This window comes from Tyto alba, unplaced genomic scaffold, assembly GCF_018691265.1.
Source record: "Tyto alba isolate M040663 unplaced genomic scaffold, T.alba_DEE_v4.0 Super-Scaffold_19, whole genome shotgun sequence".
Classification (NCBI taxonomy): domain Eukaryota; kingdom Metazoa; phylum Chordata; class Aves; order Strigiformes; family Tytonidae; genus Tyto; species Tyto alba.
The window spans coordinates 7389140-7528020 of NW_024881281.1; the positions used below are offsets into that span (position 1 = coordinate 7389140).

At 53.9% G+C, this 138881-nt stretch overlaps 7 protein-coding genes across 17 annotated transcripts; 3 read left to right on the forward strand and 4 right to left on the reverse strand.

The window, feature by feature from the left end:
- Nucleotides 1–4634: 4634 nt before the first annotated feature.
- Nucleotides 4635–62601, reverse strand: MTMR4 (myotubularin related protein 4). 4 transcript variants are annotated; one of them, XM_042791552.1, is made up of 19 exons: nucleotides 62562–62601; nucleotides 41326–41399; nucleotides 30895–30984; nucleotides 28429–28545; nucleotides 27653–27735; nucleotides 27267–27433; nucleotides 25745–25841; nucleotides 19159–19272; nucleotides 13093–13289; nucleotides 12694–12822; nucleotides 12272–12383; nucleotides 11638–11833; nucleotides 10975–11160; nucleotides 10056–10226; nucleotides 9779–9933; nucleotides 8173–9418; nucleotides 7675–7785; nucleotides 7288–7376; nucleotides 4635–6893 (listed from the first exon to the last, which is right to left on the reverse strand). In XM_042791552.1, the coding sequence occupies exons 2-19, from the start codon at nucleotides 41326–41328 to the stop codon at nucleotides 6716–6718; spliced, it is 3441 nt and encodes a 1146-aa protein (XP_042647486.1). In that variant the 5' UTR covers nucleotides 41329–41399; nucleotides 62562–62601; the 3' UTR covers nucleotides 4635–6715. The 4 variants fall into 4 exon arrangements, with proteins under 4 accessions (XP_042647486.1, XP_032859903.2, XP_032859896.2 ...); XM_033004012.2 differs by lacking the exon at nucleotides 62562–62601 and adding an exon at nucleotides 57362–57381; XM_033004005.2 differs by lacking the exon at nucleotides 62562–62601 and adding an exon at nucleotides 53483–53519.
- Nucleotides 62602–64765: 2164 nt separating this feature from the next.
- LOC104365266 (caspase-1) lies at nucleotides 64766–68855 on the forward strand. Its single transcript, XM_033004028.2, has 9 exons — nucleotides 64766–64832; nucleotides 65259–65531; nucleotides 65862–66001; nucleotides 66244–66420; nucleotides 66623–66857; nucleotides 66987–67139; nucleotides 67779–67888; nucleotides 68252–68354; nucleotides 68613–68855. Exons 1-8 carry the CDS (start codon nucleotides 64826–64828, stop codon nucleotides 68342–68344), a joined length of 1188 nt encoding a protein of 395 aa, XP_032859919.2. The 5' UTR covers nucleotides 64766–64825; the 3' UTR covers nucleotides 68345–68354; nucleotides 68613–68855.
- A 669-nt stretch (nucleotides 68856–69524) lies between these two features.
- Nucleotides 69525–72200, reverse strand: ABHD11 (abhydrolase domain containing 11). 4 transcript variants are annotated; one of them, XM_042791863.1, is made up of 6 exons: nucleotides 72111–72200; nucleotides 71653–71788; nucleotides 71403–71580; nucleotides 70803–71014; nucleotides 70348–70529; nucleotides 69525–70045 (listed from the first exon to the last, which is right to left on the reverse strand). In XM_042791863.1, exons 1-6 carry the CDS (start codon nucleotides 72179–72181, stop codon nucleotides 69907–69909), a joined length of 918 nt encoding a protein of 305 aa, XP_042647797.1. In that variant the 5' UTR covers nucleotides 72182–72200; the 3' UTR covers nucleotides 69525–69906. The 4 variants fall into 4 exon arrangements, with proteins under 4 accessions (XP_042647797.1, XP_032858940.2, XP_042647798.1 ...); XM_033003049.2 differs by having other exon boundaries at nucleotides 70803–70973; nucleotides 71403–71576; nucleotides 72111–72199; XM_042791864.1 differs by having other exon boundaries at nucleotides 70803–70969; nucleotides 72111–72199.
- Nucleotides 72201–73327: 1127 nt separating this feature from the next.
- On the reverse strand, nucleotides 73328–74490 carry CLDN3 (claudin 3). The gene has a single exon (XM_042791550.1). The coding sequence runs from the start codon at nucleotides 74376–74378 to the stop codon at nucleotides 73734–73736; it is 645 nt and encodes a 214-aa protein (XP_042647484.1). The 5' UTR covers nucleotides 74379–74490; the 3' UTR covers nucleotides 73328–73733.
- Nucleotides 74491–77822: 3332 nt separating this feature from the next.
- Nucleotides 77823–86307, forward strand: LOC104368890 (claudin-4). The gene is made up of 2 exons (XM_033004058.2): nucleotides 77823–77928; nucleotides 85460–86307. The coding sequence occupies exon 2, from the start codon at nucleotides 85469–85471 to the stop codon at nucleotides 86111–86113; it is 645 nt and encodes a 214-aa protein (XP_032859949.1). The 5' UTR covers nucleotides 77823–77928; nucleotides 85460–85468; the 3' UTR covers nucleotides 86114–86307.
- Nucleotides 81393–83360, forward strand: LOC116964434 (claudin-4-like). Its single transcript, XM_042791770.1, has one exon. It carries the CDS (start codon nucleotides 81602–81604, stop codon nucleotides 82400–82402), a length of 801 nt encoding a protein of 266 aa, XP_042647704.1. The 5' UTR covers nucleotides 81393–81601; the 3' UTR covers nucleotides 82403–83360.
- A 357-nt stretch (nucleotides 86308–86664) lies between the features above and the next one.
- METTL27 (methyltransferase like 27) lies at nucleotides 86665–89071 on the reverse strand. 5 transcript variants are annotated; one of them, XM_042791860.1, is made up of 6 exons: nucleotides 88962–89071; nucleotides 88737–88865; nucleotides 88525–88660; nucleotides 88346–88438; nucleotides 87735–88001; nucleotides 86665–87500 (listed from the first exon to the last, which is right to left on the reverse strand). In XM_042791860.1, the coding sequence occupies exons 1-5, from the start codon at nucleotides 89067–89069 to the stop codon at nucleotides 87763–87765; spliced, it is 705 nt and encodes a 234-aa protein (XP_042647794.1). In that variant the 5' UTR covers nucleotides 89070–89071; the 3' UTR covers nucleotides 86665–87500; nucleotides 87735–87762. The 5 variants fall into 5 exon arrangements, with proteins under 5 accessions (XP_042647794.1, XP_042647793.1, XP_042647792.1 ...); XM_042791859.1 differs by having other exon boundaries at nucleotides 86665–87540; XM_042791858.1 differs by having other exon boundaries at nucleotides 86665–88001.
- Between the last annotated feature and the right edge of the window lie 49810 nt (nucleotides 89072–138881).

Genomic DNA, 138881 nt, shown 5'->3' on the forward strand with positions numbered 1-138881 from the left:
TCCCGCCGCCCCGTCGCTGACCGGCCCCGTGCCCAGCACCTCGCGCTGGTCGATGATCAGCCCCTCGCCGCGGGCGTCCCAGCGGATGGGGTGGAAGTGCGGGCTGTTCACCAGCCGCCACGGCTTGGCCGGAAAGTTGTCGGGGTTGATGGTGAGCAGCCACAGCTCTGCCAGAGCTCTGGGAGGGGGAACAGCTGTGGCAACCGCTCGCCCATGGCTGCTGCGCTTCCCCCAGCACCAGGGCACGGGCCCGGCTCATGGCGCGTCGCCCATCATCCCCTCAATGCCATCCTCCCCCGCCATCCCCTCAGCCTCCCCCAGTCCCCCCCAGCCCCGCCATCCCCTCAGCCTTCCCCAGTCCCCCCCAGCCCCTCCATCCCCTCAGCCTCCCCCAGCCCCTCCATCCCCTCAGCCCGTCCATCCCCTCAGCCTCCCCCAGTCCCTCCATCCCCTCAGCCCCTCCATCCCCTCAGCCTCCCCCAGCCCCTCCATCCCCTCAGCCTCCCCCAGCCCCTCCATCCCCTCAGCCTCCCCCAGTCTCCCCCAGCCCCTCCATCCCCTCAGCCTCCCCCAGTCCCCCCCAGCCCCTCCATCCCCTCAGCCTCCCCCAGTCTCCCCCAGCCCCTCCATCCCCTCAGCCTCCCCCAGCCCCTCCATCCCCTCAGCCCCTCCATCCCCTCAGCCTCCCCCAGTCCCCCCCAGCAGCTCACATCGGTCCCGTGAGGGCTGAGACCCGTGGGTGAAACCTGCTGCTCAGAAGGGTCCCGCTGCCATCCCGGAGCCGTGCCCGGAGGAAGCTGGAGCTCCCTGGCTGGGAATGGCTGATGCCCGGCTGCCAGCCCAGACCTGAGGAAAGAGGTTCAAAATTCAAAGTGGGAAAAGTGTGTCCTCATGAGCACTCTGGCCTTGCACAGCTATGGATGGGGCTGCAGTCAGTTGACAGGAAATACAGAATGGGGTCGAAGGTCCAGGTTTCACAAAAGAAATTAAATTAAATCCCACAGGCTAATAATCTTGAGAACAGGGTGGTGAAAGAGGCAACTATTTCTGCTGCTCATCCTAATTTCTTCGGGACAACAGCACTGTGCAGGACTGCAGATGTACCTCCTGGTACTTACTGACTGCAGGGAAACACTGGACATCGGGGAAAGGCAGAGTTGATAAATATGGTATGTAATCCTAATGTTATGTACATGGTGATGATCTCTGAACTGATTATTAGCATTCATGAAGTTAGAGTACATGTTTGAAAGCGTCAGCTTAAAGTTCACCAGCAGTTTACAAAAGGGAAAAGAAAATGAGTTTAGAAGGGAGTAGAAGATGAATACAGAACAAATCAGGAATTTCAAGTGTCACATTTGTCCTAAAAAATCCAAATGTGTGCAGTTGTTATCTCTCCCACTCCAGAATAGATTGAGTTAAAATGGTAAAATGGGATAGAGAAAATCAGCATCAAGGATATGAACTAGCTTCAACAGAAGGAAATACTGAAGAAGAAATCTTCAGAGGGGGTTTTATGTAATGAAAACTTAGATAGGAAAATTGTTGGTAGTATAAATGGAGGTTAAAAAAGAAAACAAATCAGACAATCACAGGAAAGCTGAGGAACTAATTGCCATGGGATGTTTTGAGTACCAAAATGTTACTTGGCTGGAGTATTTAAAAAAAAAAAAAAAAAAAAAAAGTGCTATATTCACAAAGAAAAGTACATCCAGGGCTCTTAAAGGTGGAGGAAGCTCAGAGTTTGTGCTTGAGATGTACAAGTACATGCCTGCCCTCTTAAACTCTTCTCAGAGTTTTGCTGTCTGCTATGACTGGAGACAGACTGCAGGGACTTTTTTTTTTTTCTCCCTAGCCTAGCATAACCATTCTTGCTGTTCTAGAACAAGAATCTGCTATGTACCAAAGGGGAAGAAGAGCAAGGAGCAGGGAAAGGAAGAGTGTGGTAATGTCTCTCTGCCTGCACCCTATCCCTGGGTCACTAGCAGTGACGGGAGAAATTTACATTTTTCTATCTTGGCTGCCTTCAGAGCAAGAAAGTAGTGGAGATTGAGCACTCACATATTTCCTGACCTTAAATACATTATCTTATAGTTGTCATAAGATTTCTTAGCAAGAAGGTACACAATCAAACCCCTCCCTTCACTGAAATCATCCTTATTGCTTTGGTTTACAGCACAGCCCCAAACCACCAAGGCAAGTGAAAGTGCAGTAAGAAGCGCTACTGCTGCCTCCGCAAGTCAATCAACTACCCAGGAACTGCCGCTCTATGCAGGAATTTTGGCTTTTCTGGATCTATGAAATGTTTCTCTCTAAATGCTCACCTGTTATCAGTTAGTGATGCTGCATGCCTCCCTTCTTTCAACACCACTGAAGTAAACTATTGTAGCAAATAGTTTACTTCCTGTGCGTTCAAAAGGAAGATGCTCTGCACAGTGTATATCCTGAATCTCCACATTAGTCTCCATTTTGGATGCAGCTATGCCAAATGCTTTCCTTTGCAAGTACTTTTGCAGCCTTTAAAAAAAAAAAAAAATTTGTCTTTCTACAAAACTAAATGAAATCTGCATTTTTTTCCAACCACAAGTGAAGAGACATTGTTCTTTGCCATATATCAAATTTCCTAGCTTGTTTTTGAACAATATGAATACTTTATTAGAAGGTGACAGGGAGCACTTTACAGTCCACAGTCACAAAAGAGCAGTGGCAGTTGCAGGGATGAATACTTTGTCCCAAGACATACAAAACTTGCCAATACCCCCCCCAGGCAAGGCTTACCCTTCGGCCACTGTCATCTCTCTCGAAGGCTCCACTTAGCGTGGTCCAGTCCGGCAGGGTCACGCAGCTCCTGGCTCCTCAACGCCGAGGTTGACAGCCTCGGCCCAGACTGGGCATTCAGTAAGAACTGCATACAAACATGTCAGGAAAAACTACGCTCACACGGGAGAGTAAAGCTGCATAACTGGCCTAAAATTTGATTTATTGTATTAATGATTTTAAACATGCTGAAGACTGCACGCAGCATCTTTTAGCTCAGGACAATTTGCCATATTAGTTCTAACCTAGGAGATGCAGTGATACCCAAGGTACCATCAATAAATGGCGGTGCCCAAACTTCACTTTCACTGAAGCCTAACATTTTGGGAGAGAAATGTACTATTTAACCCTTACATTGAAAACCAAATGGACAGAAACACACCAAACGTGCCCTCAGAAAGCCTGCATCCTTCTTGCCTGTGTCTCTCGCTTTAAACCGCTTCCCGCTCAGCACTTGCAGGGTTCACAAGAAGGCCACGCATCATGTTCCTTTTTTCTTCTTTCATAACCAAGGCTTAACATGTCTCTTCACATCCCCTGCAGTTTTAGCATTATCTATTAATGGCTTAGCAGCTGAACAATACCAACCATCGCAAGCCTGACCTGGCTGCTCACTACACCTAAATCTATGTTTATTTTGTTCAGTGGCTGATGAGATATCATGGTACATCATAAGCAGTTCCGGCTGTTAATTTGCTGAGAATTCATGGCAGTTAGTGCACTGATAGGAGAATGCTTTGATCTCACTGTTTGTGCTAGGTTTAGACACATTTCAGTGCACATATAGATTACCTCAGGTTGAATGTGTTGGAAAATTATGGCTTTATATACTTTAAGTGATAATGCTTTGTTCTGTGCTCAATAATCATGAGCCTTAAGTGCCCTTTGCCAGCGTGATGTTACAACAGCCAGGAGTGTCTCAGCAGAAGGTCCACACTCAGCTCTGACTGCATGGGGGTTGTCCCAGCTGGTGATGAGAAGCCAAAGGCTCCTACAACAATCCCAGCAGTCAACCTTCCACCACTTCTCAGGACGACACTGGAACTCTTAAGAGCAGAGCCTGGAAGTTAATCAGTAGACTGGCCTTTCTTGTAAAACATCGCTCATGATCAATGTTCAGCAACATTGCCTCCAAAGATGACCTCCTTTCGTGTGACCACTTCAGGAGCAATGTTTAATTTTTAAATGCAGCAAGCTATCTTGCTCCTAACATTCTTAATACAACAAAGTGTTTAGGTACTACCAGTCTGACATGAACACTGACTTGAACTATGGAAGCAGCTGGCCAGGGATCTGCCTAATTTTAAGATCCCTGGATGCTTTAAATTGAGGACAGGCTTTCTAATAGATTCTCTCCAGCTTCACCACAAACGATAACTTACCTGCATCACCCTTGGAGCACCAGGCTGGCTAAGCACAACAGCTCCCACCCATCAATCCTGCATAGAGGAACACAACCATACAGCCGGCCAGGCAGAAAGTGGTATAAACATGCTGGTGAAGAGGGAGTGAATCCTCCCTAACAGCTCTTCCTTGGAAAAGAAAAATGCCTCACCAAGTCACTCAGAGAGAGGCTGGAAGGGCCTGGTATCCTGGGCAGCTGCGGGGTCTTTTTCAGAAAAGCGCAGAGGGCCTCAGAGTAGAAGACCACAGCACAGTGTGCTTTGTGTCCTACCCATGATTCTTATTTGCAACAAGTAACATTAAATTCCTAACATACCATAAATCGAGGGAAAAAGTAGCAAGTGACAGCAGCCTGGGAAACACTGTGCAAAAAGAATTCACCACAAACTAAAGAATGGGTCCAAACACAGCAGCACTAATATAGAGATTTTATTTCGACTGTATTGAGTTGTACAGCACATTTTGTTTGTCACAATGGTATCGAACTGATTTTAGAGTTTTTGGCCAGCACATTGTGACGCTGAAACTCACAAGAGCTAAAAGCAGTTTGGACTAATGGCCTGAACGGAAGGGCCAGGAGTACCTAGTTCTGGCTTCCTTATTGCTTGCAGTCATTCCAACATGTGCAAAACAGGAGCAAATCCAGTTTCTTCTGCCAGCCCAACGGTCACTCTTCCATGTCTGGCAATGACTGCAAGGTACAAGGCAGGGGAGAATCTGAAGCAAGGTGCCTTCTCTTCCCAAAGCCATATTGGTTGTTCCCAGTATGGAAAAGAAGCAGAGTCCAAGTAAGTACAGGGTCTTCAGATGATGCTAGCTTTGCTTGCACTATTGGGATTTACAAAACCAGAGGCTGACATATCAAAGTGCAGGAAAGGGTCATTATTCCACTCCCTCTGACAGAGATGACAAACCATGAGCAAAAAAATTGGGAGATCATAACAGTGTAAAGTACTTTGCCTTGTTAGTAGACCAAATGTCCTCACAGGCCCTCCCCCCACATACAAGGTCTCAGCTCATGAGGTGCAGAATATACCAGACATTTTCATTTAGCTGGAAAGAAAACCTGTATTTCTGCAAAGAAATGCCCCACTTTCAAACTCTTCTTCCTCATTAATATCCACGGATTTCTTAGAAAGGAGGCAGGATGGATACTCCCCAAGGGATCTAACAAGGGATTAAACAAAAGCCCACCTGAAGCCCACTTTCTTTCTAAACCCAGGTCCTTAGAATGAGTTGGGATTCCTGCTCTCTAGTTTAAAGAAGAAGCAGAGAGGCAATTACAAGTTGGCAACTCTGAACTTTGACCACTGTACAGGAGGCCGAAGAGAAGTCAAATTCAAGAGGCATTTTAGGCAGCACTGGGGCAAATCAGATAGATTGTTTCCACCACTGAGCAGATGCCACATGTCCTGTTTATCACTGTAGTTTGGCTGTACGTCCTAAAGTGAAAAGCACAGACTGTAGCGTCTGTGTCAGCCAGTGTCCTTCCCCACCCCCATTTTGGTATCGATGCTTCATTCTCCCTTCTTCGGGTTACATTAAGTGCACAGAAATATATAGCAGCATTTGGACTGAAACCCTCACATACACCAGACAGCACATTCCAGGAGGTAAAACAACACATTATGGCCTATACCCTCAAGGTATCAAGTTTTCAGGATAAAGAGCAGTAGGAACTGGAGAGCTGAGGGCAGAAAAGGGGAGGAGGAGCAACACAGGAACACAAGTTCTGTTTCCATGCCAGGAGAGGATCAGGGTGCCATTCCTGTGTTAGCACCAGGCTGTGACACGACCGCAGACAAAGCAGACGGGCAGAGCAGAAGTGAAAAAGCCAATCTCCCATCTCCCCGCAGTGTTGGGGGGCAGGGGCAAAGTCAAGTGCATTCACCAATCCTAGTGGCGCGTGAAAACGGGCAAAATCTGCTCGGCCCTTTTCCAGCCAGAATGAATTTCTCTTCAATGCTCAAGAGAAGAATCAATTAATGATGGCTAATGAGTCTTGTTCACCAAGCTGATCGCAAATCACACTCATGGAAAGAGAATCTGCAGAACTGCTCCAGGCTGGGACCCTTCCAAAGCACATGGTACCACCTGGGGTCTGCCCTCTTCCTTTTCGTACAGCAGCCTGCCTTTGTAGGGGGAGTTGGTTCTAAACATGCCTTTCTATTGCTTTGGGGGTACTTTGCACAGGCAATATCTGTGAAAACATTGTTTTCCAGCCCACAAAAGAAAGAGGTTGCAATCCCCTCTTCAGCCCCAGGTCGTCAGACTACAATGTATGGGCCCACCGGTACCAGAGCGGGGACACATACCATACTCTCTAATCTGAGCTCCTCTGCTCCAGACTGATAGTAAGACTGCTGAAGACAGTGCATTCAAGCTTGGTGTTCAAGTGTTGCACCAAAGGCCTTCACAATTACAGTGGAGGCAGAGTCACCCTTCAAACCCATGAGAGAAAAGGCTGGGCTTAGACAGGTCCCTTGTCTGGCATTCAGCTGGAAGCTGTGGCGATGGGTTTCTTCAGATGTTGGCTCATGAGCTCCCTGGCACGAGACACTTGGATGTGGTCATAACAGGAGTTACAAACGAGGACAGGGTCGTACAACTGCTGATCAGGGATGGGCAACTTCAGATGGCAGCAACCAGCACAAAACACGTTCCCACAGTTCCTGTCAAGGAGCAAGAAAACCAGTGAAAAGAGAGCTGGGAACATCACAGCAAAACTTCAGCAAGCACAAAGGATCCAGTTCAGGGGTGAACTACCAGCCTTACTTAGGACTTGTCAACATGTTTTTTAAAGTATATACTGTGGTCTCCAGCACAAGCTAACTGGCTAGCACCGAAAAAGGGACTAATGGGCATTGCTACCCAGGAGAAGGACCAAAGGCCTTGGAAAAATAGAGCAAGAACAATGTAGAATTCTGCAGGGAATTTATGAGGCTTGGCAAATAAAGGAAAGACCTAAAACTTTCTCCTGGGAGCTGGAGGGAACAAACATCACAGACAGGCATTTTACGAGAAGCAGGCTGAGAAGAGTGGAACTACGGCGATAATATTGTTTACCTGCAGTGATGCCTCCGTTTGGCCAGCCAGAATTCACAATCGCAGTTAAAACAATGCGAGGCCATGTGGTCCGGAACCCACCGCGTGACCTAGGGCAGACACCAGTCCTCATCAGCCTACAGTTCGTAACAGCACAGTGACCAGGGCTCAGGACCCCACCGCAGGTTGAGATGTGGCTTTGGCCCACAACAGGCTAGCTCAGAACGAGCCCACCCCCCATGCCCCCTTCTACCGCACACAGCAGCAGCAGAGGATGCAGAGGGTGTGTTAAAGGACATGGGCAGCTGCTCTCTGCCTTGCCTCCAGACCACTCTCTGCTGCCATAACCACTAAAGTTAGCTGCAAAGAAACATTCTCTCCTGCTGCATAACATAACAGGACACGTACCTCGGTCTCCTTCTTATCAACAGGCTCCCAGCTCGCTTCTGACAAACAGTCTTCGCTATGATCAGAACAGAAATCTTCGGTGTCGCTGCCGTCCGATTCCTTCAAGCATGTCTGCAAAAAGAGATGAAGCCAAAAATCCCCTCAGCTGCCTCAACCACACACTCAAGGGCTTTCCCTGCTCCTGCCACACTCGGTGCTTGGGAGGGGCATGTGGGTGGCTCCACAGCTCCCCGTACACGGAGGTAAAACATTATGACCATGTAGGAGCCATTGCCTGGCCCTTAAGAAGCAGAGGTACCTCTGGGTAGCATGAGGACACAGCACATGGACAGGAGGGAAAAAGGGCTGAGGAAGCACAGGAACAACCTTAACCACCCACTCCAGAAGTAAGAGATTGAGAACGGTGGTTGGAGAGGGCAGCGCGAGGGGGGTGCAGGGAGCACCGCTGCTGGAGCCGCACCGGGGTGCCGAGTTGGGGTGTTAGAGACAGTTACTCACAAAGTCATCCTCGTAGTCCATGGGGGGCTCGGTCGGAGGGGCGCAGAAGTGGCGGATGTCCAGGCGCAGCTGCAGCTCTCGCACCTGCCTGCGCAGCTGCTCCACCTCCTGCTTGTAGCTGGCCTCGATCTGCCGCAGCCTGTGCTGGATCACATCCGTGGGGAAGGGGAGCCCGTCATCGTCCAGGTAGAGAGGAGGCACAGGAGAAGGACATTTTGGTGGCATGTGCTTGGGACCAGACACTTGTTTCAGGTGGCAGGGTAGCCACGAACGGCCGGGCTTCCCTGCGGGGCCTGCAAAATACGTGCCGATGTGGCCAGAGCAGACTGAAGGTTTGGCACCTTCTCTAGCAGACCACTGGCCGCTCAGACACAGGCCTGGTGCCCGCAGAGGTTTGCTGGTCAACCTCTTGCTACAGCAGCCATAGGAGAGGAGGTGTCTGGGTGCAGGCTCCCCATTGGGGAGCGATGTCACCATGCCTTGAAAACTGTCCCAGTTGGACCCCAGGAAGGAGAACTCGCTGCTTTGGCTCTGGGAAATGGGCTTGCGCCATTGCTCTAGCGGGACCCTCCCCAGCCGGGCAGGCTCCTCGCAGGGCGCACTCCTTCCAGCATCACCTTTGCTGTTGTCTTCACCCGGGCAGGGGATGCCTGGGGCAGGGCCTGGGACATCCAGGCAAGGGGTGCTTGGTGCCAGGGACTCCTGGCTGGGAATATCTTGGCAGGCAGTGTTTCTCTTGGGGCAGCCTCCTCCATTGGACACCATGCCAGTGGCCTTCAAAGGTTCCTGGGAACAGGTTTCTAACTGCTTTCTGGAACTGGTGGAAACCCTGTCAACGCTTTCCAGTCCGGAAGGATTTGGAGCTGGACATGTGCCACCCAGTTCCTCCGTGTACGTTCCGTTTCCCTTTTCTGCCTCCAGAGACACACTGCTTGCTGGCACAGGTGCCCAGTTGCTCAGCTGCTTGCCCTGCCCTTCGTGCTCAGCACGGCTGCTACAGGTGCTGTTGGCTTGCAGGGGAGTGCTTTCCTCTTGCTCCTCCACTTGAGGTGTGTCTCCCGCAGCCACCACAGTGCCTTCACCCAAGTGCAGCTCGGCTCCCTCAACGGTGGCATGCCGGGCTTCCAGGCCCACCCGGACTTCCTGACAGTGGTTATTCAGGTTGGGATCACTCGATGTGCGGGTCAGTGGGCTGCTGGAATCGCAGGCTGAGAGCAGGTCATCCATAGATCTTGTCTTTGGTAATCTGGAACCCAAATGCAAACAAATCTCAAAACAAAACTGAACCTTTCTCCAATTCGGTCGAAACTGAGATGAGGGAAGGGAAGTGTTTGTAATTACAGATCATGGGGTAGGTGGGCAGGGGCAGTGCAGCAGCCTGAGCTGGAATGCACAACCCTACAGCACGGCCTCCCCAGTCTGCCTTTTAAGTGCAGCAGGGAGCTGTACATGATCTTCTCCAACTGGCTGGGACAATGCTACAGAGCGCTTGCTCTCCACAGGAAAGATGAGAACAACACATAAAACAGAGGAATTACAATGAGCAAAGATGGAGGGGAGACCTGTGGGTAGGTGGCAACCTGGGGCTGAAGCTGTAGGATCTTACCTGTCCAAACATCTGCCGCTGAACTCCTGGCTCTGAGATCCAGGGGGCAGGTAAAGGTCCATGTCATCCTGTCCCAGAGGATGTGGCGAGGAAGCTGGGAGATACACTGCCGTCCAGACGTGGAGCGCTCGCACGTGGCACACCGGATGCAGCACCTGCAACCATCGCTTACGATCAGAGGTGAACGCGAAAATAAAACCCTCCAGCCTCTCCCCACACAGTCCCTGGTGCCTGGCAGGCAAAAAGCCTGGAAAGCTGGGCCAAGAGCTCTGCTGACCTGCTCAGACCCTGGCATATAGAGAAGATTGTGGAAGTTCTTATTGCCAGCCCGCAGCAGGGACCACACGGAGCAGGTCCGCTTGTAGATGTTGTGCATCTCTCGCTCACAGGGGCTGTTCCCAAGGAAGGTCCCGTACAGGCAGGAATACGTGTGCTGCACCAGCTTCACCTGCAGCATCAGAAGGGGAACAGTTGTCAGGGCCAGTGGGAAATGGTGTCTCCTGTCTACAGGGGAAACGTCTTCCACTCTGGGACAGCTCACACACTTCCTACCCAGTCTATGACCCTACTGCTGTCCTCTCTTCCACACAGGGCAGGACAGCGAGGGGATAGCAACTTAGATTAAAGTGAAAGCAATAGTCAACTGATACCATACCCATCCCTCTATAACTCTAACATGTGTCTTTTGATAAGACAAAGATTAATAGCTATTGTTTCTCTAATTTATTTTTTAAAAGGTTTCAGACTCTCATTGCTCTGAGATATGCAAATCAGGCTTTTAATCAAAACAGTGCTGTTGACAGTATCTGAATTCACTGGGCTAGAGAGAGACTTGGAGAAGCAGCAACTCAAAGAAACCAGATAATATAAACCCCTCAACATTGTGCAATCTGCTAGGTATTCCGAGCCTGTAGTACCCACTGGGAGGAGGAGGAAATTGCAGGCAACTGACAGAACCATCACAGGTACAGAACCAGGTCAGAATACCACAACTGAAGGGCAGGGCTGGACCCACACAGTGAAGGTATGTCAGGAATGCCAGCAGAGCCCAAGTACTACTCAGACACTTTCCCATTTTTGAAGAATTCAATTTTTGTTTTCTTTCAGCTACAACACTGTAAAATATCATGGCCTCCCCTCTGCCTCTGCTTACATCTGGCAAGGGATGAAGAGGTGTTTGCATGCATATTTCTTACCAAAAAAGCTTCATTAAATTCAAAGAGGCAAGGAAATTGCTTCAGAAGCTGATGGACAGCATCCAGCCATTGGAGAAAAACTGGGCACTGCTCATTCTGATCTTCTACCTTCTCCTGGTGACCACAGCGATCACCAAATTTGTGACCAAAATCCAGCCAATCTGATTCAACAAGCACCTGGAAGCCCTGTGAATAAAAAGAAAAAAAAAAATAACTGCAGACACTTTGCTGTAGGCACACAGCAGGACAAGGCAAGGCCCATCCGCCAGCAGTGTCAGGCAAGGGCTGGAAAGGAGGCTGCTCCAGCGCTTGGTTTGGGAGCAAAGCTACCTGAATGTCAGAGATCTCCAAACACAAACTAACAGTTATTTCTATACAACAAACAGCCTGGAGAATATGCACAATTAAGACTAGGGAAGCAGATGAACCTTGAACACAAGAGGTTATTTACCACAGTCCTCCACCAAGCTGGGCAGAGGGGAGAGGTACAGTTCACCAAAAACAGGCAGGAAGAAAACGTGGGAAAACACAACACCCACAACAGCAGCTCTGAAATGCCACTAAAGCTTATTGCCAAATGCAATCCTGCTCCTCTCTCCAGAGACTGCGAGACAAAAGCCGCCTTTTAACAGACACAAGACAGCAGCATGGCATGACTCATACCTCCATGGTCCTGTAGTAAGGGTCCAGAAGAATTTTTGCCAGTGCTACAATCTGTGGAGTCCTGTCCCAGCCGTCTGAGCAATGAACCAGCACTGGACGCCCTTCTCTGTCAACTGCACTGGAGACCAGCACTGCTGCCTTCAGCATGACAGAAAGGTGCTGCAGCCACTTGGTACTCTCCAGGGCTGAAAGCCAGCTAGAAAGTGTGCAAAAAGCAAGAAAATGGTTGCTTAGCATTCCAGTGGGGAAAAAAAAAAAAAAGAATAATAAGATGTATTTTAAACTAAATCTTTTTGAAGTCCACAATGAAAATCAGTCTTCACTAAAATGTGTTCAAGAGGAGTCAGCCAGTCTCAGAATAAGTGCAAAGAATCCAACCTCTAATTTCAATTTTTCCCAGATACAGCACCTTTTAGAAACCCTCAGAGGACACACACAGTCAAGTGACACTGAAGTAGTGCTGCAACTCCTTCTGGATTACCAGGGATCAAAATAAGCAGCATTCAAGCACTGTGAGCACTTTCCCGTCCCTCCATTTTCAGAGGTAGAAACTTGAGATAGGAAAAAGGGAAGGAAAAACCCCCAGGACGTTGACAGATACGGCATCACACTCAGCTACAGAACAGTCACTTACTTGCTGGGGTCCGGCACCTGACTGCAGACAGCACGCAGATACTGGAAGCTGTTCCGGATGGAGTGGATGTTGGCCATGCCCATGAACACGACCTCACAGTTTGGGTAATACTCTGAACACAACAGAGAGAAACATTCAGAGAGCTGCTGCCACTGCAGCAACTGCCTCCATACACTTAGTTTAGTTTAGCTGTCCCCCTCACAGCACCAGTTCTGGTCTCCAGGTAGGCAGTTTTCTACCAGAGCCTTGTGGGCCAGCAGCAATGTATCTGGAATAACCGACTTTGTACAAGTGAGAAGGGGAATGTGCTCCCGGAGACACAGTACCAAAATGCTGACCCGTCCCCCAGCTGCGCTCTAGGCCCTCCTCAGCAAAGCAGATCCAAGAGAAAGTTGTTCTGCGATGTGCTTAACCCTCTGTACCTTCACATTCACAGCCGCCTCCCTTTGCTCTGTTGGCCACAGCCGCAGTGTAGGACCTGGCATCAAGGATCAGCAGCTTCTGAGGAGTTCCGGCGTTCTCCACGCCTGAACACGCTGTCAGGGATGAGTCTGCAGAGACAGCACGGACTGAGCTCCCAGCACCTCCCTCCCTCCTGCGACAGCCCCCCAGTGCCACCCAACACTGCCCCTGAACGAGCCCAGAGAACCGTCCCGCACACCGCAGTCAAGGCGTGACAGGGCCCAGATTATCCCTCTGGATACTGGGTTTACACCTTGCACTGTAACAGCCCTGTTAGCAGCATCAGCAACATTTAGGTGTGGGAAGCAATAAATAATTCCCATGTTTAGGAAAGAGCGGAAGGGAACGAGCTGTCTCACCGAAGTCGGCATCGCAGGCCTCACTGCCATCGCTGCTCCCGCTGTGTGGCATGCCACCAGATACCTTTACTCCAGGGTTCAAGGCACAGGCTTTGGCAATAGATGTCACAAGGTACTCGTCATCGGCATTTCGCCAGCCCCACCAGCTGATTTCAGGCTGGCTGCAGCGTGCAATCACCGCCCCATTGCGCACGTGTCTGCAAAGGAAGCGAGAACCTGACGGAGCCCCCGGGAAAAAAACGAAGAGCAACCCCAGCAAACTTCCCCTGCAGTCAGCACCTGCACAACCCCCCTCACTGCTCCATCTACTGCATCTCCTCTTGCATCCAAGCAGCGAAACAGGGCAGGGCGCTTCAAATAACCATTATTCGTAACAAAAGCAGTGACACGGAGGATGTCACTCGCACCACAGCGGTGAGGAACAGAAGATGGCTGTGAGCAGCACAGGAGGGGCTCACGGAGCTGGGACAGCTGACAAAATGAGATTGCAGAGGAGCAGTCGCTGCCGTGCGGCTGTGGGACCGGCCAGTGCCAGCGGATGGTGGCAGCTCTGGGGTCAGCGGCGGCTTGTGGGACGTCACCTCCAGGGTCCACGGCTCTGCCCTGGGACTCGGCTACCACTGAAATGAATGGGGAGCTTCTGCAGCAAGGGGGAAGCTGCCAGCTGTTCTAGCCATTACTCTACTAAACTATTTTTATATTTGTATTTACAATACTATATAACTATATAGTATCTATAAAGATATAATACATGAAATAGATATATATAGAGATATATATATACCTATTATATATATATCTATATATATAGATATATATAGGTATATAGACATGTAAATATTTATATATTAAACCAGAGAGAACTTCAAATAATTATGGTTGTACTTTGGGAAAGTAATAGTTATTTTAATGCTGTTCTGTTCTCCTATTTTCCTTCTTTTTTTTTCTTCCTTAAGGTACATACCAGCTGTTAAACCATTTCATTTATCACTTAGAAGCTAGCAAGATTAGCTCACTCAGCATCAGACTGGTTAGTTTCTGGGTGGAGGCCTGAGCTGGTGTTTATTAACAACGCCTAAAATGTGAACGCTACCCTGGCTATTGCTTATTGACACCTGTCAGAAGGTCTGAAGTAGGAATAAGTGTTCATTTTTCACATGAACACACTAGTCAAGTAATTCAAAATGTCCTGGAAATGGAATGAACCATTAGGTGACCAAGTTGCTGGTGATACAGAATCATCCAGGAGAGTCTATGGCTGGCTGGAAAAAGTTGGTAAGGACCTTGTGATACTGGGCAATTTTAAAAAAGGGTATGAAATTTAGTATTAATAAATTAAAAGTATTTACAGATGATCAAAATATATGGCTATGACATGGAACAGTTTGGTACAAATCAGTGGCCAAATCTCAAAGACTTTCAAGTCACTGCAGAACTCTCAAAAAGCCTCAGCTCAGTGCTCAAGAGAAGCAAAAAGGTTAAGAATGTGCTAGCTGTTATACGGGTAAGAATAAGACAGAAAATATGGCATCGCATCTTACGCGTTGTCAAAATGACACAAATTTCTCACTAATCCATCTCAAAAAGGACAACGTAGTACTCAGACCTCCAGAGAAGGATGGCAAGGCCAATCAGAGGTATAGAAGAGCTTTGCTATAGGAACAACTTACGTAGGAAACAACTTGCCACCATGAGAGAAGGACAAGAATAGATGAGAAGCATAAAAGGACATGAAAGATACAAAAAAGTAAGTTTGGAAGATTAGTCTTTTTTTTTCTCTGATAGAAACACACACAAGCACTGGAATGGTCACACCATATGTTTAACAAAAATTAAGTATTTTTTGGACAAGAAACAAAACAGACAGCAGACTCACTGCCACAGTGCAATGTGGAAGTATAAACTAGTTCCAAGATACATTAAAGTCATGTAGGTCCACCAAGTGACTGTGAAACACAATGATACATTCTCCTGAATATCTATTGTAGAAAATTTAAGATACCAGCTGCTCCAAAGATGCACCAGGAAAGAACACCTGCATACCTGTCCCATTTGTTACACTTCCCTGAGATGCTACTCCTGGTGCCTGGCTCTTCTTGGAGACAGGGTAATAAACTGAAGAATCCTGCACCTCAGTTCATCACAACAGTGCTTGCCCATCCCTATCCCACCACCCCTCACGCAGCACCTCTGAAGACGAGCTGGAATAAAAATCAAAGATGTAGATAAAGCACCTGACAAGCCACATCCAAGTACTATTTCTTTCTTTGTAGGTCAACACCTCTGAAAAAGTTGCACTGGTGGCAAAGTAGGGGATGTAACACTCTAGATTCCAAAGTGCACCAGCACAAGCCTCGACCCATCACCCAAAGGTGGTTTACCTGCCAGTGAGGGCTGTCAGAAGCACTCTTGAAGGTATCTCTTTTGTCTCATGCTGCCCCCTTTTAAGTTCCACAGCAGATGACAGTGCCTTTTATTTGCTGTAAGGCAGCACCCCAAGAAAAAGCATCAAGGCTTTGAACTCCTCCTCACAGCAGTGCACAGCATCTCACCAGCAGTTACTGCAGTCTGCAGGAATGATTTTGCTTCTCAAAGACAAGGTCCCCTTAATCTGCTGAGGCAACTTATCAATAAACTCAGAAAATGTATTATCGTTAATGACATCTCATAGATGTCATTACTGATACTGATGAAGACTTTAAACTGAAGGCTTTCACATGTTAAGCTAAGTCAAAATATTTTGAGGTCTTTTTCCTTTCAGTGCCCTCCTCTGCTGCTGTTTCGTTTTGCAAGGTGACTTACAGAGCAGTCACTCCCAGGAGATCTATTCCTGTCTTCAGGATCACTCAAGGATGGTTAATACAGACAGCAGCAAAGGCTTTGTTTATACTAGTAAATGAAACAGAGCCAAGGTGTGGACTTAAGTGCCAGCCTGTGATCACCAAGCTTGTTTGTTAGCACACCCACAGTTTTTGGCCTGTGCCAACCAGCACTTTCCCAGACAGTGCCTGAGCACGTTTTTGGGAAATGCAGGTGCTGTGCCAGGGACTGCTCCAAACAGGCTGTTTGGATGTGATGGCACTGCTTTGGGGTACAGAGGGTAGAAAAGGAGTTTAGCTGTGTGGGCCACCTGAAGTCAGTGGCAGCCTACTTAATGCAATACTAACAACATTGCCAAAGAGTAACATTAAACTCAGAAAACTTCCTGGTAGCACAAACTTCTCAGCACTGCAACAAACACGGGGCAGGGGATGGCCATGAGGTAGCCAGTTTCAAGAGACATAACGATGTGCCAATAAACACAAGGAAATATGGCCAGCATCGATGAGCATGAAGTCATCAGCAAGCAGAAGGTGTAGCAGGTGCCAGCAGATGAACCAAAACCACAACTGAACTTGCAAGGAGCTTCCCAGGTAAGGGGAGCAGCCAAGGCTTGACTCTGCATTCCCTTGCTAATCTCCCAGCAAAAGCACATGAAGCATTTCAGGTCTTTTCTTATTGGGGATTTTTATGGAGGTTTTCCTCAAATAAAAAAGCTCCTTTCTTGAAACTAGGATGGCAGGAAGTGCCACCAAGTTTTAACTTCTGTGGACAAATTATTTCTTAGGGATCCTCAGTTTAGTCTTAATGACTTGAGACCCTTTCAGAATCCAAAGCTGGAGTATGAGGTGCCTTTCTGGTTTATCAGTTGAGCTTTTACTCCCAGATTCATTCAGAGCACAAGGCTAGAACTAGATGTTCTTAGTACATGTCATTTAACCCATAAAAATCACCCAGAAAGCATCAACTAACACCTCTCAAGTCCCCTCTCAATTATTTTCTGGCAATAAGAGTGCTCATCCACAATACGAAGTCAAGCAGCTTAGCTTAACACGTAAGAGCTCAGAAAGAGTTTACAGAGCTGTTACCTAAAGGTTCCCAACTCAGATGTGTGTATGCAAGTACTTTAATTTCTCGAGTCTCTGCGTCAGGCTCCTGGCTCATGCTGGCACAATGTGAAAGCCCGAGACCCAGCGCTCAGCCACGGGCTGCAGCAAAGTCCACCGTTCGCCCGCTGCTTCCCCGACAGCCGCTGCAGCACGACCACGAGCAAAGGTGATGCTGAGCGCCCGTGAGGAGCTCTCTTGCTAACACAGTCCCAAGGTCTTCTGAAGGTGGCTGTGTAGACAGAGTAATAACGAGGAGCGGCTGGCATACAATGCCTGTCTGCCTCTGTAGTCAGCTAAATAATTAATTGCATCCTTTGCATTGTTTTAAAAGTGAACTGTGCCTGGAGGCTCCTGCATCTCTCCTGCGCATCTCCAGTGAAGACTCAGAGATGGAGATGTGCATTTCTGCTTTGCTTGAAAGTTAAATTATACTTTTTTAAAAAAGAAAATTGATAATGTGGTGCCTTTGGTGTCATGTTTTACAGATCTGACTGTGACCCAACAAATTCAGCATTGTCCTCCAAAGGCCCTGAAGTCTATCAAACAGGCCTGTGGTTACAGAGTCCCTGGGCTGCACGCAGCCCAGACCAACTGTCCACTCTCTCCTGAGCTGTGACTCAGGAGGAGGAGCTGAGTGTGAGGCTTTTTTCTTCCCCCTCCATAAAGTACAAGGCACCCCAAAAGCAGACATGGCTCTCACAGACCCTCCTGGACAAAAGACTTTGATCTTGAGGGCAAAGGCTAAAGAGTGCATAAAAATGAAAGATACATAGGGGCAAGCACTTGTTCCATCTTGTAACATCACTTGTCAGCATCTTCTAATCTGATCCCCGGCTGCAAAGGGTTGCAGCTCAGCTTGTAAATTACCGGGTACCATTACAGTGATATAAAGCAAGGAACAAAATAATTGTTGGAGTAGCAAAAAGACACAGCTTTGCCCTCGGGTGCGGAGGCACACTGGGAGAGTCTCCAGCAGCAGGCCATTTTTAGCAAAAGTAATCACAATTACAATTAACTTCTTAGCTGACTTGGCTACAAAGAGGGAAAGGCTCCATGCGCTAAGCAGCGTTCATTATTACTCTGCTGTAGAATTTAATTCTTCTAGAAGTAATAACACTGTGTTTTGCCAGCATCTAACAGCAAACCATGTAACATGAAGATGTAGAGTTAACGTATGTGTACATTCACTGGGTTTGTCCCCTGCTTTTCTGCTTCCAAGGGCTGTCCTTTGTTGTGCAGCTCTGATATTTTCAAAGTCTTTTATATTTGGATTTAGTAATTGCTAACACAGAGTCTAAGGCTAAAAACCATAATGTACATTTTACAGCATGCACACTGGCTGGGTGGACCTTTTAAACCAGCCTCCTGTTTGTTTCAAACATGTCAGTCTACCAGAAGACACGTTTGTTGAGAAACCACCCTCCTGCCCTGAAAAGCCCTGCTTTATTTGCTGCCTAGCCTCCTGAATCCTGCTGTATCTATTATTTTTGGAAGGCTGACCAGGGAATATTTATCAGCTATTGAATCAACAAAGTTCAGCCACATGCAAACATTTAATTCTGCTAGTTAAATGTTGTCAGACTCTCAGAATCTGATCAAAACAGAAGTTATTTGCACTTAGGTACTGAAAGCTATGTCCAAGCCTGAACACTTAGTTCAGAGAAGGGCCACATATCAGGCTCATTTGGCCAAGGTTTCTTTTCAAAGTAGCATCTAGGCAAGTACCAATACGAAAAAATGCTTAAACTCACAGAAAGAGAACCTTAATGTGATATGGTGTTCCTGCTGCATCTCACGTAAGAGGAAAGTCACCCACATCTTCAGATCAAATCAAGAGCAAGAAAGAAGTAACAGTTACTGGAACGTTGTTTCTCTGGTCTGGAGAGCACCCTGTGTACCATTGCAGACTGCGTTCCTACAGAGGCTGATGTGTGAGCTGGGAGGAGGAGGAGGAGGCCTAAAAGCAGCATTTTTTCAGGTGGGGGGCACAAGGAGCATGCAGTGAGGACCAGAATGCAGCTACCGCTGTCACCCCGTGCTCCGCTAACCTGGCTTCACAACGCCTTGCACAGGACTACAAGGAAAAGGGCAGCTGTCGTGGGTTTGGGGGAGAGCACGGCGTCGGTTTTGTGTTTACCTGTACACCACCACAGGGATCCTTTTCCATGACCGAAACGAAGCCACGTTCTCTAGCTCCTTATCGGTGATCCAGACAGGGACCAGTAGCTTTTGAGGATAACTGGAACAAAGCCTGGGGAAAAGAAAGCATGAAGGCAAGATGAGGACTCAGCAATCAAAAATCTCCACCACAGAAGGTGTGCAGAGAGAGGGCAGGAGCAGCTCATGTTTCCCCAAACTCAGCATGTAGGACTTCAGCTCTTCCTCTTTGTATCTGTCTCAGTATAGTATCAACATGGGAAAAATGACTCAAAAAATGCTGTCAGGAATGAGCTGAGAGAAGGCAATCTTTTACCTCAGGCCTCACCTCTGGGCCCATACTAAGCACCCCAGTACTTCCCAAGGATGCCTTTGGAACATCTTCTGGATTTAAGAATTTATGAGGGTTTAGGGGAACAGTAATCAATTTATGTGGGGTTTTGGTTTTCTTGCAGCACTTGCAAACCCAGGAATACACACAGCTCCTGGTAAATGATGATCTGCCACTTTCTGCCTTGCGGAAAACAGGTCACCACTGATAAGCTTTACAGATTTCTCTGCAAGGAAGACAAAACTCTGCCCAGAAAGATGGCAATGGTGATTTGGTGTATGCTATCGTAAAATGACATGAGGGAGATCTAAAAGAATATCTTGTTTGGTGGGGTGCCAGAAATCAGATTCCTATACACATCTGAACACGTGCCAGCAGCGAAAGGAATGTGATGGGCAAGTCCCTACCAATCCAGTCCCCTGGGGAAGAAACTCTCAGTACGCACAGGTAATAGCAGGGGGCACCCAACTCAACTCTTCAACAAGCAGAGTGGCAGTGCCAGAGGAACCCCACATCTGAATGAACCTGAAGTATAAAGCAGTTCAGCTAAAATGGAAATTCAGTTGTGGAGAGCGGGGGAGATGAGGCAACAGACTTTCAAATACTTAAGTCCCAAGAAAAACGTTAAAAATCCAACTGCAAGTACATTATCAGCAAGGCAAGAGGGAAGCCAAGGGAAAGAGGGGGACAGCCAAACAGTGCTGGGGAGAAGGGGAGAAAGCAATACAAGTAGAATGAAGCACATGTAAAAATCCAGGAGTGCTGGGGCTTCCTGATTACTGCAGCTACTAACCGGCCCCTGCTGCTGCGCTCCAGCATACGGCTGCACGCAGGGCACGTCGCAGGCTGCAGAGGCAAAGCACTGCCTGGATGCTGGACCAGCTGAGCTCCAGCAGCCCAGGCAGACAAAGCCTACAGGGCAAGGAACATCAAAGAGCAGCTTTAGCTCTAGGCTATAACCCACATCATTTAGAAGGAATGTTTCAGGGCAGATGGGAAGCAAACTGAGGGGGGTAAAACTATCCAGCTGGCAAGCTCCAGAGGGTGGTCTGGTGCTCCTCTGAGCACGGGCTATCCCTGCTGAAGGCAACAGGCATGATACAGTGCTTAGTATTTAGTTTATGATGCTAGCGAGGAACTGCCTGCCATGTTAGAAGATGGCACTTCACACAGTGTCTAGACAGCTTCTCAGAAAGCCCCAGGCAGAAAGCAAGGTTGGTCTATGGGATAAAAACAACAGGGTAAGAAAGAGGAATCCAGAAGGCAAAATTAAAGCAGTCAGGTAAGAAGCTGAAGACCGGGATGTCTGTGGTAGGATGTTTAGGCTTGGACATCTCTGAAATACCTCAGATTCCATATGTAAAGTTGGTCAGGAAATTAGAGAAGCATTGAAGTGGGACTGAATAAAGGTATGTGGAAGAGGGTTAGCACCTGTAAAGGTCTGGAGAAACTTTTGGAATAGCTGAATCTATGCAAGAATGGGCTTCCACTGAAATGAAAACAGAATCAGCTCCCTGGCACTTCAGATGAAACATTACAGGAGATGTCTCAGTATAGGAGAGGTTCAGGAGCGTATCTTCTAAGAGTTAAGTCACTAAAACTCTGTAGTCTTAGGAAAACAATAAGACAGAACTCAGTAAAATTCAGGTAGGAGACAGGACAGCCTCAATAAGTTAAGCCAAATGTAAACAGGTCACATAAAAAACAAGCAATGAGGTCAAGGCAAACAGACCTGTGCTTCTAGGCTAGAATTCCAAAAAATAAGGTAGAGGAACTAAAAAGCAAAGATAAGTATGTTGGTTTAACATCATCTTACAAACGTGATACACGGAAGATACCACTTGATACAAGTGGTACCCTAAATTTCAGAGTACAAGCTTTGTAGGAAGACCAAAATAGGTTGAGCTAGTGAACAAAGTATGGTATGTTCCAGGAAAATGTGAAGGTCTAAGTGTGAGGCTGAGAGTTACCAGCATCTACAACCAACACAGAATGTGGATGGACTCAAATTCCAAGCCTAAAGAGAAACAGGATAGCATTAAGGCTACACTACCAACCACCAGAACAATAATGACGGCATCCACAAGAGGCTGGAAAAGATGCAGAAAGGCTGTGAGGGCAGAAATTGCCATAGGAGACTTGTGTTGCTTCCACATAAAACACGTAAGTGTCATGATAATGCATGAGACAAAGACAACATTTTCAGATGCAATCAGCTGCTTCTCGGTACTACCAGCCAAGTAATACAAAAGTACATAACTCTTCCTTTGGTCCTAACCTGTTCCAAAATACAATAACTGAAAAATTAATTTGTTACAGTATTCATCACACAGTAGAATTCAACAATATTTTTAGAGGGGATAAGCCTCCCACAACAGTGAGTTTAGAGAAAAGGGGTGGTGGGGTGGGGTATGCTTGAATATGATATGATGGTTATTTAAAAATGCTATTCAGTGGCAATATAAAATGCATCAAAAAGATCATAAAGAGCTGGCAGAGTGAGCAAAAGAAGGATTTTAGAAATAAAAGGACATCCTTCAAAGAGGGTAAATGTTTCCAAAGGACATGAGGGAAGTCAAATGTGTACCTGAACAAAAAAAAAAATAAAGAGTAAAAATGCCATGCAGTTTTTGAGAAGTGACCTGTTAAAAGATTAATACTCTGAAGACCTTTTTCAAACCTCTTGGAGGTATCAGCCTGCTACCAAAATTGAAGGTCTAACAGACAGCAAAATCACAGCAGAAAATCAAAACTATTTGCATTGAGTTCAACAGAAGAGCCCACAAAGAAGCTGCCAGATCTAACGCTGTTTTACAAGGGACAAGGCACAAGAAGAGAATAACGTGGTAACTTCTGCAGGGAAAGTTTTAGAACAATCTGCTAGGAATGACGAGCAGCTAATCACCAGGACTAGATAATGCTCAACATTTCTACAGCAACCCAAATGCACACCAGGTGAATGATTAACCAAGATGTGTAAGCTATTGCTTACATTGGCTTGGGTGCCAGAGGCCTGAAAGGTGGCAAACACAATATCAATTTTGTAAAAAGGTCTTCGGGGCAAACATAGGAAACCACTGGAGTCTGACTTCTGTACAAAGCAACGGACTGTCACAGTTGGTGCAAGGGTAAATACCGTGCACTTGGGAAGAGTCAACATGACTTTTGTGGAGGGAGGTCATGTATCACGTATGTAGAGTTTGCAGGAAATATCACTGAACAAGCAGATAGAGCTCATGTGGCTGACAGTTGATTTGGATTTTCAGAAGGAGGGTTTTTTTAATTGGGGGGGGGGGCCTGTTTTTTAACAGGTGGCTCAGCAAAGACTTGAAGGAAGCTCCTCTTATGAAACCTTAACTCTTGAAAAGATAAAAAATAGCACAGAACTTCAACAGTCATTTTTCACTACAAAGGGGAACCATGCTTGTCCCTGAGTTGTGCAATATGCTCACATGTCACATGGAAGAGAGACCAACAGCAAGTCAACATGGGTCATGGAGGAGTGGCCTGAAACACCCTGACACCACACTGACCCAGAACACAGGATGAGACATTTTTGAAACCGTGAGGTTTGATCCCAGAATGAGGGGGCTCTAACACCACAAATGTATAAACTGGCAGAAGCCACACCTATGGATGAGGACTGACAAAGCGTCTCCTTACCACAAAGGTAACAGCCCATCCAGCCAGGGAGCTCATCCTTTGTAGAATACAAACGTACACGCTTTGTCACTAACATCCCTTAGAAACTTATTGTCTACACGTTCATATGGCACACACAAACAAAACACTAATTATCACTTCTCCAATAAAAGCAAAGGATAGTATTAAAATTTGTAGATAACTAACAAAATAAGACAAAATGTGAATTAAGAGCAGTCACAGAAACAAGTAAGAAACATCAGCTCTCTAAACCAGTAACGCAGAACTCCAGACACCTTTTTCCTCATAAAGTCAAAAATAAATAAAACCACAATTGTAAAAAGATCAAAGCTGAAAATGAGCATCAGCACTGAAGGAAAGGTGAATGTCTTTTCCTTCTTGAAGGAGCTGTGCATGTACCAAGCCCACCAGTATTGAGGCCGATAGGACACAACTATCTCAGGCAGCATGGGTGCACCGGATGGGCAATGCCGGAACGTGTCCATTTCTCTGGGTGTACAGATCACTACAGATGTGAGAGCCACAGAGAGATCATGTAATAATTCTATTATCATTGTATGCTGAAATATTATACTTTTATCAAGACCAAAGGAGTGGTTATTATAGGCTTGTATTGCTCTAATTTTATGATGGCTGTCGCCAGGAAGAAGATAATAGTTTCCAGATAAGGACATCTCCGAACAGACTTGAAAGACAATGAACAAAGCCATTACCTTGGAGTATCCTGTCTCTAACAACACTGTTTTGCCAGTGCTGGGAAATAAAAGATAAAAGAACTATAAACAGTTAAAAAGTAACCCGATTCCTGTGAATAGAGGCAGGTGGTAATGATCAAAAGCCAAGGCAGGATTTAAAGATACACTCCCCAAAGCAGCAAGAGAGAACTGGTTTCTGAGTTGCACAAGCAAATTACACCACCTTTGAGATCTCAGGATGTCTGCAGGAAGCTGCGACCTGCCACGAGCTCCAGGTAGGAACTCAGCAGATGGAGGAAAGCAAAACCAGGCCTGCATCCAGCTTGCTGAGGTTTGTTCCAAGTTCTTTCTTCCCTGGTTTGGTTAGAAATAAAACATCTGTCTTTAGAGAAGTTGGCTAATTGCTGTGTATTACCAGCCAGCAGGCGAACCACAGATGGTCAATCTAAGTTGAACTTTCTGAAACAGAGGGAACCACATCCCAAATATCTAGCAGTAGACAAGCCTGACTGTTCTCAAAGACACACAGAGACTCTGCCTAGGTCAGGGACCTACAGGTTGTACGCTCCAGAACTAAGCAGTTCAGGAAAACAATTTTACTTGACATCCTTGGAGAAACTGCATAAATGCCATCAGGCATGTTAATAGTCCAAAAGCAATGATGTGGTTGGTATTGGCCAAATGGAAACTGTCAATCAACCCCCCAAATCTAGTGCCTGCTGCTTGGGTAACTTGAGGAAGAGAGGAGAACAGGTAGCAAACTGCACAACTCCACCTGGATTTCCCCAGGCCAGCGTGCACGAGGCTTCTCATGGTCTCCACAAGAAACTGGTGACCTGGCACTGTCTGATATAGAGGTGATGGGGGTGCCTTTACTGGCTGAGACAGAGAAAAGACTGAGGGATACCAGTCACTGCAAGAAAAGGATTATAGGGAATGCTGAAATGAATATGCCTGTCAAAGCTTAATAAAATCATGTTGGCTTAATGCCACCTGCTGCAAAGAATGCAGCAACACTTCTCCAAGAGCTCCCATGCTCTTCTCTGGGAGTAGATGACAGGCTGGAATCACTGACGTGTCAGTGGGAGAGACCTTCTACAGATCTCCACTCCAACCTCTCACTCACAAGGGACCACCTCCAACGCCAGACCATCTGAGACTTATAACAACATAATGGTGGAGAACTCCCGCTTCTCTGGGGATCTGCTCTACCACAGCATCACACTCCTGGGGAATGATTTTTTTCTCTCCCACGTCCAGTCTGAACCTCTCAAGCTGCACCTTGTGGGCACTGCCTCTTGTTCAGTCATCTCCCACTGTTAGAAGAGTTTCACTCCACCAACTTTGTACACGCCCTTCCAGCAGCTGTAGGCTGCAAGGAGATCACCCTTTAGCTTCTTTCACACCAGAATGAACAAGCTTCGCTCGTTCCCCAGACTTCTGAGAATCCTGACAGCTCTCTACTGGCTCACCCTCAGTTTCTCAACAGAACTGAATAGCTGCCTGAGTTTATGGAAACTTTCTGGTTTTTATTTCAAACAGTGCAAGCATTTTAGAGAACAACTGACCAGAAAGGCAACCCTGTGATGGACGGTTCCTCCAAGATTCCCCAATGTCTCCATATTATAAACAACCTGAGTCAGCATTTACTATTGCTGCTAGGTCTGATGTTTGGGCTGTATTCCTTCTTCAATTCCACAATGTGAAAGGCAGAAAGAAAGTTGATCTGGCTCATATGTTGATCTGCCTGAGGGTTTTCAAGGCCAGGAAGGAGGATTAGATGGAGTCTGAATCACCTGCTGCTCTGCACAGGGATTGAGAAGGGAAGAAGGTAAGAAAAGAGGAGAGTGGAGAGAGCCTGGTGGTGAAACACTTACTTGTAATTGTTGTTGATGTCAGAGACGCGCCAGACATTCTGCAAGTCAAAGCCCATCCTCACCAGCTCCATCTCAAATCGGTATCTCACATGGTCTCCTGGAAGAGCAGAGCACAGGGCATTCACTGACAGCTAAGCAGAACTGATGAAATCTAAACACGTTAGTGTCAGCTCCATAACAACTACCATAGGCTGGAGAGAAACTACAGCAAAACTGGATGGCAGGGATCTTGCTTCAGAAGGCAGAAAGACTTGTCCCTCAATGGGGTTCTTCTGCTTATTTTGTCAAGTCAGATCACCTCTCAGTCTCAGGGCACAGAACGGCATGGAAACAGCCTCCTCACATCCATGTGGGAGTTGGGGAGGTGGGGGTGTGTGTGTCTTTAATCCCCTTTTACCCTTCTGACACAGGTGGTTTCCAAAGTGGATGTCAGGAACCCTATGGCAGAGGAGTACTGAGCACCCAGCCCAGGCAGTTCCTTCTTCCAGGTTGCTCTCTGAGGCTGACTCAGGGTTTGCTCTCATGTTTTAGCCTCGCCTTACAAATCCTGGATGCCTTTGTTGCTTAACTGTCAAATATTGTTAATAAATAAATACTGCAAAGCTCTTTGCCTCATTCATATCCCGCAGCAACAATTTCCACAGGTAAGTTTATTTATACTAGAAAACACTACTTTATCTAAAGGAAAGACAGAAAATATCTCCCAGTTGCTGGTGTTTGGGATACGGTAAGAACACAGTTTACCTTTTCTCTGTCAGCTTCTTTTTGATATCTCTTTCAGCTATACTATTCAACCCCATCCCTCCATCCCAACCTATGTTTGGACATTTCATTCAGGCTACTGCTTCTCTAGTATCGACACATTTTTAAGTCTAAAGTCAGGTTTGTCACTCATTTTAATCCCCTTTTATTCATGATGAAGCTGTTTAAAGACAAAGCAACTGCAAGTGAACTTTGTGTTCCCAGAGAAAGGAAACTCTCAATCCACAGGAGGGCACCATCACAGCTGTTTTCTCTTTATGGATTCAAAGATTTTATTTGTGCCTGTGTAAGGATGAGCCAGACATCTAAACAGACATGATCATGGGAATGTCACAGAATTTCTAGATGTTGGAAAGGAGATGCAGATGGACTCATTAACTATGCTGCCTCAAAACTGATTATGTTTACTATCCAGAGACAAAACTCCCTGAGCTCTCTATTATCATGATGATTACCAATGTATGGGATGTTTTCTTCATTCACAAGGAGAAAGGGAAAAGCTGCTTAGGTGTTCCTGGCTCAGAATGCTCCTTATTGTGCTTATTACTATTATTCCTTTTACTGTGCTTGTTATCCAGCTGCATCTGGCCATCAGCTGATCTCTAAGCCAGGTACAAAATGGCCCTCAGGAAGATGAACTTGGGCTATGGCTACAGCAGAACTTAAGATGTAGCCAGACAGCACTTTATGAACAACAGTTCAAATTGCATTGCAGTGCTTCCAGATAGAAGAGCAGGAAGGGGACAGGCCAGGAGCTTACCTGGACGGCAGAGATGTGCATGTTGATCCTCCTCATCAACACAGACTCCTAAGCACCACGCGTGGTAGGCAAATGCAAAGAGGTCCTCAGGCTTAGCAGGGCGGGCAATGGCTCGAGTTAGCCTCTTTAGCCACTCCTGGCACTGCTTAAAGGTGGAAAAATGGCACCTGCAAACCCAAATGCAAATCATCCTCAGTGGGTACATTCATCCAGCCAAGATGCACAGATAGGGAGCTCTGCTCCACTTCACCAGGAAAAGGAACAAAGTATCAAGTCTTAGTAACCTTGGCCATGAACAGCTCAATTCCAACACGGAGGGAGACACCAGAGCTGATCATGGCAACTGGCCTGCAGTGGCACCTGCAATATAGCAATAAAACAGATACCTGATCACTTTGGAGTCCTTGCAGACAATGTGAAGCTGGAACATATCCCGACACTCCACACTTTCCATCATCCTCAAAGGCACCTACAAGGGACAGACATAGGGCATGACAAGACATACCACATCACATAACAGACACAACAGCCTTGCCCACAGGCCCATCATGCACAGTCATGGCTCTACCAACAATCATGAGCTTCTAGTTCAAACTACAAACCCATTCCGAGTTTTATGAAGCTTCATGACTCAGCGTAGAGCTTCCTTCAAAATTACTATTCCAATTTCTATTCTGTCCCTGGGTTGTCTCTCACCTGGGGCCAGTTACTGATTAAGTCGCATCTAGACAAGCACAAGTAACTGAGCCAAATAAAAGCTGCGATAAAAGATGGCAGGTCAGGACAGTGAGAGAAAGCTTCAGGCTCCACTGTCCAACTCCACTCCTACCTGGAGACCAGCAATCAAGTCTCATTAAAACTGGCCTGCAAGAGACCTTAGCAGTCTTAAAACAGCCAAGTTTAATGCCTGAATTTAAAAAGAACAGCAAAGGAAAGACCTAATTATTATTGAAAGAAAAACCCCATCCACACACCAAAATGCAGCAGCAAAACAGCAACTACATAACCAGCAGTATCTAGAGACAGCATCAGGCTTGACACCCTTCAAAAGGCACAGCTTCCATGCCACAGACCACAGAAACGGCTTATGTGCCCCCCTCCAGCCTAAAATACTGTGAGAGATTATGGCTCAGGCAGCAGGAACAAGCAGATCCAGACTTACATTGATCACAGAATCCTTGAATTTGATATGGAGCCGGTAGTTGGAGATGGCAATCACAGCATCATTTGCATGGCCAAGATATTCCACTCCCTCACCCTGCAACACAGTGAATGGGACCTGGAAGGGAGACATCACTAATTCAGGACACATGTAGAGTATTTTGCACACTGTAAATGCCAAGTGCCACTCTTCCTACCGCCTCTGCAGTGCATCTCCTGCGGGAAATCTTTCACAGCAATGTGCTCTTCATGCACTGAGAGCAGACAACAGCACAAACCAGGACTGGTACCCACTGCCCAGCCCCATGAGATGGATCAAGAGGATCCAAAGGTGCCTCAGGAGCCACTGAGCACCTACCTCCTGATGAGTAATTACTTGTGGAGGATAGTGCAAGCAGTATGATAAAGGACCCAACCTCATGCACAGCTCATACATGAGCCGAGGAGTGCTCTACACAGCTCCAGGCAGAGCCTGAAACGATGGATCAGAGTCCTCTGCCCAAGACAGAGCTTCACATATGTGAGCCTGCTGCATCATTTAAATGACAAGGGCTCTTAGCAGCACTACAAGACTCCCTGATACCAATCCAGGTAAGAAAATGAATCAAGGTTTTGCCCAATTTCTGCTAGCAAGGCTCTGAGGGAATCCCTATATACAGTTATTTGTATGACTGAGGAAACTTCATTAAAGTTACCTGTATTAGAATTTGTTTTTTTAAAAAAAATCCAAATAATCAAGTCTCTGTTTTCTCTCTATCAGCCCGGACATACCATAGCTATTTTTAAAACTGCGGGTCCTGGCAGATGGCCAAGTTTGACTTTTCTTCTATTAAAAAAAAAAAAAGGCATCACAGCCTAAAATTCACCAGGGCCCCTTTTTCCTTAGCTAAATAGAGTCCTCATTGTTCCCTGAATGCCACCTACACCAGGTGATGTTGGTAACCAATTATGCAAAAAATGTCATGAAGATTTATCATTTCAGCCAGAGCCCTTTACTGGCCAGACAGGGCATCTGATGAAACAATTCATTACACTGTAATTAGGACAAGTCAGACCACCTTGTCTTTATTTCTAAGTTGTTTCTATGACTTGGGTATATGATGCCTAAAAATTGAATTTCCTGGATTTCAGATGGTCAGTGACAATTGTACTGTCAACTTCTCCCTTCTTAAGTTACTTGTACAAAAATAACAACCTTAGACTGGCACCGGTCTGAATACTCTTTAAAAATGTTAATTATTTGACATTGAGAGAATATACTCTCTTTATTTCTGTTTGTTTATGCACGCTCGCCAGAGCTGGTTTTAGTTGGCACGTATTTCTTCTACTTACGTGGCTCTTTCACACAGAAACAAAAGGGAGACAGATTAGAAATGGGATGGTAAAACTGCAAGAACTGACAGGTGCCCGAATACAGCTTGTTATCAAGCCGATGGCGTCCTTTTAGACTTCATTTTACATTAAGAGAATAATAATTTACTGAACGCAAATTACGCTTTGGGAGGGGTGAACTTTATGGTCCTCCACGCAGAAGACTAAAGCAGATTCTGCTCTTCTCCAGGTAGTCTCAGCTCAGAGTTGTCTCAGCAGCTTCACCTCCCGCAGGCCACAGACCTGCGGCCTTGACCCCGTGCAACTCCTCAGCCCGCGTCTGCTCCTTCAAGTCAATCCTCCTGTTGCCACATTTCAGTCCTTCCTTCTACCAGCACCGTTTATCGAGACGATGCCAATCACAGAGCAAGCTCAAATACTGCAGCAGCAGTGAGAACATACGTGAGCCTGGCTCCAGCCACAGGACGAGCACTGGGACAAGGCAGCAGTGGACTGTGTTAAAGGAAGCAACAAACACCAGGAGTCTTTGGCTCCCACTGTTCAGAACGCTGGCCCTGCTGCACAGCAGCAACAGTACCCGGGTCTCTTTCAAGGGCCTTTTGCGGCAGGAAGCTGGTACCATATGGAGGTTTCTCTTTCCCACAGCTCTGCAGCTGGAAAATGCCAGGAGCAACGTGTATTAAGGCCAGATCAGCCGTTGCAAGTGCACGCTATGGCTACCCAGAGCACAGCCTAGCCCTGATATTCGACCTGTCCCAGAAAGCATCTACCTGCTGCGGAGAGCTATACAGGCAGTGTCACAATTTCTCACTGTCAGCACGGGCGGAGGACAGGGAATACCCAGGACAGCTCTGTATTGCATCATGCTCCAGCCGTGTTTCCAAGCAGCAGATGCAATGCTGTACAAATCACAGCATCTTGGCAGGGCTGGGAAGGCAGGGCCAGGGTGTGCAGAACTGCCATCAGCAGCATCCACGCACGCAGAAGGACCTGCCGGTCCGAATGTCACCTACAGCCCTGGCCAGCCTGCCACCTCCAGAACACATCCTGGGCTGGAGAACTGCTCTCAGGTTTCACACTACCAGAGTCGAGCCTGCCGCATCCCAAAGCTGTTTTGGTTTTCTTACTTCCTTACCTGCAATGATTCTTCCTCCTTCACAAGCTCTTTCGGGGGGAACAAGTCCTTGGCCTGGATATACTCCAAACTGGGAGGGCCTTCCTCACCCTGCATTGCAAACAAAACACACATTGAGACAGGCCCCAGCCAGCATGTGTTATGAAAAGCCAAAACCCAAAGCTTCTGGATATTCTTGGCACCATACTGCCTTGGGGATCCCCTGGACCTGTGCGTGGAAACGCCTGTTCTGCCTCTGGACCATACTCTGCATTGCAGGACCCCAGCAGTTCCTCTGGCTGTTGCCACAGGGAAAGACTGAAGCAGGTCTCCAAGTCCCATCTCTTCCAACCGTGTGGTATTTGGAAAGCCAAGCAGATACACCCTGACCACACACAGGATCTTGGACTGATGTGATGGTAATTTGTCACGTCAAACATTACCCTGTTACCTTCACTATGGCACCACCTCAGAAACATCATAACAGAGGGTTCCATCTACAGTCCAGCTTCAACCTACTCTTCCTCCTCTTAGGTTCATAATGACTTTATTTTGGGAGTTTTAATTTTTACTCAGCCCAAAGAAATCTCAAAAAGCTTCAGGCTCTTCCCAGAACACTCAAGTGTGAAACGTAACCTGGTACCAACTGTATCTAAATGGTCCCAATTCACAACACGCGTTACTGACTGGTGACAGCACCCAAGCAGGACATTCATCCTCAGGACAGTGAACGTGCCCTAACCTGCTCACACAGACACCCTGGGAAGTCCCTGGAGGCCTCAGAAAAGTGGCCTGAGAGGACACAAGGAGCCTGGGCAGACCATCCTTGGAAAAGTGGAGAGTGTGTCTCAGTTTGGGACCTGTGAATCTTCAGTCACTCATGAAATCTTGGTCCCAATTTTCACCAACCCTCGCCCCACACTCTGTCAAACCACCAGCTTGCTGTATGAAGGAGAGGTATCCACTCAGCTGAGGATGCTCACTGCTGGGAGCCCAGGACAGTGTTAATTCCACATCTCCGGTATGGGAATGTTTTCTTCAGAATGCCTTTTGCTATCTAACTATAGCTCCTCTAGGCCAGCATTATTAGGAAATACTCTGCTCTATAAGCATCAAATAATATTTTAAAATTAAGTATCTTTCTGGGTAAGTCACCCAAGCCAGAACCCCGGATTTCAGTCTGAATAAACAAGAACCCAACCCTTTTGGCTCAGTTCTATTTAAAACGATGCTGAATCCCCTTATGTTGCTGCCAGCTGCTCAAGCCTCAGCACCCACAGGCACAGCCCGGCCTGAAGCGCTCCCTGGGCCTCGGACCGGGGCAGCCAGACCGCACTCAGCCCACCTCCTCCCCGGGGCCGGGGTACCTGTGCACACACTGCTCGTAGCTAGCATAAAACTCAGCATCAACCCCAGCTAGAGCCAAAGGCGCTGCCCCTCCTCACCCACTCACCAGGTCCCTGCGTGAGGATGCGAAGGACGTGGGACACAGCACCTACTCCAGCAGCCACTGGTTACTGGAGACCACTCGGGCAGGTCGCTCCTGCCAGTGGCTTGCTCTGATGCCGAGGCACTAGCCCAGGAGAACACAAAGGAAAGGTGCGTGCCGGCGTGGCAGCTGGGGAGCAGAGATCCTCTCCCATCACCACTTTGCAGCTCGCAAAGAAATCCCAGTGAGCAGCAAGAACTGGAACAGTGCAGCCAGAGCTCTCCATCAGCCTGGGTGTCCTTGAGTCCCTCCTCGCCTGCAGCACGAGACAGGCGGGAGGTCCAGCCTCTCCTCCTACCACGGCCCCATTCCGAGGTATCAGCAGGGCAGGAGGCTGAGGACCCCCCCTCTCTTCACAAGCCAGCCATCTCCTGAAGCCCTCAGATCCCATCTGGCCACGAGTCCTCCTTGGGGGGGGGGGCTTTCTACAGGAGGGGGCATCAGATCTCCTCTGAGCAAGAAAACTACTTTCCCTTAACGCATAATAAAAGGTGCAGTGCTCAGGACCCCCTCTCACCACCACACCATCCTGGCAGCATCAGCACAGGAGGGGGTCTCGCACACCCCTGCCTTGCACACCGCAGCCATGGCAGGAGCACAAAGCTCCCCTGGGGTCAGCTGCTCTCACACTGTAATTTTCCAGCTCCGGGCAAGGACCAGCTGGAGCCTGCGTAGCACGGCACGCTCGCCGGGGCCTTCTGGCCGACTCAACCCGCTGTGCCGGGCACTGCTGTGCCCTTGGGCCCGGGCAGGGCAGGAGCACAGCAGCGACAGGGGCCACAGCATCCTCCGGCAGCACATGGGAGGGAGGAGAAGGGGATCCCCCTTTGCAGAGGGGCAGCACGCCAGGCCGGGTGGATCCAGGGCAGGAAGATCGGCATGCAGCCCAGCCTCAAGGACAGGCCTGAGATCTAGGGCAGCTGGCCCAGCACAGGAGCTGGAGAGAGAGAAGCTGCCTTCCAGCTCCTCTTGCACGGAGGAGAGGAGGGAGGGGGGGGAAAAAAAAGCAGCACTTACAAAGCAGTTGAGCATGGAGCAGGAGACGCGGCCTGGCAGACTCATGTTCATTTCCCGAGGCGGCGGCTGGGCCAGGCACGCACAAGCAGCATCTCCTTCCTCCGGCCCTCTGCTGCTGCCGGCAGCGGCTCCGAAACCCTCGCGCCGGGATTGCCGCAGCCTCCCCGTTCCGCCGCCAAGGGCAGGAGCATCCCTGCCGCCGGTGGCCGGAGCAGGTGCCCGCCGCTGCCGCCGCTCGCTGCCGCTGACAATGGAGGGAGGGAGGGCGGAGGACGGCCAGACTCCACCTACCTCCGAAGGCCGCCGAGCTCGGCTCTGCCATCTAAGTGTCTCCCTGACAGGCGAGACAGAAAATGGAGAGACCGACGGAGGGATCACCCCCCTCCTCTCTCTCTCCCTCCAGTCCCCACGCGCGGAGCTGGCACCCTGCCGATGGGCCGACGCATCCCCTTCCTCGTCCCCGTCCTCGCCGTGGCGGCCAAGCGGAGCGGCTTGCTGAGAGATGGAGCCCGGCCCGTGGCACTCCTCCACCTGCCTCGTGCCGCACCGATGGCGTGTGCGGGAGCGCCGGGAACAATAGCGGCGAGGAGGCTTTGTGCCCCGGCACCGAGCCCTCCACCCCGGCCGATGCTTTTGGGTGCTCAGCCGGGAACCTCCTCCTGCAAACCTTTGCCTGCGCTCCCCCCACGGTCCCCTCTGCCCGGCCAGAGAGGGGAGGACAAAGGGGCCACCCTGCTGCTTCCTCACTGCTGAATACTCCTGAGCCTGTAAGTTTTCCTTCCCAGGAGCTGCCGTGTGTGCAGGGGGGAACTGGATGTCTCTGGCTCCCACCAGCACCCGTGTGCCAGAGCTTGGCCCTGGGGCCACCGCTCCCCCCGCCGACAGCCTGGACAGTTAGCTCCCATGAGAAGTTTTACCAACTCCGGTTTAGCGATGCTTGCAGACATCGGGGAAATACCTTGGGTGCAGGAAATGCTGTGCATTGAGCACCCAGCTCCCCAGGAGCTGGCTTTTACTGTCTCTTGTTCAAGTCCATGAGCAAACAGCAAGCTCCCCAGGTCACAGCCCATCCCAGAAGCTACAGAACAGCAGCCTCCTGGGCAATGCCACATCCATTTCTATCACCAGCTCCCACAACTGAGCCAGTGAGAATCTCTTTCTTAAAATGCAAAATTAAAACCTTCCCCTTCATTAATCCTCCAAGGCACAGGCCCAACTGCTTCTCTCAAATCATACCAGGTTTTGCTCCTGGACCATCAAAACAGAGCATGGCCTGTAGCCATTAAGCTCCTCTTAGATGTGGTTGTCACAAAGACACCACAGACAGCTCTACCTAGCAACACCAACAGCATCTCAAAAGGTTTTTCTCAAGTCAGATAAAATATTTGGGCATTTCTCTGCAGAATTGTTAAGGGTTAGATAATTCTGAGCTGCATTGATCAAGGGACAGCTTTGCAACATCCAGACCTGCTGCCTGTTGTCACTGCAGGGCAGCAGGGCCCAGGCAAAAAGCTGTTCAGCAAACTCCTTTGCTGAGAAAACGCACACAAACTACCCCACAGGCCGCGGTCACACAGGCTTCAGTGTTCAGGATAAAAGCCCTAGAAGAAAATGCAACCACACCTGGAGATAAGCCATGAAATCCCATTACCACCGTGGCTCCGTCCAGCTCCACCGTTTACATGGTGCATGGTGGGCAAACGTCTGCGATTGCCCAGCCTCGGGGGCACTCAACTCCAGCTCACACCCCAAACAAAAACGCATTTGCATTACATATAAAGTCACCACAATAAGAAGAGGGTTATGGATGAGATTATGGATTTGTCTTGGCCAAATCCGAGTGGCACGAGAAGTGCCCTGCTACCTGCAGGTTCTCCTCTGGGGCAAATGCCAGAGGTCTGCTGAAAAGCCAGAGCAGCAGAAGGTGGAAGGAACCCTTTATACTGGAAACAGTGTAGCTATGAAAACTATAAAACCAATATTATTTTTTCCTCTCCTAACATGTAGGAGAAGAAAAGCAACAGAGCACGTCTGTTGGTAACAGCTGAAGCACAGAAGTCTCTTTGGTAGAGTCAGAACATATATCACTAACATATTAAGTACATACAACACATGACCAGTGTTTATAACATACAAACAGATGAACAAGGCAGGTAAGAGCTCTGCTCTGACCCATGGTGAGATTTTTAGGACCAGCACTAGGTTCAGGGCCTGGCACAGGGACTGTTTTCAGCTCAAGTTGCAGAAGGACCTTTGTAACCCTAAGCTGCAGCTGCGCAGAGTTAAAAGGTTGCTCATCAGATCATTACTTTGAATTTCCAACCTAAGGTGACCTGAACATCCACAAATAGATCTTCTCCTGCTTTCACTGAAGTATTTTTTCACTTTTAGCATTAGAAAAACATTAGAAACTTCTGCCCAAGAGCTGAGCCTCATTCAGAGCAGAAGCAGACCTTGCCCTGAAGTCCAACAGCGCCTCAGTTTCAGGAGGAACTGGATTCAAACTCCACCACTTTCACTTCTTTCTCCAACAGTTCACAAAATACCTGCTCTTGTTTCCATCCAGCCAACCCGGCCAGGCCAGCAGCAGTGGCGGTGAGACCGCCCGGTGCTGGGCAGCCTGGGTGGCCAAGCGCAGGAACGCTGAGTGCTCGCAGCCTCGTTTAGCTGGCTTAGCTAGAGGGATTTCCTAAATGCCACCCCAGATGCCTTCCTGGCTGAACAGCTGGTATTTGCTCCCTTATCACTAACCACCACCAGACTGAACAGGGAAGACAAGGTTATTTTCACATAACTGGGCTCCTCTGAGTGTCACGCATATGTGCATTCATGCAGGCAGAGAGAGAAACCTCCCTCATTTTCTCCCAATCGCAACAACCTTAAAGGTTTCATGTAGTCTGAGGAAGAGAGGAGCTGAATAGAACATGGGCAGCATGTTTTTAAAGGCCAGTTGGCAGTAATTAACCCTTTTTCCTCCCACTAGCACTGCACACTGTTCATGCTACAAGTGGCTCTCTTGTGCTGCTCCTCCCACCCGTCCGTATTTCTGCTTGCACTCTGCAGGTAAACAGCTTGAAACCTCTCTTTAAGGTCCCAAAAGGGATCTGCAGGCTCTGAGATAGTACACTGCTTAGCAAAAGCAAGATTGGTACTCAAGGGGAGTCCTGCAGCCTCCAAGGGAGACGATATTCCCTGTGAAAACATGCCTGCATGCACCAGGAGCCCAGCCTGCAGCACGGGGGTTGATGGGCTTGAGCTGCCGACTGGTCCCACGTGCCCAAGGAATCCGTACTGGAAGCAGAGGACAGCCACTGAGACACCGAAATCTCTCTCGGGGCCTGGAGCCAGTCAACACCCTGAACTGCATCTTTTTTGTCAGCGGCTACCCCAGCTTTCTGCAGGATGGGGAAAGGGTGATCAAAGAGCAGCTGACACCCACCCTGATGGATCACCTCCGATTCCTCTTCATGGGTCTGCAGCTCAATCCCTCCCCTTCAAAAATGACAACCCACCCAAAGAAAGATCTGTAAGTGCCTCAAAGAGATGCATGACACACAAACATACCAGAGGAGCCCAAACCCCTTGTGAAACACAGGTGCTGGCAGAATCTATCACTTGCAGAAAGGTGGAAGCAAGCAGCCAAATGATAAGAGGAAAACTGGTCCCGTCTGCTGCAGGGAGGTGCCACCACCAGCACACTGGACTCAGACTTCTGAGTAGAGACTTAACCTTCCCAACCCTGCCATACTTTTATCTCTGTTTCTTTTTGGCACCACAAATAAAATTACTGTAAATACTCTTTCATTAGGCAGAGGGCACCACTTCCATCCCTTCTACATTTTAAGGGTGGGCTTTTCATCACCACAGCATGGTACATCACCCCACAGATGGAGGAGGGAAAGCAAGAAGCTGTAGCCATGGATAGCAGAATCTGAATCTACAGCCCTGTCCCTCGTAGCACACCCGTTGCACAGACTGCCCTAATCTGCCTCCAGATGGATAAAAACAACAGAAAAACTGGCAGGAGGTGGTGACTGTCCTGGGAAGGAGCTCCCAGAACATCAGAAGCAAATCAGTGGGAGCCAGGGCAGCTCTGCCCAACAGCCTGAGGCTCTGGCAGACACTGAGCCTTCACCAGCCACTGTGGGCTGTGATGCTCCCAGCAGCAGAGGTGTTATCAGGGTACTCTAGTTTATATCTGTCCAGGACTGAATATTTTCGATCAAGATCAAAGGTAGGAACTGGTTATCTAGATCTTTTGACAGCTAAGAAAAAGGGAGAGACTTGTATCATTTACCTCATCCTAAAAGTTAAAATCTATCCTCTTTTTGCTTAGCAGATACCTGCATCAGGTGACATGAACTGCTCTCAGACACGCATTCCTATTTCTCTCTGTTGCCTAGGCAGGGGATCTACATAAGCTGATGCAGAGAGCTGACTAGCTGTGGCCAAAGGGACTTCTTGTTCTGCCTTCCCTACTTCTGTTGCACAAAGGGCATCTTTGTTTCAGGTCCCTCTACAAAAATAGTTCATTTCCTCAAAGCCTAAGGAGGTCCTTGGGTGAACTGAAATGCTGCTGTGCTACTGAGGTGGCCTCCCAGAAATAAACCCCTTAACTTGCATGAAGAGAAATCACTATTTTATACCCTGTAAATCAGGACTGGGATGGCGAGTGCCATCTTTTCATCTTTACAGGATGACAGAAGAGCTTACAGATCTGTAATACTGCATTTAATATTTGTTCAGAAAGCTGCCCAGAGGTGAGCACGTAACAGAAATACGAAGCAAGAAGCCTTTGATAAGAGGGACTAAAGAACAGAAGTCAAGAGCTATCAACTCCATATGCCATCAGGAGGGGACAAGGGATGGTTAACCTGAAAAATACCACCTAGACTAACAGTCATGGTCTGCTCTAAAATGTATGAAGCATTGTGGAAATCCAGATGTCTGTGTACAGTCTCAATATTCACAGCAGTAAGAGGAGGGAATACTGCCATGCAAGCTATACAGCGTGTGGTAAGAGCTGAGTGCTGAGCTGCCAGCAGAGCAGTACAGCAGTTTGCACTAACTTACCTGCCAGGTTAATTTTAAGTAATGTATTAAGGTACTGGGTGCTCATTAGGACTGCCATTAGCCAGAGTTAAGGATTAAACCACACCACTAGTCCTGGTTTCAAGGTCATTTTCATCAGCAGCTAGTCTTTGCGGAAGAAATGAGAAGCGTCTTACAATCAAAGCAAACAAAGCTCTTAACCAACACTTAGACCAAGAATTCATAACAGCAGAAAGGGGAGAGCAACTGGTGATCCACATTTGGGGTGCTGCTGAGTAAGGCAGAAGCTTTTGGGCATGCCCTTTGGTGCAGTACCCCCGACTGCAGTAATCAGGAGTAATTAACTAAGCACTCAGCATGCCTGCAGGGAACAGGGTTTCCAGCCAACCCTCCCAGCAGCTGGCTGAAGAAGGCCAGCCCTGAAGCGCCCATGGGTGAGCAGACAAGGCAGCAGAGCATCCATTAACCAGCAACCGACCTCCTACCTCCCTGCAGACCTGTGTTTAACCCAGAACCCAACAACCCTCCAGAGAGGTCACAAAAGGACTCAAAGGGGGTTGTCAAGAGTTTATATCAGCTCTCTACCTCCAACCGCTGACAGAAGCTCAGGTAAGTAGGTGGAGGCAAGTGCTTATTTCTACAGCTTGCAATTATAAGTTGCTTTCTCCCCCTTGCCATGGGAAACAAAAAGACTATATCTTCCTAACACAGTGGGCGAAGGGGTGGGGTTTTTTTGCTGGTTAGGCTTTTTTTTTTTTTGTTTGCTTTGAGGTTTTTTTTGTTTTGGTTTGGGTTTTTTTTGGGGGGTGGAGTGGGTTTTTCTTCTCAAAAGGCAAAAATAATTTAAAAAAAAAGTCAAAGGAACATTTTAATAAAATATGGAAAACCCATAAATCATTTTCAGAAGGTCCCTTGAAACTGTAAAATCATCTTCAAGTATTGATAAGGAGCAGAAGACTCTTGTCTAGAAAAAAACAAACCATCCATGGTTACAACTAAACTAAGGGTGGGCCAGAGCCAGGTCAGGATAAGTATCTGTCAAGACACAGGAAAGGAGCAGTGAAAAGCAAAAGCTTTTACGCACCCCAAAAAGAATACAGGTCCAGAGAGGGGTTAACAAGGATTAAAGATGGCTTCTCTACAGATAAGAATTTAAAATACTAGAGCTCTTCAAATGTCTAAGGGGAATCTGACAGAGATCTACAAAATCCCAGAGGGCAGAGATGCTCACAGGCAGGACCACATTTCACCCTTACTGCCAATACAAGACCTGGGGACCATCAAGTGAAATATGGGGCAGGTTCAAAAACAAAGCAAGAAGGGCTACCCTGCACAACTCCGCAGCTAGATGAATTAATGGAAGAAAAATCTACCAAGGGTTCATAAAACATCAATAAATTGTTTCTGGATTACCAAGTCCTGCGCTGCAGCTCCTGGCAGGCGAGGGCACACACCAGTGGGCTGCTTCCCCCAGGCTCTCCCTGCAGCATTCACCAGTGACCCCCCATCAATGCAGTATCTGACCAGCCAGGCCTTCGATGGCCTTTTCCATGTTATCTGGAGGGATTTTTGATACATCTTCCATGTGTTTATTCACTTTTTTTTTCCCCACTTCATATCTGGATACATCTGCATCACTCTCATCTCAGTCCCATACAAAGAAGTTGTTGGGCTTTACACTTCTAGTCTGACACCAGGGTAATTTCAACTTGAAGTGTAAGACACTTTACCAGGTTACAAGAAGGGCATAGTTTCATCTTTCCACCCCAGAGCAAGCTCCTCAACCTGAAGCATGGCAAGAAGCTCTTACAACAAAAAGCACAAGAGATCCTGAGGCAAAACCAGGGAGCATGAGGATAGGGATTACACCAAAAATGATGTGTGCATAACTATAAGAGCTGACAGTTCAATTAATGCAGACAGCGCATTTCCTTTTCTATTCCAGTTGTTAATAGATCACATGGGGGACAGTCCCATAGGAGACATCACTATTTCCTTGAGCAGTCTGCCAGATTTTTTTTTTAAAAAAAAAAAAAAAAACAAACATGTTTAACCTAAATTTTCAGGTCTTCAATTTGAATTTCCAGCCCTTTGACTGTTTCTGCTGTTCTTCTCTGCACTCCTTCCAACATAATGATACGCTTCTGCCAGCAGCGAGCACGAAGCTGATGATAATACTGTGTTACTGCAGCAACGCTCAGGCTCCCTGCCCACCCACAGCCCAAGATGCAGATCACCATGTTGCCTTCAAACCTCTATTCAAACTACCCCCCTAACGACACTTTCAGCATATCTTTCAACATTCCTGGTCTCCAGCTTTCTTCCTCTCATCAGATCGCACGTATTTTGGGTTATTTCTTGCTGGAGGCATTAGAGGCATTTTATCCGATTTTATCAGCAATCTGGCTGTTTTGGCTGTGTTTCAGTCTTTCCAGATTCTTTTATACCTTTTCTGTGACTAATTATTGTGAAAGTTCTGCTACTTTGGTGGCACCAGAGCATGTTATTAACATGGTGTTAAATCTTCATTGAGAGGTGACAGAGCAACAGAATGAGAAACCCCGGCATTAAGTTTTAAAGTAAAAATAAATCAGTACAGCACAAAAACTGGATGATTATGTCAGTAGTCCGAGGAGGCAGAAGGGGATTCCAGTCTTATTTACTTTTTTTCCCAGTATATTCCAATAACAACTTTAGGGGTAAACTTATCCTACCAACAGCATCTTGGCCAAAGCTCTCTATTATATTATTATATATAATACACAATACTATAGTGCTCTTTTTTCCCATTCTTGTATTTATTCTCACACATTTAGTAGCAGTACACAATCTGGATGCACAAAGAAAGAACAAAACCACCCACACAGGACAGAGAGAGACTCATCTATACTCACCATCCTTAGACACTGTCCAAAACCTCCTGGTTTGATCACAGCTCAGTCTCTTCTTGTTCTTCTACTAGTCTCACCTGCAGCAAAAAAGAGACAAGCTAGAGCAGAAGTTCAGATCAACAGTAATACTTCAGTATGAACACAGAGAGGGGGTGAGGTGTGTGTGAAAATCAAGAGTCCAAGAGGCCAGCACCCTGTACCTATCACTGCTAACCTCTATTTAGTGCCCTTTTAACGAGCTGCTGGAAGTCAGATTCAGCAGCACAGGGAGACATCAAATCCTTTCAGTCAGCTACAGCACACAGGACTTGGTACACATCAGCATAGACCAGCCAGTACCCCAGAGGTACAAAAACCCCACACTTTGGGGGAGCATGGCAGGGCTCTGAAGGAAGAAAGACTTGGTCATTATGGTTCAAGGATGTGGGGAGGATACTTCTTCATGTAAAACTTGAGTGCTTGGAAAAGATTACTGTGGTCTTGGGAGAAAGTCACCTCTAAAATCAAATCTTGTCCTGCTTAGGAGGTAAGGCAAGACACAAGAGCTCAGAGTGCCATACAAAAAGTAGCAGCCCCTTCTGCCAGCTCTCCCCCCGCTAGCAGGGGGACTAGTCACAGGAGGCATGTTGAACGAGGGGGAAAGCCAAGCAGCCAGACCTGAGCAAGGTCCTGCTCCGAGAAGATACTTTCCAATAGCACTGGATGGTCCTACAGCTGATCCTGGGATTTCCATGGAGGAAGAGACCCTTCCTTGAAGTTTTCAGATCTCTCTGATATGGGATCATCTGATCACCAACATCTCTCTCACCTGCCCAAATTCTGCCCTGTTCTGCTCTTCCAGCCCCACTAAGGGGACTGAGTTACACGCCATTAAACACTGCCATCAGAAGTGGGTTGATAGCCCTGTAGCTGCTCGGCGCACTCCTGTTCCCAGGGTCACCCACCCGGCTGCACAGCCCCTTCACTGGGCACACAAGCAGCATGGAAATCTGCACGTGTCCCAACGATTTTTAAAAATAACAATGTTTTAAGCGGGGATGTTCAATACATAAGTGTAGCCTAAAGATGGCTTAGAGCTTATCAACCAAACCTGATTTCTGCCAGTCACCAGCAGCCTGTAGCACACCAAAGCTCCAGAAACCCTCAAGGTCTTTGGTAAGTTTTGCCACTGTTTATTTTAACCTTTTTCCTCCTTAGATGAAATACAAATGTCAATAAATGCAGAATTGGAGACTGTCTAAACATCTCACACAACACATCCTGGCAGAGAATTACTCCTCCTGCCACTGAGGAATCAGGTTAGCTGCAGAAGAGTTTCTGAATACCTACTCAAAGCTTTCCTTCCACTTGGGGATTTCTTTCCGAGCCCAGAATTAAGTGAGGTTTGACACCCACACATCAGAAAATGAAGCTGAATGCCAGCATTAGAATCATTTTTGAAATGTAATCTTCATCATGACCAAGCTGCATGCAAGTCCTTCAGCACTGCTGCACGATGCAGAAGGGAGCTCCCACCCTGCTCCAGCAGTGGCTGTCAGGTAGGACTAATTACCTTTGTACTTCCAGTTCTCATGTCCTTCCATGCACTTGACAAGAAAGGACAGACAAAAGGAATGGGAGTTTAGAAAGGATTCAAAACTTGTCCAATATATTACCTTACATTTAAAAGCAGATCACCAAGTTTCAGGAAAATATGAAAGAAACCCACAATGAGAATCAATTTTCTTCCTAGGAAAACAGAAAAAGCCAAATACTGTAATATCTCACTTCAAACCCAGATCCAGCCTGCCTCTTTTCAACTATAAAAAGCTTTTTTCCCACTATTTAGCAAAATGACCGCACATATCAGTATTCATTTGGAGAAAAAAAAAAAAAAAAAAAAAAAATCTAGTGGCAGCTTACCATCAGTCGCTGCCAACTGGTGACTTACAAATTAGGTGAAAAGCACAATTAGCACAGGAAGTAAAATGTTAAGTATGCTTTGTTCACTAGTCTGAAGATATCTGAACTATTGATAACAACGAATGACACGAGTACTTTTCCTGCAGTACGCTTTGTACCAATTTACTAAATCATTGCTAATGTCTGCTTCAGTGTCTCCCTTCCTTCCTAGTATGAGAAGTCGATAATCGCTATAAACTGCAACTCTTTTTGGCTACGTCATGTTTGAGGATGTTCCTTCTCGCTCCCATCCCCCAAGCTATTCTTGAAAGCCAGTTGCCCAAGAGGAAGGCAGCTCACAGCAGCCAGGACTCTGGCAGCTGCATTAGCTCAGCCCGCAGGAATGCCGCTGCTCCTCCACCCCCAAGGGCTTCCTCCTGGCCGGAGCAGGGATGAAGCTGAAGGGGCTCCTGAGGATTTATGAGGTGAAGGAAGCCAGGAGATACCACAAAAGACCAAGCGCTGCTTGTACCACCAAGAAAAGCCTCAGGCCTCCAGCACGACCCGAAATACACCTGGCCCAGTCCACCCGTCTGCAGGCAACTTTGCTCCTGTGCTTGTGCAGCTCCACGTGCTCCTCCGCTAGCATCCCAAACACATCCCCCCTTTTCAGGGCTGGCTGTGGTCCCTCCTCCTTCTAAAGGCTGCCGTGTTCGACTGGCTGACAGCTCTGCTGCTGTGGCTTCCAGCCAAGCAGTCTCCAGCCCTCGTGAGAGAGGATGGCGGCTGCCCGATGTGCCCAGCACCACTGCCTGACACCTCCCTGGGCTGGCTCCTACCACTGCTCCCGTGGAAGTCACACACACAGTTTTGCAGCTGCCCAGGATGCTGCTTCCCATGCAGGAGGTTGGATTCCCCCAAAATCCAGGTCAGAAGCTCCCCTAAAATCTTGGTCACAGGGGGTGGGCTGGTGCTGACCGCCTGCTACGTCCAGCCAAGGCAGAGGCTCACCCTGCCAAATTAAATGAAGAGGGGACCAGAGACAAACAAGACAAAAAGGATGACATTGGAGAGAAGATACGAGCACAACGCCCTTTCACACATGGATGGAAACCACGGCCCAGAGTCCCACGCTGTTCTGCTGCTGTGCGATCACGGGCAGAGCGTGGGGCTCGCAGCCCACGGCCACGGGTGGCAAAGGCGGGTGCCCGCTGCCCCCCCCACGGCGCGGCTGGAGGGAGGCGCAGGGCAGCACTAGCAGTGCCCATCCTGCCGGGGCCGGCAGGGTGCTGCTGCCTGACACACCTGGGCTGGGGGAAGTCACGAAAACGACGCATTTCATGTGGGCATTTTTATAGCCTGTATCCTACCGTGACACTATTAATCTCAAAGCCAAACCCTCAGATAATAAGGAAGTGTTAGAGTTGAGAACACTCATAAAAATCTTAATTTGCTCTCCCCATAGCCCTCTTGCCCATGTGACTCACGCGTGTTATTGTACACTCTGTTATGCAACCGCGTTATTTCCCCTGGGGATCTTTGCCTCTCCCAGCACGAAACAGAGCAGCGGGGACCGAAGCAGCAGCCGCCTTGAAACCTCTGCCCTCATTTGCTGCAGATGCTTGAAGAGACATGGGGGCTGTGTGAAATGACCCTAGACAGAAGGACCAAGCTCTGCCTGCAGAACTGGACCTGTCCTCCTCCAGGATGCTCAGCCACCACCCGAGCCAGACATTTCACAGACAACCAGTGACTATTCTCCATTTTCTGAATTGCAGCTCTGGATTCAAACACCCGGGTTGCCTCACAGCTACACACCAAGTCAAGGTGCGATATAAACTGTACGTCTGCTGGAAAACCCAACTCCCCAAGCAAACAATTATGCTGTCAAAAATCGGAAGAAACATTTACTCTTTCTCTGCCACTCCACATCTCATGGAGGTGCCATGAAAGCATATTGCTGCTTCACCGGTGTGTACTTACAGGAGCCTCAAAGAAAAGCTTGTGAAAAGCTTAACAGCCCCCTGCCTTCAGCACAGCTCCATTAACAACCACGAGCCAGGCTTAGGAAACACGGAATAATAAGGAACAGCACGGCCACTCCCTGCAATCACCTGCCGTTGGCACACTGCGGGGAGCAGAGGTCCTTTGGGAGGGATGAAGGATGCCTGTCGGGGCGCACCGGGGTACTTCAGACCCGCACGTGGAGCTTTAGAGAGGTGGGAAACGCAGCAAGCGCCGATTACGGCTTCCAGCCTCATTAGTGCTGCTGCGACAGTTCTCGGAGCAAACCCCAGGCGAGGTGGGTGGCCCCTCTGGCAGCTCCGTGCTTCCCGCTATGAAACTCATTTTTAATTGCTTATAAAGCTTTGCCAATTGTTTGCAGTTGGAGCGAAGCTCTCCGTGCTCAGTGCCTGCCCCAGGCAGAGATTTTGTTTTAATTTCAGCTAAAATGGTAGAGTTAGTCCTGATGTACTTATTGGGGAAAAACAAATCCCGGTATTAAACAGGAGATGTTAGAAGAAACAACCAGGAACCTTATTAGCCTTATTTTGATTCCAAATGAAACAGAACAGCCATCTCAAGCCTCTCAACTAATTAGAGGCTAAAAATATAATTAATTGTCAGACCACATAGTTACATGCAAAGCAGATTGGGACAGTCTTTGTTATTTTAAGCAAAATTACAGGTCCAAGGGCTGTTTCTAATGAAGGCTGCTACCAGCTGGTCTTCAACAAAAAATTTTTACTGACGAGTAACTATTAAAAAGAAAAGATTGAGCTACCAGAGCTTAGGAATGCCACAGTAATACCAGATGATGATGACAAGTTGCCAAAGTATTAGGATTGCTCTTGCAAAGCTAAGTGATTGTAATTTAACTGCATGTGGGTATAACCAGAAGCAAAGTATGAATTCAGAGATCCAGAATTACCCACACCATGAAGGGCTATTGGAAAACAGCAGGTCTTGTACCTTAGAGGGCCCCACAGCCACCTCTGTGTGAACTGCCGGACAAGGAACAGGCAAAAAGTCTACTGCAATAATATATAAAAGTAGTAAACATGAGAGGTGGCAAATTAATGGCATTTCTGTTCCCAGTGCTACTGGGGCCATGGCTACAACTGCCTCCAGGTGGTCAGAGCTAAGGCAGCAAGTTTGATGCAGAAAGACAAAATCCATCTAGTGATCTAAAGCAAAACAAGCTCACATATGCAGTTCAAACAAAAAAAAAATAAAGAGAAGACTTGTTCAATATTTTTAAGTATTTATGCAAAGTATAGTCAGCTCTGGGCAACTCTGCTGACAAGGATATAACTCAATCCAATTACTGGTAGATGGAAGTTTCAGAATTGCATGAATTCCATCAAGTTTATGAAAAAAAGCTGTCCCTTTTACTGCTCAGAGTGCTTAAAACAGATCAGATAATATTTTTTTTTTGTCCAGGACTGCATATGTGAATCCCCACAGGCCTCTGAGCAAGCAGAGCTGCCTGCAATGCCCTCAGCACACCCCACCTCCCAAATCACCGATCTCCCGGAGAAGGGCAGCTGGATTACATTCCAAATCTCACATTCGAAGTCAACCTACCTGTGAGATGTGGGGAGGGTACGAGCTGTTCTCCCAGGGCAGAGGGTCGCTGCCACGGTGCTGCAGCTCTGCATGTGCATTACCCCTCCTGAGTACCAGGGGACGGTCTTCAACCAACAAGGAGCAAGACACAGACATCACCTCGCTCAGCCCACGGCACAGAACCATGGACTGGCCAAGAGCTGAACCACCCTGGCTGACCCACAGCCACTACAGCAGCTCAAAGAGGGTTATAACAGCTTGCAAACCCTTCCTGGCTGTCCAATCTACAAGTCAGTTCATGATTAAAATGCCCTGAAAGTGTTTTCCTTCATATTTAAAAAAATGATCAAGACCTCTTGGAAGATTGATTAGATTCCACTTGCATTCAAAGTAGGAACATCTAGGTTTCAAACGTGGGATTGCACCTGAGAGATCAGACCGGAACACCTAAAGCAGCTCTTTGCAGGCCTGCAGAGAGCCCAGGGAAGTCTGCTGTAGCCAGAAATGCTCCTGACTACACAGTACCACGTGGCCTACAGGAGAAATTCACCTTTTGGCCCCCAAAAACATATCCAAGATTTGGCTAGTGCTTTTTCTAGTCCTCATGAACACTCAAACTAAGTTAATACAGCTGTACAGTGAAGATGACAGAGCCAGTACCATTATCCGTTGTGGAGTCACACAGGTAACATCGGGACAGATTATCCAGCCCTGCCTGATGGATGGCTAGGCATTGAGGAAGAGAGAAACAGTATATGGATGTGCCAGCTGCAAAGGAGGGTAGTTGAATGTGTGCGCGTGGATAAGATTACAGAGAATGCAGAGCAACAGGAGGAGAGAAACCAGAGCCATGCCGGGAGAGCAAATCCCTAAGGAAGTGCTGAAGGAGCAGCAGAGCGAGGGAAAGAATGGGCAGTGTGAGTTCAGGGAAGGGATTTCAAGAGCACAACTGCTGTGGAGTCAAACCTCCTGAATGGTGAAAGGGTGAGAATAATTTGGAGATGTTGCCAAGCTCAAGGTTTTTGCAGCAGCAGTTCCAGTATAGCACGTAAGGCAGGTTAAGGGGATGAGGGACTTCAGTCTGAATGGGTTACGTACACGGACTTACCATGAAAGTGTGGAAGAAAATCAGCCATGGGAAATGAGCAGGAACTGCGATGAGCTGTGCCTTTAACAAGGGAGAAACTACACAGCACGGTGAAGGATTCAGGGGCAGGTGAGAAACTGAGAATAAGGGGTTAGGGGAATGCTGCAATATAGGAGAACAGAGAGCACAAGGTCAGAGGCAAGAGGACAAAGCAGAGGAGAACTTGTGCCTGGTACAGGGAAAGAGGAGTGCCATGAGAAATGCAGAGGCAGGAGGGTATATTGACACAGTATTTTGGTTTTTTCCCCTCTGAAGAAACAAGGTCCTCTACAGTAAAAAGAAAGGGAAAAGAAGACTGGAAAAAGCCAGAATTGTGCCCAGAGCAGCCATGGGCTTAATGCCTGACAAAAAGCAAAGCTCTTGTTTAGTGAAGGCCAGAGTAGATCCGACACAGGCCTTGATCCCGCAACACTGTGGGCAGGCCTGGGCCCAGAATGCTGCAATGGCTGCACCGCTGCCAGAAGTGAGAACAAACGTGAGAAGTTTTAGAAAAGTAAATACATGAGAGATGGGCTGGGGATGGCAGAGCTTGGGAAGAGCAATGCAGACCCTGAGGGCAGAGATGCTGGTGGCAACAGGGGTCTCTGCTCAAGCTTGGCTGGGGTGAGCGACCCCAGGGCACAGACAGTCTGGGGGTTCGTGCTGGTGAATGGTCTAAAAGTGAGGACTGACAAGGGTAGAAGAAAAGGCGAAAGCAGCAGCTGTAGAAAGAAGGATGAAGGCATGTAGAAGAGGGTGTGGAAAGAGCTGGAGGGGGAAATAGGCAGACAAGACAAACTTGGGGGAGGAAAACACCACCCGAATTTGAAAAATGCCTAACTTGATAGGCTGGGTCAGAGACACGCATGCAGCGGAAACCTGCTAGCCACCTCTGTGCTTTAGGCCCAGGGAATAGCTGAGCCTGGGGGCAATATCAAAGTGGTCTAATGACAAATTGTTTTGTGGAAAAGAAAAATGGGAGAGAGAAATCCTTATGACACATCCAAGACGCAGGACCACTTCTCCAGCACCATTCTGTCCATCCCATCTTTCCTCTGTCAAGGTCGCCCTGCCGTGTCTCATTCAGCCAGGAGTCACGAGAGATTGATACAACACAAACGAGTCAGTAAACATTTACAGCACGTGCACAGGCAGACTGATAGACGCCAGCTTGGAGGACACCTACAGCAAGAAGGGTCCAGCAGTGCTGCCCAGATGTCATCAAGGTGTGCAGGATTACAAGGGAAGAGAATAGAGCCCAGCACTTTGCCAGACCCCTAACAAGCGCTGCTATCCATCACTGCAATGATTTTAAGCACAATTAATTTCAGCAGCATGCCTGCCTGCCAGCTGACTCCACTCTTTACATTAATGACAGTGAAATCAGAGTTCCAAGGGAAAACTGTTAAGTGCAAAGGAAGCCCTACGTACTGCAGAGCAAGGACCGTTAGCGTGTGTTACTCAGGATCATCTCCTTCCTCTTACCAAGGCTGTGGCAGTGAAATACCTGGCTCTGCGGGCGAAGCAGCAGAGGGGCTGGGGGCAGCCGGTGGCACCAGGTGGCAGCAGCACACCAGGGACATTCCAATGCCAGGTCGGCCTCAGCCTCCTCCTTCATCTTCCTAATGAACTGGCAGAGAACAAGGACTGGCAGCAGCTCTGTGCGATGCCACACACGCTGCCGTTGCTGCGCTGATTCATTTCCCAGCTCAGCCAGCAAGAAGCTGAGGCACCAGCAGAGAGACAGACAGACCCCTCATTCATTTCAGTGGCACATGGAGGAACCATGGACCTAACGAGCCCCCACTGCCCCCGTGCCATCCCCACCCTCCAGGCTTTTCATCCTGAGCCTGCAGAGAAGGGATTTGAAGCCAAGGCTCCAAGCTGAACTTCATAACCATCAGACTAACAGAGACAGGAAACACAGCTTTGGCAAACATTTCCAAAGCCCCCTGTAACTCCAACCCGTTGTTCTCCAGTTTTGTTTGCTTTTCTTTAAAAAAGCAGTTGGGACATTTCAAGTCACAATTAAGCCTTTATTCAAGTACAAACAATTGCCTGGTCCCTACCCAAAGCAGTGCAGATGGACCCATCCCAGCTGCAGTCCAGGCTCCTGCCTGCTCCCAGCCCTTTGCCTGCAGCCCCAGAGAGACAGGCAGGCGATGGGCTCCCTCTCACTCTGCCGCTGGAAGTCCCATTACCTCTCTCCACACTGCACCATGCTCAGATTTTAACTCAATCTCAGGAAGGAAGCAGCAACAACTTCAAGGAAACGGTGCCTGTACGACTGAGGTCACATCCCAAGCCTCCAGGCAGGAGAAACACTGTTTAAACTGGTCTCTTTGCAAACACTCATTTCTTCTTATGCATCAGAATTTGCCTTTTAATTCCTGTCAAGGTGCAGAGTCTTTGACAGCCACGGTTTTCTTTGAAAGGCAGTCTTTGTGACTGCAGAAAAAAGGCTGAAGTATGTGACCCAAACACACCAGAAAGCTCAGAAATCAAAAGATAAGAGTCCTGAAGCATGCCACTCCCCCTCTCTACCTCAAACCAACTTTCCCCAGCCAAGCTCACAGCTCCTCAGAGCACCCAGCTGCAACATGATCATACTCACCATCTGGGTACATTAAAATAATTTCAACTAAACAGCAGCAACACAACTTCAGCCCAGTTGCTCTTGCAAATATAACTTCAATTACTCTTTTATACAGGTGCGTAAATATACTAATCCGTTATTATTTTAGAAGTCCTAAGGTTTCCAAGGCATCTGCCTGCAGCCAGCAGGACTGACGAGGGAACCATACCCCTTGGTTAAGGCAGCTGTGGGCCAGGCAGGATACCTCTGGTATCCAAACTGGTACTAGACTAAACTGGTGCCTGCCTGCAAGGATCTGAATCCCCCCTGGGATTCAACAGAAACGGAGTCTGAAAGAAAAAAATACTGCTGTTATTCCAGGTGATCGTATCCCCTATAATGGTCCTGAAACACTACTGGGTTTGATAGCCCTGAGATGGCAACGCTGCCAGCTCCAGCTGTGACTCCTCAGCACTGAAACCCCCAGGCTGGTTGTGCATGTGCTGCTAACCAGAGGCAGAGCCCAGGCCAGAACCCATCTACCATCATTCACTTACAAAATTTCCAGGAGAGCCTATTTTCTCTAAGGGTAATTTTCCTCCATAGGAAGAGAAATGAACCGTTTTTTTAGTTACCCGCATAAACACATACATGAAAAAACTACAACCAAGACTAGAACAGGTCTGAGAGGACAACAAAACATGGAGATTTCTTCTCTTGACTCACCCAAACCAAGTCACCCAAACGAAGCCCAGTTTCCCCAGCAGCCTCCCCACGACCATCTGCACTGACAAAGACGATCCTGTGCCAGGGTCTGCAGTGCTGACAGTGACATCCAACCACTTGAAACATGTCTGGGAACACACATCTCTGCTGAACGCTCCTCCCTGCTCCTGGTGGAAAACCAGTTCCTCTCTAAAACCTGCAATAATTGCATCATTATCAAATTAAGTACACAACTCCACCTTCCACAGGAAGAATGCTCTAAAACACAGCAACAAACATCTGCTCAGGGTTTCTACCATCAAGTGACAGGAAGACAGATGACCACAAGATGAGAGGAAAACCCTTGAGAGTTGTTGTTGATAAGCTAAGAGCTGACTTTCAATTACACGTTCAGCTTGAAATCTCTCGCTTTTTGCTGAGCATGGTCAACCAACGGTCAAACCTGCCAGCTCCGGCGGAAGCGCTGGGCTTGTGGTCAGCTTTTCCGGACGATGCGTTATGATGACAGCCTGGATGTTCTCCTTCCCCCTGCCACTGCGGAGAGGAGCCCTCTCATGACTTTGTGTTGTCACCGCTGCTTTTCCCAATCAGGCAATGAACTCCGAAACCTGCCTCTCATGAGGTTCTCCCTGGGGGTGGTATCACACTGCTCCTTCTCAATGCCAAGCAATACCTAACCTGGCTTTTAACAATTCCCCTTTCCCACCCCAAGCCCCCAGAATCTCTGCTTTAAGAAAGTTAAACTGGAGCCTTTGGTCTTTAATTTCTAGGTATTTGAAGCCTTCAAAAATATTTTGCACTTTAATAGTGAAAAATCATGTGAAGGGACTGCCTTGCACACTGACCTACTTTCATCGATAAACTCACCCTCAAACCATGTGGGCAGGACAGCAAGTTCAGGTGAGCTTAATTGCTACCATCACTGCTCTCTACCATGAGCTTAACTGTTTCTAAAAACAGTGCTGTCCATGACGTCCTCTCAAAAGGCACGCTTAGAAAGGGAAATCCCCAGCCAATCAATAAAAGGAAAGAGAAGGCAATTTGATATATATAGCAAGTCCCCTGCTTATCTAGCAAGAGCTGCACAAATCCACGTGCACTGTCCCTTCCCTGCTGCCAGCTTCCACCAGGACAAGGCATGAAGAAGACAGCCACATGGCAAGCTCGGTACTGAAAGGAGCCTGAGGATTATACTCATCTGCTAAAATTCAAAAAAAATTTTTTAGTGCTAAGAACAGAGCCTGGGATTTCTTACCTTTAATAATGAGTTTTAATACAGTCAGTTAAGAATCAAATTCCTGCCTCTAAAACGCTTAGGACAAAAATTAAATGCATCAGACTTACTATATCTAAACACAAAGACAAATCTCAGGACGCAAAGGGATTTTTATCATCTTTGCTCAAATATGAGATAGTCACCTTCCTCCTGTCAGCGCATCGCTGATGCACAAATGAAACCGTATGGCCACTAAAACCAGCGGCCAATCTATCAGCAATTTCAGCTGAAGCCAGATTTTCCCCAGCACTGCGTATTTATTTCAGCGCACGCTCTGCAACACAGGCCAGCACCCTGGGCTGCAGCACAAGAGCTCTGGGTGCCAGCAGTCACAGGGAACGGGCAGAGCAGAAAGCTGCGTCTTTGAAAGAAGTCAGAGTCGCAGCACTCGAGGAGGTGTCCCGCTTCCCATCCTGTGCTGCTCCAGTAACAACCCTTTGCTCTGCGATTTCTGGGGGTGGGAGGAAGCAGGAGGGGCTGCGCAGCAATCCACACCACCAGCCCGGTAGGATCCTGCCCGCTGGGCTGCCTGCTCCCCAGGGAGCACCAACAGATGAACCGGCTGCCCGTTCGAGCTTCAATTTTTAGTGTTTCGTCATTACTAAAACATGCTGAAAATGTGACTTCCTCTGCTACAAGACCTCTTGAACCTTTTCTGAGAAGTCTAAGTAACTTCCTCTCATATTTCAATAAAAGAAGGCAAGCACACAGGCAGAACAGTTTCTCTCATACTTCTAGAAATTCCTCTAGTAGTACTGAAGAAAGAAAGATGCAATAGAAGAGAGAAAAAGGGAGGGAGGGGGTTTCACTTTTCATCAAGTCTGTGTTTTATTATAAAACAAAACTGTTAGTCCACTTTACAGGATGAGAACACTTTTGCTTCCTGTTTTGCCTCATTTAGCAGTGGCAATGAAAGCTCTGCACAGTTTCCTAATGAGGGAGTTAGAAGAACTGCACAGGACCTCTGCATTCAATAGTTTTATATTAAAAAATAATCTCCACTTACTCTCCTTGCTGAACAAAACAGGCTCTGTCTAGGATCATCTTATCCAGCATCCAAAGGTGCTTGGCTACCCTCCTTCCGATGGAAATGCGGAGGGCAGGCAGGAGAAAGGTATCCATCTGCCTGCTGGCACAGCAGGACGGGTGACACTCCCCAGAGAGCAGTGCTGGCAGACTGAATACATTAACTTTTAAAATTACAGAAAGGGGAAAGAGCAAAGAACAAAGTAGGTAAGAAATGATCTCGTGCCAGTCCAAGGCAGTGCAAAGGACAGGAGGGAGGGGTATGAGTCGCTTGCTGGCACATACCAGCCTGGCATTCACTCCCCCTGTGGATCTGCATCCAGCTCGCACTGGCTGCCTGCCGGCAGCGTGGCTTTCCCTCCGGCAGCTGCCTGCAATATGTCTCCAGGCCATCCTGCAACGAGCACAGTACCTTGGGTGCTAGAAGCTACTGGCTCTCCTAACAGCAATGGTCAGTGGTACGAGTCAGCCACAGGCACAAGAAAGGAGGACATTACCAATTCTTCAGACAAAAGCATGCCCATTCATTTATTCCTTCTGCTCATTTATTCCTCTTAAAGTACTGCAGAGGCTTCCCTACAGGCCTAGCTCCTGAATCCATCAAATCTCAGCCTAAGGCAACTCCATTAATTATCACTTCCTTCACTAAGTCTCATCACTCACCTTCAGCAAGCAGAAAAGCTCCTCTCCAACACGGTTCTTCATGCTACCAACCTGCTGTGCTACAAAGAGAAAGCATCTGCTCTTTGAGGGTTGGCACCCTGATAACCCACAGTATCACAACGTTATACAGGAACACAGAGTCAACACCATCACTTAATGTTTAAGGCAAAGATTAATTTTGCCCAGGTCACCTCCATGAAAGACACTGCCGTCCCAAAGCTCCCACTCAGTATTCTCACCAGGCACTGCAGACGCCCACTTGAAGGATCACAACTGCCAGGCTGAGGAACAGAAACAAAGCTGTCACAGCCGTCAGGCCAACAACAGCAGAAGGATCAGAGCAAAGCTGCTCCAGGAACAACTTTGCTTAAGGTACCATTTCTACTCCAGGCAGAGGAGAACTTAACAATGCCCTAAAGATGGTATAATCTGGCAAAGCTACAGGGAAAGTCTGGGACTTGCTGTTAGGTTCCCCTGGGGCTTTCTGCACATACCTCCAGTCCAGTAGCTGGGAATCTCCCACCATGGCCCCTTCCCTTACCTCAGGACTTCTAATGAAAAGATTGTGTATCCTTGATGTTATGTGCCCTTTAGTTACAACTGCCACAGGGATGACCCACTACAGGTTCCCCCCCTGGAAAATAGGGACTTCACAGCTTCAATGAGCACTTCTCCTTTGAAATCAAGGTACTTTTTCCTCCCACATGCAGTTAAATCTGAACATGAAAGCCCAGTGTACATCAATAACAGACATTCAGAGCCCAATATACTTTTCACCTGCCTGAGTTAGAGGCAAGAGGCAGGGTGGCAGTGTGGCAGGTGGATCAGGAATGGAAAGGATACACAGCACTGGGTTATCCAGGGGATGATAAAGCTCCCTAAATCTAGTAATTAAATTACTTTATAAAGGCACTGTACCACATGAGCTCTAGCACCAATCTGAGATTAGCAGTGTCAGAGCTGGCAGCAGTACCAAAATTCATGATCACTTGGTTAACAGACTGTCAGCTCAGCTCAGCTACAAGTTTTATGTAAAGAGCCATCGCTGACCTCACCTCTGTCCCTCTCCCTGGACACAACGTTATTCCCTGTTCCTGCAAGAGGGAAAGAGGCAGCACAGAGAGCCCCTGGCACCCTGTGGAAACCAGGTGCAGATGGAGAAGCTTCCTTGCTGCAAGCAAGGTAAGATTTCTCTTTGCCCAGACTCCCCCTCTCTATATCCACAGCTACTTGCTGGGTTTGCACACACACCCATGGCCTCTGCATATCACCAGGTCGCCAGAGAAGGTGTGTAGAAACGGAGGGCACTGGGAGCTTTCCTTTCCTAGAGTAGACACCTCTTGTCAGCTGCTTGTAAAGGGTGTGGATATGAAAAACACAAGCCAGTAGCTCCCCTGACAGAGAAATATTCAGCACTGGCACTTTCTAGAAGCAGATCTCCTCTCCATACCAGGCAGGTGATGAACAGCCTTGTGCAGGTGAGAGATACGTTTGCAGAGCACTGAGAAGAACCAGGCACATTGTCTAGAAGCACAAAGGATTCAAATACACAGAAGTAAAGATGATACCCCAGAAAGAGGAGACAGAGTTAATCCCACTGCAGGGATCCCAGCCATTACACTGTCTAACCCATTGGGATTGCAGGGAAATGGCTGCCCAGCAGCACAACACAGGCAGACAGATATTCATCACACCAGAAGCCAGCAGCAGTTCCCCAAGATGCAAGAACCTCAGCTTTTTTTTTTAAAAAAAAAAAAAAAAAACAGCACTGAACTATAGCATCAAAGGAAACAACTCTCACATACAGAGGACATAAAAGTACCAGGCTATGACAAACCCTGAAGTCACATCACTTGTCACATGGTAAGAGCATTGGAGAGGGAACGAGGGGCTAACAAGGGCCCAGACCTACCCAAGGGCGCAGGGAAGTTGACAACAGAACTCTAAAACATGAACTGTACTTAAGCACAGCCAGAGGAAAATTTGACACCCCAGGTCACTAGTAACGTACAGCAGACACAGCATCCTCAGTGGTACCTAAAGCATCTTAAGAAAAAAAAACACCCAGCACAGTGATGCTTCCAGAGGAGCTCACCAAATCCCACTTCAATGTGCATCTTCCCACCAACCCCCCCCCCAAACATGCTACAGCTGCACTTCCTCCATCCAAACACAGCCTTCTGCCCCACCACACACAGCCTGCTCCGTTTCACCTCTGAGTTCAGCTTCCCCAAGCCTTAAAAGATTCACTTCCACTTACCCAAGTCTGACCTTCAGGGCAAGCACAGGCTTTTTGGTTTTGTACCCAAATGCCATGGGCTTGCTCCAAAGTTTTCAGCAAGAATAGAACATTTCAGACTTTGGGAAATTCAGTCTATAATTAGGGAAGGAAGGCAGAAGTGTCTTTGGCACTGGGGCAGCTGCAGCCCTGACCTGGTGGGAGGCAGGAAGGGGGCTGTGCAGTCTGGCCAGAAAGCAGAAGCAAGGACAAGCCCAAATGATGCTGACCGGCAGTCAGAAGCAAAGACTCCAGTGGTCCTTACATCCCCCTAAACCTACCCTCAAACACCCCGGGCCACAGGGAGCTCATCGGGTGACAATGCTGCCGGGTGGTACTGGCAGGCAAGCTGTGCTGCATGAGTCACAGGCACGGACCCAAGCTCTGGGCTGACAGACAGCCACGCTCTGCCCAAGTACCCTCAGTGGGACGTTCTCAAAATGGGGTGTAGGTGCCTCACAAACAAGATACTAAAAAGAACAATTCCTTCTCTTGTTCCCATTAAATGAGCAACACAGAGTTCTACCTGGCTCTGTCATGCTGTGTACTGGTGGTACCAAGTGCTCTGTGTCAGTTGTGCTCCAGCAATAAAATGCGCTTCTGCCGATTACTTTGAAAGATTAAAAAAAAAAAATTATTGTGAATCCAGGCATTAAAGTTGAAATAAGGGAGGCGACTGAATAGATTTATGCTGAATTGCCACAAGGCACTCATCCACTCAGAGAAAGCTGGCTACTTCAACAAGTTTCTAGAACAAAACAAAACAACAAAACCCTCTGAAGCTTCCAGAAGGAACACCACAAACTGCACCCCTTGCTCAGAGCAGTCCTCAGTTTCAATAGAGACCATCAGAGAAAGACTGGCAGATTCTAACCAATTGAACTGACTGTAAAATAGAAATGCTTTGAGGGTCCTTACCATAAAGCTGTCACTCACAAACAGTACCATGTCCAAGCACGTTCTGCTAGAGAGAACAATTCCACAATTTCTTTTGCAATGAAAAACTGGTCAGGTTGCAAAAGGAACGGCTCCACTTTCCAGTCAGTGCTGTCTGAGCCATGAAATGGAAGAAAGCTGAGCTCTAGAGAATACCCTGCCGCCAATGTGGGCTTAAGTTCAGATACAAGACTTTGCCCCCGAGCAGATAAGTTGTGAGTCGTGTCTACCTATGTCTCTGCTGCCAGGACAGACTCCTCCAAAGAGGGGTGGAGCTGACAGAGTCAGCAGCTTCAGCAAAAAACACCAGATTTGGCTTCTTGCTAGGCCTCAGACAGAGGTGCCCAACATATAGCCTGTACTTTGCAAGCAGAACAGTCCCATCCACTTTATTCCTAGCTAACTCTATTCCCAAGGCTTAGGTAAATCTCAGTCCTCATGGCCATCCCTCCCATGAATGCTGTGCCCGTCTTCCACAGTGCGATCAGATCCGCACCCTTGCAAGACACGGTGCAATATTTCTTCCCCCCCTGGAAAATAAATATTGGCAAAAGCAAAAGTCTATTGTGCATGCCCAGGACAGCTGACCTTCACAGGGTTTATAGTGCATGAGATCAGCTGTATCAAACACGCTGTTGAGCAAACACTCCACCTAGAAGATAAGCAATATGATCCACGAGGGAAGGAAGATTGATATTGCTCTAAATCAGAGACTAAAAGGAATAAGGCACCTACAAACGCATGCAACATAAAAGGAAGCCTCTGAAGCCAGTAACTTGATATGTGTTGAAACAGAATATACAGACACGTACCTCCCCCCTCTTGGGATAGGCCCTGGGCAGGCTTCTCCCTCTTGAATAAAAAGTCTGCAGGCATCTCTCAACTGAGAAAGAGCAGCAAAGTCAAAATAATAAGTAACAACAAAGTCATTACCACTGCTAAGAGTAGGAACCATCTGTTTAGTTTTGTTGTTGCTACATCCCATTAATGCTATCTCTCCTATGATAAACAAGGCACTGTTGTCAAATCTACCATGCACAGATCACTCAGGTTTGCAGAAAGATGCTGCAAAACAAATCCCATGCAAAACTGTTCCCACGATCCGATCCCCTTCCCCAGTGAAGCGCAGTGCCCCGGAGATGGGGAAGGAACAGCTCGAGCTCAGGGGCAAACCCAGGTACGGCAGAGTGAATGGAGGCTCCACGCCAAAACCTCAGCGCGAGGAAGGCTGAGCACAATCCCAGCGGGAGAGCTGTCGGGGGCTATGTCAGGAGTCTCGATAGACCCTAAACCTCCAAGTGGGTCAAACCCTCTCAGCAGTTGTAAGACTGATCAGATCAGAAATAAATGAAGCAAAGCTGGAGGGAAATAAATGGCAGGTAAGGGGGATGTGTGTGTGTGCGGCCGAAAAAGGATTCCAGGAGCTCAGGCTTAGAGAGGAGGGCTTCTCAGTACAAGCACATGCTCTCTGGCAGGAAAACAGGCTCATTTCAAACAGGATTCAACAACTGAATGTGTTTCAGTATCATTTCAGCTCATGTTCCCAGTTAAAAGACCTGATTTTTCTGCACAGGCAAGGAACCAGGCATCACCCTGGCATACACAGCAGCACAGTGCATTACTGCTGCCGGAGCCTTTCAAATCAATCACATCTAAAGCTCTGGCTGCAAAGCTGAAACACCCCACACCAGGGCAGTTCCCTTCCTCACAGAAATTCATCATCTCTGACTGAAAGAATGCCCAATTTTCTTGAATTTGGTTCTAGGCCACAAGGTGCAGATGCAGTTGTACTTGTTGCAAAGGCAGAGAGCAAGACAGCAACCAAACAACATGCACTCGAAAGTAGGCCTGAACAGGCATTTACTATTTATAAGCTAATCATCTGATCCCTCCAGAGGGAAATCCTATCCTTTCGGGTTGTTGAGAGTGCAAGTAACTGCACAGTCGCTGCAGGACTGCTAGGGAGGAACAGAAGGGAAGCAATTATATCAGTGAGAAGCGCACTCAAAGCACCCAGACAAAATTCCTCCCTGCTCCATAACAGCACAGGCATCCTCCTGGAGAGCAAACCAGGGATTACAAACAGGGATTAATCCGTTACGCTAATTTGTTAAGAGCAAAGTAATTCCGTAAAGAGCAGTCTTCACCATTAATCGTTATCTAAAAAGGGCTCTGATCTAGTTCTGCAAATGTTGACGTTTTCCTGCAAGCAGCAATAGAGGACAGTCTCACGATAAGAGCCTGCATCAAAATCCAGAAACACACCAACAAGCAGAAAACTGGCTGGCTGGAGCTACCTTGGAGGGTGAGCGACCAAGGATGGAAGAGAAAGGTATGAACTTTCGTAATTGCCTGCTAGTTATTAATTCCTCAGGGAACATTCCTGTCCTGGGAAGTTGAACGTGATGTGCAAGTATGCAGCACTGATTCTTATTTTCCTGTTCACATTACTCCCTGATAAAAATAATCTGGGTTAGATTATAGTGCTTGATTTTCTTGTAAAATAATGCTCAGTCATTTCTAACACAACTGCACGCACTCTTTCAACACAATCACACACACACCTGAGAAAATGTCATTTTCTCTCTAGCCTCTATTTTTTTCACTTACCAATCTATTACCAAGAACGAGAGTCTCCCTCAGATGACAGCAGCCTCTAAAGATGATCTGAGGATACAGAGTAGGAGTGGAAACAGCTCTGTCTCAAACAGCACAGATTCAAGCAATGTCTCCTGGAGGAGAAGGCCCAGCTCCCGGAGCAATGCTCACAACGGGGTGGACAAGAACCATCCATGTCTGATGCCTGCCCTCAGGTGAGCAAAGCTCAGCAAGACGTAGGCCACCAGGAGGGGGAATCACTGCACACATCATCCCGTTCGCTCCCACCAGAGCCAGGACACAAGTGCGACTTTGAAAAACCATCATGAACAAAAAACAAAAGCAAGCCATTGCATATTTTGGCAGATTGAGATAACAATAAAAGCTGGCACAGCGGCATTCTCCAAAGTTTCCGTATCGTGGTAAGATGCAGCCCTAAAGCTTCCCTTGATTTTGGTGTTTTTGGTTTGGTTTTGGTTTGGTTTTGTTTTGGTTTTTTTTTTGTTTGTTTGGTTTGGTTTTTTTCCTTTTATCTTGCTAAGTGACACTGTCTGAAAGACAGAAGGGCTGGAAGGACACTGCAATGATACATCTGAGGAAATTTCGCTGTTCAGGCTCTCTCAGAAAAATCAAATAACTGTCACTGCCAGTATAAACAGATTCCTGCAAACGCAGCAAAGGAAAGAGGAAACCAGATGTTCCTAGAAATTAATAACTATAAGTGCAACTTTTAAATTTATTTCGCTGTCTTCAACTCTGTTTACTTAGATATTCCTATTCCAGCAAACACCCTGAAAGACATTGTGGCCACCTTGCAAACTCCTGAACAGAGCAGACCACAAAACTTCCCCATCTGTTAGTCAAGTTGCAACGCTTGACATTGCTTTTTTTAATACAGAAAAGTATTGAAGCTTGTTGGAAAAGTTGCCTGCAAACACAAAGTCATCACTGACTTTGGGAAGTTTGTTCTCATGCTGGATTCTCCACCGCTTACAAAGATAAGCTTCGGTTTCCATGCACACACTTGCATACCACCACCCGCCATGCTGAATTCCCACAGAGCTTCTGTCCCCACAAGTACACACAGACCAACCAAATCTTGCCGTTGAACAACCAAGATAGAGCTCCTGTCACCGCATGGCAGCTTTTCTCACCGTCATACATCATCTCTGAACCCTGCCCAGCTTTCCACCAGCCCGCACACCACACACCGCCACCAAGCCTGGGTGTAGCAGCACCGAAGTGTTTGCACCTGAGCTAACACACCCTCTTCTCCTCCTCCGCTGCTGCAGTGAGGTACCAAAGACACCTTCTCCCGCCTGTCTCCAGCCCCGCTTTCTGTGCTCAACACCTTCATGAACCTAGACAAAAATTACTGCTTCCTAGGACAGACCTCATTCCTTCCTCCCTTGTTTCTCTGTTTGCGTAACAGGCCCTTCGTGAACAGTTTTGCTTTCTCCAGTAATAGAAGTGTGGCCTCATCAAAAGCACAGTGCCAAACGAACCAGACCACTGCTCGGATCCTCATCTCTTCTTTCCCACTCAGCACTCCAAGTTGCTTGTGCACTTCATCAGCTTTCAGCTGCAAACTTTTTTCAGGTCATTGACAAAATCAGCAGTAGGATCCTTATGAGACCATTAGCACAATGTCCCCAATGTTCTGGGAGCCACTAATTTAACACAGGTTACTTTGAGCTCATCTCTCTTCAGTTAATTCATCTGGAAACCCCAAATGCATGATACCAAATGCTTTAGGGAAACCTATGTTTACAACATGTAGTTGTTTGGGGTTTTTTTTTCAGTAAACGTCAAACCTGCAACAACACCATCTCCACACCAAACTTCAGCCACCAGCAGTGCCAAACCAGCACAGAGAGCTTCACCGGCTCCTACCCAACACGGAGAGGAGGCACCTTCCCCAAAAAACAGCAACGTGGTGGTGGGGACACTGGGCAAACCCCGCCAGGCAGGATGCAGATGAGAGGGGTCTCCGGCAGGATGGCCAGCCCTCTGCCGTTACCGCCGCCGGCGCGGCACAAGGATTCTCCACACGAGAGGTGCTTCCAGGTGGGATACCCACGGCCCCTGCCCCCGTGGGAGGCAGGGACGGCCCCGAGCAGGAGGGCACCGGAGGTGCTCCCCTCCAGGGGCCGGGGGAGGCAAACCGGGCCCGCAGCCGAGGTCTGCCCGCCGGCGGGCACGGCTCCTCGAGCCTGCGGGCCGCCCGCTGCCGGTAGAGCGGGGCAGAGCCTCCGCAGAGCCGCCGGAACGAGCGGCGGGGCCGGCAGCCTCCGCCCCGGACCTGCCCCGGCGGAAACCCCGCGTCTCGATCCTTCTTCTGAACGGAAATTAGACTTTACCCCTCCCCCCCCCCCCCCCCCACCGGCGACACCTCGGGGCCGCCCCCCCGCCGCGGCGGACGGTCAGCGCAGGCCGGGCCAGGCCCACCGCCCACCCCGCCGGAACCGGGCAGCACCCGGGGAGGCCCCGCTCACCGGGCGGCGGCGGGGAGGAGGAAGAGGAGGAAGATGGGGAGGAGCGGGGCCCGGCGGGGAGCGGGGCTGGGGAACCGGCGGGGTCTCACCTGACTCTGGTCGCGCCACTCCCGCCTCTGCCGCGTGCAGCTCCCCGCCCTGACCCCCCCCTCCCGCCCCGAACCCGTTCGGCGCAGCCAATCAGCACCCGGCGCCGCCGGCACCGCCGGCCAATGAGCAGAGTGAACGCGTCCCCGCCCAGCGCCATCGGCCGACAGAGCCCGCCCACCTCCTTCGCCCGTGAGCCTATCCCCTGACCCGGGCGCGGCGCGCGGCGGGAACCCGGCGCCCGGCGCCCAATGAGAAATCACAGCGCGTCCCGCGGCAGCCAATCCGCGACCGGGCAGGGCTTCCCCGTAGGAAAAGGGGCGGGGGGGTCCCCGGGGCTTCGCGCAAAGAACAGGGGAGGGACGCACGTAACCGCATGGGGGCGCTTCCTCACGTGACCGGGCCCCCTCCAAACCCCGCCCTCGCCCGCCGCTCCGGCGCCCACGGGGACCGGAGCACTCCCACCCCACCCCACCCCACCGCATCCCACCCCACCGCATCCCACCCCATCCCCGAACGGCACCGCGGGGACGAGCCCCGCACGCCGGCCTCCCCCGCGGGCAGCAGCCGCCCGCCCAGGGCCGGGGGGGCGAGCGGCACCGGGGCGTCCCCGCGAGGGCGACGGGCGGGATGGCGCTGGGGCTCTGTCCCAGGGTTGGGGCAGCTCGGAGCTGCGGGGCGGCAGGCAGCCCCCGCGGAAGCTTTTGGGGGCTGTAAATGGATCTTACGGCCTCCCCGTGCCATCGCCCCGCTCGGCCGTGGGCAGCTGCCGCGCTACACAGCCATGCCTCGCCTCTGCCTCCGGGCAGGGTGTCCCTCATCTGCCGTGAATTGCTCGTGAACTGCTCGTAAAGAGGGTGGTTCAACTCGAGTGGGAGCCCCGTGGGGCGGGGGGAGAAGCAGGATGGCCGGCCTCTGTCTTCCTCACGTTGCAACCCCAGAGACAGCACTTGCGCAGCTGTGCCGGGGCAAGCCCCCAAAACCTGAGAATCTTCTGGAACATCCAGATGTAAAAAAGACTATATAAAGACGACACCCACCACCTCTTGTTTTCATCAACCCACCACCTAGGGATCAAGCTTGCTGCTCTATGACAACATGGGATCCAAAGGGTGGCGATTCCCCTCTTCCTATTCTCCCCCCCTCTTCTCTTTCCTCTTTCTCTCCCCTTCTTACGTATATTGAGGTATATAAGTTTTGTATGAATTGCGACAGGTTGCTACGGCACTTTGACAAAGGGACTATTTTCTTTATTTGTTCACCAAAGGTTTTCAGTTGATTGTTGCCAACTTGTCTCCACTCACTCACTAACACTGCCAGTTAATAAAGGTAACGGCTAAATTATTCCTCTGAGTCATTGCCGTGACTCGACCCTGCGCTGTGGCTCTGCTGAGCAGACTGGATTATTGTCTCCCCGCCACCCCGTATGCAGGCCCTCGGGGAATTCAGAAGATTCACTCCCCTCATAATCCGCTGAGTGGGATAAGACACTTCCCCACAGCTCATCCCTGGGTTTCCCTGTTGTTGGCTTTTCTTCTGCCATTCCCACCCAGGTCTCACCTTACACTCAACCTGCCCTGCGAAACAGCCCTGCTAATATGGTTATGAGGCAACCTCAAGATGTCTTACAGTCCAGATTTTACATTTCAGGAAGGCTCTTCTTTCCCACCCCCCTGCACCTGTGGGATGGAGACAGGGCCGGCAAAGCCTTGGGTGGATGAGGATGCTGCTGCCCGAGGCGGTGTCTCCCTGCCAACACCCCCAGACCCAGACAGGGCCGTGCGAGGAAGGGATGAGCCGAGTTCAGCCCCAGACAGGTCTGGAGGGTTTTGGGGTGTGTAGATGAAGGGGATGTCAGTCCTTGGCAGAGGATGGATGCCTCTGCCTGGCCCTGGGGCTGCGAGCTGTGAGCGGAGCTGCCCTGTGCCTGGCTCTGAGGGGTGCAGGAGGGCTGGGGGCCATTTCACCCCATTGGTGCTGGGGCCAGTTTCATGATGCCCCAGCATCACAGGGATGTGCTGAGCATCCCTAGGAGGAAATCTGAGCATGGCTGCAAAGGGCGCAGGGGCTCTAGCCCCACGCTGGGTGGTCTCACAGACATGTGCTGGGCTACAGGTCACCTTCAAGGGCACTTGGGGTAGGATATGGCAATGGCCCAAGGGCTGAGCCTGAGCGGGAACAGGAAGTGACAAACATTTGCTTTCATTTTCCATCCACAGCAGAAAAAGCTTCGTGTCTGCTTCGGCAGACTGGGGATTGAGGGTTGATGGCGGGTGAGTATGACCAGTGGTGCTGGGGCTCGGTGGTGGGATGAGGTCCTGTCCAGGTCCTGCCTGGGTCCTGCTCGCCCCGATGCACAGGGACACAGCGCAGCGTGCTGGCTGGCACCTGGAACACTGCATCCCTGAGTAGCTGGGGTCCTGCTCCTCAGAAATGCGTCCCCTGGGTCACTTTCTGTGGGCACGTGGGAAAAGGGGGAAGTGGGCGATGGCAGGGGAAGCCCCCAGCGTGGGCGATGAAGGAGGGGAAGCAATCAGGATAGATGGTGGGGGAGGGATCTGCAGCTGGGGTGGGGGTGCAATAGGGAAGTGGGCAGCACCCAGAGGAGGCGATGGGGAAGAGGAAGCACTTGCAGTGGGCAGTGGGGCAGCAGGAGCCATGGTGTGGGGACTCGGGGCACTGATGGGGCTGCCCTGCAGACAAGGTGCTCCTGAACGTGAGGACAGCCTTTGTGGAGCGTGTGAGCAAGCCAGTGATCTCTGGGCTGCTGGACGACCTGTTGGCCCAAAGGGTGCTGAACCTTGAGGAGGTGGACGAGGTGCAGGAGAGATACTCGGTGCGTGCCGACAAGGCCCGCTGCCTCATCGACAGCGTGCGCCTGAAGGGCCTCAGGGCCAGCCAGGTCTTCATCGACAGCCTCAGGAGACGCGATGGCACCTTGGCGGAGCAGCTGGGTCTGGCCGCTGACTCAGGTGAGAGATGCGGGGTTGTGGTCCGGCCCCGGCCGTGCTGGGGCTCGCGGCGCTTCCAGCAGGATGCTGGAGTGGGGCCAGGTCCTGGTGAGTGACCAAGGCCTGAAGGCAAAGGGCAGTTGGGTGTCCCCGGTGCCACTGCTCTGTGGCACTGAGTGCCCCTTGCCATGCAGCGACAACAGGGCGCTCTCGGGGGTGGCTATCCTCCGTGGGGCTGAACAGGGACCCCCCGAGGGCAGAGCCCAGCTGTGCTCGCCTGCCTGTGCCCTACAACAGCCTCTTCTTGCTGCAGGCACTTCCCAGTATAACTGTGGAGCTTTCTGCTTGCAGGGCCCACCGGTGCGCAGCTGGCCTCCTCCGACACCAAGGCCCTCCTCCCTGAGCCCCCCGTTGGCGTCCAGGGCCAGCAGTGGATCCGGCAGTGCTCCCTGAGCGAATACCAGCACATCAGGGACACACAGGGTGACCAGGTGCTGCAAGGCAGAGGATATAAATGGAGGGCTGGAGCGTGGCCCTGCCAGAGCAGGCAGAGGCTTGCCGAGGGGAGCCAGGGTCCTCACTAACCCAGGAGCAGGGCAGGAGATGTGGGGAGATGCCCCAAGGTCAGGGAGATAGGGTCACTGCACCTGTGGGCCTTCTCTATTAGCTGCCTCCCAGGAAAAGCCCCCTGCACCCACCCACTGCTGAGCACGGACTCCCTCTGTCCTCACAGATCTATCCTATCTATCTGTCACGGGAGACGCGAACCCGTAGGGCCCTGCTCATCTGCAACATTGAGTTTGACCACCTGAGCTGGCGGAAGGGGGCTGAAGTGGACGTGAAGGGGATGACAAAGCTGCTGGAAGGGCTGGGCTACGCGGTGGACACCCATTGCAACTTAACTTCCCAGGTAAAGTACCGCACCAAGCATCTGCCACCGGCCCTGGGGAGTGGTGCAGAGACCCTCCCTGCATGTGTTGGTGATGGGGGGCTCAGGCACCACAGGGACACCTCTGTCCCCAGTGGCAGTGGCTCCTGCCCACAGCTGGGGGCTGGGTCTCCACACAGCTGGTCACAGGTGGCTGATGTTCCTTCCTTGTGATGGTTCGTAGGAGATGGCTACAGCCATGAAGGATTTTGCAGACCGCAAAGAGCACTGGACTTCTGACAGCACATTCCTGGTCTTCATGTCCCACGGGGTCAGGGCTGGGCTCTGCGGCACCAAGAGCAGAGACGAGACCACAGACATCCTTTCCCTCGACACCATCTATGAAAAGTTCAACAACAAGCACTGCCAGGCGCTGCTGGGCAAACCCAAAGTGGTCATTATCCAGTCCTGCCGTGGAGGTGAGTCCCCGCTACGAGGTGCCTGCGAGGCAAGCGAGCTGGCCAGGCTCTCCCAGGGCACGTGAGCCCTAAGCACAGGCTGGGGACAGGACACCCCATCATTGCTGATGGCTGGCTCTGCTTTCCCAGGCATCATAGGATCTGTGATGGTGCATGACTCCGCAGACCCTGCCATGCCCACTCCCAGCTCAGCTCACACAATCCCTGCAGGGCTGGAAGATGATGCAAAATGTGAAGTCCACCTGGAGAGTGATTTTGCCACTTTACATTCCTCCACACCTGGTAAGCAGTTCCTGGAGATATAGTTGCTCTGCCTGAGGGCAGGTGGACAGGATTCCCATTCCTGAAGCCATGGGTCTCCTCCACTCCTCCTCCTCCTCAGGGTGGTTTGCCAGGGGTCCCCTCCATCCCGTGACCACTTGGACACTGCTCCAACAGCCTCTGGAGAAGGCAGTGTCCCCCGATGCCAGGGTACAAGGCTGTTCCAGGACACCCACAGATCCCTCTTAGCGGCACCGGGGCTGGAGCTTTGTGCCCCTGCCTGGCTGCCTTCCTTGGCCCTGGCTCCAGCCCTCCCCACCAGCTCTGCCTGCACCCCCTCCCCAGACGACTTATCTCACCGCAGTGGCTGGTCGGGGGAAATTGTCTTCTCCTACTGGGTCACAGATGGCTCCAAGGCTGTGCCAGCTTGGCAGCTGGCATGGCTGAGAGCATGGGAGAGCACAGTGGCTTAAAGAAAACATTCACGTCACTTCTGTCTTCCCTGGGATGCCCTGTCCTTTTCCCATGCTGTGGGTTGGATGGGCCAAATGAATGATCTCAGTGAAGGTGCCCCAGGCTCCTGCTCCAGCACCCAGTGTTAATCACTATTGCAGTGAGGGACACCAGGGAAATCACACTTGGCATCTTCCGTCTCCTCAGATACTGTTTCCTGGAGATGCCCAGTAAATGGCTCCCTTTTCATCCAGTGCCTGATAGAGCAGTTTCGAAACCATGCCTGTGACAGCGACTTGCAGGAGATCTTCCGAAAGGTGAGGCATTGTAGTTAACTACATGTGCGCTGGCAGATGCAGATATGCCAATGGTCAGAAATACTGCTCAGAGCAGAGCTTGAGCCAGGGCAGGCCATTTCTCAGCAGGCCCCTTGGGAGCAGGCTCTGTCAAAAAGGGGTCTGGTTGGGCCTGGGAAGTCAGCTGGATCTCTGGAGGCATCCGCACCCTGCCATGTGGTGGGCAACGCACAAGCCCAGCATGTCAGTGCAGCCCGTGGCATCCCTTGTGCCATCAGACACATGCCCGGAGATGCCCTTGGGGATGCCTCTTGGCTCCCTGCACCCTTCCCACGCTGGGAATGGAGCTGCTCTCATTTCCCCCTGCTGTCTCTTTCATCCCAGGTCCAACATTCCTTTCGAAAATTCCCTCGGCAGTTGCCATCACAGGAACGGACTACAATGCTCAGAAAGTTTTACCTCTTCCCAGGCCACTGATCTGCCCATGGTGAGTCTTTTCACCTCATGTGCCCCAAACCCAGTACCTGGCCATTGGGGAGGAGTGGGGAGGAATTGCCCATCACTCCTGGGCTCCAGACCTTGTGGCTTGGACAGGATATCCAAAGGACTTGTGCTGGTAGCTGGGGCCGGGCAGTGGCCTGACTCCATCCCCATCTCCCACCTGGCCATAGGAGAGACAGGCGCTCAAGGAACTCGTTTCGGTAGCCCGTGTCTCAGGAGCTTCTTGGTCTAATGTTCTTCACAGGTGAAAAAATAATACGTTGACAGCAAAAGTGTTTGAATTTGGGAGTAACACAGCAGAAAGCTCAAGCTCAAGGTGAACGCAGCCCTGCTCCAGAGAGATGCACCTCTTCAGAAAAGGAAAGGCCAAGAGGAAAAGCCAAGAACAGCTCTGTAGAAACACAGTGAACCTCCAAACCAGCCACTTGTTCCCCCTCTCCTAAGCAATTACAAACAGACCTGGAATAAAATAGTCCTTGGCCTCCTGTCCTCTCTTCCTTTTGTGGCCTCCAGACAATCCCAAAATGAGCAAACTCTTCCCAGAGAGCAGCAGAGACACCTGGCTTTGAGACACCAAATGCAAAGCTGGTTAGTGTCTCTCAACTAGCCCGGTTGAGACAGAGATGATCCATCACTCCCAGAGCCGCTTCCACCCTGGCTCTGGCTCTACCCGTTGCCTAACAAAGAGATTTTCACAGCAGACGGCACAGCTCCTCTGCCTTTAGCCTGTGGTGGGTGGTTGTTACAGCCAGCAGTAGCTGCTGTTATGTTGGACACCGAGTAGGTGGGAGGTGAGAAATCAGAGGGAGCTGAGGGAGGAGGGGATGCCCGCCTTTCGGGGCAGGCTGGGCAGACCTGCTCCAGAGGGATTTCCAGGCCCTCCCCTTGGAGGCTTGCAGCATCTCCTTGCTCAGGAGGCAGCTCCCCCCACTCCCCGATCCTCTCACTGTCCTTGAGGCAGAGGAAGGACACGATTCCCCCTGGGAGCCACAGATCTTGATACCTGCATCTTATGCTCCCTGCTCCCGCAGCTCTGCACATTATGAGCCCAGCCCAGTCGCTGCCTCCCCCCAGCATCCCTGCTGGTAAGCAAGAGCCCCTTCCCCTGCCCACCGCCACCCTCCCTGTCCTCCACAGCCACATCCAAACCATCTTCTGCCTTGGCATGGATTCTGCTTTATTGCACATTCTGCAAAGTCACAGCCAGATCCACAACCAGGTGGTCTGGCAGCAGGAAAATGAGAGGGCTCTCCTGCCCCCTCCCAGTGTTCGAGACACTCCAGCGCAGGCAGGACAGGCTGTGTCCTGGACCAGTGCCACCCTGAGACCCTGCGAGGGCAGCAGGAGAGCTTGGTGGGACGGAGGTGCCTCTCCGCTCTGGCTCCAGGCGACCTGGGGTGGGAGAAGGCCTTGCAGGCAGGATCATAATACAAAGTAGGCAGCTGGTCCAGGCCGAGCCCCTTCTCACAGAGCCCCACGTCACTGCCTGGAGCTCCTCAGGTCCTACGCGGTGCTGGCAGAAACCTCGGTCCCCAGTGCTATGGTGGTGGCAGGAAATTGAGGACAGCAGTGATGAAATCTTCAAATTTATCCTGATGGACTATGTGGCCTGCACCTTTGATGTACTGGACATCTGCCTTGGGGAAGAGGCGCTGGATCTCCGGGTAGTCTTTGGAGCTGCAGGACAAGCGAACACACCACGGGAAGCATGGTCAGAGGTCCATCCAGGTGCCTTTCCTCACACACCACAGGCAGAGGAGAATCCCACATCTAACCATGTCCCCTTCCCCGCTGGGAAAGCCTGGGGCTTCCCCCAAGTTCCCCCTCATTCTCCAGCGCATCAGTGTCACCGGCTGCTGGAGGCACAGAGCTCACTCCAGGACTGTCCCCATCTCAGGGCCTTCTTCCCACCCTGGAGAGCTGCAGAAGAGCACAAGGGGTCAAACCACAGACTTCAAACCGCTTTTCTCCAGTCCCACCTGATATAGGGTGAGTTAGATCCTCCCAAGAAGAGCGCAGGGCCAGGATATGGCTCGTGGAAGACAGGGAAGTTCATTATATCTGCCAAGTGGTGGGAAATAGCCTCCAGGTTCACCCGCCAGGTGTAGTGGCCTTCCACCTCCACCAGGTTGGTGAGGAGGAACTGTCTCAGCTGTGGGAGCTGCCACAAAAGGGGATCGTACGCTCCTCAGTAATAGCAACAAGTCCTCAAGATGTCCCAGCACCCTCCATCCTCCGCTCTACCCCCTTCTGCCCATCTCCCATGCCGTCACATTCCCCATCACCCCTGCAGCCTGGGTGAAATGTCCTCCAGCTGCCCCGACAGTGGCGAGTGAGCAGGGGTGGAAAAAGTCTTGTGGCCCTAAAGCTCTGTGCTCCAGTCATAGGGACAGGCTGGGAGCTGAAACCCCATCCAAGGAGCAGGATTTCCTACCTGGACCACGGGACGCAGCTGATCGTCAGCCAGCTGGCGGGCCGCAGAGCGGGACAGGCCATCCGGGATCTTCACCAACTTCATGGCAGAGATGTAGGCAGAGAATTCAGAGACGGGTGTGGATGAGACGGGACTAATGTCTACGGAGATGAGGCGCTCCACCAGGTCTGGCTGGGGACACAAGCAGGATGGATGGATGCCAGCTGAGATCTCTGTAGTGGGACCAGGCATGGGGCTCTGCTCCCACCCAGACTCCATGGAGGCTTTTAGCTCCCTCCCGCCTCAGCAGAGCACTCCACGTGCCCTTTCCCAAGCCCCTGTGTCTTGGCACAGGAGATCTCCAAGCTCCCTTGCAATCAGTGCTGGAGAGACAGGGCAGAGCATGGGCTGGCAGGCAGAGACTGGCTCCTGCTCCCACAGCCCGGCTTAGAGCTCTGAGCGGGACAGCACCTCCGACCATGATAGAGAAAAAACACCCTCTGCGGGGCTGTGGGCAAGGCCGGCACCCGTAAACAGCCCCCCACGGGTGTCACCCCCCTTCCTACAGCCTCCCACCCCGGGAGCACCCCCCGCCAGCCCCGGGACCCTGCGCCTGCTGACCCGCTGCAAGGCCAGCATCATGGCCGTCTTGCCCCCCATGCTGTGTCCCAGGAGGATGCACTTGGTGATGCCCAGGCGGGTCAGGAGGTGCTGCACATCCAGGCTCATGGCTTCGTAGGTCATCAGCGGGCTGTGGGGGCTGTCGCCGTGGTTCCGGGCATCTGGTGTCAGCACCTGCCTGGGCAGGGGGAGCGTGTCACCCCGCTGGTGGGCACCACCTGCCCGTGACCCCCCCACCCCAGGGCCTCACCTTGACGCTGCCGCGGCGCACCAGGGTCTTGGCCACCGTGCTGAAGTTGCCGTGGCTGCCGAAGAGCCCGTGGAGCAGCACCACGGGCGGCCGGTCCCCACGATCCCCAACCTCCACGTGGGCCAGCGGCACGGCCCTGCCGGGGAGAGGGTCGCCTGGGGGCGTGGCTTGGGCGCGGGGGTACGTGGGGGGCGTGGTCTGTGGGCGGGGGCGTGGCCAGGGCGAGGGGGCGGGACAAGGGCTGCCCTGCTGGCAGGGAGGGTGGGGCGGCGGAGGCTAGGGGCGGGGCCACCTCCAGGGGGCGGGGCCCAGCCCTCGGTGGTGAACCGCATCAGGGGGCGGGGCTAACAAGGGGGGCGTGGCTCACCCCCGGGTAACGGGGAATTCCCCCCCACCTCCCTCTACCGCCTCTCGGGACCCCTCCCGCCGCCCCGGCCCCCCGCGCGGTGGCCCCTTACGTCACCACGGAGCGGGCGGCCGCGGCGGCGGGCGGCAGGCGGGGGAGAGCGCGGGGCAACCGGCGGAGCATGATGGCGGCGGGGGCGTGACGCGAGTGGCCCCGCCCCGCTGCCCGGCGGCTGGGCGCCCCCTGGTGGCGGGAGGGCCGGCCTCCGCCTTCCTCCTCTCCTCCTCCTCCTCCTCCTCCGCCCGCGGGGCGTCTGTGGACGGCAAGGTCACGGCCCGCGGGCAGCGAAACGGGGCCGTGTCCCCGTGTGTCACCCCCCCCCCAACACACCCACCCACCCCCGGTGCCGGCGGAGCCGCGGGCCGGGCAGAGCCGGAGCCGGGCGGGCCCGCCCTGCCCCGGCGCAGCCGATCGTTATCGCGGCCGCCCGCGGGCAGCCAGGCGTGCCGGGGAGCGGGGCCAGGCGGGGCCCCCGGGGGGGCCGGAATTTGAGCCGGGCGGATCACCTGCCCGCCGGCGGGGCGGCGGGATGCTGCGCCGGGACAAAGCGCCGGGGCCCCGCCGGCTGCGGGAGGACCTGAGGCCGAGTGCGACAAAAACCTCCGGCGCAAACGGGCAGCGGTTTTCCCCCCCCCGCCCCCCCCCCTCCCCGAGCCGCTCCGAGCCCCCCCCCCCCCCCCCCCGGGCGGGCAGCGGCGGGGCGGGAGTTCGCTCGGTCCCCGGTAGCGCAGGATCGGGCCGTGCACCTGCAGCGGCTCCTTCCCGCTTTGTCCCTGCCCGCTGGAGCGTGGCGGGGGGGGGTGTGTGTGTGTGTGTGTGTGTGTGCGTGTGTGTGTGTGTGTGTGTGTGCGGTTGTGCAAGGGCGGCCTCGCCCCAGCCGCCGCTCTTCGGGGCGGGGAGGGGGGCAGCACCCCGTGTTCCCCCCCGAACCAGACTTTGGACCGGGCGAGCAAGGAGTGCCGCCGCCGGGTTTCGGTGCCCGCTCCGCTGCCGACCCCCTCCCCCGCGACGGCTGCCCCCGAAACGGGCGGGGAGGGGGGGGCGGTCGCCCTCCTCCCCCCCTCCCATGAACAGAGACCCCCGGGGAGTTGGGGGGGGGGCTGTGGCGTGAGATCCCCGTCCCCAAATCCGCTGCTGCCGGGGTGCTGCCGTAGTGGAGAGTGTGGGGTGGCTCCTGGGGGGGGGCGGTAGCCCCAGCCCCCCCCCCCACTCCCTGTACCCGGTGGGATTCTGCCCCCACCCCCACCCCAGCTCCAAGGATACTCGGGCTACCAAAACAGGACACGTTTATTGACAAATGTAACCGGTACAGACCACGCGTAACAGGGACAGATGGTGCCTGGCCGGTGGCGATGGGGGGGGGGGGACACACACACACAGAACACCGGGGGGGGCCACCGTCCCCGTCCCTGTCCCCATCCTGTCCCATCGGTGTGGGCAGGGGCACGCCGGGCGCCGCTTCTCCTGCCGACCCGAAACCGCCTCTTGTTTAACCGAAACCGTCTCTATTTACACAGCCTGGCCCTGACCCCGCGGCTGTCCCCGTCCCCTCCTTCGCGCCCCCCCCCGCCCCGGTGCCGCCATCCCCGGTCCCCGTGGAGGGTGATGAGGATCCCAGGGGATAGGGGTGGGGTGGGTGGGTTGTTGGGGGGGTGCCGGGGGGTCCCAGGGGAGCTCAGACATAGTTCCTCTTGTCGTAGCTGGTGACGGCGGAGCGCGGGGCGGAGTAGGCCACCTTGCCGGTGGGGTACCTGTCGTCTTTGGGGGGGCAGGAGCAGCAGAGCAGGGACCCCCCCAGCATCAGGAGGGCCGAGGCTGCCCAGCCTACGTAGAGCGAGGTGCCCAGCTCCCGCTTCTGCGCGTCGAGCACCAGCGGGTTGTAGAAATCCCGGATGATGGTGTTGGCCGACCAGGAGACGGGGATGAGGGTCATGACGCCGGAGAGGAGGAAGATGACGCCGGAGACGATGGTGATCTTGGCTTTGGTGCTCTCGTCCTCCACGCAGCGGGTGCACTGGGCGCCCACGATGGCCACCAGTAAACCCAGGACGGCCAGGACGATGGCCACCACCAGGAGGGCGCGGGCGGCTTGCAGGTCCTGCGGCAGGGCCAGCATCGAGTCGTAGACCTTGCACTGCATCTGCCCCGTGCTCTGCACCACGCAGTTCATCCACAGCCCTTCCCAGATGATCTGGGCCGTCACGATGTTGTTGCCGATGAAGGCCGTCACCCTCCACATGGGCAACGCGCAACAGATGATGCTGCACAACCAACCCAGCACCGACAAGGCCACCCCGCCGATCTCCAACCCCATCGACATGGTGGCCGGTTCGCTGTCGCGCTCCGAGAGGATGGCGGAGAAGAACCCACGGACCGAAACCGTCGCCGTCACCCGTCGCTGCTTGCAGCCCTTGGGGGATCGGCTTACACCTGGGTGCACCTGCGCTTATAAGGGCTGGCGGGGCCAGCTCAAGCGCCCGCCCGGGGTGGGGTTTCGCTGCTGGACGCTCCTCTCTGCTCCTCCGTCACCGTCACCCGCGTCCCACACCCTCCCCTTTGTTTGCAGAGATGGCGCCGGTTACCGGAGAAGGGCGGGAGGGGGGGGGAGAGACGTTACCTGCCACGGCCATCCCCTTGGTTTCAGGGTGATGGATACCAGGAAGCACAACCACCACGCTGATTCAGACTCACCGAACCCCCTTGGGGACCTGGAAATCCCTCAGCTTTGCCATTTCCCCCCCCCGCCCCCACCACAAAGTGCCGGCGGGTCAGGGTTTGGTTTATTTCTGGAGCGTCTTATCAGTGCTCACGTTTAACTGGGGTTTGGCAAGCGCCGGGCACCTTTGCATCGCCGTGCAAAGTGCAACCCTTTCACCATGCTGTGATGCTTGTTCTTCTGGCACCACTGTCCCAGGGGACCCATGGGTGCTCCCTGCCTGGCAGGGTGGGAGCAGGAGGTTTCCACCCCCACCCACCCCCCCCCCCCCCCGGCCCAGCTCCCTCCTGCTCCCACGCTGCTGGGCAGGGAGCACCAGCGGGGATCCCCAGACCGGATGATAAATATCTTTACTCATCCTGCCCATATATTTTGGCCTTGAAGGAAGCACCAGATAACGCACGGAACCACCCTGGCAGCGTCACCCCATCAACCTGAGCGGGCAGCCAGTGAGGGGGAAACAAGACGGGTGCAGGCAGGCTGCCGGCAGCCACGCTCAGACCTGGCAGCAGCAGCCCCACGGCTGTGGGGTGCATGTGTCGTGTCCCCCCCCCCAACCTTGCATGCTGGTATTTCCAGACCCCCACCCCCCCTTGGAATGTGGTTGCTGGCCCCCGCTGGATGCAGGCTTGCTCCTGCCTGTTCCCTGCCTGCGCCAAAATCTCCTCTACAACTTATTAACTACTCAAGAGGGCGGCGGGATGCTGGCAGCCGGTGTGGTGGAAGGAGCCCTCCCTGCTCGGGCACCTGAGGTCTGCGGTGGTGGGGGGGGGATCCCTGTGTCCACCTGGCTGTGCCCTGCAGCACCCTGACACCCTGTAGCCAGGGGGGTTCAACTTCATTTGCCCCGCAGCACCCCGAAACCCTGTATCTGGCTGAGTCAGCTTCTGCTGCCCTGCAGCGACCTCAACCCAAACAGCCAGTGGGGTCAGGTTCTGCCACCCCACAGGACCCCAACACCCCCTATCTGGCTGGGTCAGCTGTTGTCACCCCAGCACCCAGTATCCACCTGGGTTGGCCTCTGGCCCCTTGCAGCACCCTGTATCTGACCTCCACCACCCTGTGACACCCCGATATCTGATACCCAGCCAGGTTAGCCTCTGCCAACCCATGGCATCCCAAAAATATCTTGTTAGGTAGGCTTCTGCCACCCCAGTGTACCCTGATCACCCCCACAAGGGCACCTCAAGCCCCCCACAGCCAGCCAAGGTTAGTGGCTGTGAGGGTATCCGGGGGGTGACCCCGTATGTGCTGCAGAGGGGCAGCCCATGCAAGCAGCAGCCCAGGGCCTTGTGCCCTTGCCTCTGGGGGGTGCTGGGGGTCCCGGCCCTTGGGGGCACTTTGGGGTGCCCACGATGCCACTGCTGCCAGCAGGTGATGGTGGGTACAGGGTCAGGCCTGCTGGGCTGCTGCTGACAAGACACCGCCACCCCCAAATTGAGCAGAGTCTGGGCTGGCCAAGGGCCCCCCAGGTCGGCAGGCAGAGGTGCCGGCAGCGCACGCCTCAGGCAGGGCTGTGCCAGCTGCCCCGGGGTGCAGGGTCTCTGTGTGTGTGTGTGTGTGTGTGTCTGTCTGTCTGTCTCTCTCTCTCACCCCCTCTGCCGGCAGTGACACCCGGAAACGCAGCTGCACACGCAGACAGACAGACAGACAGACACGCACACACACACAGGCGCCCAGACAGAGGCGAACAGGCACACGACGGCGTTACGGGTGCACACACGCGCACCCCACGGCGCCCACGTGGCTGCGGGTACACCATCACGTGCACCCACAGCTGCACAGACACACAGGGCTGCAGGGGCTGTGGGGCAGGGGGGGGTACCCCAGGCAGGGCTGTGGGGCAGGGCGGGTACCCCGAGCAGAGCTGCGGGGTGGTGGGGATACTGCATGAAGGGGTGTGGGGCAGGGGGGCATGCCAGGTAGGACTGCAGGGCAGGGGGGGTACCCCTTGCAGGTGTGTGGGGCAATGGGGGGTACCCCTTGCAGGCGTGTGGGGCAATGGGGATACCCCAGGCAGGGCTGTGGGGTAGGGGGAGATACCTCAGGGTAGGAATGTGGGGCAGGGGGGATACCTCATGGAGGGGTGTAGGGCAGGGTGACACCCCAGATAGGGCTGTGGGGCAGTGGGAATACCCCAAGTCTGGGTGTGGGGCAGGGGAAGAGGGGGATACCCCAGGCAAGTGTATGGAGCAGCGGGGATACCCCTGGGGGTAGGGGCTACAGGGGCAGGGATGGGGTGAGATGGGGCAGGCAAAGCGCCGCAGCCCCCGACCCTGCAATCAGAGCCCCACACGCCGCGTCCCCATTTGGTCATCCCAAATTGCCCAAAGTACAGGCTGCGCGCCGTGCCGTGCCGTGCCGGCCTGGGGCAGCCGCCGCTGCCTGACTCATGACGGAGGAAGGGGCAAATCACCGGGGTTTCGGGGTGCCGGCCGCCGCCGCGCGCATCAGGACGCATTCTTGTGGCGAGCAAACCGGCTTGCTGGTGTTTACCGAAAACAGCTGAGCGGGGCCAGCATCCCCACGGGGCTCCTGGGAGCATCCCCATCCCTCCTGCTGCTGTGCCCCCCATCCTGCTGAAGCCCCTCTGCTCTCCCCCCTCCCCGTAGCTGGGAAGGGATGGGGGGGGGGGGTATCACCTGCAGCAGGTTCCCCAGGACGGGGATAAGGTGGGGTGGCCACACGGAGCCACGGATGACATGGGGACAAGTTTGCCCCCTCTGTGATGTGGTGACTCCAGGCAAAGGTCACGGGGGCATCGCTGGTTTGGTGGCCTGTGCTGTGGGAAGGACACCTCTGCTAGCGGTGGGACCTGCCCCCCCACCACTGCAGGCATCCCCCCCATCCCCACTGTGTACCCAGCGCTCAGCACCCCCGGGGGCGAGCAGGAAGTGACAGCAGAAACTGCCCCGGGTGCCATGGGGCCGCGTCCCGCTCACGTGCGCTCGGCAGCCGGCACAAGGTTTGGGGTGTTCCCCCTCCCCTGCGGTCTCGGGAGTGATGGCGCGTTTCCCCCCCCGGGGGAACTGGGCTGGGGCGGTAAATGCTGCCTCGGCTGCTTATATTTCAGGCGTGGGGCTGCTGGCTCTGCCCCGGCCAGGGCACACAGGCAGCCCATTGTTGAAGCCCCTTCAGCGGCGACGGAGAGCAGGTAAGGTGGCTCCGAGCATCAATGGTGGCTCTGTCTGCTGGTGGGGCGGGGATGGAGCTGCCGGCAGCGCCGGCGCCCGGCCGGCACACGGGGAGTTGGGGGGTGATGGGGGGCACGGTCCGGCGGGACGTGGCAGCGGGCTGGCAGTTTGCCCGGGGGACGCCGGGACGCCCGAAATCTCAGCGTGCCTGGGGCATCCCCACCCTGACAGCTTTGGATCAGCTTCCCCGGGGGCTTTGCCTCAGCATCTCCCTTCCTCTGAGCATCACCTACGGGGGGGACTCCCCTCGCGCCGCTCGCATCCCCCTTCCTGAGCCCTGGCTGTCGTCTCCCCCATCCCTTCAACAACCACCTTGACAGCACTTCGGTGTATTTTCCCTGTTCAGAGCCACTTTTTGCTCGGCAAATTGGGCAAGGCTTTTATTTTTGGGGTGACTTCAGGCCGAAGGTCCTGTTTCTCGCAGCAGCACTTGCTGCCTGGTGACTGCGTCCCCCCAGGGACCCCTCAGCTCCCGGCACACGGCTCCTCTCCTGCCGAGCCGATAAGACTGTGCTTTCTCATAGCGGGAAACAACCTGACTCTGCATATTTGAGCCGGTCGGGGGGGTTTTATGTTGGGCAAGGACTTTTTTTGGGAACATTCAGTCTCTGGGCTGCCAGTAACTAATCCCCAGCCGTCGGCAGGGAGAGGCTGCCCAGCTCCGTGCTGGCTGAGTGGGAGCAGTGGTGGTGGCCGTGCCTTGCTCGGTGGATGTGAAGCTGGAGATCCCGGTGGATCACTGCTTGCCGGCAAGTCTGGCCTGCCTTTATCGGGACCTCGAGGTAGCCAGGGTGGCAACTTCACGCGTGGGTGCCGGGGGATGAGGGGATCTCAGCTCAGCAGAGTGGGGCAGAGCTGGGTATGTGTGTGAGGTGGGAATGTCACCCGTGTCCTGGGTGGGGATGTTCCCAAGCCCTTTGGCAGATGATTTGTGCCCCGAGCCCTCTCCCCGCGGGGTCTCCTCTGCCCTGAGCAAGGTCAGGGTGGCGCAGCCTCCACCACGCACCCAGGGGTGCCCAGCATCATGGTGACACTGGGTTTAATGCCACCTCCGTGCATGGCGATGGCCTCGCTACCCAGCCGTGGGGCTGCAGCGTGTCCCCATCCCGATGAAACTGGGACTATCGGCGGAGGGCGTTTGCCAAGCCATGAAGGGTCGGTGGCCAATGTGCTGGGGTGGGAGCTCTGGCATCACCGACCCCATTAGCGTGTGGTGGAGCAGGGATGGGAGCTCAGGCCCTCCCCATCCTGCAAATCCCACTGGATTTGGGGCAGGGCACCCACACCCAGCTGGGTGCTGGGTGGCAAAGGCTCGGGATTGGATGAGCCCCCCATTTTGGGGTGGAGGAGCTCCCTGCTGAGCAGGTGGGCTGTCATCTCATCAGGACATGTGCCTGAGCCATGTCTCCTTGCATGTGGCACTGGGACAAAGCCAGGGCTGAGGTCCTGCGACGTCCACATGGGCGTGGGCAACAGGGACGGGGCTGTGGGGCTGGTGTCCGTGGCGTGTGCCGAGTTGCTCAGCGGTGCCACGGTCCTACCCGTGCTGCACCAGCGTCCTCTGGCTCCGTGGGTGCTGGGGACAGGGTGCTGCCCCAAGGGCTGGCTGTTGTTCCTCCGCTCCCTGCTGAGCCTGTGTCCATCTGTCCTGCTGGCCGGCAGTGCCAGCGACACGGGGCTGGCTGTGCTGGCCGGGCAAGTGCGTTGCTGGGGAACGTGGGGAAGGACACAGGGGCTGTTTCTGGGTGGCAGCCGTCAGTTTGAATATATGTTTGAATATATGTCACGTTCCGGCTTTAATTACAGTAATTGGCTGTCGGAAGGCTGTGCTGGCGCCTGCTCTGGCTCTGAGGGGGAGCACGAGCAGCTTAGGTGTTTGATGATCCGTGTGTGGAGGAGTCCTTACCCCCACCTTGCCATTTGTCCCCAGCCCAGAGGCATGTCCCCACGTGCCTGGGGCAACACGGCCCAGGCGAGGTGCACACACATGTGGGCGCGTGCCTCTTTCCAGCCCCATATAATTTGGTGGTTACAGCAGGTGGCTGGAAGGTGAAAGCCATGCTCAGCCCCAGGCAGAGTCTGGCCCCTGCGGGGACGCTCCGGAGTCCTGCAGATTAAAGGGAACCCTTGACCACGAGGCTCCAGCCCTGGGATGGGCATGCTGGTATGCGAGCAATGTGGGTGCTCCAGCAGGACAGACGGATGGAGCATCCCAGTGTGCCTGGGCACCTGGGTGGCTCCTCAGGCCCAGGTCGGGCAGACAGTACCCTGGCTTGTCCCTGTGGGTCAGGGTCTGCAGTGAGACCTGAGTCCCCGAGTGCCTGAACTCTGCCCTGCCCACTCCTGCTGCTCCGGGCACCGGCATCCCCAGCCCAAGCGCCGCTGGCATCCCCACGGCACTGCGGTGCACGGACCACCCGGCTCATCCCACCGCATCAGGGCGCGATGTCCCGGGACATCCCGGTGTGGGCAGCGACAGCTCTAGAGCCTGCCACACCAAACGATTAGCACGAGTGATTGGATTGTATTGGTGACCACAGTGCTTGGAAAAACTAAGATTATCTCAGGCCCTGTTATCTTTTCCAGAGGCCTGGGATTAAGCTGGGGTGGGGGAACGGTGCAATGTCCATCTGTCTGTCCTTGTGGTCTGTCTGGCCTCGTGCTATGCTTGCGTGGGTGCTGGAGGGACTTTGGAGGGACCGGGGAGGGGGGGTGTGTGGGGGGGGCTTGTGGATTTAAGGAGAAGAGGTCTGGCAGCACCCAAAGCCTTGGCATCAGTATTGGCATTGGCATTGGTATCGGCACAGCCTGGCCAGCGGGTACAGCCAGTTGTGCCAAAATTCTGCCAGCATCATGTGGCCCTGCTGGCCCCGCTGCCCTGCCTGCGCCTGGCACCCCAGTTCCCACTGGGGCAGCGGTGGCACTGGGACACCTCAAGGCCACCTCTGCCCTCCGCAGCCCCGACCCACCGAGCCTGGCCGGCAGCGCGGGCAGCGGGAGGCTGGCAGGGCTGGCACCAAGGGCTGCCGTGTGAACACCAGCTCGGCGGTAGAGCACGAGGTGGGGTAGGATTTGGGGTCTGCCCCCCCCTTCGCCCCGGGCTGCGCCGTCTCTCCTCCGCGGGGAGCCGGCAGCCGCTCCAACCGGTTTGTGGGTCTGGGCGGTGACATTTCCCGCCCGAGGCCTGATGGAGGGCTGGGAAGAGCTGGTACAGACGCCAGGGAACAAACAAGAGCCGCTTGTGTCCTGCCGGGCAGTGAGCCCAGCAGCGGGGCAGGGACAGCGTGCTGCTGCCCGGGCACGGGGCCGCGGGGGGGCAAAGGCTGGACTGCTGCCAGAGCAGCCACCCCACGAGCTGGGGGGAAACTGAGGCACGGAAACATGGAGGGATCCCGTCTGGGTGATGGAGTAGGAGGTGCTGGCAACGACAGCAGAGACATCCCGGTGCCTGGGCACCGGCTCTTCCCCTTCAGCACCCCAGGCTGAGTCCCGGCAGCTGCCCTTGGCATCTCCTGCCTGTCCCACGGGCAGCGGTGGGACACACTCCTGTGCCTGGGTGGCCCGATCCCAGTCTCCAGCGTCCTCCTCCGCGGGAACAGCCGGGGATATTAAGTGTCATCGCTTCAGGGAGAAATGCAAGCGGAGGAATCCCGGGAAACTGGTTTTACCCCTCCATCTGGTGCCGGCGGCAGGCCGGCGGCAGCGGCTGGTGCTCCTCCCTCGGCAAAGGCATATAACACCTGCCATGGTCCCAGCAGCCGGCACTGCGCTGCGGGAGGCAGGCAGGGGTGCAGGCAGCGAGCGATGGCCTCCATGGGGCTGCAGGTGCTGGGCATTGCCCTCTCTGTCATCGGCTGGTTGGCTTCCATCCTCTGCTGCGCCCTGCCCATGTGGCGGGAGACGGCCTTCGTGGGCAACAACATCGTGGTGGCCCAGATCATCTGGGAAGGGCTGTGGATGAACTGCGTGGTGCAGAGCACGGGGCAGATGCAGTGCAGGCTCTACGACTCGATGCTGGCCCTGCCGCAGGACCTGCAAGCCGCCCGCGCCATGGTGGTGGTGGCCATCGTCCTGGCCGTCCTGGGCACCCTGCTCGCCGTCGCCGGTGGCAAGTGCACCAACTGCGTGGAGGACGACACTGCCAAAGCCAAGGTCATGATTCTCTCCGGCGTCATCTTTATCATCTCTGGCATCCTCATCCTCATCCCCATCTCGTGGTCGGCCAACACCATCATCCAGGACTTCTACAACCCGCTGGTTACCGACTCCCAGAAGCGGGACCTGGGATCGTCCCTCTACGTGGGCTGGGCAGCCTCCGCGCTCCTGCTGCTGGGGGGGGGGATCCTCTGCTGCACCTGCCCCCCCCGGGGCGAGAAGCCCTACTCCGCCAAGTTCACGGCTGCTCGCTCGCTGCCAGCCAGCAACTATGTCTAGGAGCCGCCGCGCCTGCCTGGACCCCCTGAGCCTCACCAGGGAGCTGGGACCTCCCAGGGCACCCCTGGCCCACAGACCCCCCCTGGCTGGGCCAGGGGCTGGCTGGGAGCCGGGGCAGGGAGGGCTGGGCGCCGGGGTGGTGCGAGGGAGGGCAGACAGAGCTGCCTTTGTTCACCGGGGGATTGAAGCTGGTTCTTTAATCTCCGTTGAGATGGGGAACAGGGAGATCCTGTCCTGGCTGCTCTCCCCTACGGAAGGGGTCCCGCTCCCCCATGAGCACCCAACCATGGCGTCTTCTCCGAAAAACCACCCGATCCCTCCCTGGAGCATCTCCTGGCTCCCGGTATCGGGGTGTGCCGTGTGGTGACGCAGCTTCTAGTGCTCTCGGGGGCCCGTCCTGCGGGTTGCACAGGGCTCTTGCCGTGTAACCTGCCCCCCCCCCCCCCCCCCCCCCGCCCCAGGACGTGCCCATCAAGGGTGGGCAGCGGTGACGGTGGGCTCACCAATCCTGTCCCACGCAGTCACGGGGATGCGATGGCTCTGCAAACCCTGGCAGGGTCTCAAGGGGTGGCAGAGGCTCTCGTCTGCCTGTACCCTAAATTTTGGCTTTGACCTACTTTTGGGGCTCAGAGCGGCTGTACAGACGTGTGATTTCTCGCGGCAGCTCCCCGGGGCGGGGGCATCATTATCCTGGGAGTAGGAAAGCAGCAGCCGGGCTGGGAGAACCGGTCGGGGAGGCAGGAGTGGAGCTGGGCTGTGCACTCACACAGAAGGGGTAACTCCCAGACCCGACCCCATCCCGTGGGGTGCACCCAGCCCCATGGCCCCCCTCAGCATCCCCCTGAGTGGCATACCCGGGCTGGGGACAGGAGGGGGTGGCTCGCGGTCCCCCACACCAGCTGTGCCGCCGTCTCTCCCCGTGTCGCAGCCTTCCAACATTAAATGGCAGCTGCTCAGACCCTGCTGTGCTTTGTTTTCTTTACCCTTTGCAACACCCGCCTCGGTGGCAGGACAGCCTCGTGCTCCTGTGCCACAGACTGCTGTCTCCCTGAGATCCCCCAGATCTGCTCTCTGGAGCCTCCCACAACCCCAGCCACCCCCTGACCCCTGATCCAGCCCTGGCATCACCCTCCCCTCCCCAGGCCACCCCGGGCACCCGCTCCCCGAGGGGTGACAACAGGTTGCCTCCATGGCACAACTCCTTGGCGGTGCCAGACAGGGCATCGGGGCTTCCCCACGCCTGTCCCCGTGTGATCTTGCCACCCCATCAGGAAGGTGACGGGCGCCGGCAAGGGCGGGTCGGGGCACGCTGGCCCTGGGGCCACCCGACAGCCCCGGCTGGGAGCACCCCGGGGCCGGCGTGGGCAACGCCGGGTGTTTTGCCTATCTTGCTTCCGGCACGGCAAGCTGTGCCGGGGTGCAGCCGGCACTCCACTGGCTTGGGAACATCCTTCCCTCCCGCCTCAGGGTGCGTGGGGACGGTGGGTGACACCGGCTGCCTGGCCCTGGGTGTCACATTGGGATCTGGGGGCTTGAGGACTCCCAGCTCCCTCATCCCTTCCCTGGGAGCGGGAATGGTGGAAAATGTGCCTGCGGCCCTGTGGTGCCCCTGGCCGGCTGGAAATGTGAGAGCAATGCTGCGGTGAATGTCCCTGCCGGGATCCACGGGGCTCATCCCCGCTCCGGGTGGTCGTGCGCCCCACTTTGGGTGTCCCTGGTGGTCCAGGTCCCGCTGGCTGGGGAAGGGTGCCCGCCACGGCTTCCCATCATCCCGGCCCCCCGACCTCCCGGGAGGCTGGTCTCCCTTTTGTGAGGAAAGGGACTTCATCTGTGGCCCAAAGGGGCTTTTCATGGACCAGGGAGGCGTCCCATCAGGGATGAAAGGTGCTGGGGAAGGAGTGGGGATGCAAGGGGGGAGGAGAGGCCCCAGAAACTGAAACCAGGGCTGGAGAAACGATGGCGAAACCTCCTACAATGCCACAGGGTGTGCCAGGCACAGCTGATACCCGGCTGCTGCTCAGGGCTCATAAAAACTCACCTGGTCCCAGCCGCCAAGCACTGGTGCCAGCACCCATGGGTGCACTTTGCCCCATGGCAGTACAGGGGGTTTGCTCTGTGTGGGGCTGAGCAGCGATTTGGGCTGAGCCAGCGCCCATGGTGGCCATGTATGACCGTGGTGGAGCCAACGGTGTGTCACCCCTCCTGTGTCACCCCTCCTACAGGGGTGATGCCTGCGGTGACCCCGGGCTCTGTAGCCCCTCGCCGGGGGTTTCCCCAGCTCGGTGCTGCTCCCGGTGCAAAGGAGGAGCAGGTATCACTGAAAGTGCTGAGCACCACAGCCAGGAGCGGAGGCAGACCTGAGCTCTGACCCATTTGCAGTGCCCCAGAGAAGAACTCCTGGGTCCAAAGTCACTGCAGCGCAGCTGCCGAGGGCAAAGCAAAACCTGCCCTGAAATGGCAGGGAGCACATGGTGCTGCGGTGAGGACAGGGGGCTGCCTCGCCTGCCCGTGCCCCCCCAGCATGATGCTCGTGGCCAAGGAGGCTGGAGCACCAGCAACGGAGCAGGACGTGGGGTGGGCGCTGTGGGGCAGCTGTCACAGCAGGATGTGGGGTGAGAGTTGCGGGTGGGGGTCTGTGATTTGGAGCGGGCTGGGATGGGCACAGCGAGCCCCTCATCGTGCTCCCAGAAAGCCATCCCCTCCCTGCCACTTGCCGTGCACCAGGCCCAGCTGGGATGAGGCAATGGCAGAGGACTGTCCCGTGCCATGGGGACGTTGTTGGGGGATACATGGGGGCTCCTGCAACTCGGCCTCCTCCTCAGGACCTGGGTGCTCAGTGCCACCCACATCCCCATGCTGACCTGCACCAATGCTCCATGCCACACGTGTCCCCACGCCGTCCTGCGGCAATGCCCCATGTCACCTGTGTCTCCATCCTGGTCTGCAGCCGTTCCCACCCAGTTAGGAACAGGATGCACCCAGCATGAAGTCCATGCTCTTCAGAAAGCCCTCCTGATTTGGGGCCATGTCTTTGATGGCTGTGCCCTGTCCCCGCAGGTGCTGTGGATGGCGGCGATGACGATGCAGCTGGGTGGGCTGATACTGGCCGTGCTGGGCTGGCTGGGCTCCATCCTTACCTGCGCGTTGCCCATGTGGAAGGTGACGGCCTTTATCGGCTCCAACATCGTGGTGGCCCAGGTCTTCTGGGAAGGGCTGTGGATGAACTGCGTGTACGAGAGCACGGGGCAGATGCAGTGCAAGGTCTACGACTCCCTGCTAGAGCTCACCTCCGATCTGCAAGCGGCTCGCGCCTTGGTGGTCACCTCCATCTTCATGGCCTTCTTTGCCTTCCTCACCGCCATCTCGGGTGCGGACTGCACCCGCTGGGTGGATGACAAGAGCACCAAGACCAGGATCTCCATTGTGGCAGGTGCCATCTTCGTCCTGGCCAGCATCATGCTGCTCATCCCTGTCTCCTGGTCTGCTAACAGCATCGTCAGCAACTTCTACAACCCCATGGTGCCTGAGGCCCTCAAGAGAGAGCTGGGGGCTGCCCTCTACATCGGCTGGGCCTCCAGTGCCCTCCAGCTCTTTGGTGGGGGCATCCTGTGCTGCTCGGGACCCCCGTCCCAGCAGGACCCCTACCCCAAGAAGTACAGAGCGGTGAAAACCTGCAGCCCAATGGGCTACCCCATGAAGGACTATGTGTGAGCCACCGTGCCTGGGTGCCAGCCTCAGGGAGAGCATCACTGTCCCCGTCCTGTCCCGCCGTGCCACCCCCCTGCCCACGTGCTGCCTCCTCCTCCCCTTCCCTGCACTGGCTGCCCCCCCCCGGGCACGGTCCTCTCATGTGTGTCCTTCCTGGCTGCGCTCGTGATGGACTATAAACATCTTGGTGCCACCGAGGTTGCCTGGGCTCATTTTGAAGCGGCACGGCGCGGTGGGGGAAGGACGGTGACGTGCCCTATGGGTGTTGAGCCCTGCCAGCACGGGGGGCTGCTGTCCCAGCGGCTGGCATGTCCCCACGAGGATGTGGCAGTAGCCAGCCTTGCATATCCCCCAGCAGGGAAACTGAGGCAGGGAGAGGGTGCTGAGAGCCAAAAGGGGGATGGGAGGGGCACACCAGGCTCCCAGAGCTCAGTCTTTTGAGCCCCCAGGGACTGAGAGTGGACCCCAGAGAAAGGCCAAATCCTCCCCACTCAGCCCACCCCTGACGTTCTTCAGCCCCACTGCTCTGGGAACAATGCACGGCAGGCAGGCAGTGGTGGCACGGGGGTTTATTCAACAGCCAAATGCAGGGACGGGGACAGCCACGACCCCCAGCTGCCCAGTGGACAAACAGGGGGAGAGGGGCGCAGGGACCCCAAGACTTGGGGGGGCAACATGGAAGGGTGACAAGAGCCACAGGGAAGGGGAGTGTAGGAGATGTGCGGTGACCTGGGTGGGGGACAGGGACAGGCACAGTTACTGTCTCCCACCAGGGAAGAGCTCCTGAGGGGATGTAACCTGTTCCCCAGAGCCATGGGAATGGGGCAAGCAGGAACAGGTCTGGGGGAAGAGAAAAGGAAAAAAGGAAATATCCCAGCAAGAGATTTGGGTAAAAAACTTCCCAAGGGAGCAGTGGGGGAGGAGGGGTGGAGGCAGCGTGGTGAGGGGCGAGGGGAACAGGCTGGGCAGGCCATGCCGGGTGGCTCCTGAAGTCCCTTCCAGCCTCATTTCCCACCCAGACCATTAACTACAAAGCTGTAGGAAAATAAGAGACTTAAGCAGCTATTGTGGGATGAAAGGCTGATGTGGAGCTTGGAAAGCTGCTCGGGCTGGGTGTCACCTTGGCACAGCTGCTCCTGGGCTGGATGTGGGGGTCTCCTGCAGCTCGGTGTGTGTTGGGTTAACTCTTGGGGAGGATGAGGATGGGGACCCACCTCCAACAGTCTCCAGGTAAAGACCACAGGGTCTGGGGTGGAGAAGATGAAGAAGGATCCAGATTTTGCCCATGAGGGCAGAGAGGGTGGGCTTGGTGGGGAGAAGACATCCCGGACCGGAGATGACTCTGAACAGCCAAGTGGGTCCGTGAGGTGTCACGGCGAGGGCCGAGGTGCTGGGAACGGTACCTGAACGTCAGAGCTAACGGCGGTGCCCTGGAGACCACAGTGAAAGCAGAAGCCCCACGCCATGCTGAGGAGCCGGCAAGGTCCCCAGAGCCCAGACCTCAGGAGGAAGGATCCAGGGAAGGGAATGGGGATGCTTCCCAAAAACACTGTCACCCCCCAGTAGTGGCCCTGCTTGAGGAGGGGCTCAATGGGCTGGGTTTTACAAGAGGCCAAGCGCTCACCCCGCCTCTCCCAGAGCCACATTGGCCCTCAGCCCTCCTCCAGGCAGGGCACGGGGCATTTCTGATAGATGTAGACCACCCCGGAGATGTAGCCGGTGCCCTGGGTGCTCTCCTCATCCGAGGTGGCCCTCTCCCAGCACTCCACCTCCTGGGCCAGCACCTTCTGCCAGGCTCCCTGCCCCTCCAGCCCCTCCAGCACGGCCTCCAGCTCCGCCTTGTACCGCCGGTTCGAGGGGTTGCTCCTGGTCGTCAGGCAGAGGAAACCTCCTGCCAGGAGAGGGGACGGGTGACACCCACGCCGGGTGACCCCCCCCCCCCCCCCCCCCGCCGAGGCTGGCACCCAGCGACCGGTCCCCCACTGGAAAGTGTGGGTGTGGGTGGTGAGGGGAGGCAGCGAGACCGTGCTGGGTGTCAGCAGGCAGGGAACAGGCAGGGTGTCACACCGAACCCCGGGTTGTCACACAGCTGGGGTGTCACCGCCACGTCCCCCAGCAGGCCGGCCCAGGGACTGGGGTGCCACTGAACGTCCCTGCTGGCACCCGTCATCCCCGTCCTGCCACCACGGGTGTCCCGGCGGGGTGGGGACAGCGGGGGGACACCCGCCCCCTCACCCGGTTTGGTGACACGCAGCAGCTCCGGCACGGCCGCGCTCGGCACCTGCCCCTCGCCCAGGGCTCCCACCACCGTCACGGCGTCGTAGTGCTCTGCGGGGACACGCGTGGCATCACCGGGGGGGGGGGACCCCCCAGGGCAGCATCACCCCCCCCACCGCCCCCCACCCCCCGGTTACCTGCGGGCGCGGGCAGCGGTTCCTGGCCCAGGACGCACCGTCGCAGCTGCTGGTAGAGCCCGGTGCTCCGCGCCCGCTCCAGCATCCCCGCGCTGCCGTCCACGCCGTGCAGGCAGCGGAAGCCGCGGCGGTGGAGCTGCGGGGACAGACGGCCACACGGTACCGTTAGTCTCTCCTCCCGGCCCCGTCCCCCTCCCCGTCCCGCCCGGTACCTCCCGCGCTACGAGCCCGGTGCCACACGCCACGTCGAGCAGCCGCGCCCCGGCGGGCGGCGCGGGGAAGGCGGAGGCGAGCGAAGCGGCGGCCAGGTGCGGTGCCCGGTACTCCAGCGCCGCCACATCCTGCGGGGACACGGCGGTCAGCGGCGCCGGGGAGCGGAGCGGAGCGGAACGGCCCCGGTACCCCCGGTCTCCCCCCCCCCCCCCCAGCCCCGGTACCTGCTCGTAGAGGGCGGCCCAGCCGTCGTACAGCCGCAGGCGCTCGGACAAGCCCCCCCCGCCATGCACCGCCGCCACCCGCTCCCGCGCCCCCGCCGACAGCTGCATCCCCCGCCCGCCCCGCGGCCCCGCCACGGGCACGCCCCCAGCGCCCCATTGGCTCCGGTCGCCAGCCCCGGATACGCCCCCAGCGCCCCATTGGCTCCGGGCGCCAGCCCCGGATACGCCCCCTGCGCCCCATTGGCTCCGTGCGCCATTTCCCCAGATACGCCCCCCAGCGCCTCATTGGCCGCCGGGCCTGCGCCGTCACCGCCTCCGTCCCGCTCCGGTAGCGAGAACGGCCAGCCGGGTGCGACCAAGTGCGCCGGGGGCGGGGGGGGGTGGAAAGGGCCAAGTGGGCCGGGGGGGGACCAAGTGCCCCAAAGGGCCACAAAGTGTCCCGAGTGGGTGGCACCAAGTGACCCGGGAGGGGGACATCAAATACCCACGGGTGTGTGTGTGTGTGTGTGTGTGTGTGTGTGTAAAAAGTGCTCTGAGGGGGGTGACCAAGTGTCCAGGAGTGGGGCACCAAGTGCCCCGGGTGGGTGGCACCGAATGCCCACGGGGGGTGACACCAAGTCCCCCGGGGGGAGTTGTCACCAGGTGCCCCAGGGCCACCGCTCCCTCCCTGCAGAGTCCCCCCAGCCCCGTCCCACACCGCTGCAGATGTGCTGCTCTGTCACTTGCAGGGGTCATCCCTCCCTCGTGTCACTGATGTCCCAGGCACGGGGGTGGCTCCCTTGGGCAGGTCACCCCTTGTCCCAGCCCCACACGGCCCTGACGCTGCACTGTCACCTCCGCGCCTGCATCCCCATCTTCTCCTGCCACTCCTGCCCAATCGCCCAGTGGTGGGCGAGTGGTGATGATGCTCCTCAACCACCACCTGAACCCATCCTGTCCCACAACGTGTAAAGGTGACATCTTAATGCTGAGCAGCTCTCCCAGCCCCCAGGGAAGAGGGGACCCACCGCCGGGGCAGGTCCTTCACGTCCTGACGTGTCCGCCCATCCCCAGCTGCCCAACCACCCCCATGGGTGGTCATTCTGCGCTGCCCCTTGCCCATGGAACTGGTGTGTAGCAGCAAGTGGAGCTTGGAGACAGACAGAAGCATGGACCCTTGGGGCTGGGAAGGAGGAAGAACATCTTGTCTATGTCAGGTTTGGGTTTTGTTCATAGGAAACAGGACAAGAAATCTCACTAAGTGCTGACACAGTACACAAAGAGGTGGTAAAGATGCCTCCTCCCTCGGTTCAGGTGTCTGGCATTTGTGATGTACCCCATCCAGCTGATTAACGAGAGACATTCGTTAGCTCTTGAGTAGATAGCACCCCAGCTGGAGGCGCTCTCCATGGGAGGTCTCACACTTCTTGTGTCTCTGCTGCGTTGGGAGTGACTCTTGTCTTCTGCTAAACCAACCCTTGATGTTTGTACTGGAGGACGTGGGACAAGCTCTGGCTTGTGGGACCACCCTCAACCGTTGTGACCCATCACTTGGCTTCTGGCTTTTTTCCAGGACCAAACCAGACAAATCCATCTGCTAATTAATGATGGAAAGAAAATGAGGGTGCCCCGAAGGAGCTGGTGGCTGCCCCAAGGCCACACTGGTGGGTTTCACCACCTCCTGCTCAGCAGCTCGGGCGCCTTGCTGGTGCTCCTCGGTTGTCCCCACATCCTCGCGGTCACCACGCCGGTGGTGGTTGCTTCGCCTGCATCCAGCTGCTCCGGGTCCGGGAGCCCCGTGGTGGCCCGGCCACGGTCACGAGTGGGGGCTGCCTCTGCCCCTCTGCCTGGCAGTGCTGGCCGGGGGCCTCGAGAGGGAGCCCTCTGCCCACGCAGGGCCCCCGCCGGCCTGGCACTGCCCCCCCCGCCCGTCGGGACCCCCGGCACCCCCGCAGGCTCAGCAGCAGCTCGGTGTCACCCCCGGTGACAACCTCGGAGTATCCCTCGGGGATGGGGCGGGGGGGAGAGGGAACGCGTGGGTCTGGGGCAGGCGGCCAGGGGTCGGACCCACGCGAGCAAGGGATTATCCCCACCCACACCAAGGACACGCGGATGGCTCCTGGATGGGGTCCGTGGGGGGGCTGCAGCCCTGCAGCAGCTCCTGCCACCGCACACGGGCACTTTGTCCCCTCTGCAGCCGCCGTCAGGGGCCCGATCCTGTCCCCTCAGCGCTGCACCTCCTTCCCCGGTGCTGTGGTGACCGCTGGATGCTTTGTGGCCCGGCCTCTAATAACGGCTTTCACACTCCCAACGTGGTTTCCACCACTAATTGAAGCCTGGCCTCCATTTACAAGATAAACCAGAGTCAGGGTACGCCGCCAGCATCCCCACCCCGACTCCACTACCCCCTCGGGCTGCAGCTGGGTCGTGCCTTCCCCGAGCCTTGACCTGCACGGATCCAATCCCAAATTAGCCGGTGCTTTTCCAAACATCTCCTTCCCGGAGTTGGCTCGCTCCGCTGCGCCCTGCACAGCTGTGCAAACAGCTTCGCCCCGCGTCGTGGCGGCTTTGGGCTGGCTTGAACCCAGCACCAGCCAGCTGGGGTTTGGACCGGACCTGGTGCCAACGTCGGAGGACTGGGGCTGTCCCCTGAGGATGCACGGTGGGATGGCGGGGACCCCACTGAGAGGTGGCAGCAGGTTGTGGCAGGTTGGAGCTTCCCCGTGGCCAGTGCGGGTGCTGAGGCTGGATTTTGTCCTGGCACGTGGCCCGGTGCAGGAGGGCTCCCACTCGGGCACATGCCGTCCCGCTGCCGGGGTGCAGTTCCTTGGGGTGCTGTCCTTGTCCCCTGCCTGGGGACAGGGGATCTGGCTGTGCCCTGGCTGTGCTGGCTGCATGGGGCACATCGCCCCATCCTGCTGGGACCCTGGAGCTGGGGCTGGGCCAGCTTGGTGCAACTGCTCCAGTGGGGTGTCCCCATCAGCACTTGACACGGAGGCTGGGGAATGTGTGTCCCCAGGGCGGGGGCTTTGCTGGCCACCCTGAGCCCGCAGACCCCTGCCATGACCTCACCTGCCTTCCCTCACCAAGAAGGTGGTGTGAGGGGGGAAGGGCAGCCTAGGTGGGTCCCTCGCCCTTGAACCTGCCACGGAGCTGGGACAGTTGATGGCAAAGACAAGGTCTGAGCTGGGTTTGGATCCCCTGGGGGCCCAGACATCTCCAGGGTGGGATCTGCTAGCTCTGGAAATGTTGTCTGCTCCTAATCTGCCTGCAGGTCCCACATCCGAGCCAGTCCCGACCTCTGGGTAACGTGTGTGGTGGCAGCTGGTGCACAGGGCAGGGTGGCTTGTGCAGAGCATCCCTGGCATGGCCTCGGCCCTTGGGGTGGGACTAACCATGTTCCCTGCACCGACTGACACTGGAGGGAAGTCCTTAAGCCTCTCCATCGGGGTGGAGCTGTGGGATGCCCAGTGCCACGGCTCCACATACCCCAGAGGCTTGCTGGGTGGTCGTACATGAGCCCAGTGGCATCAATTAGTGACGGAGGGATGGTCCCTGGCAAGAGAACAGGGGGAGGCTGGTGCTTTTGAGGGTACCCTGACAGTTCCAGGTGCTTGGGGATGATTTCCATTCAGCACCCAGCTGAGAGCCTGAGGCTGGTGGGACCCACAGGGTAGTTTGGGCCCTGGGATGGCAAACGACCGCTGCAACGAGGAACTTGCATATCAGCAGTCGTGATGACTGTGCTTGCGGGCTGAGGGATAGGATGCAGTCTGGAGGCAGCAATGAGCATCCCTATTAGTGCCCTGTGTGTGTCCAGCTCCTGCTTCCTGCTGGCATCGGCTGCTGGGAGCTCACAGGAGCTGCAGGCACGCAGCCGGAGCCCAGCCGCTCCCCTGCCAGGGCTGCCTTGGCACCCACATCCACCTCCAGAGTATGGAACAATCAAACCCCTTCAGCTTGTACTTTGCCAGCGCTCCCAGGTGCCTCCCCTCTGCTTCCCCCACCCCAGCATCAAAGCCCTGTGCATCGCCCTGCCCTGGAGGTGCCCTACCCTCACCCAGGGACAAGGGCCCTACAGGTCCTGGGTACCACGATGGCCAAAAGACCCCTCCAGAGCAGCACGTTGTCTTCATCAGCAGCTGAGAGTCCAGCTTCTCCACACAGCCTTCAGATGTGATGAACGGGCAGGGACGATGTGCTGCGTGGGCTGCGTGGGCTGCATGGGTGGCTCCGTGCTGCTCAGGGGTTTGCACGCACTTCTCTGGTTCCAAATATTTGCACTCATGGGTGCTCAGAGCCTGGCACTTGGGTGTTTTCCAGCCCTTTGGCCCAGCTGTGGGGTGGATGCATTCCATGGGGTCGGGAAGGGGGAAAGATGCTTGATAGGACTAGCTGGAGGCTTGGCAACCTCTGGCTCAGGGGACTTCGGTGACAGTCATGGTGACTGCCACTGAAGGCTGTCAAGAACATGGACTGCATCTCCATACCCCTCTTTCTACTCCAGGTCCTTCTTGGTGGTGTGGAGAGGATGCTAGTGCCAGGGAATGTCCTCAGGGCACCCCAAGGCATGCACAGCTCTGGGAAGGGACCCCCCGTGCTCCTCTGCTGCACATCCCGAGCTTGGGGGAGCAAGGACAGTCCTCCCGTGGGGCATTTGATCCCCATGAGGTACAGGAGTTGCCCTGCTGAAGTGGGGTGCTCTGCAGGGAGCAGAGTTGGGCTATGAACAGGGCAAGGCACGAAAACCCCATGGGTTGCCAGCCAGGTGGGAGCTGGAGAGCCCCTGGGGGGGGCAGAGGCAGGAGGGAGCATGTCCCCATGGCCAAGGAGGTGGCAGACAGCAGGATGGATGGGGCGGCTGGTGGGGTTTTGCAAATCAGTGCATGCTTAGAGGACACAGCATTTTTCTCTCCTCGCATCTGAATGTGTCTGGAGTCCATCAGCCCCCAAACTGTCCAGTCCTTCCCTAAAATCCAGCCTTCTGGTGTCCAGGGACAAGTGGATTTTGCCCCCTAACACATACCGATCAACACCACGAGCCGCCCCGGGTCACTGGGCTCCTGCTCAACTTCTCTGTTTGTAAATCCAAGTGTTGTTGTGATTGATGGTGGCCAGAGCTGCTGTCACTAAACCATCCTCACCGGCCCCTAACACCCGCATGGCTCATGACCAGGTAGCAAGAAAAGGCTGAGATATAAATCAGCGCGGCGCGGCGCAGAGCTGGCCAGAGATCAGACCAGCAGAGCAGGCGGGCAGACTGAGGGAGCAGCTCGCATAGCTGATTCATGACTGCTTGCATGGCCGGGAAGGGTTGTCCTCCCACCAGAAAGCCTCGCTGCCCCTGGGGACCTGACATGCTCCCCCGCTGTGGCCTGCACCCTGCGGGGCTCTGACCACGGCTGCTCCCCAGGGCCGGGTCGCAGCAAGATGTCCCCACCATGCTGAGAACATCCCCAGGCCACAGCGCTCCCACATCAGCCTCAGCACCTGTACCTGTGTCACCTCCACCCCATCCTACTTGCACCCCTGATGCTTGTTGCTCCCATCCCCCCTGCATCCCCCGGGGCGCAGCCGTCCCGCATCAGTACATCACGGGGGCACGGAGCTCCCGCCCTGGTGACATTCCCATTTCTCACCATCCCCATCCCCAGTGCCAGCAGCTCTGCTCGCAGCGTGCGCTCCTCCTGCAGCTCTCACCCGAGCACCTGCCCAGGTGTCCACACCCCCAGCCCACGGGCCTCACCCCCCTGTCTGCCCCAGCTGCACTTTCCCCTTTCCCCCTTGCTCCCTTTTGTTGTCCCCATTGCCATCTGCTCTCTTCCCCTGACCAGGGACTTCCACTTCCCACGCTGCCCACGGCCAACACACCTTGAGACCCCACTCCCTCAGCTCAGCTCTACCCACACCCATACAACCCCTGCCTGCTCTGTCACACCCCATTCATGCCCTGTACCTGTTTTCCCTCCCTCGCAGCCCTTCCCACAGCCAGGCACCCCACGCCACCACCTCCCTGCTCCCGTGCCCACAGGCAGTGCCATGGCAGCGTGAACACCTCGGCAGACCTCAGCCCCGTGACTCAGTGTCCCTCGTGGGACAGCATCCTCGTGACTCGGGGCCCTTCCCCAGGCACACCCCAGGAGTTCCCCATTCCCGTCCCGAGACGCAGCGTGACTTGCTGATCATGTCCCTGCCACCCGGTGTAAATCCCGGGACTCCAGCACCGTGAGCGGGTGCAAATCCCCCTCCGCCCATGCCCCCAGTCTGACTGCCCAGATTGCGCCGGTGAGACTCAGCTCAGCTCCAAGATCTCATCCCTGAGACTCCCCTGGTTTGCCCGAGGATCTCGGGAAGTGACTGCCACCTCCTGGGAAGCGTCAGGGACAGGTTGGATGAGATCCAGGGGGTGGAAGCTGGAGTCAGCAAAGTTCAACTCAGTAATAAGGTGCAAACTTTCATTGGAGCAGGAATTAATGAGTGGATTAGTGGCTGTAAATAAAGGATTTCTTGTGACTTGTAAGAGATGACTCAGGGCTTTCAGTGAGGCTGGGTGTAGCCCAAGGAAAGCCAAGCAGTGGTGAGCCCTGGGTAGTCTGGACCTTATCTATTGAGGTCCATCTTGATGATCCTAGAGCACTTCTGGACATTTGGTGAGGTCAAGCCACCTCAACTCTGTCTACACCAGGACTTAGGTGGCATTTGGGTATCTGAATCTTAAAAAAGCCATTTGTAATCCCCTCCACCAGCACCCAACTCTACAGATATTCAGGAAGGAGGATGGGCTGCTGCACCCAATTTCCCCTATTTATTTTATTCTCAGGCTCTTGCATTGTCTCCTGGAGCCCAGGATTTCCTTTTGCAGGGGCATCTGTGAATCTCAGCTCTGCTGTAAGCCCAGCAGCTTGCCTTTGGTTGGAGTGATGGAGGATCCCTCCGTTGCTTCACTCCCTGCCTATCCTGCCCAAATGAGGTTTGTGGGGTTCCCTTGGGGAGCGGAGCCAAATAGGTCAAACCATTACTTTTTTCCTGAATTGAGCTGAACCTGAGCTGAGCTTTGCAATTTCCAGCTGGAGCCAAATCACCAGACATGGACCGTGTAACACATTCAGTATGCACAGAAGATAAAGAAGTGGCTTTGAGTCTGGGCTGACCAGCAGAGAGCCATGGGCTCAGAAGATGACAATGTTTTGTGTGATGGTCACCATGGACTGAGAGTTCATCTGACCTAGAGCTCCATGACATGTTCTCTTGTGGTTGAAACGATGTCAACCAAGCACTCCTGGCTGTTGAGCCTTGCCCATCCTCTGCCGGAGGATTTCAGCTGTGAAGGGTTTTGCCGGAGGATTGCATCTTTGGATTTCCTGGCTTAAGCTGCTTGTCTGAATGCTCTCCAACCCATGTTGATCCAAATGACCTGGTTAGGCAGTCTAGTGATGGGTCTATCCTAACTCACAGTCGCAGCTGGAAGAGGATGTGCAATTAATGTCTTGGAAAAGGAAGGAGGAAGAGCAGCAAAATGGAGACTATGGGCTGAGAACTGCTGCGTAATAACTCCTGGGAAGCACGTGCGAGGGAGGAGACCTCAGGGCAGCTGCCTGGTCCTTCAGAAACAGCTTTAAGAGAGTAAGTTCAGAGAGAGGCTAGGAATCTGGCAAAATGGAAATCTTTGCAATTATCTCAAGAACAAGGAGGAGGGGCCCAGACAGAGGAAACAACATTCAATCATTAGAGACAGGGTAACATGAGGCAGACGCAGCACAACCTGCTGGAGGTGGCTGATATATTTCCAAGGGTCTACAGGGAAGATGAAGGTTGTCCCAGTGGTCCTGGGGAGGTGTGACCATGGCTGTCTCTGGGGTGGCTGATAGGTTCTTTCCTTTTCTCCTTTGATGCTGAGTGGGGAGTGCAGCCTATGTTCTCCTGGCAAGGCTGAGAGCTCAGCCTAGGGTGGGCTGGAGGTCTGGGTAAAGGGCTTTTGGATAAAGCCCATGTTTTCAAAAGCCTGACGATGGGCTTTGGTCTTATGGCACTTTGAACACTGGCCGAAGAAATCTCGTCTGTGGATTATCTTTGAGAACAAGTAAACTAGGAGCTCACATGGATTCAAAGGGTGGGTTCAGCTCAAGTTCATGGAAGAAAAATCCACCAGGGATTATCACATAAAAAACTTCAGCTCTGGCTCAGGAGGTCCATGAACTGCAAACTGCTGTAAGCTGGGAAAGTATTTGAGGATGTGTCACCCTGTATGTGTCCCGTGTTTTTGCTGTCCACCTCCCTTGGTGACGATGTTCAGGGATGCATGGTGCCTTTGGGGGCTGCACCCACCTTTCAGCGCAGGGGGAAGGCAATGAACCTCCTGCAGCAAGTGAAAAGTCAGGTGGAAAAGGCACATGTCCGATCCTTGGCTGTGGGAAGGCATTTGATGCTGTTTCACACTAGTCAGCAGAGAGCATGAATCACCCGGGACTGTTACAACCTGTGTGCAGATGTGGTTCCAAAGACTCAACCCTCTTGAATGGAGACCATGCATTTACAGTCTCCACAGCCCTGGGAGAAGCCTTGAAGGGCCAACTCAGAGTTCAAAATAATCTTGACATGTTTAAGAAATTATCTTATAACCCCACCACCACCAACCCACCTCATTAGGGAGATGCTATAAAAGGAAACTTTCAGTCAGGCAGATGCAGCCGGGCTGACCATGCTGGAAAGGAACGGGGCTGGAGCATCACCATGGATGCTGGAGAGCAGGGGCAGGAGGGAGCTGGTCTGATTGGCCTCAGCAAGGGAAGAACAAATGCTCTGCTAGTAGGACTAGGATCTGGGGGTTGAGAAGGCATCAGTGCAGTACCAGTGGTGGAAGAGACTTCTGTGCCCAAAGCCCTAGGAGAGTTTCTTCAGTTTCATCTTATTCCTGTTTTTGAGGGTTGGTCTCTTGTAGCCCACTTGACATCGCATACTTGGCCAAGCCAGAGACAGCCTTCTTCTTCCAGACCAAGCCATGCTCATGTCTGCTCTCCACTGAAGCTGTCCTGTCACGAGGCTGATGAAGGGAGGTCACCCCTTGGTGCCACAGCCAGGTCACCTTCACCAGGTCTAGTCTTCAAGCAGTAAGTCTCTCGCAGGCCTTGGAGGATGATGTCTGGTCTGGGGTTCACCATGGTGTGTCCGGGACAGACATCAGAGCTTAATGTGCCTTGGCTCTGAGACTCTGAGATGGCAGAGCTGGGTGGAAGAGACCTCAGGAGGTCCTTAGTCCAACCTCTACTACCGTCAACACCAGAGACCAGCCTGATGCCAGGTCCCGTGCTGGGGCTTGGTGGGCTGTGGGCAGCAGGAGCAGTGACCTTCTCTGTGGCAGTGTCCTGGCTGCTGGCTGGGACAGGAGAAAGAAGAAGGGTTCTGCAGGTCCTGCTTTGGACCTTTCTCCTATGGTCTCCATGGGCTGCGGAGGAGCCTGGTCCCTTCCTGGGCTGTGGGTCAGCAGATGGGCTGGGTGTCGGGGATGTGAGGGGGGTGTCTGAACCTGGCCCCGAGGTGGGAAGGTGGCTGGGCTCTGCGTGCTTGCTCGCAGCTTGCTGGAACTCCGTGCTTCACTGCTGGGTGGATGGAGCTCAGTGCTTCACCTCAAGCCACCCAGGGCACATTGGCCACTCACCACCTGTTCCCGAATTGTTGGCCATGCGTAGGGGTCCTTGCTGTGACCCATTGCCCCCCTGTCAGGCATGCAGATACACACGCAGCCCCGGATGCTTGCAAGCTGTGTGCAGCACAGATGCTCTGGGCGACGCCAGATCTTCTATGTTTCTTGGCCTCCAGTTCCTTGGCCATCTCGCCAGGTATGTAACTATCCCAGCTATTTCCTGCTCTACTGCAAAAAAAAAAAAAAAAAAAATCTAAAAATTAAATAATACAACCCTTCTCCCTGTTTGATATAAATACACACTGGAGCTGCCCAGCCCCCTGGCTGGACAAGCAGCATTGCAGACGGATTGCGTCTCGCAGCAGCACAGCCAGCAGCCCCGTGCCCTGCTTGTTCCCTTTGGCAAGGGGAGCAGAAGGGACTGCCATGGTCATGTCCTGGACCCAGCTCCCATCACAGCTGGAGTTATTTATGATCTTCTTTCCTTCTCCTGACAAGCACATCCTGGGACACTGTGCTTCTGCACTGAGCGCAGAGAGGACAGCTCGCAGCCGTCTGGGGCCGGTGATGTCCCGTGGAGCTGTCTGGTCCCTTGCAGGGGCTCATGGGCAGGGACGGGCAGCCTCCTACCAATCCTGGAATCCTGGGGAGTCGGGGGGATGAGGGACCCCACTCCTTAATGTATTTTCCCAGGGACTAGTTTATGTTTTCTGTCCCGTGATGAGAGTGCCAGGGGTGCGGTGTTCTGGGATTACAGTTTGTAATCCTAAATTTGCAGCCCCCCTTGCTGTCCCGTTCCCAGGGTGGTGTGATGGGTGCTTCCCAGCCCGGAAACCTGTTCAGGCAGGGAAACCCACCACGGATGTACAGCTCTCTGCAGGGGTCTGTCACTGCTGGGATGGGGATGGGTGCTCTGCTGGGCTGTGGGGCTGGTGGGCACGGATGCACAGCTCTGAGTGGTGTCTTAAGAGCCTAAAAATGCCAGTGATGTGCAGCTCAGGGCAATGCATCCACAGCAGATGCTCTGGACCTCTTGGAGCAAAGTCAGTGCGTGACTTTGTTATCCCTGGGCTTGTCCCTGATTGCCCTCTGCAAGTGTGACTGGTATTGGTGGGGGAACGGACACAGCAGCAGGACTGCGGTGGGGAACAGGCACTGGAGACCTGATGACCACTGGGGTTGCTGGTACTTTGAGCTCTCTGATGGGGCTTTGGGTGGGAGCAGCCAGTTTCCTCATGGCCCTGCCAGGCATCCATCCCAGTTTGAAGCAATGGGAAGTCCAAGACAGGCTTGAGCTCAGGGCTTCATCCCTGAGTGCTCCGAGGCTGAGGTTGGAGTGGAGGCCAGGCTCTCTCCTTCATGTTCCTCCAGCTCCCACCCTGCCAGAAACCATCCGCTCGCCCTCTTGCTCCTGCTTTCTCCCCGCTGTCATGGGAGCTCAGCACCCTGGCTCTCCCCTGCTTGGCCCTCAGCCTCCTGCTTGTACAGAAGGTGAAGCAGCAATTTTTACAGTTATGGGGTGCAACCTGGAAGAGAGGATTGCCTCAAGTCACCCCCCCCATGATTAGAGCTGTGAAGCACCAGGGATGTGTCTTGCCAGAGCTCAGACTCCGTGGCTGCAGCTGGTTTTGCAAAAAAATATCCCAGCCATTAATTAGATAAGCGAGGTCCTGGGCACCATCTGCAGCCCTGCCATGAGGGGCAATGCTGGGAACGTGTGTGGGATCTCAGACCCCTCTTTTCCTCAGCCTTTGGGGGCAGTGGGCTTAGCCCCCCGGAGGGGTGGGATACTCACCTGGCCCTGGTGCTGGCAGTGCTCTGCAGAGGTCTGGTGCCATAAGCAGCCCCACAGAAGCATCCCTGGATGCCACCAGCCCCATCGGACTCTGGGCATGACCCCCTGCCCTGGCTCCTGCCAAGGACGAGCTCTCTGGGGCAGTGCCCAGCAGGCAGGAGCCGGTACCTGAGGCCATGTGTGTGTGTGGTAGGTCTTTTGTTATTTTGTCTGCTCTTTCCCCCCCAGGAGAGCAAGCAAGTCATGGTTTGAATTCCAGTTTCACTGTAATTGTGCTGTTATCTCTCCGCCAGGGTCTGGTTTCACTCACGCTTTGGGTCGCTGTCTGCCACAAATGGATGTCTCCGTTAGCAAGGGCTGTTCCTAAACTTTTCCTGTCTCTGTCCTTTCCCACTTCCCGCATTGCCCTTGCAGACCTCTGTGCTCCCCTTGGCCCTGAGCCTGAAGCCCCTGCAGCGTGGGCAGGGCAAAGGCTCCAGGGAAGCACAGCACCTGCAAACCTGGACCTACCACGAGGGCGAGCGGTCCCACCAGCCACCCGTCCCCTCACCAGGGCATGGGTCTGTTTTGGCCAGAGTGATGTAGCAGGGGGGAGGAGGAGGAGGGGAGCAGGGCAGGCATGTTGGGGGGCTGCATTGTTTCAGTCCCCGCATTGTCCGGTAGCCTCGGCTTGCTGGGGTGCAGCAGGAGGACCAGAGGTGCTGGCTACCGGTTGCAACATGAGGAATCGTAGGAATTTTTCCTGATGAAATTTTTTTCTCCCATGAGGGTGGTCAAACATGGGAACAGAACAGTCAGTGGGAGACCCGCTCTTGGACACGTTGAGGTCTTCACCAGACATGGCCCCAGCCAACATCATCAGATTGGACTTGCTGTACTGAGTTGAGTGGGGCTGGTCCAGACATCTCCCCAAGCCCCTTCCAACCTCGGTTACTCTGTAATTTTCTGATAGCACATAGGGATGATTCCTCAGGTGGTGACACTCGTGCCTGAGGGGCTGAAGGCACTGAGAGATGGCACTACCAGGGACTGTCAAAGAAAGGGCAACCCATGAAGGAAGCTTGCAGAAAAGGAGTGGAGAAGATGCAGGATGGGGCCTGCTAGTGCCCTGGGACCCCGACCTTGTTACTGAGCCTTGGGATATTCATTGCAGACTCTGGTTAAAGTTTTTTTTCCCAGTGTACTTGCCTGGGCTGTGGCCCTCCTCCTGGCTCTAACACCTGACCCGACCCCAGGATGGTCCTGACCCGCCAGCACCATTCTGCTGACGGAGCTGCAGATCCTCTCCCAGGTACCAGAGCAGGTCATGATGGGCAGCTCCCAGACATGGTGTCTGAGCATGAGCCTGTGCCCCAGGCATGATCCTGCTGCCCCATTACGATCCAAACTCATCTTTCCTTATTGTCATCTCCAGCTCCCAGGGCCACTCTCCACAGTTTGGTTTCTCAGAACCTTCAGAGGATGTCCCCCATGGATCAGCCATAGGATCCCGGGGTTCAAGGGCTTTGCTCCACTGCTCTCACATCTCTCTGTGCAACAGCAGTCCAGCCCCTCTGGACCTGGTGTCCTTGGGGCTCAGGAATGGACCCTGAACCCCCTCCTAAGGAGGCTGGTGACCACGTAAACCAGGACATATATCTGTACCCCCTGGCAGCTCCTAGGCATTGCTCCACATGCTGGGCCAGAGCTGGTGTGACACTGCCTGGGACACTGAGATGCGTGTGGGTGCTAATCTTTGGGGCCATCAGACCAGGCACCAAACCAAAATCCAGCTCTAATTGGCCTCTTCCAGTAATTCTTCCTGACAAAACAATTAAGTTTCTCAGGCAAGAGATGTTCTTTGCAAATGGTCTGTGCCAGATGCTTTTTCTTTTTTTATCTGTGGTATTTAAGGATCTTTTCTTAATACTCACTCATTATTTTATGAGGCACAGACTGGTTTTGCCTGCCCTTTTGAAGCTTAGTATCACACTCATGTTCGTTTGTTGTCTCAGGGCTTCCCTAGCTCTATGTGAGTTTTTTTCTTTTTTTTTTCTTTAATTATTTTAAATAAACATTCTTGATTTGTAAAGCGCTGGGCCCTGCGAGACAGGGCAGGGAGCGGGATGGGCTCCAGCCCTCCCAAGCCTGCCGAGGCTTCATGTACTGCAGCAGAACTGAGGTCAAAGCTGGAAAAACTTGCAAGACCACATCACAGAGAAGGCCCCAGGCCAGTAGGAGCCTGGCTTGCAGGCTGCCTTGTCCAGGACATGGCAGCCTGGGGAAAACATGAGCTGGGGGGTGGCTGCACTCAGTGTGTGCAGGCTGGCGCTGCCCTTTATTCTCTTGCTGCCTTTATTCTCTTCACCCTTGCCCACCTCTGGAAATCATCAGGCGACAGTGTTGCCAATGGGGTCATAGTCCTTTGTCTCCTCACCTGGGAGTTCTATGACTCCGTCTTCCTGCCATCGACTTTTAGTGGTTTCAATTAGTCCTTTGGGGCAACCCGTCCTGTATTTTCCCAGCCTGGGTGCCCCCTGAGGCTGCACGTGGATGTTTTAGCATTTTGATGAGCTGCTAATCCAAGTGCTGCCGACACCTGCCCTTCCCAGGGCCCTTCTCCCAGCCCTGTTGGCACCCCATCCCCACACACAGCCCATTCACTCCAGGCTCAGCTATTCCTGAACCCTGGAGGGTGCAGCACTGGTACAGTTGGGGAATGGCCTCTGCAGGAGGGATGCCAAGGCTTGCATCTCTTGGGAGCGGTGTGTTAGCAGAGTGGAAGAGAGAATCTGGATGGGATGCGGTGTAGGGTGAGACCAGCTGGGTTTTGGGGTGAATTTGTGCTGTTTGTGGAGTGTCTGCATACTAGCGCTGGTTATGCCCTAGTCTACATAGTCTTTGACATCTTGCCCAGTGACTCCAGCACTGTTGGCTGCTCGCTACAGAGGATCTGGGCTGAGGTGGGTGGTGTTTGACTGTTGATGTCCCCAGTATTACCTTACTTGGCCTTTTCTGGAGCCGGGAAGGGTGTGGGGGGCCAGGGAGGGGAGGCAGTGGGGCTGTGAGCAGAGAGGATGCTGAGGGAGGATGCAGCCAGTGTGCAAGGTGTGGACTCGACATGAGCATCCTGTCACAGCAGCCCCACAGCAGGTCCCAGCCCTCTCGTGCCACCAATTCATTCCCCCAGCCAGGGTGGAAACAGCTCTGGGGGAAGGGGTGATGGCATCCCTCCTCGGTGCATAACCATCGCTCTATGCCTAGGGTCTGTGACAAAGGGAAAGAAAACCCAAATGTCCTTGTCTGTGGCAGGTGCTCCTGCGGCTTGGGATGACCTTTCCCAGTGGGCTCTATCCCAGGGATTCAGTCACTCCATAAATCTCCCTTCCTCTGCGGCACAGACCACGGAGAGGCAGCCCTGACTCAAGGCTGGGAGTGTCCAGCTGCGGACGCTATCTCAGCGGAGGAGCCGTGTGTGGGGATGCCAGCATTTCCAGGCGAGAGACAATCGTGCTTTATTTCCCTGCCACATAGGAAAAATAATAAACATTCCTTGGGTTTGTTTTCAGGCTGCTTTGTGGAATAAATCTCAGACTGTTGTTGTCTCCCCGGGCTCCCTGGTTCCGCAGAACTGCCTGTTCTCACTCCATGAGTCACCGACGCCTGCGCTGCCGCTGCCGGCACCTCCGAAGCCCCGCGTGGTGGCTGAGAGGCTGCTCCATGTTGGATGTGCCATGGACACCTGGAGCAGAGCTGCTCCGCAGCCACGGGGAGCTCAGGTGGGCACTGACGTCTGTCGGGATCAATGAACCCCCCTGGACATCTCAGTCTGCTGACAGCAGCAGCCTGGACAGCCATTGCCACCTTGACCTCTGGACTTGGGTTGTCCTTCCAGGGTCCCTGGTTTGGCAGCGTGACATGATGCAGACCTTCAAGGGGAAGGGTCTGCCCATGGGGCTGGAGGAGTCCAGCATTGTGCTAGAGCCAGTGGCCTTTCCCATCATCACTGCCTGGGCGGGAAGGAGATCCAAGGGATGTTATGGTGTCTGTTCCCTCTACCTGTGGGAACATCTACAGTAGTGCCCGTTTTGGTGTGGTGGGATCTGGCCCTCTCCCACATGGTGCAGAAAGCTTAACCTGAGGTAGACCCTCATACTGGAGATGCAGCTCCATGAGGGAGGAGGTGAGCATCCCCTTGCCCTGGCTGATCCCCACGGAGGCATCCAGGCACCACGGGAGGAGCGGTGAGAGGGAACGGTCCACGCCATGCGGTTGGTTCACACCACTGCTGATGGACCAGTCACATGTGCTGTTGGATAATGTGGGGGTGGGAGACGGCAGGCAGCGCCGGACGGGCACCTCCTGGAGCAGAGGTTCTCGGTGTGACATCATCTCCAATGCCTAGCAAAGTGTGCTCAGTTTCCAACTGCGTGTGGAGACCTCCTAAACTTGGCATCCAAACCTGGCATCCAACTTTCCTCCTGCAAATGATCCCACCACCTGGGAGATCAAGGAGGTCCCGGGATCTTGGTGTGGACCATATGTGTGAGTGGGGGGTGCCTGGTGGGCACAGGACCTCGGCTTGGCTGCTGCTGGATGGTCCCCACTGTGAGTGACCTGTGCCGATGAGCTGAGCCCTTTGGCACAGGTTTGATGCACCTGGGGTGTCGGAGCACGTCCCACGAGGTGGGACGGGGTAGAGGAGCCTCCAGGAGGTTGACGTGTTCATGTGTCTGGATGGCTGACCTCAGCCGCAGCACTGCTACACACGTGTCCCAAAAATAGCTGGTTTTAGAAACATGAAGTTTCCTCATGCTATTGCCCAACACTTGATACAAATATAGTGGCAGCAGTCAGTCTGGTGAAACTATCGCTAGAAATAGTGTGAGTTACAGCAAACAAAGCAGCTCTTAGGAACAAAGGCGGCTGGGAGGAACTTGGTCCCCAGGGCTGCCAAAAACAGGGCAGAGGACTAGTCCGAACTCAGGGTGTTTGCAGAGCTGTCCGTGGTGAAAAATACAAAAAAAAAAAAAAAAAACAACAAAAACCACAGCAACCCAAGGGTAAAGAATTTTACTGCCTCACAGGGGGGGAAAATTGGGATGAGGAATGAATGAAGCGCTGCTGCTGGGAGGGGTTGTTCATGCAATGGAAGAGCTGATGAAAAGGCTTGATGTGATGAGCGCCGTGACCACGGGCACGCAGTGGCTGCGGGGAGATGCACTGGCTCAACCCAGGGGCAGGAGAGGAACAGACACTGTCGCTGAGAGCGCTGGCATCTGCATGCAGCCCTGCAGACAGCCGAGCTTCTTTAATTAGAGACGGGGCTGTTTAGGGGAAACGTGATTGCAGCTTACAGGAAAGGCTTGCAGAAAGAAAGAGCTCTCTCCCTGGAGATGCCTGGTGGAGGCTTAACGGATGTCTTGTGCAGCCAGCAACGTAACTTCTCGAGAGTTTCTAAAAATCACAGATAAGAGCCGGTCATTACGGAAAGCTCTGGACACTGTCAGGGTAACGAGCGAGCCGGCTCTGCTGTGCTAACGATAGACTGATTGCTGGGCTCAGGCGTGGGGGATCTGTCGTCAACGGAGAGCGGTGCGGCTGCGCTCGCCTTGGACATCAATGAACAAAGCGTTTACTTGGACATCCTAAAGGTCAATTTGCTAAAATGCTAAACAATCGCTGGCATGACCAGCTGGGACTGTAAATTTAGAGTGGGAGGTGTTAGCAAAAACTGGGAATCATTCAAGGACATCCCAACAGTGCCCCAAAAGCCATGATTTCATAGACCAAAATAATTCTCCCAAGGAAGAAGCTGTCAGAAGCGGTTTGGACGTGTAAGCGTGGTGGCCCGCAGCCGGAGGGGGAGGACCATGCTGCCGTGAGTAGTGCAGCAGGTGGGAACCAGGCGGGAGCCTGGCCAGCATCTGAGGTAGAGGGAAGGAAGCTGAACAAAGGCCGAAGTGGTTGCTCTGTTTCTCTGCCTTGGAGATGGCAGCGTGCCTTCTCCTCTTCCTCATCCTCCTTCTGCTTCAGTCATGTATTTGGGAGGGGTGGCTCATGCTGAGCAGGCTGTCAGATGGGGGGAAGTCTGGTGGTGTGGAGCGGAGCAGACATTGGATGAGAAAAGAGACCTTGGTGGCATCTCCTGGGACTGCAGGATGATGTCATCTGGTGAAGACCTTGGAAAGGGTCTGCTTTTAGACACAGCAGAGCGACCAGCCTCCTGGCTGGGCTGCTCCATCCACCTTGGGAAGGGCTCTCTCAGGTAGGCTGTGGACAGACACAGGATAAGGTCGTAGGTGTGGTGATGAAATACTCAGGGTTAGCATTTCAAGGAGAGTCCATCCAGTCCATGCGATGCTCCCATCTGTCCTGCCATCTCTTGTGTTGAGCAGGCAGGAGATGTCTCCTATGAAGAAGGCTTCCTGCTGAGACCCTGGGATGTGCCAACACCCAAGGTCCAACCCATGGGCTGGAGAAGGTGGAGAACCCCAGGGAGGATGGGGAAAAAGGAGGGCTGCAGCGATGTAAAGAACTGCTGGTGATAGAAGGGGAAACTGTCACTGGCTAATGGCAGTGAGAAGTCTTTGAAAACATACATTTGGGATGACCAAATCAAGCCAACCACCCAGTCCCAGCCCTACACAAAGTAAATGCAGTCTAATTGTAACAATCAAAACCATAAGTATTCAATAGATGACTCCAAACTGTGCTTGGGTCAAAGCATAGAGACATGTTCAGTCCTGGGGGGGGGGTTAAGTAATTAGTATCTGTAATGGAGGAGGCTGTGCAGCCGCAGCCCAACAGGCCTGGTTAACTTACACCCTCGAGTCAGGAATGAGCTGCTGGAAGAGTCCCTGAAATGCTGACACTGACACTGAACAAGCCTTGGAAAGACAGGACAATATTGAGGGCTGGAGACCTGCCAGGAGCCAGGGCTTGGTGGTCCAGGGCGGGGGATGTGCAGTCAGATGTGGTATCTGCTCATCATGGACCCTGGTCCCCTGGGCTGGGAAATGAACTGCAGGATGTGGGGCTCAGTTTATACCGCTCACTCAGAGAAGCCTGAGAGGTGACGTGATCATTTTTATAGGTACTTGCACATAAAGATGTTTCCTGCTGGGGGAAGCTTTTGGGAGTGTTGACAAATGCACGCTACGGTCCACTGACTGGAAACCTAATTCAGACAATTTCAGTCTTGAAATAAGCTGCAGTTTCCCACTCCTTGAGGGTCACCAGGCACTGGAGGAGATTTCTGGATGCTGGGTGGATTCACTGTTGCCTGGAGCTTTGGCACTGCGGCTCAGTGTCTTCCTGCAAGCCAGGCTTTGGGCCAGCTTGTAGGAGAAATTCTTCTGGTAACCTTTGCTGGTGAAAATCAAATCATGGTGTTCATCCTGTTCCTTCATGACCCTTGTGAGGAACCAGCCGGTGTGGTCACAGAGTTGCACAACTTCTTGTTAAAGGGAGGTTTCTGATCAGCCTCAGGGCTCCAGGCAACACCAGTGGAAGACATGGAGACAGTGTTGTGATTGAACTGGAGGATCTGGGACCATGTTGCAGCTCCCAGGGCTGGGAGAACACCAGCTGTGACCCAGGTCCATGAAAGGATGGGACATGGGTTGTCACCTCTCTGCTGTCAAGGTTCACATGCAAGGCAGTGCAGGCATGTGAGCTAAAGGGAGCCAGTTCTGTTACCTGAGTTGGGAACTGGAAGAGGATGGGTGTGCCTTGGCCAGGGCGTGCAAAGCCAGGAGCTGCAGAGAAGAGGGACACATGGTGCCTGCTCACAGGCCACAGCACTGTCACATTGCTGAGAGCCACTTCAGGCTGTCCAACAAGACCAGCAAGACCATGCTTGGAGGAGATCCCAGAGCAGAAGCAAGTACCTGCTTGTGTCCCTTTCCTCTCTGTTGAGGACAGGGGACAAAGCAGTTTTAATGGTGGGAAAAGGGCTTTGCCCTTTGGTAGGGGGTATCCAGCTAAGCGAAGTGCTCACAGGAGAGTGGGTCTGGGTCCAGGTCCAGCAGCAAAGAACTGCTCAGGCCACCAGCCACCCACAGAGGACCATGAAACCAGGATGGTGGTGGACATTCGAAATGATGTAGGAGATGGACAAGGCAATGCGGAGGAATGGAGGGTGCCATGGGATAGAGATATAAACCACCAAACAAAATACAGACAAGCAGCAGACAACACTGGGGACAAGGGTACAGCCGGTGGTGTTGACACCCACCCATGTGTCTGCAGAAGGAGCTCGCTTAGTCTGGGAAACAGTTGTCCATCCACCCATCATCATCCAGCAGAGGTGCCCAGAAGACGGCATGGGCAGGATCAGGCACTGGGAGCAGCTCTTTTCCCAGAACATCCACCAGTATGCTCGGATGCTTGCTGTCATGTTGCCCATCTGCCTGGGGACATCCTTGCTGTCCCACCACTACCTGACCCCTCTTCCTCTGCTCCGTCCTACAGCCTGACCTCAAAAAGCGAGGGAGGATTTGCTGATTCTGTTCATCGCTGTGACTGGGGCACAAGTTACCTCCACCTTGTGAGTGCCCCTTCCTCCAGGAGCTCTGGGGAAGGGGAGGGCTCTGGCCAGTCTCTAAAGAGCCTGTTTCAGTGCCAGAATAATACCGGGCATTTTGCCTGGTGCCATTTGCACAGCTCGTGCTTTGGCCAGTCCCCAGAGCCGCCCAGTGCTTTATTTCTGTGGCACTCGTTCAACGAGAGGGAGGGAGAGACGAAAATAGATGCTGAGAGAAGAAGCAGATGAGAAACCGCATCCTGAAGGGGAGGGGATGTGGAAAGAGCCACGCACCTGAGCCCTGTAGGGCACTGTTATGGGAAGCTCACAGCACTGGATCGCTGGCTGGCATCGAATCATCCCAGCAGTGGGGTGATGGGACCCATTCCCAGTCTCCAGGGATGGGACCAGATGAGTCTGGACTGCCAGGGGTTGGTACCATCTGCTTTGAAGCTCTGCCCAGCTCCTGGGAAGATGTCCTGGAAGCACGGGAGGGGCTGGGAGTGGGACTGTGACTCTGAAGAGGTGTCTCCCTCCAGCCGAACCACATGTGTTGAGGAAGGTAACTTTTCCCCCAGCACTACCCAGGGTTGTGAAAGGGCTCCTGGGGTGCTGGGGGTGGTGGTGGCAGCATCCATGCTGTCTCACCTGTGCAGACGCAGCCTCGCGCAGTGCCCTTGTCCCCGCTGAGCTGGCTGTGCTACCCCAGACCTGCCACCCGGCCTGGGATGGGACCTGGGGTGCTCTCAGTGACCACCCCACTGAGATGGCCCTGTGTGGCTCCCTGGGGCTTAGTCCAGGTGGCTCCTGCCGCCGGGCACCCTGCCCAGCCTGCTCTCAGCTCCATCCCCTTGACCTCCCCAGGGAGCCAGCTCCACAGCTCCCATCCATCCCTTTCCAGCCCCAGGGAGAGGTGTCCACTGCCTGCTCTATCTCACTGTCTGGGAATTTCTCCTGAGACTTTGCCTGTGTTTTGCTGTCCTTATTTGCACCTCTTTAGGCTCATTTATACCCTCGAATTGTCTCCTCTCCTCCTTGGCGCATCTCCTTCCCTCCACCAGTTGCCCCTGAGGCCCCTCATGCTCCTGGACCCCTTTTGGTTGCCCTGGGGCCATTGTCCAGCCCTGGTGAGAAGGACTGTCACATCTTCCTGCTGGTCCCCATCTCCAGGGATGGTCTCTGAACCCACAGAGCTGCCTCCCCCCTCCCGAAAGTTCCTCTCTGCCCTGGTTGCAAGCTGGCTGCCGGCTCCCCCACCCTACTACAGGGCCTGGCTTGGCCCTGCTCGCAGCCCCTGGTTTTGAGGCTGCTTTTTGCTTTTCATCTGTGTCTGAGCTAAGACTGGAACCAGCTAGGCACCTGCACTTTCAGGCTAGGTGCAGCCTGCATGTGTTTGCCGGTTTCTCATCCCTCCCTGCAGCTCCGGGGTAATGCAGCACATCTGGATTCCTTGCATCCAGCCCCCATCTGATGTGCCACATCTGGATTCCTTGCATACAAGCCCTGTCTAACAGGCTGTGTCTGGCTTCCCAGCATGTGATTCCTAGATAACAAGCCACTCCTGGATTTCCTACATGTGATTCTTGGATAACATGGCATATCTGGATTCCTTACATTCAATTCCTGGACAATATGGCACATATGTTCTCTGGCCAAGGCTGGGGCTGGAACAGGACTTTCTCTTTACAGTTTAAAGGATTTTTTTTTTTTTTTTTTTCTGGAGAAAATGAAGCTTTGACCTGAATTGCTGGCTGCCTCACAAAATCTCCCTTCTACCTCGGCTTTGGCTGCTCTTGGCTGGGAGCCTGGCTTGAAAACAAAGATCCTATCTCCCCCCACCCCCTGGGCTTTGGGATTGCTGGCGGTGGACACACCACCCCTCGCCAATCAGTGCTTACAATAATATTTTTCTCTAGGATTGAGCTTGGAATAACTTTGTTTTGACATAATCTGAACTAATGTCTCCCCGGCAATGACAGTAAACACTCGACAATAAGTTGCAGCGCAGCCCTGAAGCTCTGCAGAAGGGGCTCCAGCGGCCGGACAGGAGGGAGAAGGTTCGGGGCACGGCTACAGGGAAGGGCCCGGTGATGGAAGGGTGGGTCATAGCCCCAGAGGTCCACTTTGCACCCTTTCCCCTCCAGCCACATCACTCACTCACTCTGCAGAGGGTGATGGAAAATGCAGCATGGGGCCATTGCTAATTAGTTTCTTGGGCATGAGGAGTTATTGTGTCTGCGGCAGTGGCAGCTCCAATTTAAACACTGTCGCCGCACTATTAATGGTCCTGTCACTTGCTGACTTGAGAGCTCAGCCTGGGACCCAGAAGCAATAATGTTTTTACAGCCTAGAAAGAGCTGTTGAGCTTCAGTTCATGTCTTGTACCGGCTGTGCCCTGTTCTCTCCCAGTGCTGTCCCCATGAGCTGGTGTGCTCCGGGTGCCTTGTGCTGGCACTGGCTCATATTGTCATTTCACGCCACATCAAGGTGTGATACCTCCCCATCCCAGCTCTCCCAGGGGAGGATCCCAGGAGGTCTCACCTTCCTGAGGCCAAACAGCACTCAGCAAAATAGCTGCAAAAAGGCTTTGCAGCCACACAGCATCTCCTGGAGACCAGCTCACTGCTGGAGCCATTGGTCTGCCACCAGGGGAGATGGTCGTGGTGGGAGAAACACAAAGGGCGGGGGCTGGATCCTGTGGGGAGTGAGCAGATAAGGACAGGAGTGCCTGTAGAGAGGACAGGTGGGCAAGAAGTGGTGGGGACAGGTTCCTTGCCAGGATCCTCCTCCTGTCCCTATGTTAGCCAGCCCCTGAGGGCATGCTCTGCCCTGTGCTCCCGTTCAAATGGCACCTGCTATCCAGCCATGCATTGAGCAGTAGCTGGACCCGGACCTGGGCATGGACCTGTTGTTAGCCCTGGGGTTGCACACAGGGCAGTGGAGAGCTGCCCATGTGCCTCTGAGCTCTCCACATGCCCCAGAGCCTCCAGCTCCTCGAGACCAGGCAATGTCCCACTGGTGCTGGTCCCCTCACGTCTCCCTTCACTGTGATGGTCCTGTGATCCAGGCTTCCATGAGATCTCTCAGGTAGCACTGTTCTCAAACTGACAGCTCTCTTAAGCCCGTTCTGATTTATTTTATGAGCCAGAAAAGTCTGTGCAAAGGCTAAAGCCACTAAAGGGGTTTGTCTCCCTCCCTTTCCTGGAGAGCTCTGTTTCCCTGCTGCTTCCCATCCATCCCACCTGCACCTCCTTGCCCGATCACACACCCAGACAGCGCATGGTGGACACCAGTCCTGAGAGCAAACAGCCTCCTGCTGGTTCACCTTTCAATTCTCATTTTTGGTATCGTTAAGACACTGTCAGCTCTTGAAAACAGCGTCTCTAAGGCATCAGAGGTCTGTGTATTGCAGGTGAGGGAGCTGTGCCCATGCCCTGCTTCTCTCCACAGCGCTGGCTGTGGGCAGTGCAGACTTGTTCCTGTCCCTGTGCTCAGTGCCTGGCTGGAGCGCTGCTGCCTGCACATGGGGACCAAGGGGTTAATCCTCCCTCATCCTTCTTTTTTTTTTTTTTTTTTGTGAGCCAGATTATCTCTCACTGTGGGCCTGATCCTCACAGCACTGAACAGAGGCTCTGAGCTTCAAAACAGAGCAGTGACTTCAAATCCCAGGGCTAAGGACACCTGAGAGTAGGTGACACCAAGTAGACCTATCCCTGCCTCAGCAGCATTTGGGCTCTGTGGGGAAAGGCAGAGCTGCGGATGGGAGACCCATCAGGGCAAGCAGAACTTCAGGCTGCTGAAGATGGCTTTTATAGAGACCTGAACCCCCATCCCTGCTCCTTGCTGGGGACTGTGAGGGTTTCCACAGCTCAGGAACTGGAGTGTTATCGCTGCCTGGGAACTCAGCACTGCCGCGTGAAGTTTGTAGACCAGTTCCGAACATCTCTTGAGGGATGTGGACTGCTCTCAGCACCCTCCTCCAAGGGGGTCCTTGGGTATAGCTAGATCTGCAGCTCCTCTAGTTATTCTGGAAGACCACATGTTGCCCTCATTTTTTTTTTTTTTTTTTTTTTGGGTCAGATAAAACCATACACTTGATATTGGGGCAGGGAAAAGGAGTTCTGGAACAGTATCTGAGTGACTTCTGAATGTCAATGAAAAGAGCTCTGGAAGACTAGAAGATGGGTGGAAGTGTCTGATGTGACTGGTGCCAAGGACAGTAAGAAAAATCTGCCCTGGGCTGAATGTTTCATGCAAAGAAAGCAAAGAACAGTTCCTTTGGGAGGATGCAAAAGGGACAGGAGGCATAGTTAATAGCTGCAGAACCATTAGCTGCTCCAAGTGGTCAGGGCAGAGGTCGGGGAGTTAAGAAGCAATGTCCCTGCTTTGCAGAAAGCTCTTCACCGATGAAGTTGTACCAAATGTCTTGTCTGACTGCATGTTTCAGACAGGAGGAACAGAGGGGACATGCGGGCGGTGACAGTCTGGCCACAGAGCAAGTGCTGAGGTTCCTCTCCTGAAGGGGATGGTGGGCTCCCAGAAAAACCTGGGACCTGTCTGGGTGGCCTTATTCATCCCTGTCTCCTTTTCTTTCCTCTTTGTCATGTTCCAGGAATCCTTTCATCCGTGTGTTTGTTTTTCTTTCCCTCTCCTTGCAGATGCTCAGTAATTCTTTGAACATATCAGACGGGTTTGTGTATCCCTGTATCTGAGCTGTTCTGTGGATTCCCCACCGAGGAAAACAGGCACCTCTGGAGCGTGTTGCACACTGGCCTGAGGTCATGTCTAACAGCAGCCTGGCAAACTCTTGCTGGAACACTTGCTCTGAGCAGAGGGCAGGCGGGGAGCTCGAGGGGAGCATGGTGCTGCATATGGGAGCACTTTCCGAGGTGAGGAGAGGTGGTGGGCACTGATGGGAATAAACACTGAGGTACAGAGAGGATAAGGCAGCGGTGGCTTGTGAGTGCGAAAGCACTCAGGTGGAGACATGGACAAGTCTGGCAATTCCTTTGGAAAAATTAATTGGCAGATCTCCTTTCCCTAGGTGCTTTGTGGAGCATCAGATGGTGGCTGTGGGACATGGTTTTTTCTGCAGGCACATCTCCCCTCCGAGGCCAGCCTGGCCCAGGAGTGTCAGAACCTGCTCTGCCCATGGGTGAGTGCCTGGACACCAAGCCCTGAGGGTCCCTTTTACTTGATGTCTTGGCCAGGTTGGATGTTCCCCTTCGACATCTGAATGAAGAGGTGCCCCAAAGCGAGAGTCTGATCCTTCAGAAAGCCATGGGCACACGAGCTTTCCAAACACTGTCCTTCACATGCCCCACACCAGCCACTCCGTGCAGTGTGGGTCCTGTGTCATGCCCCACTTCTTCATCTGCTTGAGTCCTCACGTACCGCAGTGATCATGCAGCACCCGAGCAGCTCAGGGACCAGGGGATGTGGAGCTGGGGAGTTCAGAACAAGATGCACAAGACAAAAGACCAGCAGCTGGGGGAGTGGTGCCGCCGACTGAGTGCCATGTGGTACACTGATAGCTGCTGCTCACATGCTCCTACTGCCCTTCAGTGCAAGGCTTTAGGATGTCCACGAGCTGTGAATGTAGGTCGACAGATGACCTGGGCAGCTGGCAGGGGTGATGGGGATACTGGGCAGCACTTGGAGGATTTTTCTGTGATGGTGAACCAGTGATCCCTACTCTGGCACAGGTAAATCTTGCTGTGGCTGAGCCGGTCCCTTGCCAAATTGCTGGTAGTGTCCTCAGAATGCTGTCTGCTTCCCAAGGAAGCTTATGGCCGTACACATTGGATGAAACTGGAAGCCAGGAATTTGGGAGCAAACTGCTGTGGAGAGAGCTGCTAAATCCTTGGATCCTGCTGGGTTGAGATAAAAGGGATGAGAGATTGATGTGCACAGATGTTTTAGGAAAACTGTGGGTGACTTAGCCAAACCCAGCACCCATCACAGTCCCCGAGCTCTGCACCCCCAGGCACGGGTGGGTTCAAACCACCGAGGTCGGCTGTGGGGGCTCCTGCAGGTGATGGCTGAGGTCACCAGTGGGGGCTGGGGAGGGGAACAGGTCCCATCTCAGCACAGGCAGGGATCCCTGTGCAGGTCCCACCAGCCCGGGACCTGCCTCATGGGATCCTCCACTGTTGGGGTGTACCTCCCTCTGAGCAACCTTGAGTGCTTCGCAGGCAGGACCTGAAATCTGGGCAGACAAAGCAGATCCCTGTATCTTTATGGGAATGGCATTACAGGGGGTCAGGCAGATCCTTTTCAAGCATCCAGTCCTGCCTACTGGTGCAGAAGGAGTCTTCCTTGGGAACCCTGGGGCAGCCTTTTTGTATTGCATGAGAGCTTGGCCAGTGCAACCCAGTCCTTCTCTCACACCCTGTCCCTCCCTCCTTCTTTCCCATGGCCCAGTTTAGCTCCTGACCTCCCTTACAGCTTGGTCTTGCATCACCTACCACCTGCACAGGGCAGGGACCCATCCTGGCCATGCACACTCAGCACCCTGTGGATGGAGCATGTGGTGGGCACATGAGAGAAACTCTTAGGCGCTGCTGAGGAGTCTCTGGTGAACCTGGGAGGGCTCGAGGCTGTGCAGCCGTGTGCTGGAGCTGGGAGAGATGTCAGAGGAGGGGGAGCATCACCATGTGCAGAGACCCGGGCAGCTGAGCATGGTCCTAGAAGGCAATAGCAGCTGCGGCCGCAGGATCTCTGGAGGGGACCCACATGAACAACTTCAGAGGGACCCATGGATGGACCTTGAGAGGCATGTGCAGAGTTTTGCAGCTCTAGATCTGGGAGCCGTGGTGAGGAAGCAAAGGGATCCTCATCGCAATCCTGACAAATGCTGGTGCAAGACATATTTTTGGATAAATATTTACTCTGAAGGCTTACATCTTCGAGGACTTCCATATTCCTGGTGACAAAATAGAGAGGCCCTCCTGCCTGTCACACTGGGCAGACATCAGTGTCCTAAATAGGTGACCAAGAGGAGGGTAAGAACAGGGCTACTGGACCTGTCACTCCCCATGACCCCAGGGATGGGACATTCTTGTTGGGGTTGACCAGAGGCAACCAGGAGCAGCTCTGCAGCCACCTCTTTCAACGGCATAGACAGAGCAGAATCCACTGCAGCAACCAAGGTCTCCCCCAGCACCCATGCAGCCCTTCTGCAGGCTGTGGCTGCCTCTCCTGCCTTCCCGAAGCAACAATGTGAGTGCAGCATCCAGGAGCCTGCCTCTGCCCAAGTGCAAAGGAGGCCTGAGGACATGGATGGGGAGGGGGGAGCAGAGGGCGGCAGCACAGAGGAACAATTGAAAAGAGGAAAAAGGAAATCCTCCTGGAGCTGTGAAAGTGTTTTCCCAGACTGTCTGGCCGCTACGATGACCTCATTCTCTGAGGTGATGTTAATTGGGCTGAGAGACTGGAGAACAGGACGTTCAGCCCTGCCAGCCCCACCGCCACGGTTACCTGTGTAGCCCCTCGTGCCCAGCAGCTCTCCCTCAAAACGTGACCCAGGGGACTCTGAGACCCCAGGATCCTGCCAGTGGTTCTTAACGAAGGTTAACAAGCCACAGTTTTCCATGAGTTCATCTCAACTGTTTATACTGGAAAATCCCGGTTGCAGAGCCGGCAATGCATGCACAGATCTGGAGGGAGGGGGAGCATCTGAGTGCTGTGCAAGCAGAGAGCCTGTCCCCCAGGTCTCTGCTCATCCCCGGGGTGCGAATGTCTCCCGTGATAGCAAGGCTCAAGGGAATGTGCACAGATGAGCAGGAACTAGCAGATGGAGCTTCAGCTGCTGGGCTGCCTGGGAGAAGCAGGATGGTTCATTACTGCTGGTAGGGAGCTCATGGGGTGGATGTCCTGTTCCATGCATAAGGTCTCCAAGGGGGTATCTCCTGGTGGGTCAATATTTTGAGATAATCAAGGTCTGAGTAAAGGATCCCCTCCCTGATCATCTACTCTATAAAGATGTGGACACCAGCAAAAGCTTTTTTCTACATTCTTCCTCAGAGGAATTTTATGGGGAGGGAGAGAAACCAGCAGAGCTTCTCTCCTCCCACATGTTTGTCCAATTTTAAAAAATATTTAAAAGCTACCTTCTAATGCCACTAGCTCTTGGTCAAATTTGGCTGAATTTGGTTCACACACTAGGAAGGTATGAGGAACAGACATGTGATTGCATGTGTCTTGTTTCCTCATAAAATCAAAACAGGAGTAAGGACTCAGGAGCTCTTTCATTTAGCAGAGAAATTAATATAAAGAGACCCAAAGGCTGGAAGTTAAAGTTAGACCTGCTCAAATGTGGACTGGCACATATTTCAGCACTGACCATGACTGGAACTAATTGCAGAGGGCAGAGGTTGAATTTTCCTCAACATCCTCACGTGCAGACTGACTTTCCAGCAGAGGATCTTAAACCAAAACAGAGTTCCTGGTCATGATGGTCACAGAGCAACATTGTCAGGCCTTTGATGGTCAAGTCGTATTTATGGTCTCATGGCCATAAATTCAGTGCATCTGAAAGACTGCAAGCACAGTAACAGTGCCCAGCTGCTGGCTCTTGCTCACTGATATCCCTCAGCTGCCTGGTTGCTTCCAGGCTGTCAAGAAACCAGATCAGTGGTCATTTCACATCTTCTGTGCTCTCTTTCCCTCCCCAGGCAAAATGTGGGTATTTTTAAGGTGGGAAAAGGTTTCTATGGCCTTTATATTCCTGTTAGAGAGGGCATGGTCAGAGCCAGGCCCCTGGGAGAGCAGTGAGTCTGTAGACCTGGACCTAGTGCTGAAAGACTGTCCCTTATTGCCCAGTTGCAGGTACCATGGGAAAACCCACAATATTTGCTAAGCACAGTCTTCACTACTGTGTTTGAGTGGCTCAGGGGAGCCAACAGACAAGGATCCAACCTCGATGGTGCTTTGGTTTTCTCTAGAAGCCTATGGTCACTCTTCTGGGGATGCATGGCCAGCAAGAGCTGGGTCAAGGATCTCATGGGGGCTGGACCCACCTCACTGCACATAGCTGCTGGAAGCTTCTGTCTGCAGACAGGAGGGCCCAGGATGAGAGAGGAAACCAAAACCACAGACCAAACCAACAATTAGGAGTGTGACTCAGCAGGGAGAGGAGCCTGCCCCGTGGTTGCACCAGGATGCTTTCCTCTGACCACTTGAAACGATGATGAGCAGGATCCAGGAGAGCACGAGCTGCTGGAACAGAAGCTTTTGGGGGACCAGGGGGCTTGAGCAGCATCTGCAGCAACCCACGGAGGGTACCATGCAGGGTGTGAGTAACTCTCTGCTCCCAGGAACTGAAAGTGCAGACAGGCAGCCTTCACCACTGCGTCCTTCAGTTTTCTTTTCTGCTATCCACTCCTCTGAGATCAGCCTTGTACCTTCTCTGAGGTTCCCTAAACATGAAGCATTCAGAGAAGCTCACTGTTTGGCTTTTAAGAGTTAAAGGAGCTTCTTTTTACTGTCAGCATTGCTGACAAAAACACCCTAAAATGCCAAATGCCATCTATTTGTAGCTTTCTTTAAAGATAAGAGAGGGTTCCCCATGGTATTGGAGACTCCATTCCCACCCCCACTGGGCGCCTTTTTAATGGCTGTAGTATGTTATTTGTCTATTCCAAACTGCAAAAGTTCTTAATATCTTCTCCAATACTGGCATGTTGCTATGGGCTTTTAAACGCCAGTAATGACCCAGAACTGATAGTGGCATTTTTTGTGATGAAGCCTCCTCAACTTTTCCTTCAGGACAGATAGCAGCAAGCAAAGCAAGAAGACCTCTTGGGAGACTCTCTGCCAGACATGAGCCATGTCTAGATTGCAGCTTTGGATTAGAGGTCTGGCTTGCTGAAAGCAAGCTATGATACCACTGACAGCACTTGCAGGGCCTCTCACATCCATAGGAGTGGAGCTGGAGGAGACACTCGTGTCACATCCATGCAGAGCCACCGCACTCGATGGGCAACCAGAAGTCGATCTGCGGAGTGTCTCGTTCATCTGTCTCTATTTTTGTTCCCGTGGGAGATACCTGTCTCTGCCAAAGTGGTTATAGCTCTCATCTGATCAATCCTAACTTTTCAAATAGTTGGGAGACATCAAGTTAGCCAGAGACATCGCTGTCCAAACCTTCATTCTTCATCGTTAGCTCTCACCTGTGTGTCACTTTGCAACCTCCCCATATAAGACTGCTTGGAAAGTTTTGCAATGAAGTGCAAAATATTCAAATTTTGCACGCAAACGAGTGCAATAAAAAAAAGATTTTAAGACAAATAACAGTTGCCATCTGGTCCCAGTGCCCCCAGTACTTGTTTTTTGAGACAGGATCTCTTAACCATTTCTGTGACAATCTTCAGGTTTTGTTTTCTGAATGTCTTCTAATGTGGACAAGACTGTTGTCATGCCCACATTATTCTCTGGAATTGGATAGTCTCTTACAAACCTGGAAAGTTAGCTTCTACTCCTGCTGACTTTCAAGCTATCTTTTCTTTCGTTGGTAGTGGAGAGTCTTTTGTCCACATGACTTGATTCTGTTGCAAGAGTTTTGTTTTTCTGACACTTGTCTTAGTTCTATCGTGGACATTTCAAGTTGTATGACTTTCATACACTTTTTATTTCCTACCAGTTTTGCTGTTATTCCCTTTGGAAATGCCTTTAGGTTGAAACTTCAAGCCCCCTTTTTTTTCAGGATACCGCTGATTTTTCTTATGGGATGACTTTAGCTGATGAGTTATGACTTTATCTCCATTTTCAAACTACTTGGGAAGCAGCTGATGTTAATTGTTGAATCTTAGTGATGTCATGGGATTGCATTTGGAACAGAGCTTTCATTATGCTCTGTCTCAACTTAAATTGCAGATTCTAATAGTGAAAACTTGCTGTCTTCTTTACTGTCCAAGTTTGTTTGAAAAGTCTCTTGCAAGACCGATGAGTCCATCTCTTCCTTAAGGATGTCACTGAAAGCATTGTTATTAGGCATGAGAGTATTGACCTCTGCATCTGGTTTTGTGTTGTTTTGAGACATAACTTGAGATCCAGATTCTTTGCTAATAAAATCATCATCTCAGGCAGAATTTAGAGCTGGCATATTTTGTCCTAGTACTTAGGTTTTAATTTTCTCTATTTCTGAATAAACAAACCAGACCTGAATACGGTATTTCTTTTTTTTTTTTTTTTTTTTTTTTTTTTAATTTTAGTTTATTTTTCAGTCTATTTGAGCCAATAACTTTACATGGGTCCAGCCCACACTGTTACTCACCTCTCTTGCCTAATCTAAATCTGAACTAATTGAGAACAGCCTTGTTTTCCCCTGATGAGCTACTGATGCTTTGTTAACGATGTTTTCCACTCCAGCACTGGAACACCACTCCCTCTCTCCCCTTCCCTTGCCAGCTTGTTGGTGGGCAGCGGTGGGTCCTCCCTGATGGGAGAAGGGCTGGTGCTCATCAGATGCTCTGGAGGTGGTCCAGCTGCTGCAATAAACAGCACAGACTCTACCATGTGCATAGGCAAGAGCCTCCCTGGGCTGGTGGACTGGTAGAAATTGGCCAAACTGGCGTGGAGGAACCACATGGATTGGGAACCTTTGCTCTAAAGCAGACAGCCATGCCTTGGAGAGGATGGGGAGAACATCTTTTTCAGATGGCTGTGCTCTGCTCTGCTGTGTTCACCAGAGCTGAGCACCAGTGGTGGGGAGCAGGGTGCTGGTGGATTGGTTGTACTGGGCTGTCCTCCAGGACAGAGGATGGTGGTACCTGGTAGAGAAACATGTGGGTGCCCCACAGGTGCTTGGCTTGTCTGCTCGAGAGGCAGAACAGGCTGATCTGGGCTTGGTCTGCAGCCAGGCCAGGCCAGGGGATGGATTTCACCTCCAGATCTGTGTCCTGTTTCAATGCAACTGGTGATTTTGCCTGTTTTACATGGAAGGGACGCTCATGGCACTGAGAATAAGAGCTGACAGACCCAGCCTCTGGCCCCCAGGAGGGCACCCAGGTATCATCTGCTCTGGGGGCCTGCATCATCCCCTGGTGGGAGCTGGTATGGGAATACCCTGACTGGTCTTGACTAGGGGGAGAGGCAGGTTGCCTAAAGGGGGATGGTGCAGTAGGAGGGCTGTGCTGGGGCTCTCCACTGGGCTGCTGGTGGAGTTGTTGGGCAGGAATGGGTCTGTTACATGTTTCCTTTGTGCTGGTGACCCCACTCACCCACGTGCCCCCTCACCATGGGGTGAACGTCTCCAGGAGATGCTCCAAAGCCTGCCTGAGATCTTCCTGGCTCCTCACTTGGGAGCACACAGGGATCCCAGGCAAAGGACACAGGCTCTGTGGGAGGAGGACCCCGAGGTCCATAGGGCTGGATGATACTAACACCCAGGTCCAACAAGGCAAGGAGCAGCTGGGCTGCTCTGGCTGGCCCTCCTCGACCAGCTGTGCCCATGCCTTGCTGCCTCCCAGTGCAGCCTGCTCCTGTCCCTTGTTCCTGTCCATCCATCCTGTCTGTCCCTCTGGACAGCGAGGGAGGGGTTGGCAGAGCAACCCATTACTCCTGGACAGAGCGACTGGCACATCATCCCGACAGCACCCTGCCCCAGCTTTGCTGCTCAGGTGGTCCCTGCAGCCCAGCCCTCGTGTGCCATCCCAGTGCCGGGGACAAGGGACGAGACCCTCTGGGGCTGGAGCAAGGGAGTGAGAGGGGACAGCAGCATGCCCTGGTGTGGCTGTAGTGGGGTACAGTGGCACCCCAGTTGTCCCAAGCCTGGCCTGCCTTCTGACACCGTGGCAGCGTGCAGCCCTGCTCTCGCTGCTGTGCGCTCTGTGGGCAGCTGCCTGGACCTGCCTGAGTGGCTCCAGATGTGCCGGTGGCCAGCAAGCCAGCTGTGCGCTGCTGCCGGGAGTCCTCAGACCGGCTGTGTCTCAGGGACGCTGCCAGCACTGCCTCCCGCCCCACCCCGACACAGCAGGGGCCTGGGGGGCACAGTCCCTGGGGACCCTCCTGACCCCCAAGCACTGCCTGTCCGTGGGGAGCCCCCTCTGCGTGGGTGAGGGATGGGCTGCACCTCCCTCCAGATGTTTGCATGGCCCTTGACCCCCTGTTCCTTTGCAGGAGGGCCTGTCTGGGTCACACAAGGGGCTGGGCAGGCTCCGAAAACACTGGCTGTTGTGGTTGCAGGAGCGAGGTGATGCGGTGCGGTAGCAGGCACGTCCTGGCAGGCAGCGGTGGTCCTGAGCAGCCCCTGTCTGGCAGCAGGGAGCTGGACCCCAGGGAGCCATGGGGAAGGCATCCCCCCGGGATGTGCCACAGGGAAGTGCAAGGTGCTGGGACAGGGCAGGAGGAGAGTGCCAGCCCATGGTCTGACCTGAGGATGGGAGCATGGAGAGCAGAGGGGCAGGATCCCGGCAGCCAGGGCCAGGCAGGGCACGGCAGCAGCATGGGGCTGTCCTCTGCACTGCCCCCCAGCTCCCTGACCCACGGCCCCAGGACCAGCCAGCATCATCCTGCCAGGAAGCCCCTGGGATGAGTGCCAGCAGGCTCCCACTTTGGCTTCGGTCTCACTGCGGTTCTCTGTGCGTCTCAGACCACCATCTACCCCAGCCCAGCTCTGTTTGGGCCAGACAAGTTGAGTTCATGCTTTGGTGTACCATCCGCCCATGTCTAGGATGGTGTGGGGGGGAAACTGAGGCACACAACACCCACTGTGATAGTGCCAGACCGTTCTCTTGCCTGTGGAATGAAGGACTAAGCACACCCAGCTACTGGTGGACTAGTTGACTGACTATTGCTCACGGGCAGCACGCTGCTGAGGGATGATCTCAGGGGCATGTTCAGAGGGGCTCAGGAGGAAGCCTTGGTCTCTGCTGTCCTAGACAGCTCAGGGACCACCAGGCTCCAGCCAAAGCCCCTTGCAGCTCCAAAACACGGGGTCCTGTGAGCAGGGAGGGAGGATGGAGAAAACGTGTAGGTGGTACCTAGACAGAGCACGGTTCCTCTGCCCTGGAATCTTCATGTCCCTTGAGCACATGAGCACTGGTTCAGATACATCTGACCCAGCCTGGGCTGCAGGGACCCCTTCCCTGCTTGGTGAAGACACCACAGTAACTCCTTGCCAGAGCCAAGCTGGATTATGTCTATCTCCATCCTTCACCCTGTGGGGCTTTGACACCCCCAGGCCAGCCTCCTCGTGCCCCTCAGCATCCCTCGGCTTCTGCCAACCCTGGGATCCCTCCTGTGACCATGGCTCTCCTCAGGCAGCCCGGAGCCAGCCCCGTGTCCCCACCCTCCGCACTCTTTATCAAGTTCCTGCAGCCTTCCCCCCTTGCCCGCCTGGGCCCTCCGCCAGGTTGAACTGGGATGGAGAAGGTGGCACCGCTGGCTCCTGACTGCTCACCATTTCAGCGTGCAACCTGCTACCCAGCTGCCCACCCCAGCTTCTTTGGCGGTGTGCAAGCCTGTGGGAATGGATGACCCGGGCATGAGGGGGTCCAAGCATCTTGGTAATGGTTAGGCAACACGGGAAATGCCTCCAAACAGCTTCTCCCAGAGGCACGATGAAGTGGCAGAGCAACCCCTGTGCTTGCTGCAATGCTGTGGCAGTGCTGCTGGGGGCTGCTTTCAGCACAGGGGTCCAGCTGGCACTGCCTGGGCACCACCAGTGCCTGCTCCCCTTTGCAGATGCTTAGGGGGGGACAAAGCCAGGCTGGAAGGAGATTTCCTGGGGGCAGAGGACACCTTGTGCAGAGACCCAGCCTCTCTTCATCCTGACTTGTGCCCCACGGGCACCTCCAAACCAAATCGATGGGCTTAGCACATGCTGAGTCCCTAATGAACAGTGCCAGGACAGGCACGTACCAATGTCTTGGAGTCCAAGCAGCCTTGTGCCCACAATGGGGACCCCTTGGCCTTTCCTCCTGGTTCTTGAAGCTCTTCTCCTTCCCCAGGCAGCCCTGCAGCCTGTGTCCAAATCCTCCCTAACCTGCTCCAACCGTTTCCTTTGCAACGGGGCTGTTCATCCACCCTGCAGACATGTGATAGGCAGAACCATGGCCCTGACCCTTTCAACAAGCTTTTGGTGGCTTTGGGGTAGCAGGGTTGGGCAATGGGATGAGGAGGCTGTTATCTGCATGAGGAAACCTTGAGGAACAGCGGCCTTGGAGACATGACTGTCTGGAAGAGGACAGGTCTTTCCAGTCTTTCTGCCTTCCCATGGCCCCTTGGCTGGCTAATGAGCCTATCGAGGGCTGTGCAGGAAGCTCTCCCTGCCCAGGAGTCACCCTGACTATCAGGAGTTGTTTCTGGATGAGAAATTGTCCAGCAGTGGCTGCCAGGCGGGATGGGATGGGCAGTGTTCAGAGGAAGCAGAGCTGGGATAGGATGGGATGGGACGCCCAAAGTGTTCCAGAAGGACCAAGCACTGCCGGGCCACCTCCAGCCCCCTTAGATGTTCCTGGCATCAAGCAGAGGTTGGGCTGAAACAAGAGCTGGTGCTAAAGGACACGTTCCTGATGATGAAGAGAGGTGTGGGGAATGAGTAGATGGAAAGGCCAGAAAATACTTTGTCAAGGCCCTGTGGGATGGGTCTGGACCCAGCTGCCTGGGGATGGGGCAGCACAGAGGTTGGGTCCCTGGTCACTGCCAAATTGGTGTTAGAAGGCAGTACCTGGAGAGCTGCTGCTGCCCTTGGGCTTCTGCTCATTGCCGCAGAAAATCCCAGCGGGAGAACCAGAGAGAGAGCTCGCAGTGACTTCTACCAAGATGTTGTCAGATGGAGAGACTTGCGAGTAAGTCTGAGGACCCAGATGCTCAGTTATAATGAGTCATGCAAAATAAACAGTTTTCAATAACTTTTTTTCCCAACTGCTGATCAAAACCCAAAGTAGCCTCAAAAAATGCACAAGACGTGTGGTGAGAAACTAAACCTGGAGCTCCACAGGTCACTTTTTCCATGAGATATGCCTCTAAACAGGCTCAGCCCTGGGGAAGATGTGGTCTGTGCTGGCTGGGTTCCCCGCACCTGGCCCTATCCTGGATTTTCCTCACAGCTCCAGGCCTCCCATGGTTGGAGAGGACTCAGCCCACCTAGTGTTTTCTCCCCCCTCCAAAGCTCCCTTGGTGCTGGGGGCCACCCTATAGCCTTGCACCCTGCATCCTTACTCCCCCCAGGAGGGTGCTGAGCCACCCAGCCCGTGCTGCGCTCAGAGGGGTCCCACGCTGCCTGCCAGGGGCTGAGCCTCTCACCCAGGCACAGTGCGTGCTGCCAGCCCCACGCAGCTCCCTTGGCACGGGATGCTTCTGTCCAGCTGCAAAGCTCTTGCTCAAATATCAAATACTCCAGGTCACTTTCTGCAAGGAGCTGGGAGAGGTGGCCAAGCCCCGGCGCCTATGTCTGTGCCACAAGCTGGGAGGCAGAAGCAAGTGGCGATGGCTTCTCCTTGCTCCTCAGCTCCATGACCCTCTGCCACCTTCTAACGCTGCTTTGCAGCCTGCAGCACCAGCAGGACACAGGGGACACGGCAGCAAGGTGTCCCTGCATCTCCAACAGCACCAGGACACAAGGAGGGTCTTTCCCGGCCATGACCTTCCTGCTAAGGACAAGGTGTCCCTCTGGAAGGTGCATGTCTTGAAATCTCCCATCCCGGTGCCTTGGCAGCCTTGGATTTGCTGTTATTTGTGTCTGGGCCCCTTATCTCGCTGCCCCACCTAGCACAGTGCTGGTGCTGGTGTCCCCAGTGCCAAGGCCGTGGGTTAATCACAGCCCCGTGCCCAGACCAGCCCTGCGGCTCGGGGGACAATTGGAGGAAGCCGTGTCCCTCAGCAAACCCTGAGATTTCTTCTGGAAGTGACAACTGCCGGGAGAGCTGGCAGGGGATGACGTGGGGATTGGCACGGAGCTGTGCCCTCCCCTGCCCCATGCGCAGCCCCCCGCCTACACCCCCACACTCGCCAGAGGGTTCGGACAGGGTGGGCGGCTGGGTGTGTGTGCTGCAGGGTGCAGCCAGCGAGCAGCCCACGCTCGTGGTGGGGCTCCACAGACCCACCTGCGCCAGCTTCAGGAGGCAACGGCAGAGCCGCACGCGCACGTCTGCTCTCACATCCCTGCTTTCACACACCTGGCCACGACAGAGCCACACGCACGCGTGGACATGACCCACGCTGGCTAGCACCGGAACGAGCCGCGCGCGTCTCTCAGAACAGAGCCACAAACCGGGGCTGTGCACGGGGGCTCCCAGCTGAACAGGCACCAACGGGACCATGCCCACACAGACACACGTGTGCAGAGAAGGGGGTGCAGCAGTGTGTTCACGGGTGCCCTCCTGCTCTGCTGCCCTGCGTGTTTGCCCCTGTGTTGACGCACAACCCCACCCCAGTGGCCGTGCGCCCCGCCTGCGCGTGCTGCGGTGCTGGGTGGAGGTGTCACGGTGGTGCACCTCAACATCTTCTGCCTGGGCTTAGGTCTGGAGAGCCCTCAGATCCCTGCCCAGGCTCCTTCCCACCCGGCAGTCCCTTCTGATGCCTCTGAAGCCCGGGTGCTGCAGGGTCCCCGGCTTATCCTGCCTGCGCCTGGCGTGCTGGAGCGCAGATTGCCGTGCCTGCACTGGGATGCTCGGAGAAGGCAGGGGGAGTTCAGCTGTGGAGGACAAGTTCCTTAAAAGATTGGAGACGTGCAGGCGGCCGAGGCTTTCCCAGGCAGCCAGGAGTTCCTGGAAGTTGGCTCCCGGTGCCAGAGAGTTAGTCCTGGAGAGCTGTGTGGGTGAGCCTTCCTGAAAAGAGTCGCCCTGTGCCAGCTCTTGCCCCGCCGTGGGCTGCCCCGGCGGGGATGGCTGCTCTCCCTGCGTGTTCCCCGCTCGCTGCCGTGGGCGAGGGGCGTGCGCACAGCCAGCGCCACCCTCTCCACCACAAAGCTCGCCTCCCGAAGGAAACCAACCTCTTGCCCAGGCTTTGCCCTGGAAGATGTGTGGCCCAGAACTGCCGTCAGCCCCAGCCCCAGCCCTGTGCCTCTGCTGGCTCCGTTCCCCAGCCGGGAGACCGTCCCAGGCGCAGGCGCGGGTACCTGCCAGCCAGGACATCCTGCGGCTCATAATGCCCCTTAGCTTGTAGCCCTGTAGCTCCTCCTCATCCTCCTCCTGCTCATCCTCATCCTCCTCCTGCTCCCTCTTGGGCTCCCAGCAGCAAGGTGGGTTCTCACAACCTTCCTTCTGAGTGGGTTAAAGGTGTCTCCTGTTTTAGTCTCCCCATGACTTGGGAGCAGTCCATCTTGTCTCGGCCCCACCACATGCCCAGTGTGCATTCTCCAGAAGCCCATCCCATGGGCCAGAGACACCTCTAGTCCCACATAGAAACTTGAAAGATGCCTACTCCCCATCTGAGACATCCCTTGGAAGTAGCCAACGTCTTGTTTCCTTGGAAACTGTGATAAAACCCCAACATCAGGTCCCTCCAGCAAGCCAAGGCCATGCCGTACTTCTGTCCCCTCCTTGCAGTGGTCCAGATCCGCCCCCCACCAGCACAGCAAGCAGTCTAGCATGTGGCTGGACAGGAGATAGCCATGAGACAGTGGGCAGCCTCCAGGACCTCAGGGAATGGCGTGGAGGCCTGTGCACTGCTCCACCATGGGTCTGTACTTCCCAGGAGAGAGAAAGGACAAGGGCACATGGTGGACAAGCAGCAGCACAGAGGTGGCAGATCCCATGGCCCAGGATCCCATCTCCTTGATCCCAGGACCCCAGCCTTGGTGACACCAGCATCCTTTTGACCCTTTGATCCTCTTGACACATCCAAGTCACATTGCTGGGGTTGACATCTGCAGCCTGTCTTTGCCTAGGGGCCTTCCACCAGACAAAGTCACCTCTTATGGCACAGCTGCCACAGACGGCTCTGGGTGCAAAACCTTCTTGCAACATCACACTACACCGATTTTGTCTTATTCCAATTCTCAATGTCACCTGTTTGTTGCTGTCCTGGAGCGTCCTGATGCACTGTATTCCTTGCTGTGCCTCTTGTTCTTCAGGGATGCTGATGACCTTGGCCCCAAAAATGCATTGTAAGGAGCTCTGCTAGCTGCTCTATCTGGCCCTCAAGCACACCCTGTCCTCTCCCTTACAGCCCACATGATCCTGTGTCACCCTCCTTCTCCTTCAGCCTTCCTCGTTATTACCTCTTGTCTAAAAAAAAAAAACCCCAAAAATGAGTTTGTTTGTTTGTTTTTGTTTTTTTTTTTAAAGATGCCAAGTCAATCTGGTACAGTCTATCCCTGATAAACAGCCCTCACTTGGGGCCTCTTGGGATCAGAAATAGTACAGGGGCTGGACCTGCTTGGATCAAACATTCCTCCCTGCACACACATGTCTGCTTCCCCTGGCTGCCGGCAGCCCGGCCGTCCCCCGGGAGCCGCGGGGCCTCGGGGATCAGCGCCACAACCTCTTCCTGCAGGTCTCAGCGGTGCCCAGGGTGGGGGAGCCGTCCACCTTCAGGCAGCCACCTTCCCCCCCACCTTCCCTGCAGCACGGCTTGGCTGAGCCTGCTGTTTCTGCGGGGAAAAATATTTATTAAAGCATGCCACTGAGTCATGATAATCCCCAAGGGGCAGCCGGCAAAGCCCCGCTGATCCACGCCACGCTGACCCGGCGGTCGCTCATGGCTGGTATGTGCTGCTAATCCCACTGGCCACCTCCCGGGGGACCGGTCACTGCTGGTGTCGGGTGGACCAGAGATGGTCCCACTCGCCCGTGGGGGAGCAAAGCACGAGTGCTTGGGTGCCTCCCTGCCCCGTGGCTGTGGGGCGTTGGTGAGTGGCCACTGATCCGCAGGGATCTCTGCTCCAAAGATTGCTGTGGGGTCCTTCCCTGGACCAGTTCCCTTGCTGGGCATTGGAACCTACCCAATGGTCCCAAGAGGGGTTGCTTGTTTCCAGCCCTTGCAGCACCATTGGGTGAAAGCTGTTGCCTTTTCACACGAAAGACATTGCTTTTTGAATCCTTGTTCTGCTGGTCCTTCCAAAGGTTTTCCATGATTTCTGTTCCCTTTACCTCCTGAGGGTTTCAGCACTGACACATGGCCATGGTCAGCTGCCCTGTCTTGGCTCCCCGCAGGGACACCAGCTCTTGCCCACCCTGCTGTACCTTGGACCTTCTCTCCCTGTCACTCCCCAGCAACAGAGTTTTGTCCTCTTCAAGAGAGGCTGCTTAATGCAAACAGTCTATTCAAGGACTGCAAACACAACTCTGTGAATAAAGACATGGAGTCCCCATATACTGCCCATCACAGTGTCTTTGTGGACATCATAAAGTGTCCGCTGTAGCTCAGTGGCTCCTGGTTTTATCTGCTTTCTACTCTATAATAATTTTCATGACTCTTCCCTGACCTTTCATCCAACCAGCCTCTCCTGTGATGGGTGTAAACTGAGCACAGCCCCTGGTGGGGTCACACCAGGACACTCACAGCCTTCCCATTTCTGCTCCAGCTCCACCGTGTCACTGCTTTGGGTAGTGTGATCACAAATTCCCTGTCAGACCCCCAGCCTGCCTCTTGGGAGGGACCTCCACACTCGTGGGAATGGGGGTCAGGACCTTTGATCTGTAGTTATGGGGCCAGAGCCCCTGGTCCATGCTCTGCTCCTGCCAGAGCAGCTTCACACGCAGCTAGAAACACTGCTTCTCACAGGGCATAGTGATTGCTCACTCCCACAGCAGCCTGTGCCATCAGCAGACAATATTAATCATGTTTTTCATCCATTAATCACTTATAACATTAATCATGTTGTCTTCATGTTAAATAGCAGAGGACTGGGACTGCAGGAACTCACTCATAAGTGATGGGCCTCATCTCAGCTGCTTCTGAGAGCTGACAGCCTGCCAGCGTTCAATTACACTTCACGTATGCCATGTGGCTTTTATATTGTTTAGTCTCTAATTGAAATCTGTGGGCCAGATTGAATTACCTGTCCCACAACCGCGCACTGCGTTGACACAACTACCGCCTCTAGAATTACATCGCAGAGCCTTCACGTTCACTGGAGACGTTCCCTCGCTCATAATTGCGCAGCAGCTGCCAGGCTGTCAGCCGTCCACGCGTGTCTCACGAAGCACAGTCCCTTTGCCTGGCCTGTGGCTGCCTGTGACTGGAGCCAGGCTGGCAGGAGTGTGAATGTGGAGAAAGGGTTGTATGAAACATGGTCCTTAGCCTGCATCTCCTGGCAGGAATGGTCTAGCCTTTGAAAACATCCCCATGGGGTGGTTCTCTCAGAAACCCCCAAGATTTGTTGGGAGAGGGGGCTCTGGAGGGCTCCAATCTCGTCTCTGACTCATAGCAGGACCATCCCCAACACTCGGTCAGGGTGGCTGTGACTTTGTCTACCTGAGGTTTGAAAGCCTCCGGAGATGGAGATCCCCCACCTCTTTTGCTTGTCCCCACACGGGGATCCTTCCCAGAATCGGTATTACATCTTGGCCATAAACACTCCAAATCCTGGCCACAAAATACGTGGTTTCTGCTTTTCTACAAAGAGCAGAGAAATCTTTCTCCCGTGCTGCAAAGTAGTTTTGGTCGGGGATCCAGTCCCTGTTTCACTGTCACAACAACATATACACTTCACCTCTCCATGTCAAAAAGATTTATGCACACAGCTGATGCTTAGCACAGCTTTTCCTCACCTCTTACCCAAAGTTTGTCTCTGAACCTGTCAGATATGGGGGGCAGCTTTCTCCTGTCAGATCCCTCCACTTTTCCCCAGGGTCTGGAATTCCTGGACCTGCTGGAGTTCCTGGAGCCTGGTACCAACACAGCGCTTGTGGCAGCTGTGTCTGGGGAGAGCAGCAAGTCTGGTTTCCCAAAAAAATCTGACATTTGGAGATTTGGTTTTGTTTGGACATAGAATGAACCCAAAACACAGAGCTTCTCCAGTTGACAGATTTTTTTGGGGGGGAGCAGGGGAGGCTTGAATCTGAAGCCTGCTGCCCTGACACCCAGGTCCAGGGAATTCCTGGGAACGCTGACTTCACGCTACTTCTCTTGCTGCTCTGTCCTCTGGCCAAAACCCAGGCCAGCCATGGGAGCTGTGCTTCTCATGGAGTGGTGAGTGGAGACCTGGGGCTTGCAGACTCTCTAGGCTCTTGGGTTGCTGCCCATGCCCCAGGCAGCTGCTCAGGAGCAGGGGGAGATGGAGGATTGCCAGGCAGCAGGTCTGGCAGTTTCTTGGCCGAGTTCGACTGCAATCAAACCGTCTCCACAAAACATCACGATGAGCCAGCACATTCCAATGGAGAAATGTCTTGTCTAAATGTTTCTGACCAACTCTCGTGCGGCGGCTTTCTCGCTTTTCCTCCTGGATGTGTCTCTGAAGGAAAAAACTCTTCAAAGGCACAACCCTGGCTAGGGATGCTGTAAGTCTGACCATGCCATCTCAGCTGAGGTCCAGACTCTCCACCTGGGGTCTGGTGAGCCTCAGGAGAATCCTACCAGTGCTAGGCTGACCAAGGAGTCCTAAACAGACATGAATGGAGCATGGCATGTGTGCCTTGGGAGTCAAGCAGCCCCACCAGCCTTTCTTGCAGTGGAGGCCTCCATGGACTTGAAGCCTGAGGAGCCCTGAGGTTGGGGCTGGTGTGTGTGTGCATATGACTCAAGAGAGCTGGGGTGACGCCCAGTAGCAGATGAGATCCAACCTTGAGGTGTGCTGGACACACAGAAGACAAGATAGCCTGTCCACTGCAAGACAAGCCCCAGCTCTTTGTGCCAGGGTCTCCTCTGGTGGAGGGTTTAGACCTGCTCCCAACCTCTCACTGCAAGATCAGCTCCTCTGCACCCATGTCAGAAGGACTTGGGGGTTCCTTCTCTGCTGAGAGCTTCTAAAGGTCCTCAAGCTCCTGCTGCTTCTCCAGAGATGTCTCTCACCCCCGTTGTCACTCCTGGCACAGGCAGCAGAGCAGGGCAGGGTGCCCTAAATGCATGGAGGCTGCTGGGGCAGTTGCCCCTCACCCCAGGGATGGGTGATCCCCGCCACACCAATGGCATCAAGAAGCAGGAGACCCTCAGGACTCTCCGAAGGCACCTCCCAGACCCGGCCTTTGGCATTGCCAATGGGGGAGCTGGAAAGGACGGGAGATGTCCCGATGTGGAGGGCAGGTCCACCATCAGCGTGGGGCTGGCCGGAGATGTGCACGCTTCCAGGGGCAGCCAGGCTCGCGGGGACACAGCACACGTGTCGACGTGCGTCTCTGGCGGCGGGTGTTGTTGTGCTGGTCCGCGCGGGGAGGGCGTGCGCGCCGGCCAACATGTGGTTTGTGTTTAGAGTGTGTGTCTGGTGGTGTTTAGTAAATGAGGTGCACTCGGCGATGTGTGTGTTCATTCTGGCGTGCCACGGACGGTGGTGCTGCGTTCCTTGGCCGGCCCGCGGGCTGTTTGTGTAACGGGGCGTGTGTTCAGCAACGCGGGGATGCTCGTGCCGGTGCCACCCGCGCGCGCGCCTTCGCCTGGCGAAGCGCTCCTGCTGCGCCGCCAGCCTGCCACGGGAGCCATTCTCATTTTGGAGACATGTTTGGGGCCGAAAACCATTTTCCCCACGTGGCTGCCCTTCCTAGGGTGGCGGTCCCTGCTCCCTCCTTCCTCCAAGCTGACCCTGACCGGGATGTGAGAAGGGGGAGAGGCGCTCCCCCAACACCCCCCACCGCGCGGCACTCCCTGGGGAGCTGATGAAGTGCGATGTTTTGCAGGCCGGTGGCCGTGGCTGAGCCCAGCAGACAGCCTCTCCCTCTGCGGCACCCTTTCTGCACGCGAGACCCGAGCGAAAACACCTGGAGCCAATTCCCAGCCCTGCCAAGCCGGCAGAAAAATGAGGCATCCAAGGCCTCGCTTTGTAACCGCGCGGCCGCTGGGCTGTTCGCTTTCCCCCCCGCCCCGAGGAGGAAGGAAGGGCGGGCTGGTGGGCTGGCTGGACAGTCCAGGGATGCTTGGAGCGAGATGAAGGGCGGCGAGGCTACGCGCAGGGCGACTCCGCGCCGCGCCTGGGGATGCATGAGTCTTGGACAGAAACGGCCAGTCTGGGAGTTGAGCGGCCGGCTCACGGCCGGCTTTATAGTGCTTTGGAGAGGAGGAAACGCCGTCTCCGTGGCGGTGAAGCTGCTTTCCAGAGCTGGCAAAAGTTCAGCCATCCCGAGCCCAGGCAGGGAGGGAGGCTGAGGGAAAGCAAGGGGAGAGGGTGGGAGAGGAGGTAGAGATGCACCTGGATAACCCTGGAAAAATCCCCCCACCTCTCTTGTACGATGAAGAGAGGCAGCAGGGCCAAAGCCTCTCTGATCCCTGGGTCTGGTACACGGTGAGTCCTGAGGTATCAGCCACCAACTGCATGTCACGGGGACCATCTGCTTCTCGGGGGCCAGGACAGGTTGCCAGCACGTGCTTGGCACCTGGGGTAGACACGCAGGGGTGACTCGTCAGCAGGAGCAAACCCTGTGCTGGCAGGAGCAATCAGGGAACCCACCAACCCCTTGTGCCTGGCTCTGGAGGGAATGGGGCTGTGGCACAACTTGGCTTCTTCTGCACTTCCCAGGTCCGGGTGGCATCAATCTGTCCTCCTCCCGGCTCAGACAGCAGGCAGGCTGTGAGAGAGCAAACCTGGCAGATGGTGGACAAACTGTTCCCGTGCAGCTCAGCAAGGCCAGGGACAGGCATCGGAGGAGCACAGAAACTGCCTGAGGAGCCGACTGCTGCACTTGTGTAAAATAATGAGCAATGGTAAAAGCAGCAGAACGTGGGAGGGATGCTGATGCAGAGCAGCCTCAGAAACAGCAAAGGACGGAGAGAAAGTCTGGCAATCAACATCCGACTTTTATTTCTAGTTAAATAACAGAGCACGTTGTATGAGAGAAAGTCATTAAGTGTCAAGAGCCAGATTTCAGAGGAGGCCAGTGCCAGGTTTCCCAGAGCTCGGCACCACAGCCGGGGCCAGGCTTTCCAAAAGCCAGCTCCCATTCAGAGCCACTGCAGCGGCCAGGCTGGCAACGGGGCTGGCTGGGGCTCTCTGGGGACATGTCTGGATGGACTCGTGGGGGAGCTGAGTGCCCAACTTGCTCGTCACTTCTCCAAAATGCCTGACTGGTACCTGCTGCCAAGGGGATGCTCCCCAGCACCAACCCTGTGAGGTGCACCGTGTGGTCCCCACCGGGTGAGAGGAGTTGTGTCACTGCAGGGCTGGGGTGGTTTCAGACCTTCATCGGACTGGCTGAGGCTTTTCAAGCAGGAGACTGACAAATTGTGGGTTGTCAGCTTCCTGTGGGAATTTCTAAGTGAATAATCATTGTGAACATCATGAAAAGCATTTTAATAGTCAGAGAATACCATCTGGATGTTCACAAACAAAGGCAATATAAATCCACAACTGACAGCGTACTGAACTCACTGCTTTTGTAAGTAAAAGTATTTCCAAATTGCTTCCCAAATTATTTAAGCAAGTCTTTCCTCTAATGAAATTCAGAAAAGATCCTAATGTAGGCAAACAATACAGACTGAGCACAACAGAGACTTTATACAGAGGGATTAAAGTTTGGGTCGGATGTAATCAAATGACATCTCCTGCATACGAATGCAGTCCATGCTCACAGATAAGAGGAATCCCAAACACTTCTGCAATGGGAGGAATAAATCTGGAGGTGCCAAAAGAGAACTGGAGGAGAGAGTGGGGAATAACTCAAACCATTTTTTGTGGGTGTGAAGGCCTTGCATGGCAGCGGCGAGCACCGCGGGGCTTGTTTGAGTGTACCAGGAGGGATGCGCTTGGTCTGGTTGCAGCAGCCTCCACGGTCCTCGCAGTGGGGGGACCCTGGAAGGGGTGGGAGGGGAGGGATGCTGCAGGTAAGAAGAGGGGAAGCTAGCCAGGCACAAGACTGCTTTGCAGGGAGGAGAGAGGTGCTAACAGCCCGGCTGGGTGTTGGCTCCATGGTGATGTGCCGTGAGGGAGGAGAGGCGGAGAGGAGAGGTTTCAGGAGGGGAAGCTGGCAGGGACAGACATGGGATTGTGTCCAGCAGCAGGGATGGACCTCACCACCCCCAGGCTTTGGGTCAGAGGTGCACAAACCAGCATGAGCTGGGCTGGACGGGGGGGCTGCAGGACTCCCAGCTTGTTCTGGATGGTGACATGCACAGGGCTGCTGCTTTCCTGGACAAAACCCTTGGAAATCAGGCAGCAGTGCAGATCGTGACCTCTGTGTCCTTACGTCCTGGAGCACACCAATGGACAGCCCGAAGGGGCTGCTGAGCCAAGGGCTTTGTTCAGCGCAGGGCCTCTGTGGAGAAGGAGCTGGGAATGGAAGCAGTGATCTGGAGCCAGCGGAGGCCACGCCGACAGCAGAGCAACCTCAGGCGCATTGGAGGCAGAAACCAGCCAAACCAGGCTGCAAGCTGGCCACCAGTGTGCTAGGATGGCCACTGCTGTGTTAGGATGGCCACTGGTGTGCTGGGATGGCCACCAGCGAGGTGATTTTGCCAGCAGGATCTGGATGGCTGTGGCTGGCAGCATCACTTTCTGACTGATTATAGCCTGAGGACAACTGTGCCTCTGTCACTCTTGGACCCCTGGCCAGACTTTAGGATCGTGACAGATGATACAGAAACATCTGCTTTTGCTGGCTCTTCCCAATCCAGCTCTTGCAGCAATGGCTGAGGGTCCTCCAGCCAGCAAGGGCTGGGGAAAGCTTCGGGCTGTGGGTGAGCAGTCCAAAACACTCATACCGTGGTGTTTGCCTGCAGGTGTACCCTTGCAAACACAGGACAAATCTGTTTGCCCTCCATGCAGGAAGACCATGGCTTTGAAAGCAGGCAGTCCCCGACCCCACCAAGACACCCCAGCACTCCACCTCCTCTGCATCACCTCGGAGCAGGGGATGTCCCACTGTCCAAGGGGGTAATGAACCCCTGTTCCTGGATTTCATCTGACTTCATCTTGTCCTGTGGTGCTGGACAGTCTTCTGTGTGAAAAAAGTCATGTTTATTTGTCACTGTTTCAGGCCAAGTTCTGAATGGGAATGGGTATAAGGTTTGGAAGCGAAAAAAGTTGCTCACAGAAAGAAACAGGAAATAAAATCTGATCTCTCCACTGTGATGGGATGCCGGCTCGTGACAGGACACCTTCTGGCAGCTGGACACCCCCTCCGCCAGACCCCCTCCGCTGCGATCAGCCTTTTCTCCTTGCCCCAGATGTACCGTTCATTTCCAACGCGAGCTCGGCTGAGAGAGCACAGCTCAGGGCAGGGACACAGGAGGAGGACATGGTCAGGCTGCCTCTCGGCTCCCCGTCCTCCCCACTTTGTGCCAGGGTTTGTTGCCTCCGTGGGGCTTGGAGGTGGCTCTGAGAGCTTTGCAGGTTTCCAGCGCTGCTCCTCGAGTTTCTCCTTGGAAACATTAATTGTACGTGCCTTGTGTTCAGCCCGTGGGCTCCAGCACGGTCTCAGCATTGGACTGAGACCATGCTCGGTCTCTTTGGATGCGTCGGAAAGATTCCAGACGCAGGAATAAAGTGTTTGCCCAGACGCGCTGCTGAGGGCAGGCTGCCCCACACCAGACTGGCTGCCAGCTCGGGGGGTGCCATGTCTCTGCCTGGCCCCCAGAACATGGTTTCTGTAGGTCCCAGCAATGAGACCAATGACTGGACCACTCCTGCCTGGATAAATGGGACAAGTAGTGTCACCAGTGATGGGGGGATGAGAGGAGCTGCCTGTTTCCTTGCAGTCACTTTGCTAACATGCCCCTAGACCTTTTCCCAGCCAGAAAAAGCATTAGTCACTATTAAAAAGTCAGGATGAGCAGACAGAAATAACAAGTGTGTTCGTCTAGAGTGTGTCCATGCCAGGCAAAATATTGTGGCCGGGACCGTTCTGCGCTTGTTCTGGGGAAGGGGCAGAGGAACCTGCTCAGCTGGAGCAGAAGGCAGGGCTTGTGGCACATCACCTGGCCAGCTGTGTGGGGCACCTGTGACCACCAGAGCTGGCCCTGCCCACGACCTTCACAGGTCTGCAGACATGGACTGACCTGGCAGAGGGGCCGGTGAAACAGTTTGGCTCCTGGGAGCACGGGGAGATGAAGAAGGACTCTGGGAGGCAATGCTGTGACCTGCCGGACATCAGAGGCTCTCTGGGCTATCTGATGGCCAACCATGAGCTGGTGGAGTTTTCAGAGGGGACTGCAGCTTGGGACCTCCTCCATCCCACATCAGCCCTGTCCATGATACCAACAGCCTCTCCCTGCACTGGTGCCAGGAGCGGGAGGGCAGCAGGCTGCCTGCAAGGAACCAGGCAGCCCACCCCCCCGGGAGACTCCTGCCCCTCTAATGTGGCCTGTCTGCCCGCTTCAGCATCACTGCAGATCTGGGAGTGGGATGAGCCAGGACCTGGATGCCAGCCGAGGAGGGGAGAGGGTGAAGGGAGATCTGAAGCCGGTGTGCAAAAAAGGAGAGCAGCAAGGATGCAGCCGGGTGCTGATGACGGGGGTGGCTGCAGACAGTATCACAGCAACGTGCTGGCATGGAGCAGGGGCCAGTCTGAAGTCAAACATAGGGAACATTTCTACCAGACGGGACAATTACACACTGGAGCTGCTTGCCAGTGAGGCCCCATCACGAGTGGAACAGATCCCATAAGATACTTCTAAGTTTAGAGTAAAGGAGCCCTCTTCAATAGGGGAGGATGTGAGACTGGAGAGCTAAATCCCGCACTTCGCCGCCAAACCGCACTCCCCGGAGGAGCACACACAAACCGCTCTTGCAACACTCAAGTTACGGCTGAGACACACATTCCAGCCGAAACCCCTATTTCCAGTTGTTTATACATTGCTCAAAAAATATCCTTTTGGATTGAATTTGTTCATGCTTGATCTCAGCCCAAAAAACCGAAGAATTATTTGGGGATGGTTTGAACAAAATCCGTTCAGCTGTTTCTGTGTTATGTAAGCATCAGAATAAATATGTTTTCCTCTTTTCAAACATTTTTCTCATCCTTGCTAGCTGTCAGATAGTTCAAAATCAGCTTCATGATTTGGAAGTGTTGTACTTAGCCCATGCCTGGCTCTCAGTGAGGGACCAGCCTGTTCATCAGCTGGACAAGACCTCTTCAGGGAGTGAGGAAACCAGAAGGCACTACAGCTCTTACATGTGGTGCTCAGTGTCCTTAAAGGTGATCTCCAGGGGCACTGGGTCACAGATGGGCACCTTCTGAGAGTGCTTGGCTAGAAGGGGTTGGCCAGTGCCAGCTGAGGGTTAAATAAATAGATATTGAACAAGGGTATGGAAAAGAGCTGTAAGCGTTTGTGCAAAGGGGAGGTAAGTGCTGTGCTGTTGCACAGGCCATGCAGTAAGAGGAGGGGTCTTGGGCCAGTGTTCTAACAGGGGCTGTGCGTGTCTCACCACCCACCTACCAGCTCCACGAGAGGTCACACCTCCTAGGTTGTGCCGCAGCTTCTTCCTGCTTTTTTTTGTGCTGTGCCTATGTTTGTTGCTTGGTGGATTGGTTTTACAGGAGAAATTAAATAAGGGAGAAGAGCTTACAAACGTGGAGAGACTCTTTCACCCCAGGATTGTTCCCAGGTGCAGAGAGGTGATTGGTGATGGACATTGCAGAAGGAAGCCCGGTCCTTGGTGAGGTGGTTGAGGCAGCTGTTGGGAAGACTTTGTGCCATCATCTTTGGAGTGGGACAGAGCTGTTGGAGGTGAATACAGAAATATTCTTGAAATACATTTCCGAGGCTGGAGAAGACCATCATCCAAGTTTTAGGGGTTCACACTGAGTCAGTATAGAGGTGATGCCTTGACCCATCAGATCCATGTGCTTGCAGGACTTCCTCTTGGATGAAGGGATGAAGAGACAATGCTCACCCCCATGATGTGCTCCAAAGGAGTGAGGGTCCCCAAGACACTTGGGTGCCTGACTCTTCCTGGTGTGAAGAGGAGTTAAATACCTGAATGCCTGAGACATCATTCCTGATCCAGCACCTACACAAACCAAGGGAAGT

Coding starts and splice junctions, on each gene's coding strand:
- MTMR4 (XM_033004017.2), bottom strand. CDS start 33,430: ATGAACATGAGTCTGCCAGGCCGCGTCTCCTGCTCCATGCTCAACTGC. Junction 30,985..33,379: donor GCTCCATGCTCAACTGCTTT/GTAAGTGCTGCT, acceptor TTTGCAATGCAG/GGTGAGGAAGGCCCTCCCAG. Junction 9,934..10,055: donor ATATGCCAGGGTCTGAGCAG/GTCAGCAGAGCT, acceptor CGATGGTTGCAG/GTGCTGCATCCGGTGTGCCA.
- LOC104365266 (XM_033004028.2), top strand. Junction 66,002..66,243: donor GGGACACACAGGGTGACCAG/GTGCTGCAAGGC, acceptor CTGTCCTCACAG/ATCTATCCTATCTATCTGTC. Junction 66,421..66,622: donor ATTGCAACTTAACTTCCCAG/GTAAAGTACCGC, acceptor GATGGTTCGTAG/GAGATGGCTACAGCCATGAA.
- ABHD11 (XM_042791863.1), bottom strand. CDS start 72,181: ATGCTCCGCCGGTTGCCCCGCGCTCTCCCCCGCCTGCCGCCCGCCGCC. Junction 71,581..71,652: donor TGCGCCGCGGCAGCGTCAAG/GTGAGGCCCTGG, acceptor CCCCCTGCCCAG/GCAGGTGCTGACACCAGATG. Junction 70,046..70,347: donor TCTAACTCACCCTATATCAG/GTGGGACTGGAG, acceptor CTTGTCCTGCAG/CTCCAAAGACTACCCGGAGA.
- CLDN3 (XM_042791550.1), bottom strand. CDS start 74,378: ATGTCGATGGGGTTGGAGATCGGCGGGGTGGCCTTGTCGGTGCTGGGT.
- LOC116964434 (XM_042791770.1), top strand. CDS start 81,602: ATGCAAGCGGAGGAATCCCGGGAAACTGGTTTTACCCCTCCATCTGGT.
- LOC104368890 (XM_033004058.2), top strand. CDS start 85,469: ATGGCGGCGATGACGATGCAGCTGGGTGGGCTGATACTGGCCGTGCTG.
- METTL27 (XM_042791860.1), bottom strand. CDS start 89,069: ATGCAGCTGTCGGCGGGGGCGCGGGAGCGGGTGGCGGCGGTGCATGGC. Junction 88,866..88,961: donor GGGCCGCCCTCTACGAGCAG/GTACCGGGGCTG, acceptor GTGTCCCCGCAG/GATGTGGCGGCGCTGGAGTA. Junction 88,439..88,524: donor ACCGCTGCCCGCGCCCGCAG/GTAACCGGGGGG, acceptor GTGTCCCCGCAG/AGCACTACGACGCCGTGACG.